We start from the raw sequence: 137791 nt of genomic DNA on the forward strand, positions 1-137791 counted from the left end.
ATCAATCTCTGTATCTTTTCTTCTCTCTATAAATCTACCTCTCCAAGAAAAAATAAATCTTTTTTAAAAAGGAAAGAATAGTATCTAGCATTATCCTTTCTATTTACAAAAGTTTCCACAAGGTTCAATGTGTCTACAACAAAATCATTAAATATGTGGCCTTGCCTTAACAATAAGCAAAGAAACAAAACTCACAAGCCCAGCCCCAGCCACTGCGACCATTTGGCATGTAACCATCAGATGGAACTCTCTCTGCCTCTGCCCACTCCCACACTATCACTCTGCATCTTAAATAAATTCTTTAATTCTTTAAGATGTACTTTTATTGGAAAGTCAGATGTACAGAGAGAGAAAGAGAGACAGAGGAAGATCTTCCATCCACTGATTCACTCCCCAAGCGACTGCAATGGCTGGTGCTGAGCCAATTCGAAGTCAGGAGCTTCCTCCAGGTTTCCCACGTGGGTGCAGGGTCCCAAGGCTTGGGCCATCCTCTACTGCTTTCCCAGGCCACAACCAGGGAGCTGGAAGGGAAGTGGAGCATCTGGTATACAAACTAGTGCCCATATGGGATCCCAGTGTATGCAAGGGGAGGACTTTAGACAGTAGTCTATTGTGCCAGATCCTTAAATAATTATCTGAGAGAAAATAGTGGATATGAAAGACAAAAACAAACTCAACACACAAATATGAATGCTTCTGGAGCAGTGTTAAGATAAAATAGGAAGCTCCCTAGAGCTGATCAAAGGCCTGAGACAGCACATTGGAAGGAATTTACCATTTACCTTTAGGAAATTTAAGTAATTTTCAATTGCAAGAATAAAGACATAACTCTCCAACTTAGAAATACGATAATAACCCTTGCTACGATCTGCATACTACTCCTGAAGTTATGTTTTCACATTTTAGTCCAGTAAGAGGTGAGACTTCTCTGAAGACAACAAAAAGTCTTAAAAACAAAAAGGAGTGATACAGGACTGGTGCTGGTTAAGCTGCCATCTACCATGCCAGTTCAAATCCCAGCTGCTCCACTCCAAACCAGCACCCTGCTAATGCACCTGGGAAAGTAGCAGCAGGCTCAGGTTCTTGACTCCTTGCACTCATATGGGAGACCCAGAGGAAGCTCCTAAAGCTCCTTCTGCCTAGCCTGGCCTGGCCATTGTGGTCATCTTCCAACAGCTGGCAGATCTCTCTCCTTTTTCTTTCTTTCTTCCCTACCCCCACCACCTATAACTCTGGCTTTCAAATAAATATGTTTTAAAAGCAAGCTGTTCCCCAGCAGTAGGCAACTGCCTAAATTACACTGTGCCTAGGAAAGTGTTACACTGCTGAGAGAAAAACAGCTAATAGCCAGCAGGCATTCTGGGTTTGGTTAATGCCAAATTTGTATTAACTATACCAGTGTGTCAACATAGTTGCCTATATTTTTTAAGGTATGTTGGGAAAAGATGCTGGCACACAACAGACGGGGTCTAGAGACCAACACAGCAGGGTACATAGTACCTGGCTCAGCAGGCAGTGCCCCAGTCTGGCATGGCACACCACCAGAGGACTGGGCTTGGGGATCTGTGCACTCGCGGGCATAGGGGGCTATGGATTGCCCAGAGAAGGAGGTCTAGAGCTGTGTGGGAGGAAGGACTGCTGAGGGAGAATGTGACAGGTGAGAAATGACTTCTGAGAAGCTTTCACCAACCAGGCTACTGCACTTGCAAATAAACAAACAAGAGGGGCTGAGAGCAGGTGGTTTAGAGGAGGGAAACCAGAGGATCTTTTGGGGCCAAACCAATGCACCTACCCACATGACAGACTGGAGTTGGGCTAGTTGATATCAACCATCGTCTACTGGGGAACACACAAAAGCCATGGCCCTGCCCGGGAAGACTCAACCGCAGTACCCACCAATGAGTGTCAGGGTAGGGTGTGGACCATGTTAGGCTGCACCATGACTCTAATAAGTTTATAACAGAACTGAGTCTAGGAGCAGATTCAATGGGGAATCATGGGCTCACCCCTGTGGGACTACCACACCACCTGGTTTCCATAAGGGCTAGGGGTGGTGACGGGCCAAACTAGGTATGACTATGGAATTCACCAACACTCATAGGTACTGGGGTTAGGAACAGACCAATCTGGTCCAGGCTGTAGTATCTGTAAGCGCACCTAAGAACTGGGTTTGGGGCAGACCAGGCCACAACATTCGCCAACACACACAAAGACCAACACTCAGAGGCAGATTGTGCTAGGTAAGGGTCTAGCACCCGCTGACACAAATGATATCTGGGTCTGGGAGTGGGCTTGGTTGGGGAACATGGGGAACTACCCTGGTGGGAATTGCTCCTATTGGTAAACATGAGAGTCAAAGCTGGGTGTTGGTCAAGCCAGGCAGGGCTGTTTCACTTGTCAGCAGGTGTGTGGGCTGGCTCTGGGGGGCAGACCAGGCAGGGCCAGGTCAAACCATAACATACTGGCATGCATGGGAGCTAGGATAGGGTGCAGACTATGCCAGGTTAGGCTAAGCTTTGACACCTACAGGTTTGCATGAATGACAGTGATGGAGGCAGGCTGGGCAGGGGTAAGCTATGGCACCCATCAGTGAGAGTTGGGACTGGGTGGCAGACCAGGCCAGACTAGGCTGAAGCATCCAATAGAAAAGGCCAAGCTGGGTGATGGATTATCTGGGGCTGGGGCAGAGCAACCACCGACATGTGTGAGATCTGAGGCTGGAAACAAGCCTGACTGGGGAGCTTAGGGGATGTCCCTGCTCGGTTGTAGTTCCCACTGGTGAGTGTGAGAGTCCGCAAGGGGGCAGCAATCTGGGCTGGACATGATTGCAGTATCCCTCAGAATGGGTATGGATTGGATCTGGGGTATGCCAGACTGGGCTAGGCTCCAGCATCCACTGGTACTTGCAAGAGCGAGAGTGGGTACAGGATGGTTTGGGCTAGGTCTCGTGAGCACCCGCTAAACCATGCCAGAACTGTTTCTGGGAGTGGACCAGGTATTGCTGGGCTGCAGCACACAACAGTAAGAGCTGGAATAGGTGTGGGTTGGTTGGGCTAGGCCACTGTTTCTGTCAAGACAGGAAGTCGGTCAAGTCAGGCTGGGCCAAGGATCCACCAGTGTGTGCAAGATCTATAACTGGGGAGTGACTTGATAGAGGAACTTGGGGAACTATGGAACTATGGCACAGTCCCCATAAGTGAGCTCAAGAACCAAGCCTGGGAACAGCCCAGATTGGGCCAGGTTACAGAACCCGCCAGCATAGATGAGGGTCAGACCTAGGGGTAGGCCATGCTAACACCCATTGGCAGATGTGAGAATCAGGATTGGGTACAGGCTGAGCCAGGCTGCAGCACCCGCTGATGAATGCCAACGTGAGGCAAGACATCGCCCACCAGCACATGTGAGACCAGGGATGGAGGGCAAGCCTGTCAAGGGGCAGTGAGGACTCACCTGCTGGGCCATTGCTCCCACTAGTGAGTATCAGAGTTGGGATTGGGAGCAGACCAGACTAGGGAAGGCTACAAGGCCTGTTGGCCTGCATATGAGTTGGGTTAGGGAGAAAGCCAGGCTGGGCTAAGTGACCATATCCACTGGTGCTTCCATGAGCCAAAGTAAGTGCTGGCTGGTTGGGCTTTACCACAGCATTGGCTAGCCAGGTCTAGAATTGGGGAAAGTTCTGTCTGGCTAGACCATAGAACCATCTAGAAACTGCAAGATCTGCAGTTGGGACTGGGCCTAGTAGGGAAACTGTGGTAACCCCATTGTTGGGCTGCAGCTACCACTGGTAAACATGAAAACTGGGGCTGGGGCAGACCTGGATGGACAGACAGTAGCACCTGCTAGTATGAGTGTGACTGGATAGTGGAGTTGGTTGGGCTGAGAGCTAGGCGCTTGTGCCCACTGATGTGTATGAGAGCTGAATTGGATGAGGGACATACCAGACCAGCCTGCTATACATAATGGCATGCACAGGAACCAATACTAGAGGCAGTCCTGGTGGGGGTTACTGGGAATCACTCCAACTAGGCTGTAGTCCCTGACAGTTTGTGTGAGGTCCGAGTGTGTGGTGGGCAGGGTTGGGGTGGGTGGCACCACAGCATCCATTGTTTTGCATATGAGATGGGGCTGGAGACAGAATTGATCAAATAACTGCAACTACCAGTGTATGTGTAAGCTGATATGGGTGATGGACTGAGCCAGACCCCACACTGACTGGCACACATGGAAGGCAGGTTGTAGTCACCTCTGGAGAGGTTTCTTTGGGGGCCCTCCCAACTGGATCACTGAACTCAGAACTCCAACCACAGGGGAAAAAAAAATCACAGGATCTGTGGCCTGATCATGGAGTACATGAGTCAGAACTGAGTCTCCTTGGTTACTGAGTTCTAGGCAGTAAACAGCATGCCCAAATGCTCGTGAGGGACATGACAACCAGTTCATTGAGGTCTGCAGAGGCCATCTAGTACCATGGAGGACAGAATAAGTTGGACAGCTCTCCCAGTCAAATTTTGGCAGAGAGTATCTGGGCAAACTGAGACTCTAAAGTGGACTATGTCAGCCAATGACCTTGGAGAATTTCCTCAACTTTGAAGCAACAAGATCAATAGCATCTTAGAACTATCAAAACCTCTTAAACAGTATCCTCAGAGCATGCTCCACATCATGGACCCTGAGATGACATTGGGTAGCCATCCCCCATTTCCAGCTACTGATACAGTTGAGCTGCTGGGAGTGGCCCTCTCTTCCCCTCTTCCCTACTTTCCCCAGACACAGGGAGAAAAAAGGCGGTTGTCTCATCCACTTTCCAATATTCTTCGACCCTTCCTACTCTAATCAGTGATCCACATGGCATGAATCACCTATATAGGCATCATCAAAGATAAAATGAATTGTTGTTTTTTTAAAAAGTAAACTGTGCTTAGCACACAGTAAGCACTCACTATCATGTGTCATTGCCATTACATATAATGTTTTATGTAACATGGTTACTTTAATGTAGTTCATCTTCTTACTAAGTAATACACCTTAGCATCAAACTAGGATACACAGACTTAAGGAAAGCATTTGTACACTTGATCTGGAGTGATACAGAGGACCAATTCTCTCTTTACCTCTGAGGCCACTGTTGGTCATGGCAAAGCGAAAAGAGAAGCTGGGGCAAAGTTCAAGAGAAAAACCTCCTGGCTGTCACTGTGGAAACAGTCCTTACAGTGCCAGCTCTGGAGGAGTAGCACGTCTATTTAGTTACCTACAGAGGAACAACACGTGAAACTGGAATCAGCCTTTTCCATAGCACATTAACCTCCATAAAGAAACAAGATTTCTATAGAATACTGAGGTTAAAATACTTAAGAACTCCACAACAAATAAAATTTCAGTCCAGAATAAAAAAAAAACTGTCAAAATGTAAAATACTTACAAATACTTCTCTAAAGAAAAATGTATTTCATGACCCACTAAAACCAAAAGAAAAAAAAAAGCATTTAGGAAAGGGATTAATGTTGTAGCATAGTGGATAAAGTCACCACCTGTGACATTAGCATCTGACATGGGTGCCAGTTCAAGGCCTGGATGCTTCACTTTTGATCCAGCTCCCTGCTGGTGTGCCTGGGAAAATATCAGAGGGTGACCTAAATCCTTGGACCCCTACACCCACAAGGGAGTCATGGATGGTGTTCTAGTTTCCTAGCTTCAGCCTGGCCTAACCCTGGCCATTGTGGCTATTTGAGGAGTGAACCAGTGGATGAAAGATCATATAAATGTCATAAACAATCCTAAACACCAAAAAAAAAGTACAGTTTAAAATCTCAGATTATACTATTATCAATTTATGAGCCTGTGCTGATGGAAAGAGTAAGAGAGGAGAACCATGAGAAAATAGAAATGCTCTTATACTCTTTCTAAATTTTAAATTTTTTCATTTATTTATTTTATGCATTTGAAAGAAAAAAAGAGATCACATCCATTAGCTCATTCCCCAAATGCTCACAGCAGCCAGAGTGAGGCCAAACTGAAATGGAGAGCCAGGAACTAAGTTGGAGTCTCCCACAGGAATAGCAAGGACCCAACTACCTGATCCATCACCTGATACCTCCCATAGAACGCATGGAATTCACAGCAGAGCCAGAGCTCAAACCAACGCCCTCCCACAGGGAACACAGACATTCCCAGCAGCGTCTTAACTGCTATGCCAAATGCCTAACCCTAATATTCTTAACTTCCACAAATATTTTTTATGTTAGTAATTTGAAAAATGTAAATTGCATGTATGCTTTTTAAACAAAATGTATGCCCTTTAAAGTAGTAGGGGAAAAAAAGCCAGAAACACGGTCCATATTTGAAACAGAAAAAAAAAATACAATAAAAAACAAAACAATAAAAATACAATAAAAAACAAACAGAAAGTAAGACAGAAAAATCATTAAAATAAGCCAAAATGTTTGTTTTTACTGATATAATGTGTAACAGGCAGCAAAGATATGATATGATATGATATGATATGATATGATATGATTTTACACTGAAAAGCAAGGCAATAGATCATATGAGGCGATTAGAAATACAAGGAAATACAGACAGAAACATAGTAGCACTGAGAAACCTTAGTATGACTCTTTCAGTCCTTGACAAATCAACAAAGCACAAAAATAGAGAGGACCTGAATATGATGCCCAAGCCTGACTTAACAGATGGGAAATAAAGTATTTCCTGTCAGAGGTTCAATCAAGGTCATAAAACCAAGGAAAATTTTATTGGCCAAATAAAGGGAAAAAATGTGGCCCCCAAATGATCTCACAGTTCTCATTCACCAACTACATTCAGATTACTTAAGATAAATATGAGGTCTAAAATACCTTTTAAGTTCAAAAAGAGATTGGCTCAACAATTATGGCAAAACATATGATGGAATAAATTTAAGTCAATTAAAATGTAAAGGCTTTGGCATGAGAAAATGTTTGTGAAATATTTCCAAATGAAAAGTATATGACAAACTACTGTGCTGTCGCTCAAGTTACTATAACAAGATATCACAGACTGGGTGTCATAAACAACAAACACTTATGTCTCACTATTCTGGAAGCTAGATGTGCACGATCAAGGTGCCAGTACTTCCTGTTGAGGGCCTTCCTCCTGGTTCACAGACAGCTGGTTTCTCACAGAGCCCTCACATAGCAGGGAGAGAGACAACGAGCACACTCTGCTACCGTCATCTTATAAAGACACTTCCCACACTCTCAGGACCTCATCTAAACCTAGTTACCTCCCAAAGGCCCCATCTCCACATACCATCACCTTGGTGCTTAGAGCTCCAACCTATGAATTTTTAGATGATACAATCATTCAGTTCCTTGTGCTCATTGTAGCTCATTTTTGAGGAAAAATAGAAAGGCCGAGGTATGGGACGCATAGGAATCAGCAACAAGGAGAACTTGTGTTTGGGCTACATCTGAGCAAGTGGAATGCCACGGCCTTGGGTCCTGAATGCTGAAAGCAGGTTTTCCCAGCTCTGTGAAAGTTTCTTGTAAGACACTAGAGTTTGGACAAAAAGTGATAACGTCAGCAAATGTTATCTGAAAACACCCTATATTCACCAAGCGAGGAAATTGCACCCTCTCTACTCTCTATGTTCCTGTTTCTTGGAACATAACCTCCTTAATAAAATACTTTGGCTTCTGGGTGATTTTCACACTTCTCTGCTTCAGTCCTACACTTTGTTTTGTGTCTCCATTCCTTCCACTGAAAGGTAGCTTTCGAGTAGTGCCCAATATGAGACATGGGAGGAGAAGGAATCCTGAGAGAACAAACTGACTTGGAAAGAGGCTGGGACAACTCCACAGCTATCAATAAGATCATGGAATTCCACATTTTGGGCAATTGTCGGTCATGGTAGCCATGAGGCAGTCTGTTTGCTGAATAATTTACATGTCTTAAAGCATTTGTTGAAGCTTTCAGGAGAGAAGCTGTCTGATGAGCAATTAATACAAACGTTTCACGTTGTGGTTGATCACAACTCAAACCCTTCTCTGGATCTTGCGCTGTGAGACTGAGTGGGAGAAGAACCTTCAGGGAACCCATGATAAGGGACAGAAAATGACCATCATGGGCTTAGTCACCTGGGGTTTAGTTCACAGTGCTTTATCATCTGTTACTCAAGATCAGAGTGACAGGCTGTCACCTGCTCCACCTCTACTCTCTGCTCTGCTGGTGGTTCTTCTGGTGTGGGCACCACTGGCCCCAGCAAAGGAAGAACCTGGGCAGCTTCCACCACCCCCTCCAGCTAAGGGGAACCTGTCTTGGCAATAGCCATAGGTTAGGCAGACTCAACTGGAAAACTTTTAGCTTGTCCAGTTAATGTTGGTAATAATAAAGAAATTCACCAACCAGATGCTTATGAAGTACATAAAGAACTTGGGGAATATATTAGAGAGAACCTTGCCAGTGCCCATATAGCCAAGAGCCCGTCAGTTCAAGTGCTGGGAGGTCAATATCATATGTGTTCTTGGAATTGGACCACCCTTGTCAGAATATGCCTTAATGTTCCTCAATACCTGCTGTGGAGGGCAGAGTATGATGAACTTTGGAAGAGCAAGCTTCTTACAACCACCTGGCAGGAAACCAAATTAAGGCAACTCTGGCCCAGCTGCAACTAGTTGAGCACACCTATCAACAAACAGATGACTTTATGCACTAGTAGGGCCTGGGGTCATATTCCAGGGTCTAACAGTCAACTGGGATCTTTTGTTGAAATTCATCAGTGTCCTGAGTGGTTTGTAGACTGTTTAACTTAAGCTATTTAAGAGACAAGTTTGTCAGGCAGTAGCTGCAGATACTTTATTGTTACAACTTGCCTTTGAAAATGCCGATGCTGATGGCCAAGTCTCCACACATCCAGTTCAATCTAAGCCACAAACTGTAAGTGAGCTCTTAGCATTACAAGGAATTTGACACAAAAGACAAAGGCAACCTCAGTTCTTGTCCCACATGAAAAAAGAATTTTCATGTGGACAATTTCAGTGAAAAAAGCAAGATTCATTAGAGTAGAAATATCCTACTGCAACATTAGGAGTGGGGACTCCATGAGAGGAAAAAGAAGAAAACGCTAGAAATGGTGAATGGTGTCCTCTTAACTCAATTTTGAGAGAGAAAAAAATACAACAGCAGCTAGCAACCAAGAGGGTGAGGACACAAAGTTCAAAGGCCCAGAATTCTAATCCTGTCTAGCTTGCTCAAAACAAAAAGCCACCAGAAGGCTGTGATAACATCTTCAGCCCATTCTCATGATAAACTGAAATCTCAGGCATTGTCTCCTTGCCTTCTCGTGATAAAACTGAAGACTCAAAGAAATAGAGGTTTACACTTTGATCTGATCAAAGACAGCTTTTGGGGAAACAAGCACTTTGCATTCTCTCAAAGAGACTTTCTTACTTCCTTGATATGTTATGATAAAACTGGAAATTCAGGGAAGCAAGAATCACATTCTAACAGGGGCTGCACGTACCTCCCCAAAAGCTCCTATTCTTACAATCAAGTCAGAAGCTAGAAGGGACATGGTATCTTGCCTTTCCAAAGAGCAAAACTGGGAAGGAGCAAGATCTCACACACTTTCAAAGGGAACCCCTTTTTCTCATTTCACCAGGGATATCCTAGTTATCTATTAGGCCACCCAACTCCTTACATTAGGAGCTACATTAGCTTGCCAGTGTTGGGAATGAAGCAACATAGAGCTCCTATCTTTACCACTGCTATATGCACATCTGCTCCAAAAAGGAACAAATATTGTCAGTGTGGCCAACCAGGACATTTTCAGAAAGAATATCCAAAAGGGTACAACTTTAATCACCTTGACAACTTTAACTCCTGGCCCTTCCCACATTGCAAAAAGGGTTAACAGTGGACTAATCAGTGTCATTCTAAATATGACCAGCAGGGCAATCTTCTCCTCTCAAGGAAATAGGAAGCAGGTCCTATTCCTCTCTATCTCACCTTCTCTCTGTATATCTGACTTTCCAATAAAAATAAATGGATCTTTTTAAAAATCTCTTTATAAGATAATGGGTGCTTTACAGCAAAGCTTATTGTCTCTATTATGCTTCTTAAAGATTTTCCCTAATAGTATCTATCAGAAAGGCTTTTTCCATCATTCCTTTACTGCTGAATGGCTGTAAAGTTTGCATTCACCCTGTCCATGATTAATAATTCTGTGTCCAGCACACTATCAATAAAACATGTTGTCTCAGGATATGTTAAATTGCTGTATTACATGTTGATGGCATGTTAGTCAAGCTTTAAGGCCCACAGCTCAAGAAAAAATTTCAAAGCCAAAATCTGTCACTACATAGATGACATCTTGCTTTCTGTCCCTAATTTCAGCAATCTGTTTCAACTTGTTAGCTTTTTTACTAGATTACCCTTCCTCAGTATGACCTTATCAACACACACACACACACACACACACACACACACACAAAAGGTAAATTCAGTCCCTTGGTCTCATCTTAGTTATTCAGTCTCTGCACATAGTTTTGGTCATGATGACCTCAAATGCATAAGGACACTCTATGTGCTGAATGGCCTTCAAAAATTAATGGGTGTGGGGGGGGGGAGCATCAGTTTGCTCTGCCTTTCATTGGGATTCCTACTCCTCAATTGCAGCATTATTTCAGATCTTGCATGGAGAGTCTGATCTCTCCTCTTATCCCTGCAGCAACGGCTCAGCTTCATCTTGTTGAACAAGTTATTAATATACCTCAGCTTTTTCACATTCATCTTTATCTTCCAATATATTTGTTACCCCTCCCCACTCCTTTTCTTCAGGCAGAAATTCTTGGCCAGTGGGACAAGTCTTTAGATATCACACAGTGGATTTTTCTTAGTCATAGTGGACACAGGCATCTCACCTGCCCCTCAATTATCAGCTGAATTGATAAGTCATAGTCACAATATCTGTCAACAGGTTACAGGATATGATTCTCATTACTTCTAAAATCTTTCACATTCCATTACTTGCATGTAAATTGCACGGGTAGAGTTTGTCTGACAGTTGTCAATGGCCATCTGATAAACTTCATTCTTTCCTACAGTGCGTCCTTTCATTCCCACACATGGAGCATGGATAGTCTCTACTGATGGTTCCAGGTGTGCAGGAAAAGCTTCCTTGATTTCTGGCACTGTTCCCCTTGTTACACAAGGATATTCCTCCATGGAAAAGGCAGAATTAGCAACAAATAGCCTTGTATTTACTACTTTCCCAAATGAACCTCTTACTATTATTAGTATTTCCCAGCATGTTGTTTTTACTGTTGGTATATTAGAGAAAGCTTACATTAAGCCTACTATTCCACCTGATCTTTTTGCTTTATTTATACAAATTGAACATCAGATATATACCCAAAGTTAATCAGTCTTTTACTCATCTATGGTCACACTCTTGACTTCCTGGTCTTTTGGCTGAAGACAATGATGCTGCCGATGGTCTAATCACTCTATCTCAATTTCATCATGCATTTGCTTCTCAGGAGCACTTACATCAAAATGCTTGTGCCTTACATCATACCTTTTTGTTATCTCACTCGGAGGTCCACTTGTCCTAGCTGTCAAAGTTTGAGATCCCGGTGGGTCTCAGGACGGGGCGTCTCATGCCTTTATTCCAGACGCCAGCCACCACGTGCATATGGTGAGCTGTCCCCGGGCCTGCCTGGGCTCTGGGGGCTGCTCCCTTCAGGCTGAGTACACCAAGGGGGGAGGTCTCCCTGACTGGGCAGGTCTGGGGCCCACCCGCCACCCACATTGGGCAGTGAATGGGATTAGGGAGGGACGCGACCTCCCGGCTGCTGGTGGGTCTCAGGACGGGGTGTCTCATGCCTGGATCCCAGATGCCAGCCACCACGTGCATGTGGTGAGCAGCCCCCTGGGTAGCCAGTGTGCCATTTGGTGCCAGGCTCCACCTGCTGGCCGCCCAGCCAAGCAGCTCTGGGGCTTTTATTCTTTGAATCGCTGCTTAGGTAGCTCCAGGTTGAACCCACTGAGCCTCTAGGACGAGAATCAGTCGTGAAAATTCCCAATGACAGTAACTCTTCCTTTGAAAAACTTGTAATCACAGAACAATGCTGACCACCAAATACCAGTCCATGCAAAAGCTAAGGCTCGGGGCTTGTCCAGCAGAATCATATCCTGTTATCTGACATGATGATGGATCAGGAGAAGGGTCACATTAAGCATGGCCATTACATTAACTAACACTCGAGAACCATATCCAGGGGTAGATTCTGTGGGGGATGTGTGGGCCATACCCTGTGGAAATTCTAGCCCCACTGGTTAGCTCGAGGGTGGTGATGGACTAAGCTAGGTGTGACCAAGGAGCCTGCCATCAATCACAGATAAAGGAACCCACAACCATCTGGACTGGTCAAGGCAGCAGCACCCAAATGTGCATCCTGAATAGGGTGTGGGGTGGGCCGGGCTGCAACATTCACCAGCTCATACAAGGCCAAATGGAAGGCCAGACTACGCCAGGCGCTGGCCTAAACCCAATGGCATGTATGAGAACTGGGTCTGGGAGTGGATTAAGTGAAGGATCTTGGGAAACTCCCTTGGTGAGTCATAGCTCCCACTGATGAAATGAACATGTGGTCCAGACCTGTGGGTTGGACAAGCTGGGCAAAGTAGCTCCAACAGCTGGGTAATGTGTCAATTGGTAATGGAACAGGGTGGATGGGGCAGGACTGAGCAAACCTTAGCCCACAAGCGAAACTAGAGACCAGGATGGAACACAGGTCATGCTGAGCTAGGCTCTTGCACCTAATGGTCTGCATGAGCCAGGAATGCTAAGCCACAGTGTCTAAGGTAGCGGTCAGGACAGGTAAGGGGCTGAGCCAAGCTGAGTCAGAGTAACCATTGGCAGGCACGTGATCTATGGCTGGGAACAGGCCCAGTTGGGGAGCTAAGGGGACAACCCTAGCTGGGTTGAGGTTCCCACCAAGGGGCACGTGGGCTGGAATGGGGTCTGCGTTCTGTTCAGGATACGGTTGTAGTCTCCCTTGGCACAAGTGTGGACTGGGATTGGATGCATCAAGCCGGGTCAGACTCGAACACACTCTGGTGTCCTGGAGGACCAGGGTAGATGGGGGATGGACTAGGCAAGGTCTCAGCCCCTACTGAGCCATATGTGAGCCATGTGGACGAGCCATGGCTGGGCTCAAACATCCAACAGCAGGGACCAGTTTGGGTTGAAGGCCAGTTAGGAAAAGCCACTGTTCCTGCTAGGACAGGAGGTGAACTGAGTAGGGCTGGCTCATGGACCCACTGGTATGTGCAAAATCTGGTACTGGGAGAGGTTCTGATGGAGGAGCCTGGGCAACTCCTCTAGCAGGACACAGACCCGGCAGGTAAGTACAAGAGACATGACAGGAAACAGCCCAGCATCCTGCTTTCAATGGGACCAAGTATGAATAGTACACAATCTCCTATGTGATTGACAATAAAAGGCTATTCACGTGACTAATACTCTCTGGAATAATTCCCTTTACACCTGGAAACAGATTACAGAACATCGACAAAGCTCCCTCCAACATAATGCCATCATGAGTATTCACTACCACCATACTACAAACCTTACAAGCCTCCTCTGAACAACATCCACATACTCAATGGAATCAAAATCTTCAACCTTGTGTCTCTCTCTCCCTCCCCTTTCGAGAGGCACCCCACCTCCCGGTTTTCTCTCCAGAGGTGCTTTCTCTTCCCTCTCCCTTCCCTGTTCACCTGGTCCCTTCACAAATAAACTTTTCTGTCTGCAAAAAACAAAAAAACAAACAAAAAAAACTTTAATCTCACTCTTCTTGGCTGTTGTCTATGACACGGTTTTCTTCTATTTGACATTCATTAATTGCAGTTCTATTTATTTTAACCCTTGTACTCTTTTTCCTTTGTACAGTCAGAAAAATTGGATTAAAGGCTTTATCTCCACAGTGTTCATCAAAAGCAAAAGAAAGGGAGAGATGTGGACTGCGGAGGCGCTGACGTGTCAATAACAGGCTAACTTGTGTTTGTGCTACTTCTGAGGAAGTGCAATACCATGGCCTCAGGTCCAGAACGCTGCAAGTAGATTTTCCCAGCCCTTGCAAAAGTTACTGCTGAGACAGCAGGGTTTGGACAATGATAACATCAGCAAATGTTCTCTGAAAACATTCCACACGTGCCAAGTGATAAAATTACACTCCCTGTTTTCTCCAAGTTCCTGCTTTTTCCCATATAACCTTCTTAAGACAACATTCCGGGTTCTGGGAGATTTAACTTCAAATTAGTGACATCTAATGACCCTCCGTGTCAGACCTACACCTTGTCTGGCATCTTCCTTCCCTTCAACAAGCAATGGCCAAACTTCCCTGATACCTAGGAGCTTGTGTATGGACAAACGTGTGGATCAAGATAACCAAAAATAGTGCTAAATAGTCCAGATTTTGGAAATCTGTCTCTACTGCCTTCTTTTGTAATTATCTTACCAGAGTCATGATGGTAAATGACAACCAAGGACTGAAGATGAAAACTTCGTTAAAATATGTGAGTGCCATTCCGTTAGTCAACCTGAGAAGTTAGTCCTGGAGCAGGAAGTGGTAAGGAGGTAGAAAAAGCTTTCTGCCCACACCCCACGTCCAAAGAGCAGATCAGAAGTTGAGAATGGTTATTATGGAAAGAATATGATTTACTTATGTGTTCTAAGTTATATATCTAATTTTAAATATCACCTCTGTATATTAGTCCCTATTTGTTCATAAGTTATATGGTTCAGATTAATTCCATATTATAATTATATTAACAGGGAACACTGAGATCAGTTACAATAAACGGAAAAACAGTTTTAATGTCATATATTTTAAATAGTGTTTCTGAGTCTTTCCAAATTTGGGAGATATACAATCAATAGTCTTTCTTTTTTAAAGATTCATTTATTTTTGGGGCTTGGCAGCGTGGCCTAGTGGCTAAGGTCCTCGCCTTGATCCCATATGGCTGCTGGTTCTAGTCCCGGCAGCTCCACTTCCTCTCTGTCTCTCCTCCTCTCAGTATATCTGACTTTGTAATGAAAATAAAATAAATCTTTAAAAAAAAAAAAAAAAGATTCATTTATTTTTATTGGAAAGTCGGATACACAGAGAGGAGGAGAGACAGACAGGAAGATCTTCCATCTGCTGATTCACTCCCCAAGTGGCCGTAATGGCTGGAGCTGAGCCAATCTGAAGCCAGGAGCCAGGGGCCAGGAGCTTATTCCGGGTCTCCCACATGGGTGCAGGGTCCCAAGGCTTTGGGTTGTCCTTGACTGCTTTCCCAGGCCACAAACAGGGAGCTGGATGGGAAGCAGGGTTGCCGGGATTAGGGCCAGCGACCATATGGGATCCTGGGCACATGCAAGGCAAGGACTTAAACTACTATGCTATCGCGCCGGGCCCAATCAAGAGTCTTTCAACTCAGATTGAATAATTGGTAACTATCATTGTTTGGGTAATAGTTTGGGTGTCACCAAAGGCCATTGTGCAGCCAGAGTTTTATGTTAATAGGTTCTAGAAAGAACTCAATCCAATTATAGTGTCTGAAAGTGGAACCTTAGAAAGGATTAGATTGGATTAGGTTCTCCTAGATGGGAACCAGTTCATGCCCCAACTGCTCCACTTCCCACCCAGCTCCCTGCTTGTGGCCTGGAAAAGCAGTAGAGGATGCCCCAAAGGCGTGGGACTGCACCCGCGTGGGAGATACGGAAGGGGCTCCTGGACCCTGGCTTCACATCGGCCATTACAGCCATTCGGGGAGTGAACCAGCAATTGTAAGATCTCTCTCTCTCTGTATCTGTCTCCCCTTTTCTCTATAAATCTGCCTTTCAAGTAAAAATAAATAAATCTTTAAAAAAATAAAAGAATGTCCGAAAGAGTGGAAAATCAACTAGTGAAGGGGTTCAAAGCTGACTCAAAGAAGAAGAGAAATTTGTGAGCCAAGGCACAGTGGGGTTCATTCTTTAAGGGTATGCTAAGGCTAAAAACCAAGAATGCTTAAGAAGGAAAAAAATCAGAACTGGCATTTCCTTAGGTCAAAGGCCTCACTCACTTCAAAAAGGTTTAGAGATTAAACAGATTCTCATCACCAATTCTCCAGCCCTACTAGAGTATGTGAGAAAATCCTGCAAAGCTGTTATTACAAATAATATAAGTTCCCAAGCAAGCATATAGCCAAGCAAATTAAGATCTGGGTTTGTGGCCTGGTGCAGTAGCCTAGCGGCTAAAGTCCTCACCTTGCATGTGCTGGGATCTCATTTGGGCACCAATTCATATTCCCACTACTCCACTTCCTATCCAGCTCCCTGCTTGTGGCCTGGGAAAATAATCAAGCACAGCCCAGAGCCTTGGGACCCTGTACCCACCTGGAAGACCCAGAAGAAGCTCCTGGCTCCTGGCTCTGGATCAGCTCAGCCCCTGCCATTGCGGCCACTTGGGGAGTGAACAAGCAGATCAAAGATCTTTCTCTCTCCTTCTCTCTATAAATCTGCCTTTCCAATAAAAATAAAAATTCTTTAAAAGATCTGGGTTTAGTGCCAGATTTTCCCAACTCCAGTTTCCTACTAACAAAGAGCCTGGGAAGCAGCAAGTAATTGGGTTCCTGCAACATTCATGTGAGACTTCCCAGCTTCAGCTTCACTCAACTCCTTCCCAACTTCAGCTTCAGTCCACTCCTTTTTCCCTGCTCAAAGAAAGTTTTTTTTGGTTTTGTTTTGTTTTTACTGAAATACATAATTTTGAAAAATACAAAAACAAGACTCAAATTCCTTCTAAAAATATTAGGCTCAACTATGGAAACCAGTATGGAGAGTCTTAGATGACTAAAAATTGATCTACTGTATAATTCAGGTATCCCATTGCTTGGAATATAGCCTAAAGAAATTAAATCTGCAAATGAGAAAATAATCTGTAATACTCTATTTACAAAGACAAGGAAATAACCCAGATGCTTATCTAAAGAGGAGTGAATAAAGGTACATCTACTCCATGGAATATTACTCAGCCATTAAACGGCATGAAATTCTACCATTTGCAACAAAATGGTACCAGTTAGAGAAATAAGCCAATCCCAAAAGAACTAATATCATATGTTCTCTCTGATATAAGACAACTTTCAAGTGAAACATAAAGTCAATAGATACATAAATAAACATGTATATTCATATATTTAACTAGAGGAAATGTATAATGGAGGCAAATATACCGAGAAGTGAAGATACATTGCAGTATGCATTTCTACTCCCAAATAAAAGATGGACTCCCAATGAAGCTGTCAAATACATCTTGACAATAGGATGCTTGTCTTTGTACCATTGTCTATACCTTAAGCAGGTATCATAAACAGAATGATGTCGCCGCCGCCCAGCAGCGGCGACACTAAAATGACAAGGCATGCTCTTGAGGGTCCTGGAAAAGCTGCAACCGGACCCTTCACTGCCAAAAGTGGCTGTGTTTAAATCTTTATCTCCGCTGCTCCTGTCCCCATTGGTCTAAGCTTTCCTCTGCCACTTCTCCTCTCCAGCACCCCTCCTCCCACCCATCCTCCTTCTTCCTCATCCCGTCTTTCTCCGTCCGCCATCCACTGTGCATCCATCTGTCGTCCGTCGTCCCAGTCCGTCCGTCTGTCATTCCAGTCCCTCTGTCCATCGTCCCAGTCCGTCCCGCCTAGCTTTTACCGGCTACTTTTATATCGTTCTCTACCAATCACTTCTCCCTGTGGGTCCACTTGGGGCTACGTGATAGGCCAGTAATCACAGCGAGGGCATTAGCCTATCCCTGTGACTTCCTGTTCGCCTGCTGGCGAGACCAACACCCCCTCCTGGCCCTGGGCCAGCCTCCATCTTGCAACAGCCCCTACCAATCCCAGGAGCGGCTTTAGCACCCTGCACCCCACAGAATGATGAACTTGTGACTGTTGCTAAAGGACTATATTATAGTAATAATACAGGGGGGAAGTGGCTGAAACAGGAGAAATAGGGAGTGTGGAAAGGTAAAGCCCTGAGCCCATAGAATTGTATCATGAAAAATTAAAACAAAAAAGTTGAGTTCAAAGAAGTAGGCTACACTGGCAGCCACCAGGGCCTAGAAGGGCTGTGGACTGGAACTGGGGAGATCCTGGTCAAAGACAATTTTGGTTAGATAGGAGAAATAAATTCAAGAAATTTATTATACTACATAGTGACATAGTTAATACCAATGTGTTATACTCTTGAAAATCGTTGAAAATAGATTTTAAATGTTTTTACCATAAAAACGTAGCTTAGTTGATATGTATGCTATTTAGGTCAGCTTAGCCACACACACATATATGTGTGTGTGTATAACACTTTTCCACTTTAATATAAGTATGTGAATGCAGATTGTTCACGGGATTCAGCTTCAGAAATCCCAAAAGCACTGATCTACCTAAGACTTGTGAATCTGCATTTTAAGTAAGCTTCCCAAGCCAGACTGCACCTCCACACTCTAAACTTGAAGTGTAGGCACTGCCTCACCACTAGGATGTGTGCCTTCACTCCAAATCTGTGGGGCTTCCTGCCCAGCTTACCGAATGACTTAGAGGGATTCAGAGTCTCACCGAGTCAGGCAGAGTGGGGTGAGCTACCAGAGAGGATGGCCGTGCTTAGAGCGAGACAGATAGAGTAGGATGTTGCATTTAGCCAGTGCTGCATGGGCCAAAATATACATGAAGACATACTGGGGTGTTTCTCAGGGACTGAGTGTCTGCATCAACACTTGGACTCAGTTCTCTTCCTGAGTTAACAGGAAGTGGAGAAGACAATTAGCTGCCAGAACTCAGGCGGTGATGGGAGGCATGAGAAGACAAGGAATACTGACACTCTAATTGCTATGAACAAGAATCAAAAACTATAAGCAAACATTTTAAAGGGATACTGATGGGCCATCATGTCAGCTATCTCTCCAACAACAGATCTAACTCTCTGGCTATTGACCTTGGGATGAATTCTGAAAAAATGGCCAGTGGTTATGAGCATGACATATTTTGAAGAGCACCCTTGGAAGTGGGACACTGGTGGCCTGAAAATCCATATAGAAGCAGATTTTACTGTTGAAAGAAGATAGCAGCTAGAGGCTGGGGCGGGTGGCACAGAATAGGGATAGAAGTAGACAACCTGGACAGTATGAGAGAACTGCTTTGGAAGAAGATTCAATTGCACCTGAAAGTGTGAAGGTTTCCAGAGATATTCTGTATAACCAAAGGCAGGATATAAAGTGTTCCATGGGTCACCTAGGCTTGTTGTGCACCTAGACACAAGCGTTACAACAGGGAAAATACCCCAAAGCTTTGCACAAGACTGAGGCCAGCAAGAATTGTGTAATTTGGGACAGGTATTTGGTGCAGTGTTTAAGTCACCACTTGGAATGCCCACATTCCCATATCAGAGTGCTTGCCAAGGCCCAGGCTTCTCCTGTTTTTTTTCCCTTTTTAAAAATTTGATTTTTTTGTTTTTTGAGGCTACTCTACCTCTATCCCAACTTCCTCCTAATCCATCCTTGGAGGCAGCGTGGGCTGGCTCAAGTACTTGTCGCCTTGCTACGCTTGTGGGAGACCTGGATGGAGTTCTTGGTTCCTGGCTTACCTGGCTCAGCCTTGATCAACGTATGCATTTATGGAGTGAATCATCCCATATCTTTCTCTGTTATGTCAAGTTCATTGAGACCTTGTTCCACACCATGTGACCCAGTAAGCCACCAAAGTAAACCACTTGCCTTGATAGACTGGCCCAGCATTCTGATAAATATCAGTTATGTGTTACTCTGCATGCATCTTCCTGCTTCTTTAACACAAAAGGCCTTCAAAACAATATGTAATATGATAAAACTATGCATAGTTTTGGCACCACAAGAAATTTATATTTCCCACAAAGTTTCTGACACTCCCTTGTAGATCCATTATTAAAATAACAATATACTGAGAGCTCAGACACAGGACATCAGTACCCCTCAGGCCTGCCCTTCCAGGCCTTGACTATAGCCATTCTCATTAAGGGTAACTGCCCTGGGTTAGAGGCAGGCACTCACACAGAGGTAGTTGAGACTCAGCTACTTGAAGCATCCCTGCCACCTTCCAGAGTGCATGTCAGCAAGAAGCTGGAATATGAGGAGCAGAGCCTAGACTCAAATACAGGCACTCCACAGGTAGCTTAGCTATTACAGGGACTATAAGGGCAAGCCGGGGCCCTGGTGGATAAGAATAAGACCCACAGCAGTGCATTCAGCCTTCGGGAAGTATGGGTGTGAAAGCGACTCACAGCAAGAGGAAAGGGCAATGGGTGGGGTGAGAACCACTTCCTAAAATACCACATCTGCCTGTTTTTAAAGAATCACCCCTTCAAGGTTGATGTGGTGGCTTCACAAGTTAATCCTCCATTTTGCAGTGCTGACATTGCTTATAGGTGCTGATTTTAACCCCAACAGCTCTACTTCCAATTCAACTCCCTCCATTTTGCGGTGCTGACATTGCTTATATAGGTGCTGATTCTAGCCCCAACAGGTCTACTTCCAATTCAGCTCCCTGCTTATGGCCTAAGAAAGCACAGCACAACTCAAGTCTTTGGGACGCTGCACCCACATGGGAGACCACAAAGAAGCTCCCAATCCCTGGCTCGATATGCTTAGCTCTGGTGGTTGCAGCCATGTGTGGAGCAGACCAGTGGATAAAAGATCTCCTTCTGTCTCTCCTTCTCTCTAAAAATCTGCTTATCGGAACAACAACCAGGATCCCTGTGCGGTCCGCAGAAACAGAACAGTAAGCTTCCTTCGGGACTAGGGAGAGGAGCTTTCTCTGGCCCTTGCCTGCTTCCAACTTTGGGTCCCCACCCCCTCTCGTAATAACCATCAGGAGCACTCCAGAAACCCCTCAAAACAAACAAACAAACAAACAAACAAACAAAACTAGAATAGATAGAGAACAACAAGGAAAGCTTAGAAATAGACAGGAAACGGTCAGAGGGATGCACTTATACCTCACTGGGTGGGACACAAAGATTAGTTACTCCTCACTGGGGTATGGAAGATTTCTCAGCACACCCCTCCTAAACATGCTCACCTAAACTGTTGACATATATCCTGTTAGAATTATAGAGTTAGACCATCCGAAAAACAGCCAGGTTCAGCGAAATCATGCTTCAATGCTATAAACTGCTAAAGACTAAAATTAAAATAGGCATGAGACAGCTGAATAGCAATCTAAGCCATTTTAAGGTGTATAGAATATGGCTGAATGTACACCAAAATTGAAATGTCTATGAAGAAGTCACAGGTTGTGGTTGAGAACCTGCATTTTCCTTATAACATATTGGTTAATCAATACCATGTCAATTAATGCCATAATGTTGTAAATGGTTGGAAATATTATGTTGGGGCTTTTAATTGATTGGGATGATACTCTGCCGGCTCTACCTTCAGACCAGAGATGGTCTCACCAAGAAACCATTGAACTTACCAGGACAATAAGATGCTGGACTTTATGCTTGGTAAATACCTCCAATGAAAGAATGTCAACTGAATTTGAACTATGGAAATGCAACAAGGTGGAGCAATCCACCGTGGGGGGAGGGTTTTGGGAGGGGCGGGGGGAATCTCAGTGCATAAAAAAATGTATCACATAATGCAATGTAATTAATTTAAAAAAAAGGAAATGCAATAAAAATATGTTAAAAAATAAATAAATAAAATTTATTTTTAAAATGTCCCTGGTTTTTAATTAAAGATCTGTCCTGGAAATAACTCAAAGTTTCTTTGGGGATCACCCCAATCGCAATGGCAGACTCAGAACCCTAGCCAAGAATAGAAAGAAGAAAGAACAAGTCAATCAACCACCTCAGCTATATGTTGGCAGCGAAATACTGGGCAAACTGAGACTCTATGATGGACTATGTTAATCAGTGGATTCTTCAAAGACCTCATCGTGCTTGGAGTGGCAAGATTGGCAGTGATTCATAACTGGTGAACTATCCAAACCACTTGAGCAAAACCGTCGGAGCATGCCCTACATTCGGGACCTGGGGTGGGTGGGAAATTAGGTGGGGCTTCTCCCTTAATACCCCCCTTTAAACACAAAGGAAACAATATGGAAATAATAGTCTTACCCACTTCCCTATAGCCCTTGAACCTTTTTACCGTAATTAACTATGTAAAGATTGTCAAAAATATAATAATAATAATAATAAAAGATCTGTCAATTAACTTCCAATCCTTTCTTTGTCCTACAAATACCTTTTGGGGCCACATAAGTTCTGCATATTCAGTTGCATAAAGACCACTGTTTTGTTCCTTTGTGTTCCTTCTTCAGGCCTTTCCACCAGTCCTTCTCTGTGCTTGCAATGGCCGGGGCTGAGACAGGTAGACATTGAAATAGATGATGACAAGTGGATGGCAAGGACTGAACTAGTCAAGCCATCTCCCGCTGCTTCCCAGAGCATACAAAAGCAGAGAGCTCGAACCAGGAGTCCAAATATTCATGCAGCAACCTCTAGGCCAAAAGCCTGTCCCAACGTACCTGTTAAACCCATGGCAAAAACGAATTAGATCCCTAACCATGAAAAGACAGAGGACAAACAAATCAATCAACTACCCCAGCCATATGTTGGTAGTGAAATACTGGGCAAATGGAGACTCTAAGGCGGACTATGTCAATCAGAGGATTCCTCAGTGACCTCATCGTGCTTGGAATGGTGAGATTGGCAGCAGTTCATAGCTGTAGAACTATCAAAACCACTTGAGCAAGACCCTCGGAGCATGCCCCACCTTGGAGACCAGGGATGGGTGGGAGACTGGGTGGGGCTTCTCCCTTTACCTCTCCCTTTACCCCAGATTTAGGAAAAAAAATGTGTGGAAATGATAGTCTTATCCACTTTCCTGGAGCTCTTGAACCTTTCTGCCCTAATTAACTATGTAAAGATTGTCAAAAATAGAATAAAATTTTGAAAAATGGCAAAAAGAGTGTATGCTTTAATTCGTACAGAATGCAAGATGGTGTATTCTTGCAATAAATGATGCGCTTTTTGCTGTCGCATTAGAAATTTACTTGTTTGGCCGCTTTGCTAAACTGTTTCCTTCCTTTCCACTCTTTTTTCACTTGCAGCTTAATAACTGTCTACATAGCCAGGTCAACATTGCAACATTTATAACAAAACTTGCCACTTAGGGCCTAACATTATGGTAATCACTATTAACTTCCACTTTTTAGTTACAACCATTACAAAAATGCAATTATCACTTCAAAAAAATTGTTTTAAAAAGACGTTAGCTCTCAGACCCCAGTTCCTTCAGCTACAGAAAAGGATATGCTACATCGCACTGTACCTGTCTTGCGGGGTTCACAGCATCACTTCCGCCCGCCCCTGTTGGCAAACTTCTAGGAAGCCCCGCCCCCGAGCCACGACGCCCTCAGTCGGCCCCGCCCACTCCCGGACTCAGGCGGGAAGCGCCGAAGTTGGCCGCTGATTGGCTGGCTAGGGCTCAGTTTGATTGCGTCAAGCGGACGCGCCGCTCTGTCTGGGTGCCGGCTGCCGGGCAAAGGCCGCCTGGGCGAGGGAGCCAGTGGCCCCAGCGTGTGGTGGCTTTGAGGCGCGGGACATGGAAGCACGAGCTCTCCCTAGGCTTCACCATGAGTTTCCTCATCGACTCCAGCGTCATGATTACTTCCCAGGTGCGTCACCACCCGCTTCCCCCGGCACCCTTCTGCCTGCCTTCCCGGAATCGCCTCTCCCGGCCTTGGCTCTAGGCGCTGCCCGGGGCTCAGGTGCCCGTCTCCCAGCCTGGCACCCAGAGAGCGGAGAGGGTGTGGGGTTGGCCGCGCCCCGTCCCTTCCTTCTGCCCTGTTGGTCTGAGGCTGCCTTGCCACTGCTGTTCAGATCCCGACCCGGCTGCCTTCCAGGACTTGGGAGGGGTCTTCTGGCCTCGGCACTACGCGGAGCCACCCTAAAGCAGCGACCCATAGCCGCCTTGGGCTGCTCGGCCGTGCCGCCCACCGTGGAGTGGCCAGCCGAGTGGCTCAGGGCGCCCGTCAGCGCGCAACACTGGGAGCACGTAGGGGTTTGCTGCCGGTGATCCAATCCTGGATGCGGATGCAGTGTGTTTGTCGCTGGTACTTAAATGTGTGGTTTGTGTGATAACAGTTGGTCCTCTTGATTTGCCACCCATTCTTTTCGGATCATTTTCTCACCCTCGTTTCTTCTCGATGAGCTGCTTTCATTCATTCGTACGTGTCCATGAACATTTATGGACCAATATATTAAGTTCTGAGTTTACCAACATAAGATATTCTTTTAAATCTTGATCTAGTGAGCCCCTCTTCCCATATCATCCATTGTTACTCTTTTTTCTTCCTAGTATTTATGATGTATCATTTACGTATTTCTGAATTTGTTTGTGAGACCCTGTCTTGGCCACAGCTATGTACCCCGTTTTTAAGTGCAAGCACCCAAGAAGTAATTGTTGCCAACTCTTAGTATATTAGCCTCTGAATACATAGCATAACTTACAGAGCCACTTGCTGTAGGAACCTGGCTCTTAAGCCCTGCACATATCCTCACTTCACTTTAGACTTCCAAACTTAGTTTAGCACCTGTATCTGACCCTGCTAACCTGTCTCCAGATTTCCAGTTTGTTCTCTCTGGAATGCCCCCACCACCTCCCATCCCCTTGGTTGCGGTTAACTCCTACTTAACCTTTTGATCTCAGCTTGTTCATACAAGAATGTCCTCCACACTGTGCTAGATGTCCTTGTATTGCTTCCATAACACCCTTCACCCACACCCCTTATACTACCACCACATAGAAGAGGAGCAGCCAGATCTCGAAGCAGCACCCATAAGAGATGCCAGTGTCGCAGCTGGAGGCTTAACTTGCTACTCCAACAGCACTAGCCCTATGAGTCTTTTCCAATTAGTTAATAACTGTCCTGTTAGTGGCCATCTTTTTGTTAGATTTCATTAGCTAATTTTCAATCCAGCGGTCATTTCAAAAAAGCAGCTGTTATCTGACTCATGTTTTGAGCCCACCATACAGTCATAAGACTTAGCAGTTCTAGAGTACATGTTAAATCTCAGGGTCGAAGCTCTTCTCCATATAATTCTAAAAGTATACTGTTTCAAATAGAAAGCTGTATAACATCCATTTTATTTGCAGAGTTTGAAATCATTATTTCTGGGGCCAACATGGTAGCATAGGGTAAAGTCCTACCCTTGCACGTGCCAAGATCCCATACAGGTGCCAGTTCTTGTCCCAGCAGCCCTGCTTCCCTTCCAGCTCCCTGCTTATGGCCTGGGAAAGCAGTTGAGGAGTACCCAAAGCCTTGGGACACTGCACCCACTTGGGAGACCAGGAAGAAGCTACTGGCTCCTTGCTTCAGATCTGCTCAGCAATGACCGTTGCTGCCTCTTGGGGAGTGAATCAGCAGATGGACGATCTTCCTCTCTGTCTCTCTTTCTCTCTGTATATCTGACTTTCCAATAAAGATAAATCAATCTTTAACCAAAAAAATAGCATTTCAAAGTATTTATGGAAAATGGAATTAAAAGATACATTTAATTTGGCATACAAAACTAAAAAATAGTGCATAATGTCTCTAATAGTGCACATTTTTAAATTAATGTTTCATCTTGGTTTTTTGGTTTGTTTTGCTTTTTCCAGATTTTGCCTGTCTATTTGAAACATAGAGTGAAAGAAACAGACAAACAAATCTTCCATTCTCTGGTTCACTTTTCAAATGGCTGCAATATCCAGGGGTGGGCAAGGGCAAAGTCAGGAAACAGGAACTCCCTGCTAGTTTGCCGTATGGGTGCCAGGGCCTGAGTACCTGGACAATTATCTGCTGCTTTCCAGGCCCAACAGCAGGAATCTGCATCGGAAGCCAGAAGTCAGACTGGCACTATAATGTGAAAAGTCACCTTTATAGGTGGTGGCTTAACTCACTGTACCACAATTCTGGTCCTAATTCCATCAACTTTTATTTTTTAAAGATTTATTTATTTTTATTGCACAGTCAGATATTCAGAGAGGAGGAGAGACAGAGAGGAAGATCTCCTGTCCACTGATTCATTCCACAAGTGACCACAGTGGCCAGTGCTGCGCCCATATGATATCCTGGCACGTTTAAGGCACGGACTTTAGCCACTAGGCCACTTTAGCACCAGGCCCCCTCCATGAGCTGTTTGAAGACCTCCTCAGTAAGTGTGGTCTTTGAACTCTTACTTTGTACCAGGATCCTATATGAATGCCGGATTGTATTCCTTGCTGCTCCACTTTCCTTCCAGCTCCCTGCTTGTGGCCTGGGAAGGAAGTAGAGAATGCCTCAAAGCCTTGGTACCCTGCACCCAGTTGGGAGACCTGAAAGAAGCTCCTGACTCCAGGCTTCAGCTCAGCTCTAACCATTGCGGTCACTTGGGGAGTGAATCATCGAACAGAAGATCTTCCTCTCTGTCTCTCCTCCTCTCTGTATATCTGACTTTCCAATAAAAATAAATAAATAAATAAATCTTTAAAAAAAAATAATTACCACTGGGAACAGATTTAAAGACAGATTTTTAAAAAAGATTTATATTATTTTTTATTGGAAAGTCAGATTCAATGAGAGAAGGAGATATAGAGAAGATTTTCCATCTGCGGATTCACTCCCCAAGTGACCCCAATGGCCGGTGCTGCGCCGATCCAAAGCTGGGACCAGGAACCTCTTCCAGGTCTCCCACATGGGTGCAGGAACCCAAAGCACTGGGCCGTCCTCAACTGCTTTCCCAGGCCACAAGCAGGGAGCTGGATGGGAAGTGGAGCTGCCAGGATTAGAACCAGTGCCCATATGGGATCCCAGGGCTTTCAAGCCGAGGAGTTTAGCCGCCAGGCCACGCCGCTGGGCCCAGTGGTAATTATTTTCTTTTTTTTAAAGATTTATTCATTTTATTACAGCCAGATATACACAGAGGAGGAGAGACAGAGAGGAAGATCCTCCGTCCGATGATTCACTCCCCAAGTGAGCCGCAACGGGCCGATGCGCGCCGATCTGAAGCCAGGAACCTGGAACCTCTTCCGGGTCTCCCACGCGGGTGCAGTGTCCCAATGCATTGGGCCATCCTCAACTGCCCTCCCAGGCCACAAGCAGGGAGCTGGATGGGAAGTGGAGGTGCCGGGATTAGAACCGGCACCCATATGGGATCCCGGGGCTTTCAAGGCGAGGACTTTAGCCGCTAGGCCACGCCGCTGGGCCCAGTGGTAATTATTAATAGTAGCCAAACCGTCCCTTGGATAGTCTAGCCTTATTTTTTCTAATCTACTTGCCCTTTTCTAGTTGATGTGTATTTATAAATCCAAAGTGTGTTCTCATACCATCTTGTTCTTTTTTTTTTTTTTTCTCATGTAAAAGCCCATACTCAATCACTGCTATAATTTGTCTACTGTCAGCACAGAGGCCTGACTACTAACACAGCTCTGCAGCTCACCAGTGCCATGGGTTTAACCCTTAGCCCACTGAATCACTTTTTTTTTAAGATTTTTTTTTTTATTTTAAAAGCAGATTTACAGAGAGAAAACAAAGAGACGAAATGATCATACATCTTTTATTTTACTCTCCAAATGGCCAAAAGGGCTATAGCTGAATCGATCTGAAGCCAGGAACCTGGAGCTTCTTCCAGGTCTCCTACACAGGTCAGGGTCCCAAGGATTTGGGCCGACCTCTGCTGCCCTCCCAGGCACATCATCAGTGAGTTGGATCAGAAGTGGAGCAGCCCTGATGTGAACCAACACCCATGTGGGATACCAGTACCTACTACGCTACAGCACCAGCCCTTTGAATCTGTTCCTTATACCGCTCCTTTCATGGTTTCTTTGAGTCTCCATCACTCTCCTCAGATTCCTTTTTTCAAGCTCACCTCTCTGATTGTTACCAAAAGCTCCCTCTAGACTGATTTGTGCTTCTCACATCCGCTGCCATACCTTCCAGTCATCGCCAACCTGTTTTCTGCCTCCAACTCGCGTCCTCATTTGAACATTTTTAAGTCTTTGTTTCTCTTATTGCTTCATTTAATACTCCTTTAAACTGTATTTCCATACTCTGAGGACACCATGTTGGTGCCTCTGACCATTCCTTCTTGGTATCCTTCCTGGTTTCTTCCCATTCCCACCCTCCATGGCTTGCTTCTTATTACTACATTGTTCTCTATTATATACTCTGTTCCTGGATGATCTCTCACACTTTGGTGATTTCAACTCACAGGTAACTCTCGGCCCTGCCAAGCACTTGAATAACTGCTCAACATGCCTAACTGGGTTCCCTTAGCATTTCTAAAAGCAAAGTCTTCTGGACAGCACTATGGTATAGCAAAGTAAGCCTGTGGTGCCAACATCTCATATGGGTGCCAATTTAAGTCCCAACTGTTCCACTTCTAGTCCAGCTCCCTGCTAATGTGCCTGGAAAAGCAACAGAAGATGGCCCAACCATTTTGTCTCCTGCACTTACATGGGAGACCTGGAAGAAGTTCCTGGCACCTGGCTTTGGATTGGCTCAGCTCTGACCATTATGTTCATTTGGAGAATGAACCAGATGGGAGCTCATTCGCGCTCTCTCTCTCTTTCTCTGACTATCAAACTCTACCTTTCCAATAAACCTTTAAATAAAATTCCCCATTCTTTGTCCACATACCAAACCTTCTCCTTCAGTATTCACTATGTAAAATTAATTGGCATCTTTCTTCATCCTGTATTCCAAACCTGTCATCCTTGGCACCTTGCTCATTTACTTTCTTTCTTTTTCTTTTTTTTTTATTACAGTGTATAGTTTTTATTGGCACTTAAAGTGCACACATCTTTAATATTCTCAGGGTTTAGACCTGCCACCAGGCCCCAAGGTAACTGAGGGTGAGGCAATGCTGTTCTTTGGCCATAAGAAGCACCGGAGACAGACTGGTGAGGAGTGTCCTGCCCATTTACTTTCTAATAAACACTTTCTAAATAATATATCTCAAATCTGTTGCATCCTCTCTGTCACATGTGTCTTAATTTAAGCCCATAGTTTCTCTTCCTGACTTTTATAACAGCTCCCTGTGTTTGTCGTCCTGCCGCGATGTATCCTTCCACTAGTCCAACAGAGGCTTCTGTAAGGTCTGACCATGTCGTCTTCCTGTTGCATGACCCAAATCACGTACAGACTATAATCAAAACTTACTCAGGTGGCAATCAGGGCTCTCAGTGAGCAGTATTTTTCTCTCCTTTCCAGCTACATTTGTAAATATTTGCTTCGTTAACAAACCAGATTGTGTATCGTTCCCAGCAGGCATTATGCCATTTCTTACATCTGTGCCTTTACTCATGCTCTTTGCTGTCGAAAACTGTCCTACTCCCATCATCTCTTTTATTTGCCTAATTTTTATTTATTTTTTAGTAGAGTTTTTAATATTTTAGGGACAGTGGAAATCTTTAAATATGTAATTAGTACCTTAGAACTTATCTTGAGAAATTTGCATAATCCTGGGGGCTGGCACCATGGCATAGTGGGCTTGGTTTCTGCCTGTGGCACCAGCATCCCATGTGGGCACTACTTCATGTTCTGGCTGCTCTGCTTCCCGTCTAGCTATCTGCTTGTGCCGTCTTGGAAAGCAGTGGACAGTGACTCAAGTCCCTGGGCCTCTGACCTACATGGGAGACTCAGAAGAGGCTCCTGGCTTCGGAGCAATCCAGCTCTGGCTGTTGCAGCTATTTGGAAAGTGAACCAGTGAATGGAAGATCCATCTCTCCTTCTGTGTGTAATTCTGCCTTTCAAATAAAAACAAAGTAAAATAAATCTTTTTTGAAAATGTACATAATCTCAACTTTTACCCACAATTCAGGTTTATAATCCCAAATTAAAACCTCTAGAAGCAGGCATCTGGCACAGTGGTGAAGTCACTGCCTGGAAGTCCTGCATCCCATGTGTGAGCACCGTGCTTTGAGTATGCTGTTCCACTGCTAGTCCAGTTTTCTGCTGACGTTCCAGTTCAGTTCTCAGCTCCTGGTCTGGCCTGACCCAGCCCTGGCTGTTGAGCATTTGCAGAGTGAACTGGCAGATCTCCCTCCATCTGTCTGCTCTCTCCCTTTCAAATAAAATATGAAAATAGATAACTTTTACAAAGTTCTTCTGCTCAGGTATTCTGTCCCAGAAAATCTATACAAACCCAGTGTGACTTGGCTTCTTTAGAGTCTACTTGCACATACAAGCTCCTTGAAGGTGGTGACTATATTCCTCATCTGCTTCCCCAGCATCTAACACAGCACACACAAGTTAATATGGATAATTTGAGGCTGAATGTTGCTGAAAGCCTATCCATTTTTTGCTTTCGGCCGTTTAAGCAATTTTACAAACAGTTATGGAGAGCGTGCTAGGTACCAGGCACTGTCCTGTGTACTGAGGATAGGATACAAAACTTTGCAGTTGAACTTATAATTCATTGCCTTAAAATTTTTAATTAGAAATTACAAAAGTGTGTTTTTGCATTAACAAGGGAAGTACACAATGCAGTAGGATTATATATTTAAAAAACAAGTTATATCATTTGGAAAGAGCGAGAGGCCTTCCAGAGGAAGTTATGCATAAGTTGGAACCTGTGGGATAAGTGGGAGAGAGCTGGAGCAAAGTTCTGGCAGAAGACGGCGTCCACAGAGGCCCCGTGTGGCTAACAGGGTGTTAGATAGGCCTGGGTGGCACAGGCCAGGGGCCAGAGTAGCTCTTGCTAAATAGTGCTCAGGAGTTAACTCTTGTTCCCAGAATCAGTAGAAAAGCATGAAAGGGTTGATTCATAGTTAAATTTCCCATCCAGTAGAGGAAGAATAGAGGAGTCCTGTCAGCATGTATGTGTGTGTAAATAGTTAGAAGGTTCTATTTACTAGTGGAAAAACAAACCAGCTTTGTCAGCTGTCATGTGGCTGCTGTCTGTGATGCCAGTTTGAAACAGAACTGACAAAAGTGGATCCTGCAGCCTCTTGGCTTTCCACTGAGATGGAAAGCACTTTACAGAAATGAAACAGGATGGTAAAGAAGCTGAAGAATCTTGCTGAAGGAAATACGTAATCAAAAATATTAATCTTTCTACCATTTCCTGATTTTTTTCTCATTTCTTTTCCATTAAAAAAATTTTTTTAACTTGCAAATAGAGATCACTTGTAAGAAACAAGTTTCATTAACTCATTTTTTACTTGCTGATTCCTCTGACTCACACAGTGATTATTACAGAGCTATGGAAAAATATGAATTTCCACTTTCGTATAACTTAGAAGCACATCCAATAGCAGGGAGAGTTTCAAAAATCTAAGAGCCTTTTAAACATCTATTTTCGATGTTATGAGCTTTAATAAGTAGTTATGAACAAACCTGCTTTTTTTTTAGAAGGAATTTTATTTTTTTTTCTGTTTCTGTTACTTTTTTTATTATTATTATTAAATTTACTCATTAATTACATTGCGTTGTAATTACATAGAATCTGGGATTCTCCCCCCACCCTCCCCCCATGGTGGGTTCCTCCACCTTGTTGCATAATCATAGTTCAAGTTCAGTTGAAATTCCCTCTTTGCAAGTATATGCCAAGCAAGTAATGCCAATAAAAAGATTTATTTTTATTACAAATTCAGATATACCGAGAGGAGGAGAGACAGAGAGGAAGATCTTCCGTCCAATGATTCACTCCCCAAGTGAGCCGCAATGGCCGACGCGCGCCGATCCAAAGCTGGGAACCAGGAACCAGGAACCTCTTCCAGGTCTCCCACGCGGGTGCAGGGTCCCAAAGCATTGGGCCGTCCTCGACTGCTTTCCCAGGCCACAAGCAGGGAGCTGGATGGGAAGTGGAGCTGCCGGGATTAGAACCAGTGCTCATATGCGATCCTGGGGCTTTCAAGGCGAGGACTTTAGCCGCTAGGCCATGCCGCCAGGCCCCAAACCTGCTTTTTAATCTCTGAAATTAACAGGAAATAAAAATCATAATTTTTTAATCAGGCTTTTAATCTTATCAAGCATTTCTCAAAAGAAGCTGTGTATTGACATTCTATCTTCTTTCTCCTCCAGATACTTTTTTTTGGATTTGGGTGGCTTTTCTTCATGCGCCAATTGTTTAAGGACTATGAGGTAAGAAAAAATTGTTGTTGCATTATGTTTATACTTTATGAATTTAAGTTGACTATAAAACAAAATGCCTACAGTGAAGGTCATATTCAATGCCGAACTAGGAAGTTTTTTCAGATGAGTACTAGGTAGCCATTGCATTGTAGGGTGTTTGATTTTGTTGATTTCGGAGAGGAAAAAAAGGCTAGTCACATGTAGCCAAAAAGTTGGTGTCCTGACTTACTCTGACCTGAAGATACACTGAATAGAAGTCAGTTATTCTTTGGTAAAGAATTTAACGTATGTCTCATCATGTTTCCTTTCACTTTCTGTCTAGTCCTGAATTACCAATCCTGTATTCTAAATTTATACCAAAATTCCAAGGCTGTCTGGATCTTCCATTGAGCTTTGACTTATCCACGTTAGGTGTAAGCGTTTGGCTTAGCTGTTAACATGCCAAGTCCCACATTGGAGTGCTTGGGTTCAAGTTCTGGCTCCTAGTTCCAGATGCCTGCCAGTGCAGACCCTGGGAGGTGATCTCCATCACTCAAGAGGTTAAATCCCTGCCACCCACATGGGAAAACTGGATTGAGTTCCCAGCTCGCAGCTGACCCAACTCTGGTCCTTGAGGGTTTGGGGAAGTGATTTTCTCTCTCTCAGTTGCCCTCTCCTCCCCTCCTGACTACTCTTCCCTCTGCCTCAGATAAGCAAATCACCACCCTAAACTGGACATTTCCTAACTGATCCTGCTAATTCAGTAATAGAATAACAGAATTAATAACTATGTACTTACTACCTTTGGATAATTTCTAAGATGTTCTCCATTAACCTTCTCAGGAAGTTTGGGTTATAGTCTGAAAGAGCCCAGGAGTCTGGAGGTACAGATCTACTCTGTTCTTTGAGGCTCCCAAGAAAGGTTTCTGAATTAATCCAGGAGCTATAGTGTTGAAGAACCCCTTTTAGCATTAACTATAATTGGCAAACTTACCTTTTTTTGTCAATGTACGTCAGAAATTTTCCCCCTTCCTTTTTTTTTTTTTTTTTGGAAAGACAGATTTACAGAAAGAAGGAAAGAGAGAAAAGGTCTCCATATCACTGGCTCACTCCCCAAATGGCCACAGTGGCTGGAGCTGAGCTGATCCAAAGCTGAGAGTCAGGAACCGTTTCCAGGTCCCCCATGTGAGTGCGAGGGCTTACGGACTCAGGCCAACCTCCCCTTTTCCTGCAGTCCACAAGCAAGGAGCTGACTTGGAAGTTGAGCATCTGAGATACTAACTGGCACCCATTTGGGATGCTGGCGCCACATTGTGGAATATTAACCTGTTCAGCCATGGCTCTTGCCCTCATGCGTATCAGGAATTCTTAGTGCTACTTCTAACCTTGTCATTTTATCTTCTTGTACTTTAAATTCTCCATCCATAGGATGATACTGATAAACGCCATGACTTAAAAGTGCTACCACTTTTATGTGTTTCTTTAATTCTAGGTAAGTTGTAGCGATGGTGCTGTTTGCAATGCTGTGAGAATTTCTTAAAAATAAATTTTTGAGGGACCAGAACTGTGGTGTGGCTGGATTAGCACTGGCATTCTATACAGGTGCCTGTTCAAGTCCAGGCCACTCCACTTCCAATCTAGCTCGCTGCGAATGTGCCTGGGAAAGCATTAGAAGATGGCTCAAGTCTGAAGGGCCTGCACAAATGCGGGAGACACAGAAAAAACTCCTGGCTCTTAGTTTCAGACTGGTTCCACCCTCACTGTTGTGGTCATCTGGAATGATGAACCCAGGAGACAGAAGACATGTCTCTGCATCTCCCTCTCTAACTTTGCCTTTCAAATAAATTAATAAAGTTAAAAAAGTTTCTGGCTTGGAAGCAGAAAGAGATTATTGCTTCAGTATTTCGTATAAGCAAGTAACTTCTGGACTGCATTTGTCTTTAACAGGTGCGCCAGTATGTTGTACAAGTGATCTTCTCTGTGACTTTTGCATTTTCCTGCACCATGTTTGAGCTCATCATCTTTGAAATCTTGGGAGTATTAAATAGCAGGTGAGTAAGACTACTGAGCTACTCAACTCTTGAAATTCTGTGCTGCTTTATGATAAAAAAAATTACTTGGATCTCATAGCTGAAAAAATTCCACTGTGTGACATTTTAGTATTAATAAATACCTGCAATGATCACAATAAATATGGCTTCCACCACCAAGTAATCATTTATTTTTAAATGCTTACAAATGGATTATCTAAAAGAAATGCTTCACTGACTCTTCTGTGTACTGATTTGCTTAGGGGCTGGCATTAGAATGCCCACACCCATGTCAGTATGCCTGGATTTGAGTTCCAACTTTTCTTTTTTTTTTTTTTTTTTTTTAAAGATTTATTTATTTTTATTACAAAGTCAGATATACAGAGAGGAGGACAGACAGAGAGGAAGATCTTCTGTCCGATGATTCACTCCCCAAGTGACCCCAATGGCCGGTGCTGTGCCAATCCGAAGCCAGGAACCAGGAACCTCTTCCAGGTCTCCCACATGGGTGCAGGGTCCCAAAGCTTTGGGCCGTCCTCAACTGCTTTCCCAGGCCACAAGCAGGGAGCTGGATGGGAAGTGGAGCTGCCAGGATTAGAACCGGCGCCCATATGGGATCCTGGCGCGTTCAAGGCGAGGACTTTTAGCCACTAGGCCATGCCGCCTGGCCCAAGTTCCAACTTTTCAATGCTTGGGTCTGCCACCTGTACTTGAGACCAGCTGCGCATCCTGGCTGTCACGGGTATGTGGAGAGTGAACCAGAAGATGAAAGAGCCATCTTTCTGTGTATCTCTCTCTCTCTCTTTCTGACTGTGCCTTTCAAATAAATAAAAATAAGTAACTAACTCTTTTAAAATAAGAGTATGATGTTTGAGGAGAAAAATGAGTATTACCTCAGAAGAACTCAGAGGGTTGCGAGAGACTGTCCCAGTTTTTGCTCTTAGAAGCCATCTTCCACGGAGTGTTCTCTTGACTAGAGCCCTGTGATGTGGCCCTTCACACAGTTCTGCTGATTGGCTGTTCTCTGCCTGAGAAGAGTAGAATTCCTCCATGCAGCCTGAGCTCCATTCCTTTCTTGGCTTTTGATTTACAAGCATAATTAAGTTTGATTAAACTGAGATTATTTTTTAAAACTTTTTTTTTAAGATTTATCTATTTGTATTGAAAAGTCAGATTTTTATAGAATGAAGGAGAACAGAAAGATTTGCCATCTGCTGGTTCACTCCCCAAGTAGCCACAACGGCTGAAGCTCAGCCAATCCGAAGCCAGGAGCCAGGAACTTCTTCCAGGTCTCTCACACAGGTGCAGGGTCCCACAAGCTTTGGGCCATCCTCTGTCTACTGCTTTCCCAGGACACTAGCAGGGAACGGGAAGGCAGTGGAGCAGCCAGGACACAAATTGGCACCCATATGGGATCCTGGTGCGTACAAGGCGAGGATTTTAACCACTAGGCTACAGCACCAGGCCCCAAAACATTTTCTTAAAAGTGACACATTACTCTTTCCCAAATAGTGGACTTGTTCATTAAACATTTACCCAAGATGTGTGTTGCCTATAAAACCGCAAGCTTGAGTGTTTTTCTTTTTCTTTTTTTTTTTTAAAGATTTATTTATCTTTATTTGAAAGGCAGATTTTGCGGAGGAAAGGAGAAATAAAAAGTTCTTCCATCCACTGATTTACTCCCCAAATGACTGCAATGGCTGAAACTAAGTCAGTACAAAGCTAGATGCCTGGAGCTTCTCCCAAGTGTCCCATGTGTGTACAGGGGCCCAAGGACTTGGGCTGTTTTCCGCTGCTTTGCCAGGCCCATCAGCACAGAGCTGGATCGAACATGAAGCAACCAGAAATCGAACTGATGCCCATATGAGATGCTAGCTCTGCAGTGGAGGCTTAACCTTATATGCCACGGTGCTGGCTCCAAGCCTAAGGATTCTTTAAGCCAGCACTTGTATTTGGAATTCATTAGCTATACTATGGCAACATTTGTTGTACTTTTATCACCAAATAGAAAAAATAATGTAACCATAAAGTGGCCTTTCATTGTGTGACCTACAGTCAGTATGAATTAAGCTGGTTAGACCTTTGACACTTGAGACTTGGGAGATGTACTCTTGGGGTCAGTGCAATGACATAGCAAATCAATCCTCCTCCTCCTACAAGTGCCAGTATCCCATCTGGGCACCAGTTCTTGTCCCAAAAGTTCTCTGCTAATGACTTGGGATAACAGCAGGACGGCCCAGGGCCTTGACCCCTGCAGCCACCTGGAAAATGAAAAAGAAGCTCCTGTCTGGAGACCATTGCGGCCATAGGGAGTGAACCATCTGATGGAAGATTTTTCCCTCTTTGTCTCCTCTCTGTAAATCTGCCTTTTCAAATAAAAATTTTAAAAATACTTTAAGGGCCCGGCGGCGTGGCCTAGCAGCTAAAGTCCTCGCCTTGAAAGCCCCGGGATCCCATATGGGTGCCGGTTCTAATCCCGGCAGCTCCACTTCCCATCCAGCTCCCTGCTTGTGGCCTGGGAAAGCAGTTGAGGACGGCCCAATGCATTGGGACCCTGCACCCACGTGGGAGACCCGGAAGAGGTTCCAGGTTCCCGGCACCGGATCGGCAAGCATCGGCCCGTTGCAGCTCACTTGGGGAGTGAGTCATCGGACGGAAGATCTTTCTCTCTGTCTCTCCTCCTCTGTGTATATCTGGCTGTAATAAAATGAATAAATCTTTAAAAAAAAAAAAACTTTAAAATATTATTAAGAAATTTACTTTTAAATCCTTTTTTGCCATAATCAAAGTTGAAAAATCATGGCTTTCTTAAAAGCCTTATAGTAGACAGTTAATCACAAAATATGGGAAGTTTGGGAAAGAGAATCATAATCTCTTTTTTAAGGTTTCTTTGGTTTTTTTCTTTCCCTTTCCTCTTTTCTGTCTGTCCTTCCTTTGGCCAAGATTTAAAATCATTGCTGTGCTATGGGATGCTGCCATCACAAGCGGCTGATCAACCCACTGTGCCACAGTGCTGGCCCTGGTTGGAATCTCTTGATAGATCACTTAATAACAAAATTGAGTCTATTCTGACTCCTATTTTTTAAACTTTGATATTTAATAATTCAAACCTTGGGGAGGGCATGATGTGCTGTGAATTAAACCCTGGTTGCCATGGCGGCATGTCCTAGCCGAATGTCTAGGATTGACTCACACTTTCCCTTCTGAGCCAACTCTCTGATAATGACCCAGGAAGCAGCTCAGTGCTTGGGTTTTTGCCAGCTCACATGGGAGACACAGATGGAGTTCCTTACTCCTGGCTTCTGCCTAGCACAGCTCTCCCTTTTGTGGGACAATGTCTCTCTTTCAATCTCCCCTCCACTCTGCCTTTCACATAAATAAATTATTTCTTTCTCTTTTTTTAAGATTTTTTTGAGTTGTTGAAAAGGCAGATTTATAGAGAGACATAAATTAAAAATCTTCCACCTACTGGTTCACTTCCCAAATGTCCACAATGGCCAAAGCTGAGTTGATCTGAAGCAAGGCGCTTCTTCCAGGTTTCTCATGTGGGTGCAGGGGCCCACGGGCATGAATCGTCCTCAGCTGTCCTCCCAGGCCATAAAGCAGGGAGCTACATGGAAAGTGCAACAGCTGGGACATGAACTAGCATCCACATGGGATATTAGCACTTGCAGCTAGAGGATTAGTCAATTGAGCCATCGTGCCATCCTGTGATAATCATTGAATTGTATACTTTTAAATGGGTGAGCTATAGTCTATAAAACTTACAAAAAGCACAAATGCTAAAAATTTTAACAAAATGGGCTTTATAAACTATAGTAAGATGATCATGTAAATAAAATGCTTAATTCTATAGCAAGCATATTTTACTGTTAACATTTAGTTTTGTTTATTTCTTGCTTTGAGTGAAGCCAGTCTGCCAGTAATGAAATATGATAAATGTAATAATATTTGTCATTTAGACATAGTGACTGTGAATATGGCTAGAGCATTAACATTCTTATTTTGATTAGTGAAATTGTCAGGCTAAAATGGTTTTATAGATGTATAAAACACTGTTTTGAAAAAATTTATTTTTTAACCTTTATAGGTGAGTAGCTAGCCTAGTTGGCTGCGGTTGCGTTCAAAGCGCAAGAAATCGTCTGGAAGACTGAAGTGAAGGGAAGTCGCTATTCTTTCCCTCCGCCACTCCCTGCTCTGCCAGTGATATTCTTTGGCTTCTGTTTCAGCTCCCGATATTTTCACTGGAAAATGAACCTGTGTGTAATCCTGCTGATCCTGGTTTTCATGGTGCCTTTTTACATTGGCTATTTTATCGTGAGCAACATCCGACTATGTGAGTTAATACTACATGAGTTTCCTCTTGGCACATAGATGGAGAGAATTTATTCTTAGAGATTGAGAGCATGAATACCTTTGTTTCTATGGAACTTTCCATAGCTAATGCTACTTGAAACTACCATGCAATATTTTAGAAAGGTCATAAAAAGGAAATTGATAATTTGATTATTTACCCTACCACAGCTTTAATTTTCACTATAGTATCTCTTAGCTAAATCCATGTCTTAATGTCAACCAAATTTCTCCTATGATATGTTAAAGATGCTTTCAATGAAGACTGTATTGTTCTGTCTCTTATTTGCCAGGTGGACTGGATGGCTAAATGTATATGATATGCATTCATATTTTTCAGTAGAGAAAGGTCTTTTAATATATGTCTGTTGTCTCCCCTGTCACAGTGTATAAACAGAGACTGCTGTTTTCATGTCTCCTATGGTTGACCTTTATGTATTTCTTCTGGAAACTAGGAGATCCATTTCCCATTCTCAGCCCGAAACATGGTGAGTGTTATGTTGGGAGTGGGAGGAAGTGGGCACAGAGGTTGATTGATTCTCAATTTTTTTTTAAGATTTTTTTAAATGATTGTATTATAAAACTTTCAGGCTTTTTCTTTTTAAGATTTTTTTTTTTAATTGGAAAGGAAGATGTACGGAGAGGAGGAGAGACAGAGAGGAAGATCTTCCGTCTGATGATTCACTCCCCAAGTGTCGGCAATGGCTGGAGCTGAGCCAATCTGAAGCCAGGAAGCAGGAGCTTCTTCCGGGTCTCCCATGCGGGTACAGGGTCCCAAGGCTTTAGGTTATTCCAAACTGCTTGCTCAGGGCACAAGCAGGGAGCTGGATGGGAAGCAGAGCTGCCAGGATTAGACCCAGCGCCCATATGGGATCCCAGTGCCTATAAGGCAAGGACTTTAGCTGCTAGGCCACCACACCGGGCCCTGATTTTCTATTTTGAAAAAGAATGTTTAAAATTTCTGTCAAAAGTATAGCAAGTTGTTTTTCCAGAAAAAAAAAATTTTATTTTGAACCAAATTCTTTGTTTCACTGTAAGAGGTATCAAATACTGGCTTGGGAACAGGCTTCTTTCATTCCAGAGTAGGAATATTGGACCTTAGTTTAGTGAATGAACCCTAAGGGTTTAAGTGCGGAGAAAGGGGTCCTCAAAATGAATCTCCTAATATTGTACACAGAATTATGAGACTATATTTCTGTGTTTATTTAGAGGTGAGCTTTCAGCAAGCTTTTTTTTTTTAAGATTTATTTATTTTTATTGGAAAGGCAGATATAAAGAGAGGAGGAGAGACAGAGAGAAAGATCTTCCGTCCGATGATTCACTCCCCAAGTGACCACAACAGCTGGAGCTGAGCCAATTCAAAGCCAGGAGCTAGAAGCCTCTTTCAGGTCTCCCATGCAGGTGCAGCGTCCCAAGGCTTTGGGCCATCCTCGACTGTTTTCCCAGGCCACAAGCAGCGGCTGCTGGGATTAGAACCTGCACCCATATGTGATCCTAGCGCGTGCAAGGCGAGGACTTTAACTACACTGTCACGCTGGGCCCCAGCAAGGTTTTATTAGCTTCCCAGGAGGCTCTGTGACCACTGCTTATGTGATGATAAAAATTCTCTTTCAGGAGTATTTGTATTTTAGGAACAAAAAATAACATTAAACGTTTAGAATTAGTGGATAAAAAAAAAGTTTTTCAGGAGTCGGTGTCTCCTCTCAAAAAAAAGTTCATTTTCAATGCAAGAAGTTAGGCAGAGCCTGAACCTCTGTGCAGCCAGCCCATAGCAGAGGGACTGGGAAAATATCCATCCTCCTTTCTAAATTGTATGCAAATATTCTTAAAAGAATTCTGACCTAGAAAATTAGGAAGATACTTTCAATTCTGAGCTTTCCTTTATACTTCAATAAATACGCATTTCAGTTTTATGCCTGAATGCTCAGGTGTCTTAACTTATTTGGTCCGCTAGGAGAAATGAGCAAGAAGAAAGCTTCTGCAATAGCTGAGACTTAAATAGCCAGACATAAACTGCTTTTTTGGCTAGGACGTTCCCTGCGACCAGTATGGTTTATTAATAACTGAAGACCTCAATAACTAAAACCTCATCCTTACTTATACTGAAAAAAAAAAACAAAGATAATTCCTGGTGCAATGCCTGAGTCTCGGGAGGCTAGACATTTTTTTTTTATTATTTTTATTATTAAATAGCTTTTTTGAGATTTATTTATTATTTTTATTAGAAAGTCAGAAATACAGAGAGGAGAGACAGAAAGCTGTTCTGTCAGCTGGTTCCCTTCCCAAGTGGCCGCAACGGTTGTTGCTGAGCTGATCTGGAGCCAGGAGCTTCTAGGTCTCCCATGCGGGTACAGGGTCTGAAGACTTTGAGCAATCCTAGACTGCTTTCTCAGGCCACAGGCAGGGAACTGGATGAGAAGTGGAGCAGCCGGGATATAAACCTGCACCCATTTGGGAGCCAGGAGCATGCAAGGCAAGGACTAGCAACTAGGCTACCACACCACGCCCAGGCTAGAAGACATTCTGGTTTTTTTTTTTTTTTAAAGATTAATTTTATTTTTCTTACAAAGTCAGATATACAGAGAGGAGGAGAGATAGAGAGGAAGTGGGGCTGCCAGGATTAGAACCGGTGACATTAACCACTACGCTATTGTGCCGAGCCCAGATATGACCAAATCTTAACCGAAATGCTTGGAAGGCCTGGCACAATAGTATAGCCAAGCAGCTAAAGTCTTTACCTTGAAAGCACCGGGATCCCATATGGACACTGGTTTATATTCTGGTGGCCCTGCTCCCCATCCAGCTCCCTGCTTGTGGCCTGGGAAAGCAGGAGAGGACGGCCCAAAGCCTTGGGACCCTGCACCCGCGTGGGAGATGCGGAAGAAGCTGCTGGTTCCTGGCGTCAGATTGGCTCAGCTCCAGCCATTGCGGCCACTTGAGGAGTGAACCTTGGATGGAAGATCTTCCTCTCTCTGTTTCTACCTTTCCAACAAAAATAAATATTAAAAAAAAAAGAGAGAGAGAAAAGAAATGCTTGGAGTAGGTAGACAGTATCTAGAAAAACACATTTAATGAAGGAGCACAAGGTTAAAAGAGTAAAAGTAGAAGGGATTGGATTTTTTTCTATTTTTTTTCCAGCAAGCTCTGCAATAGGGACTTTAAAATTTTGCAAAAGATTGGATTAAACACAAGATTATTTTGGTGCAGAAAAATTTTATGGTTCACAGTTTTTTCTTAATATGTATTTTCAAGAGCTTTTTTTTTAAAGATTTATTTATTTTTATTGGAAAGTCAGATATACAGAGAGGAGGAGAGACAGAGAGGAAGATCTTCCATCCGATGTTTCACTCCCCAAGTGAGCCGCAACAGCCGGTGCTGTGCTGATCCAGAGCCAGGAACCTGGAACCTCTTCCAGGTCTCCCACACAGGTGCAGTGTCCCAAAGCATTGGGCCGTCCTCAACTGCTTTCCCAGGCCACAAGCAGGGAGCTGGATGGGAAGTGGAGCTGCCGGGATTAGAACCAGCGCCCATATGGGATCCCAGGGCGTTCAAGGCGAGGACTTTAGCCACTAGGCCATGCCACCAGGCCCTATTTTCAAGAACTTTTTAAAGACCTCTATATTAAGCCATTTTCTCATTTTTTTATTGAATAATGGTATAGACACATAATCAACAAATATTTGTTGTAATCCTTTCGTATAAGGAAAGCAAAGATGAGTGAGAAATAATTCCTTTCTGTAAAGAGGATGCAAGTTCAAAAGAGAAGTGGAAAGTAGAATCAGCAGAAGCCAGATGAGGATTTCCTCATTCCACAAGTGCTTATGAGTACCTGGTTGCTAGAGACAAACTAAGAACAGGGCCCGGCGGCGTGGCCTAGCGGCTAAAGTCCTCGCCTTGCACGCGCCAGGATCCCATATGGGCGCCGGTTCTAATCCCGGCAGCTCCACTTCCCATCCAGCTTCCTGCTTGTGGCCTGGGAAAGCTGTCAAGGACAGCCCAAAGCTTTGGGACCCTGCACCCGTGTGGGAGACCTGGAAGAGGTTCCTGGTTCCCGGCACCGGATCGGCGCAGCACCGGCCGTTGCAGCTCACTTGGGGAGTGAATCATTGGATGGAAGATCTTCCTCTCTGTCTCTCCTCCTCTCTGTATATCCGATTTTGTAATAAAAATAAATAAATCTTTAAGAAAAAAAAAAGAACAAAACAAACTTGGTTTCTGCACTCCTAAAACTGTTTTTGTGAGTGGAACTAAACAATACAGAGATAAATATTATAAACAAGTAATTTCCATTTAGTAATTGTCATCAAGAAGTGAATGGATTAGTGTCATAGAGTCTACTGCAGAGAAGATATCAAATAGAGTGTAATCAGTTAAAATCTTTGTGGGGAAATTATAAATATCACTTTTTAAAAGATTTGGTTTTTTATTTGAAAAGCTGTCAAAATGAAGAGAACGAAAGGGAGAGAGCTACCACCCACCGGTTCACTCCCCACATGGCTGTCATGGCCAGAGCTGAGCTGGTCCAAAACTGGGAACTAGGAGTTTTTTCCTGGGTCTCTCACCTGAGTGTAGGGGCCCGAGGACTTGGGCCATCCTCCACTGCTTTCTCAGGCCATCCACCAGAAGATGGATCAAAGCTGGAGAAGCCAGAATTTAAACGGGTACTACAGGCAGAGGCTTAGCCATAGCAAGGCCTCAAATATCACTTTTTTTTTTTTTTTCCAGAATTTGTTTTTGTTGGAAAGAAAGAGTTACAGAGAGGAAAGGCAGAAAGAGATATTCCAGCGACTGGTTCACTCCCCTAATGGCCAAATGGCCAGAGCTGGGCCATACCAAAATAAAGAGCCAGGATCTTCTTCCAGATGTTCTACATGGGTACAGGAGTCCAAGGACTTGGGCCATCCTCCACTGCTTTCCAGGCCATTAGCATGGAACTGGATCAGAAGTGGAGCCACCTGGACTAGAACTGACACCCATATGGGATGCTGGCACCACAGGCAGAAGCTTAGTATGCCATGCCACGTCACCAGTCCTCCCTGACCCCCCAAAAATATTTTAAGTGTATGTCACTGTCTTTGAATACATGTGCTTTTTTTCTGTAGCATGTAGAGGGAATTGAATAGGACCGATAACACTGATACAGATGTCTTAGTTTTGCTTACCATGTTGTTCTAAGAGAGATGTTTTGCGAATATCACACACACCCATATATACGTATCTACTAGAGTGACGATATATTTTGTCTCTTATATTTTCTAATAAAGGCACTGACTAAAAAAGATGGACAAAGGTGGGTGGAATAGATTAAATAGCCAGTGCTGAGGGAGGTAGAGTGAGATGTCTGCCAGGAACTAGATAGGATTTTTTTCAATATTGCATGAGCTCTGTTGATGACAATAGGCCATAAATGTGTACTACCCCAATACCAGGATGTTTTCTGGCATTTTAGGCAGCTTAGGTCTGGGCAGAAGGTTGGGTTTTGTAGGATTAGAGCTTTGGCAGGAAGAGGGTAGGTGGGAGAAATATGATCAAGCAAGCAAGGTTGGCCCCCAGCTAGGTGATGGAGCGGGGAAGCAAAGTGCCGCAGGCCAGGAGGGCACTGAGCTCTACAAGCAGTGTGGTGGAAATAGAAGAACAAGGGAGCTGGAAGGACAGGAGCAGAGGGCAGGGACCACAAGCGGAATATTGGAATTTGTAGTTTCAAAGCTGATAGAATTCACGAATGGCAGCGCAGTGCCTTTGGGCCTTGGGAGTAAATGACTGATGTGAGTTCTTTCCTGGAATAAGGAGTGAAAAGAAACTAAATTAAATTTTTTTCCCTCTGGCACCAAACTTCCCAAGTTATTCTTCAGTATTGCTTTATCTTATTTATTCCAAATACTTCCCTCAGCAGCATGTATTATTCTGGTTCCTAAGTTGATTTTTAGCCTTCTTAAATGATAAGAAAGATCTGAAAATCCGAAGCCAACTGATTATCTGCTCTTCTCTGCCTTTGAATTGTTGCTTTTCTATAAATTTAGCCTGTTTATTAGATGCATGATGTGTTTATTGGGTGAACAAGGAATAAGATATAACCTAAAAAGTATGACAAAGGGAGAAATCCATGTATCAAAGGTCAACATCACAGTGTCCCTACTAGCCATGTGCTTTCCCAGCATGCCTCACTTTTTTTGCCAAAATTTTTACTAAAAATATTTTACTTTGTTATTTACAACTATTATTAATTTTTTTTAAGTTCTTACTATTATTGTGCAAAAAAGGATGACTTTAAGGCCTAAGGATAAGAAGATAATTAGTAGAAATTTATTTATTATAGATAGGCTTCCAAATTAATAACTTACTGTTGGTGTGGGAGGGTTAAGGCATCTGTGCTGGTGGATGTGTTCGGAGTTTTCCTTTGCCATACAGATGAGAGCCTTTTTACCTGTGTTACCTGCATGAATGTGCTTTCATGTTTTTAGGGATCTTATCCATAGAACAGCTCATCAGCCGGGTTGGTGTGATCGGGGTGACTTTCATGGCCCTACTTTCTGGATTTGGTGCTGTCAACTGCCCATATACTTACATGTCTTACTTCCTCAGGTAATGAACACTTTGTTGCTTTTTCTTTTTCCCGTTCTTTTTTCCTTTCTTTAAATTGGAAAGGCAGATTTTACAGAGGGAAGGAGAGACGGAAAGATCCTCCATCCACCGGTTCATTCCCCAAATGGCCACAGCGGCCAGAGCTGAGTCAGGAGCCAATAGCTTCTTCTGGGTCTCTCTCACGGTTACAGGGTCCCAAGGCTTTGTACCATTCTCTGCTGCTTTCCCAGGCCACAATCAGGAAGGCTGGATGGGACAGTGGAGCAGCCAAGACACAAACCAATGGTCATATCTTGCCTGGGGAGGAGTTAGCCGTTGAGCCATCATGCTGGGCCCTCCCATTCTTCATGAATATATGTCATAACATATTTAATACTTACTTACATATTATTCTTCCTCCTTCCCTACAAATATTCTCTTAGGACTCTAAGTGTCTTATCTGTCATATAATGTATATTGCTTCCCCTTATTTGTCTTTTTTTTTTTTTTAAAAGAGATCTTAGCAGTCCATCTGTTTACTCAGCCAAGCACCTGCAACTGCCAGGCAAAAACTGGAAGCCAGGAACCCAATCCAGGTTTCCCAATGAGCAGCAGGAACCCAATTACTGGAATCATTGCTGCTGCTCCCCAGCGTTTACATTAGCAGGAAGTTGGAGTCGTGAGCCGGAGACAGTTGTTAAGCCCACACACTTCAGTCTGAATTTTGGGCGTCATAACTGCTAGGCCAGATGCTCAATCCTCATTAAATGGCAATAGCCCAAGCACACTTTTCCAAGACATGTTTCTAGTGTACTCCCAGCTTCAGTAAAAATCAGTTCCTCTTAGAAGCAGAGTGGAAGAATTCCAAATTCACAGTGTGCTTTTCATATATCCTAAATATTACTGGATCAAAGCTAAGAAAGACAGAGAGATAAATAACCTTCCACTTCCCTGAGCTGCCATAAACATTGTAGCCACAGAATGTTGTAGCTTAATACAGTCATTTTAATATTTCCTAGAAGACAGGTCCCAGAATATCCAGGAGACAATTGAAGTGTATGTGTTTTTCCAATTGCTTTGTATTGTGCCCAAGGATGGGATCCCCAAACATTGTTAACACTTTATACTTCTAGGAATGTGACTGACACAGATATTCTAGCCCTGGAACGACGGCTGCTCCAAACCATGGATATGATCATAAGCAAAAAGAAAAGGTAAGGTCAGCTCATGAAAACTTTGTACTGTCAGAAATTCACAACAAGAAAATTTATCTGTGAATTGCTGCTAGCAGAAAATGTCTTCTTTTTTAGTTTTACTATGCCAGAGTTCTCTGTTCTGTTCTGTTGCTCTAACATCACATGATCTTGATTACTATAATTATGTAAGTTTTGAAATCAGATCAATTACTCTTATTTTGTTCTTTTTCAAAACCATGTATCTAGTTTGGCTTTTGGTGTTTTGTTTTGTTTTTTCCTTTCCATATTATTTCCAAATTTCCACATTACTTTCCAAATTTATTTGTGGAGGGGTAGAAAGAGAGAATGCTCCCTTGCCAGCCTATTTTCCAAATGCCTGCAATGGCTGTGGCTGGATTGGGGCCAGGAACTCAGTTCAGGTTTCCAGCATCGGTAGCTGCCGTCATTACTGCCTCCCATGGTCTGCATGGGTGGAAAGCTGGAATCAGGAGCCAGAGCAGGGAGGTGAAGGCAGGAGCTCTGCTGTGGGATGTGAGCACTGAAGCTGAACACCCATTGCCTTTTAAAAATTATTTTTTTTTAAGATTTTATTTATTTTATTACAAAGTCAGATATACAGAGAGGAGGAGAGACAGAGAGGAAGATCCTCCGTCCGATGATTCACTCCCCAAGTGAGCCGCAACGGCCGGTGCGCGCCGCCCGAAGCTGGGAACCAGGAACCTCCTCCAGGTCTCCCACGCGGGTGCAGGGTCCCAAAGCATTGGGCCGTCCTCGACTGCTTTCCCAGGCCACAAGCAGGGAGCTGGATGGGAAGTGGAGGTGCCGGGATTAGAACCGGCGCCCATATGGGATCCTGGCGTTCAAGGCGAGGACTTTAGCCGCTAGGCCATGCCACCGGGCCCTTAAAAATTATTTTTATTTGAGAGTCAGATAAATAGCTATTAAATATGTATAGGACCATGTACAGAAAGCTTTATTTAGATTTTGAAATTAATCAAACTTGAATATCAGCTTGAGGAGAATTAGCATCATTGCTATGTTGTTTTCCAAGCCATAAGCATGATGTATCTTCCCACTTGGATCTTTGGTTTCTTTCCATGTAGTTTTGTAATTTTCAGCATATGAGTCCTATATATTTTGTTAAGCTTATCCCTAAGTGTTTCGCTTTTTGAATGATTATAGTTTTTCATTTTAATAGCTGCGTTTTCATAGCTAAGAAATAGGAAAACTTTTGATTTTCACATGTTTATTTCATATTTTGAAATATTGGTGAATAACCGTTTTTTGGGTTTTTTTTAGTTGGTCTTCAGTATATATCATTTTTCTCTTGTTCTTTTCAAGATTTTCTCTTTATCTTTGCATTCATTACATGAACTTAGCAGTAGTTTTTTTTGTTGTTTATGCTACTTGGAGTTATTTTAGCTTCCTGGATCTATACTTTAGTGTTTTCCATCTACTATGGGAAGTTTTTAATCATTTCTTCAAATAGTTTCTCAACTCTTTTCTAGGACTCCAAGTATGCTGAACTGCTTGATAAAGTCACATTGAGATAGTTATTTGGGAACAATGGCATTTTGATTCCTGAAATTATTCTCCCTTTTACTTTATTTCTTTGTTTTTATTGGAAAGTCAGATATACAGAGAGGAGGAGAGACAGAGAGGCCGCTCCTCCATCTGCTGACCCACTCTCCAAGAGGCTGCCACAGCCTGAGCTGTGCCTATCCAAACACAGGATCCCAGAGCCTCCTTCGGGTCTTACATGCAGTTGCAGAGTCCCAAGGCCCTGGGCTGTCCCAAAGTGCCCTCCCAGGACACAAGCAGAGAGCTGGATGGGAAACGGGGCCGCCGAGATCAGTACCGGCACCCACATGAGATCCTGGGCATGCAAGGCGAAGACTAGCTGCTAAGCTACTGCGCCGGGCCCTTGCTCTATTTCTTCAAAAAATGAATGCATAAAATTGCAGTCATGGCCCACATTAAATATGGGTAAACGCTTTTAAGCTACTTCACACTAGTTGTGATCAGGAGTTAGCTCTGACGTATGAAGACTGTAGCCTAGTTCCTCTATAAGACCCTGCTTAGGCAGGTCAGAGATGGTTTGTGGTTCTGTGATAGGTCTTACTTATTTGAGTAGCCCTCAGAAGTAGATGCCCCCCAAACTAATGCCATTAGCACAGTCCTTTACCCAGTGGAACTAACAGAACAGATCGACAGCCAACGTTGTAACACTGGGGCCTTTGGAATTTTTGCTGTGCCCTTGCTACTTACCAGAACTTAGAATAGCTAGTTTTGTCAGCACTTACAGCTGGGGAGTAGTGACCAGAAACCCATCTTTTGGTTTAGCAGTAGAGGGCCATCGTGAAAAAAAATAGCATCCATTCTTTAACAAAATGTAAATGGGGAAAGGATGAAAGAACACATCTTGTCGTTGGGAAGACTAGAGGAAAAATCTTAACTTTATGTTAACTTTATGTTAGCTCTCTTTTTGAAATTGTGAAGGGATAAGGAAAATAGTACATCCAGTGATGAATTGTTAGCACTGGCCACAGCTGATTTCAAAGTAGGGAAAAAGCAGTGTCAAATATTGAAGCAATTTCTAATACTGAATATCATAAAAACGAGGGAAACGTTTTTTAAAAATTTATTTTTATTGGAAAGTCAGATATACAGAGAGGAGGAGAGACAAAGAGGAAGATCTTCCATCTGCTGATTCACTCCCCCCAAGTGACTGCAACAGCCAGAGCCATGCCGATCTGAAGCCAGGAGCCCAGAGCTTCTTTTGGATCTCCCACGTGGGTGCAGGATCCCAAAGGCATTGAGCCATCCTCGACTGCTTTCCCAGGCCACAGGCAGGGAGCTGGATGGGAAGCAGTGCTGCTGGGATTAGAATCAGCACCCATATGGGATCCTGGCGCGTGCAAGGCGAGGACATTAGGCACTTGGCTACCACGCCAGGCCTTGGGGAAACTTTTTTTTTTTTAATTGAAATCACTGGAAAATGAAGAGAGTCAAGTAGCAGCTTGAAAGGATCTTCAGTTGTTAGATGTTTAAGCTTTCCCTGTTGCTCCTCAATTACCACCCACCCACTCTACTCTCTGTAGAGTAACTGGAAATTTTAAAAAGAAGTTTCAAAAATACGAGAAATACCACAGAGCTGAGATTCAGAATCTAAATCTAAACTCTACCCAAATTGCTTCCTCATTGCTATACACACCATGAACACAAGGAATACCAGAGAACCCGAGGAAGAAGTTGGCAGGGACTGAAAGGGAATTTGCCCTTCAAAGACAGAATTGCTTTCTGGAGTGAACCACAAACGTGCTGCGCCTTTGATTGCGTGTGTTGCCTGAACTGCAGACTGTACATACAGCTTGGATGAGATAGTTAAAGCCTCACTTGGCTGGATGTATCAGAAGTTAGAACTCAGGCCTAGCAACACTGTTTGAAGTTTAGAATATCCCCAGAAGCAAAGGAAACACAAAATCCTATAATGAGTGTGAACTATCCAAATTCCTTGTTAACTCCTGGCTTACCAAGCTCAGACTGAGAAGCGCATCAGGGAGGCTAAAAGGGCCAGCCGGCAGCCGAACAATTGGAAGGAAACGTTAGTTGCTGAAGCTGGGACAGATTTCACAGTTTGAGTCCAGGTTAATTTAGCTGCCTACTACTACAAAAAACTTGATAGTCATGTTATCCACAATATCAAGCCTTCCACCAGATTTTACTACTAGAACTATATGATTCATATTGCAAGATAAAAAGTCATCATTAGGAACTAACTCCGAATGGCTCCACATGGGAAGACTTAGCAAAGACTTGAAAATAGCTTTTGCAAATACATTCAGAGAAATGAAGAAAAGGGCCAGACACTGCAGCATTTAGATACTGCCTGGGATGTCCCTGACAACTGGCACAGCAGCAGGATGCTAGCAAGGCTGCCAGTGACTGTCTCCAGGCCCTGCAGTGCTGCAGCCAAGAACTGAATCAACAAGTTGATAGTTTGCACTGTGAGAGACAATTGAAAGGAGCAATAGAATCCAGTAAAGAAAGAGATATTTACCAAAGGTGTATCCAGTCAGTACAGGTAATAAAAGAAAATAGAAACACTCTTCAAATGTTAAGCAAAGCTGATAAACTTGTACCTTATTTGAAGCTATAAACAGAGAATGCAAAAGCCATCGCTGAGCCAATTCGAAGCCAGTAGTCAAGAGCTTCTTTCCAGGTCTCCCACATGGGTGTAGGGGCCCAAGGACTTAGGTCATCCTCCGCTGCTTTTCAAGGTCATAGGCAGAGAGCTGGATGGGAAGTGGAGCGGCCGCAACATGAGCCAGCACCCATAGGGGGTGCTAGTGCTAGAGGTGGAGAATTGGCCTACTATGGCACTATGCCGGCACCTGTGTTTATTTTATTTGAAAGTGTCAGAGACAGACGTAAACAGATCATTCTTTCATCTGCTAGTTCATCCGACAAATGCCCACTCCTGGAGCCAGACTGGAGTCAGTGAAACCAGGAGCCTGGAACTCAGTCTAGCTCTCTGACAGGGGTGTCAGGGACCCAAATACTTGAGCCATGATCTGCTGCCCCCCCTACTGCTGCCCAGGATGCACATTAGCAGGACGCTGAATTAGTCCAGGCATTCTGATGTGGGATGAAGCTATCCCAAGCAGAACCTTAATCACTAAGCCAAACACCCACCTCAATCTTATTTTCTTAACTTCTTAAGAAACCTGTCCTTAAGATCTTTATTGTGGATTAGAACATGCCAGGAGCTACCACAGGCTAATGGGTCTTCTATACATGGAGAAGACAGCAGAAAGAAATGGTAGATTTCCTGTTGATTTATTCAACATGGGATAGATTATAGTGAAGTGAAGCACTTGAAGTGGAGGGAGACAAATGTTTCAGAACAGAGCAGGGTAGTGTGATTTTACTTTGTCTTTTGTTTGTTTTATTGCATTCCTACCATGTATCGGGTCCAATTTATTTTGACCTTAAATGATGACTGTAGTCATTATTAATAAGGCCATTGCACTTTGTAATTAACTGTATTAGTGTTTACAAATTATTTCAGTGATCTTCACAACCCTCCAGAGATGAGGAAATGGAAACTCGAGGCCTCAGCTTCTATGTGGCAGAGCCAGTCCCCAAGTTTATTGTCTGACTCCAGCTTCTGTGCTCCTTCCCTGAGTCCACGTTGCTCCTGAGAGTGTGCAGGTCCCCCTCAGCCATAGATAGCAGGAAGTGGGATTCCAGCATCCTTTCCTGAAGAACTTGGCAAGTGGGAGAAGCACTTGTGAGGCTGGAAAGTGGATGGGACTGGACTGTGAGAATCCATGCTTCCTTGCTGAGATGTTATATTTGCTTTCATTTCAGGATGGCAATGGCACGGAGAACTATGTTCCAAAAGGGGGAGGTGCATAACAAACCTTCAGGATTCTGGGGAATGATAAAGAGTGTCACTACTTCAGCACCTGGAAGTGAAAGTATCCTTTAAATCACTGTTGATTCCTTTTCTCAGCTCTGGTCCAATGGCAGAAGAAAAAAGTCATGTTGGGATAGCATTTCAAAGGTCCCTGACTGCATCGTAGTCCAACCTGACCCATACAAGACTTAGGAAATACAGGGTGTGTAGAGGCATGTTTCTAGCATCCATTTAAGATCGTAAAATCATTTTCTTAGAGTTAAAGGACTTCTAAAAATTCAGTCTTTCCATTTTACAGGGGAAAAATAGGTCCCAGAGAGCTTAAGTCACACAGTGGGTTTGTGGCAAAGCTAGGAACAGAATTGTGGTCTCCTCTTCATAGTTCACTATTAAGTCTCCCGACTCTCGAGAAACCACCACGAAAATGATGGCTTCCTTAATGGGTGGCTTGTATAAGAGGTGGTAAAGTCCCATTTCTAAAATGATTAGCATTCCTAAGCAAGTTTTAAGTAGCTGTGCTTGGCTAGTAACTTTATGGTTTAAAAAAAAAAAAATCAAGATACTCAGGAGTGATAGATTATTCCTGGTCCAACTGAATATGATGTAGAACTTCTCCCAGACTGAGTAACTACATCCCTGTGACTCTTAGGCTTTTAGGTTGGAAATACAGAGAACTAGGCTTCAGATAACATATTGCTGTGTCCTGCTGTAGCATTTTGCTTTTTGGTTTCAGTTGGAGAAGGATGTAGTCTGTTATTATAAATTATGACTTAGATCCTTCAGCTGTCAAATACAGATAAATGTAAGATCAAAGGAAAGCAAGATGTTTATGACAGAAAGGAAAGTGATTAGTTTAGATTCTTTTCAAAAAGAAGTATTTATTTCATATCTTCTATTTCCAAGCAAAGTACTAAAGGACAAAATGATGAACTGAGTATAGCATTTCTCTTTAGGGAGCCTAACACCTAATCATGTGAGACACAGACTTCAGTTAGGTTGTATTGTTTGTTTGCCTACACCATGCCAGCAGCAGCCGTGCTGAGGAAGGAACTGAATGACATTTGTTGATTTTAGATAATAGAAAAGTCACAGAAGAAAGGGAGGATTTGGATTAAAGTCAGTGTATTGTTTTAGAAATAGGGGTGGGTTTTTTGGTTTGGTTTGGTGTTGCTTTTTTTTTTTTTAAGGCTGAGTGATAGAGAAAGATCTTCCATAACTCTCCAAATGGCCACCATGACCAGAGTTGTGCTGATCCAAAGCCAGGAGCTTCTTCCAGGTCTCCCATCATAGGTGCAGAGGCCCAAAGACTTGTGTCATCCTCTACTGCTTTCCCAGGAACATTAGAAGGGAGCTAGATATGAAATGGAACACCTAGGACACAAACCAGCACCCTTATGGAATCCTGGCACACCAGGCAGCAGCTTTATCCATTAAACCACAGTGCTGGCTTGGCTCCATCTTTTTTATTGCTTAAAAATTCGTGAGGTCCAAAAGTGCAAGTATAAGCTATTTTAGTGATAGTAAATTAGTGAACGTATTGGGAGTATCTAACCTCTGAGCCTATGTTTCCAAAGTGAAGAGAATAGTAACACTACCCGCTGGGTCTTGGAAAGTAGCACAGCTTAGTGGAAAGAGCAAGGGTTGGCAGATGTAACGTTCCATCTACACGTATTAGATATGTGACTTTAAGCAAGTTATTTAGCTCTCTGAGCTTTGCTTTCCTCATCTGCAAAATGGAAAATATCTGCTCCATGGGACTGTTACGTCCCATGAAATGAAAGATGTCCATAGCTCAGTAAATGTCAGTTCCCTTTCCAAACATTGTCCTTACTCAGATAATGTATGAAAACTATGCTGTGTTTTAGGTGTTAGGGTTATTATGAAATCACTTGAGATCCTGAAAATCATGTTAGACTTAATTTAATCAGATGCCTAGAAAGTATCGAAAACACAAACCTGGAGAAACTGGGTGGTAGATCGGCAGTGATTCTCTTTGCAGCACAGCTGTTCACACCTGTGTTGGATTGTGAAAATTGCTGTGCGTAACATAGCTGTTTGTGAAACAAGAAACTGAAGATACAGGCCGTTCCCAGGGTGCACTAAGAGAAACCAACAGCAAATGCTTTCTTCACTGCTATTCTTTGTTTGTTTGTTTTAATTTCTATGTGGTTTAAACCTTAATGCCCATTTTGTACCAGATCTTACTCTTATTCAACAGGAAGTGGATGCTTTGGAAGAATTAAGCAGGCAACTTTTTCTGGAAACAGCTGATCTCTATGCTACCAAGGTACAAAGCAAGAAACTGAACTAAATATGATTTTTGTCAATATAGTTGGAGGGAGAACAAAATTAAATGTCTCCTTAGTGGCCACAGTGGCCATTCAGTACAGGTTCAGTGTCAGCCCTGAAGCCTGGGCCATGAGGGGTCTGCATCTTCACCAAGTGCCTTTGTCACCAGCAGAACACTCACAGAGTACTCCCAAGTATCCTAACTTCAAGAGGTAACTGTCCTGTGCTTGCCCAGAATACGGTAAACTTGAAAAATGCGAATATCTTTTACTGACATTTACAAGCTTTTAATAGTTTCTGAGGGAACTTCATAGGGACAGCCATGTAAGATAGAGATTAACACAGGCTCTGGACACAGCTCTGAGACTGCTTACCAGCTGTGTGACTACCATGACCCCCGACCCATCCCAGAGAAAGGGAAATGGTGCCAAGTAGTTACAAGACAGACACAAGGTAGAGATTTATAAAGGTGGGAGGTCAGAGGTTTCACCTATACAACAGGGACCGGAAACATGTGAAGCTATTCCTAGGCTTTTATTTTCTTAGGGTATCAAATTTCTATACTGACACAGCAGTAATCTAAGGTCACATCCCATTCCCATTGCTAAGACTGCCAAAGGTTCTTGCAATACAGATGCAGTTGGACCATCAGCAATGGCTTCACCAGGACTAAGTGGACCAGGAAGATCAGGGTGTACCCCAGTGTGGGTAATAGACAAAGGACAGACATGCTCCCAGATAACTGTTTACAACGTCTAAAGCAATAAACAATTCTTCATCAACAAAATATTTTAGCGGTTTCTAACCAGCATACAACAGAGTATTGGGTTTCTGTGATTTTATCAGGGGAAACCAGGAAACCTAGCACCCTTTTTTCAATTTATTTTATTATTTTGTGATACAGTTTCATAGGCTCTGGGATTTCCTTCCCCAACTCCCATCCCGCCACTAGTTTCCCCCATGTCATTACAATAGTATCATCATAAGTCCATCATTCTGCTATTTAAGTGTATCCTAACATTTTAGGCATGGACAGTGGCAGAAAGTCCAGCATCCTGTTGTCAAGATATAGTGAACAGGTTCACTGGGAGTCCATCTTTGATCTGGAATTAGAGATGCATACTGCATTGTATCTTCACAACTGTGTGTGATGTGCTTTAATACACATGCGCCATAACACGGAAAGCACCAAAAAAGAAAAAGAAAAAAAGCCAAGTAAATGAATTAACCATGCTAACCATACATTTATTTGAAGTGGCTAGAAAAACGTCAGCCAAGCAATCCCAAGATTAGCAGGAAAAAAGAAACTGAGCACTTTTACAATAATAAACAGTTCAGCCCTTGAGAGGAATAAGGTTTGGATTTTGGTGACATGTGGTCTTGGACATAATCCTGCCAAACCAGACTTGGAAGCATCTGTAAAAACTGTGAGAGCTTGCTTTGTAGACTGATGTTTAATAACCTCATCAAGAATAGTTGGAACTACTTTGGCAAATTGGAGAAGTTTATTAGATGTTCGTGCTAAAGAGAATGGGCTTGAAAAACCTGCACAAACAATCTGTCACAAAAGATCAGAGACGTAAAGCATGTAAATCTGTTTCTGTGTGAGAAAAACGTAGGTAATTTCTGGCTCAATTCTACATAATTGCAAACATCTCTTCCTTGTAAGGGTAATGATAAATGAGACAATCTATTTGTTCTGTGTAAGTAGTAGGACTTTTGCGTATGAAATCCACTCAATAATTTTTACTTGATTTGGGTCCTGACATATTAGCCTGGTAGCAGTCCATTGTGTAGTATTAATTTGTACAAGAAATAACAAATATTCATCAACTTGGAAGACTTGGGCCAATCACTGTTCTTTCTACCTGTTGTAAATATGCAAGCGCCTGAGGAGTGCGTTGTGGAAAGGAGGTTAAGTTAGTCATTCCTCAGTATCTCAGTCAGGTGTGATAAATCTTCTAACTTTAAGAATGGCCAAACCAACTAATATCACCTAAGGCTTTTTGCCAGTCATTTAAGGTTTTTAAACTGTCTTACCTAATTTAGATTGTTTGTGACCTAATTATATACTCATCTATTGATGTTCATAAATATTGGAAAGATGGGCAGTGTTGAATTTTTTTCATGGCAGTTTTTAACCCTCATAGTTCAAATGAGCTAAGGAGGAATTATAAACCTGTTGTAACCTCTCCCCCACTGAAGGACACATTATTAAAATGTCATTCGTATAATGGATAAGATAAGCCATAGGAAAATGATGTCTCACAGGAGCAAGCTGTGGTAACACTTTTCCATTGATAGCCTTGCGTAAGTGCAATGTTGTTAATAGAAGGGACAGAAAATGTAAAGCACTGTTTATCCTGAGAAGCTAAAGGGATAGCTGAAGGAATAGATAAGAACAATCTTTAAGATCAGTCACCATTGAAGACCAAACTAAAGGAATTTGATGAGAAAAGCGCCTATGGGTAGCATGGTTGCGATTACTGCCTAGAAATCATACAGGAGATGCCATTTTCTAGTGGTCTTGTTTGGAACAGGAAATATGGGAATATTGCGAAGACTATTAGATGGCTTTATGTGTTCTGCATCAAGCTGTTATTTTATTAATTGTTCAGTATAGAAAATGTTTTTGGAAAGAGACCATTGATCCAGCCAAACGGGATCATCAGATTTCCGCATGATAGGACCTATGAATGAGTGAGGAGATTGATCACTGGCCACTCCTAAAAAGGCTGATGTCCCAAACCTTTTCCTTCCACATTGGTCTCTGACTGAATAAGTTGTTTTTTACCTTGATTACATTTTCATAACCACTGTTTTTTTTTAATATCCCATTTTGTGCAACATTTCTATACCTTTCCACTTGCTATTTGAATTTGTAAGTTGAATAAAACAGATAAAATGTCTCTGTCCCATAAATTTAATGTTATGCCTGGAACTACATAAGACTTAAGATATCCTATTACTCTGTAAAGGTCCTGCCATTTGAAGACAGTGGCACTCTTGTAAGTATTTCTTGGAATCCCTATCCCACTTAATCTTTCATTTGCCTTAATAATTGACCTCTGACAGGCAAGGGTAGTTATGTCATGCAATCATTCTGATGTCTGTTCCTGTGTTAAGGAGACCTTCAAAATTTTGTTCCTGAGTTTTAAAAAGCACATAATAGATCTTTCATAGTTATTTGTTGTGTTTAATAGACATCGGAGCTACCAAAACCATTATCACCCTGATGTTTTCTTTTTGTTTTTCCCAATAGTCATATTGAACAAATAATAATTGTGTTATTCTGTGTCCTGGAAAAATAAGATTTATATGATATGCTTCAGACAAGATTTTATTTCTCCTGTATATTCTGCATCTATATCCTGTTAAAAGTGAGAGTCCTCATCAAGTGCCAATGACTGTGCCCTGCAGGAAGCCCTACAGTGCCTGGGAGCAATGGACTATAAACTCCAATAGGAGTTGCCTGCCTTTCATTCCTGTAGTCAAAATCACATTGACCACATTGCTTAAATCAAGGTTGGCACTTCCTGCAATGGCTTGGATGTTGACAGAATCAGCCTGGGACCTCTCACTGGAGGAGGTATCTGAGCCCGCAGTTGATTGGGCTAGGAGAAGCCTTCCCCCTGTTTCCCTGTACCTGAACACCTTGTGAAGGCTGACCATTTTGTGAAACTTTGACCTGCACTGACTAGCACAGTGATTACCTGTGTTACAACACAGATAGAGGCCAGAAGCATTGGAACCTTGTATGAAAGCATTAACAACTGTAAAAGTAGGTCTCTGAAAGCCACGAATATTTTTACTAATACTCTGCGCTCTGCCTGAATATGGCTAACTACCACAATTAATACCAATTTACTGGGCCTTCTGCATGGCTGCAGCTAAGGCTTAAGCCTGATGTGGACTGCTCCCAACATCTTGGTAAGCTCTGATCCTTCAGATGTGCCTCCCTGTCTTGAATGGACACATAACCATTTTGCAGTCTGCTTTAGCATTTTCATGTGCAAGCTGTCTCAATAGTATCTCCCCAGCTGGAGAGCTGTTTACTTGGCAGTGAATTTGTCTCATCAACCTGTTCATGCAATCTACAGAATGTTCATTAGGTCCTTGAAAACATTTAGCAAAATTTCCTGGTTACTCTCCTTTGCCAAGCAGGGGCATCCATGTGCCATGAGTACACTCTCATCTGATCGTAAGCATTGGCAGGATAAATGCTTTGCCAGTCAATAGTAGTATATTGTCCTGGTCTATAAGCATGTCATACATCATGTTAATCTGATTATTCCACTTTGTCCTGTCCTGCTTCTGAGCTTGCTCATAGTATTCACTTTTCTACAGTAGGTAGTCTTCCTCCATCTAAACAAGCACAAGCAAGCCACATCCAATCAGCTGGAGCTAAGCCAAGCCCGAGAAAGTGCCTCCAATTAAAGACACAGTAAAAGGAGCATTAGCCCCGTTTTGAGCTACTTTCTCTAAGAGATATTTTTTTTTCAAAATTTAAAGAGATTGTATTATCTATATTATTATTGAACATAGATGCAAAGATTCTCAACACAATGCCAGCAAACCGAAACCAAAACACATCAAAAAGATCATTCATTTTGAGTAAGTAGAACATATCCCAGAAATCCGAGGGTGGTTCAGCATTCACAGACTGATAAACACCACAACTTACATAAATACAGTAGAAAAGAAAAATCAAGTCATCTCATAGTTGCAGAGAAAGCACTTGACAAGACTCAACACCCTTTCATGATAAAAAAAAAACCCTCCATAAATCAGGCATTGAAGAAATGTACTTCAAAATTATAAAGGGCATAGGAGACAAATCATGAGCCAATATTGAAGAGATTTTAAAATCTTGCAGTCAAATCCAGCCTAGTCTCTAATGACTGATTGGAATTATTAGGATCTAGTCTCTGGATTACAGGAAATGCCAGATCCAGGTCTCCCACTGCCTGTCACTGCAGGACTCAATGCAGTGGGTTTAAACTGCACAACAGCCAGGAACCCTGAGTGATCTGCAGAAACAGAACAGTAAACTTCCTTCGGCACTAGGGAGAGGAGCTTTTCTGGTCCTTACTTAGTTCCAACTTTGGATCCCCACCCTCTCTCACAGTGACCATCAGGGTCGTTCCAGAGCATCCCCCCCAAACACACACACACACTAGAATAGATAGGCAGAGAACAACAAGGAAAGCTTAGAACCAGACAGGAAATGGTCAGCATGGACTCACACATACCTTATTAGGTAGGACACAAAGATTAATTACTCCTCACTAAGGTATTGAAGATGTCTCTGCACACCCCTCCTAAAACTGTTCTGCACCTCAATAGTTGACAGATGCCTTGTTAGAATTATAACCCAGTTTAGACTATCCTAAAATCTGCCAAGTTCAACAAAATTATGCTTCAACACTATAAACTGCTAAATACTAAAATGAAAATAGACATGAGACAGCTGAATAGTACCCTATAGCCATTTTAAGGTGTATAGCAGCCAGTTCTGTGTATAAACTAAAATTGAAGTGTCAATGAAGCAGTCACAGGATGTGGTTAAGAACTTGCTTTTTTTTTTTTTTTTTACATATTGGTTACTCAATACCATGTCAATTAATTCCATAATGTTGTAAAATGTCATTGATGTTATGTTGTGGCTTTAAATTGATCGGGATGATATTCTGCCAGCTCTGCTTTCAGACCAGAGGTGGTCTCCCCAAGAAACTGTTGAATTTATCTGGACAAGAAGATGCTGGACTCTATGCTTGGTATACTCTTGCAATGAAAGAATATTGACTGAATTTGAAATGTAATACAGCAACAAGGTGGAGGAATCCACCATGGGGAGAGGGTACGGGGAGGGGTTGGGGGATTCCCAGAGCCTATGAAACTGTGTCATATAATGCAATATAACTAATGAAAAATATATATATTTTAAAAATAACATAAAAACTTAAACTGCACAACAGGAACTGAAGGAAAATAAATGCATTAGGAACCAGTGTTGGGAGAGAAACAGCTGTTGTTCCTCACACTGGAAAGTCTCTCCCTCTAAATGCAAACGCTCCAGGACCTGCTTGATATGAACCCACAGAGAAAATGTACTTAGAGCAATTTCTCTCCCTGTTGATGAACCTACTTTTTCCCTCAGCTAAATCTCAGGTCTCATGCTGGAGAAACCAACTTCTGAGATATTAGCTCTTCTTGAAGTAACCGTTTAAGTATTCTCCAATATTGTCTACTTTCTGTACTATAACTCTGCCCCCTTGCTCTGGCTAACAATCATCCATGGAACTCACTCGCTACTGCAAGAATATTTGATGCTTGAACAGTAGTCTTTTATTTTCCCTTTTTGTTAATTTATCCCACTCAAAGTGAATCTTCCATTTCTGGTCCCTTTTCAGGTACACTTACCACCAACCCAGCACAGGAGCTAGGGTGAAGGGGGAGATAATGTGCAGCTAAATACAAGAAACAGACACAGACGCAAAGTACAGATTTATAAGAACAAGGGGCCAGAGCTCTCCTCCCTGTTGAGCTCTTCCCACCAGTGTTTCTTAGTCAAGGCATCTTAACGGATGTCACGATAGTCTAAGGTCACATCCCTGCTCCCACTGCTGGGGAGCCTCTGAGAGCCCAGGAGGAGAACAGGATTCCCCATTGAGCACACAAGCTCCCTGAGCTCAGAGTCTTAGAACACAACCTGCAGCTCAGGCCTTGACTGCTGCCTTGCAGGCAGAACACCCTAGCACAGTTTGTTCCCAGACTTCCCAGTTCAGAACTGTCTACCTCCTTCTCCAACTGCTAATGTCTACCCTGAATGGTCCATGGTATTTGACCTTAAGTTATTTAGCCCAAGGGCCCGGCGGTGTGGCCTAGCGGCTGAAGTCCTCGCCTTCAACGCCCCGGGATCCCATATGGGCGCCGGTTCTAATACTGGCAGCTCCACTTCCCATCCAGTTCCCTGCTTGTGGCCTGGGAAAGCAGTCGAGGATGGCCCAATGCATTGGGACCCTGCACCCATGTGGGAGACCCGGAGAAAATTCCTGGTTCCCAGCTTTGGATCGGCACACACCAACCATTGTGGCTCACTTGGGGAGTGAATCATCGGACGGAAGATCTTCCTCTCTGTCTCTCCTCCTCTCTGTATATCTGACTTTGTAATAAAAAATAAATAAATCTTAAAAAAAAAAGTTATTTAGCCCAAAACTCAGTTTATCATATGTGAAAATAATAGGACATATGAGAGCTTGTTATGAAGATTAAAGTAGATCATGCACATAAAATGCTTATCCCAGTCTCTGTCAAAGTAAACCTTCAGTAAATGCCACCACTGGTACTGATAGTTTCATATTATTCCTACCATGGGTAGTTTTGTTGACTTAGCCCAAGCCAGTGATGCATACAGGGAGGAATGCTGTTGCTGAAAATAAATTTATACTTTACACTGACTGACCATGTTTTGTGTTTGTTTTCCCCCTAGGAGAGAATTGAGTATTCCAAAACCTTCAAAGGGAAATATTTTAATTTTCTGGGTTACTTTTTCTCCATTTACTGCGTTTGGAAAATCTTCATGGTAGGTAAATGATTTTGAACTCTCGGGTGCAGACAGTTTTTTCTGGAACAGGTAAAGAGTTAAAAGTGGATTTGATTGATGCCTTGGACTAAATTCCAGATTCAGCCATGCCAGCAGTGAACACGATGTCTCCCGTCTCAGAACCTCACTGTTTTCCCCTTCTACTTTTCACATGACCTAGAAAAAGGAGGTTGCATTTTTCTTCTGTCAAAAATCATTAAGAAATCTTTAGATTATGAAATGTAAGAATTCAATCTGAAATCTTTTTATTTCATTCTTCTTTCCGTGTTACCCAGGAGTACCTGATTCAACTCCTTTCAGCCAGAACAGAAATCACTTGTTCTTTTTAATAACTGGTATACCTAAAAACTTAAGTGCAAAATAAATTCCACGGCATGTTTCTGTAGGGAGATTCATCTTCCATCCGTGCAGCGGGGGCTGTGTCTGGCTGACCCTTAGTGTTCTGTTCTGTGTCTGCATTTCATGTACCCCACTGATCTTATGACTCATCTGAATAGATTCAGTGTGATTGTAGAAAAGGCTGATTTAATTTTCTGGCTTGATGACTTTCCTACTGGGGTCATGTTTACACAAAGAGGAGATCTGACAGCTTGTTTATATTGACCAGTGTAGATGATTGGAAGATTTTGGTTTTAATGGATCTAATGTTATGATAAATTGATGTGAGTACCACTGAGATGACATTTTTAAATCTTGATACACTCAGTGGGAGAGAATGAATGAAAATAGTATGTTAACTCAGTTTTTTCCCAGAGATGCAACCTTTAAGGGAACATACCACTTACTAATAACATTATTGGAAATATACTTGCCATGTCAGGTGTACAATTCAATAAGTTTTTTACAAATCACAAATACTTTTGCAGCAACTAACACCTTATCAAGATAGAGAAAATACCTCAAAACTCTTCTCATACCCCTTACTACTGATTGCTACCATCTTTAAGATTGATTGATTTTTATTGAAAAGCCTGATTTATAGAGAAAAGGAGAGACAGAAAAAGATCTTTCATACACTATTTCTCTCCCCAAATGGCCACAAAGTCTGGAGCTGAGCTGATCCAGAGCCAGGAGCTTCTTCTGGGTCTACCATGTGGGTGCGGGAGCACAAGGAATTGAGCCATTCTCCACTGCCTTCCCAGGCCAGAAGCAGAGAGCTGGATGGGAAGTGGAACAGCCAGGACACTAAACAACTCCCATTTGGGATGCTGGTGCTTGCTGATGAAGGATTAACGTGTGGAGTCATCGTGCCAGCCTCTCTTCTTTTTCTGTCTGGTTTATATTACTCAGCATGATTTTTAAAAATTTTTATTGTATATATCATTAATGTATTCTTTTTTTTATTGCTGAGTAACATACTGTAATGTGGATGTATGTCAATGTTTACTCACCTGCTGGTGGATGTTTGGTTGTTTCCAGGTTGAAGATGTTATAAATAAATCTGCTGTGAATGTTTGTATACAAATCTGCATCTAAATCCCAGTACTGGGATACTGGCGCTACAGGCAGAGGATTAGCCTGAATGCCCCTGTGCCAGCTCCAAGTCTTTCACTATTAAGTGTAATATTGACTGTTTTGTTTTTTCTCAGTTTTCTTTATCAGATTGAGGAAGTTCCTTCTATGCACAGTTTGTTGAGTCTTGTTAATCATGAAAGGATGTTGGATTTTGTCATTCATTAATTTTTTTAAAGATGTATTTATTTGAAAGCAGAGTTTACAAAGAGAGAGAGAGAGCAATCTTCCATCTGTTGGTTCACTCCCCAAATGTCAACAGCAGTGGCTTAACCTGGGCCGATCTGAAGCCAGGAACCAGGAACTTGTGCCAAGTCTCCCACATGGTAGCATACTGCTGCCCTCCCACGTACATTAGCCAGAAGCTGGAACATAAGTGAAACAACTGGAACTCAACCTGTGTCCCTCATATGCTGCTGTCCCAGACACACCAGCTGAAACTTAAATTGGTGCTCTGATATGGATGCCAGCTTTTCAGGCACTGACTTAAGTGTGCCACACTTGTCCACTGCACCACAGTGTCCGCCCTGTAAATAGTTATATTGAAACACAGCCAAGCCCATTTGTTTATGCATTGTCTTTGATTACTTTCACACAACACTGGCAGAGTTTACTGATCCATGATTCATCCTATTTATATTTAATGTGATTTTTAATATGGTTAGCTTTAAAACTGTCAAGTAGTTTTTATTTGTCCTGTCCTTTTTTCTTTGTTTAAACTGTCACCTGTAGAATTAGTTGTAGTTTTTATGATTCCATTTGAGCTTTGTTGGCTTCCTAGCCTTTAACTTTTTTTTTTTTTCTTTTCTTTTCTTTTCACAAGGAACAACCCTGGACTTCCTTAACTTCATCCTGCTAGAATGTTATTTTCCTGGCTCCTGAGCACTTAAAGTGTATATTCCATAGCTTTATTCCCCTTACTCTTTATAGAGCATGAAGATAGTGTGGGCTTCTGTTGTTTGCTTATGTATAATCAGCTGAAATAAACTTTATTATTCTTTTGTAAAGATTTACTTGTTTGTTTGTTTGAAAGAGTTGCAAAGAGAACAGGAGAGACAGAGAAGTCTTCTGTCCACTGGTTCCCTCTCCAGAAGGCCACAGCCACAGCCTTAGGCCAGGCCAAAGCCAGGAGCCCGGAGCCAGGAGCTTCGTGTAGGTTTCCCATGTGGGTAGCAGGACCTCAAACACTGAAACCATTCTCCACCCCTTTTCCTAGGCTGTTAGCCAGGGTATCAGAAGCAGAGCAGCCCATACGGGATTCTGGCATTGCAAGGTGGCAGCTTTACGTAATATGCTACTACACCGCATTTTTAGAAACATTGTTTTCTCACCTGTGTTGTAATTAATTCATTATTTTTAACCACTTTTTGAAGTAGCAGTTATTTTGATCCACAAATGTAAAGTCTCTGTCTTTGTAGGCAACCATCAACATCGTTTTTGATCGAGTGGGAAAAACTGATCCTGTCACAAGAGGCATTGAGATCACTGTGAATTACTTGGGAATCCAGTTTGATGTAAGTTATATCAAGGTCCTGCTTTATTATATTTCTTTCATTTTTATCTGCTTACAATTACATAATCACATATAACATATAGTTCTAATTATATAATTAGTTTTTAACTTTTAGCTTTTAACAGATTTAGTGTAGTTCATAAATGTAAGTCTAAGAGTATAATAGTTTCTTCTTTTTCCTCCCAGTCTCTCCCTCCTACTGTCCCTCCTTCATTTCTTTCTTTAATTTTTGAGATAGCATATTTTTAACATAGTTTACATCATTAATGCTTAGTGCTCCACTGAGCAAAGAGTTGAACAAGTAAAAAGCCGAAAGACCCTAGTTTAGCATTAACATAGGCAAGGACTATAAGCAAAAATCATATAGAAAGATGATGATTTCATGCACATACACCAAATTTCAAAATAATTGTAAATCATCAGAAATATAGTAATGTGACATCCCTAACCACTGGTTTGACAAAATGTTTGCAGCAAACTGTTACACACAGGCATTTTTGGCTTTGTTTTTGGATTCTTTTTCCCATTTTTAATTTTAGCTCCCACATTTGAGGGAATGTATATTTCTATTCATCTGTTTCACTCAATTTGGTGTCTTCCACTGGGATTTTTACCACAAATGATAGAACTTCATTTTTATAGCTGTATAATATTCCATAGTGCATATATGCCACATTTTCTTTATCTACTCATTTGATGACAGACACCTTGGTTGGTTCCATATTTTGGCTGCTGTGAACAGTGCCGCAGTAAACATGATGATGCAGGTATCTCTTTGATAATGTGTTCGTGTCTTTTGAGTGTATACCCAGAAATGAGATGGTAGGGGTGGTTCAACATATGCAAGTCACTAATCACCATAAATCACATCAGCAGAATGAAGAACAAAAACCATTTGGTCATCTCAATAGATGCAGAGAAAGCATTTGATAAGATTCAATACCCATTCATGATAAGAACCCTGCATGTTAAATATCAAAGGAACCTGCCTCAAAGTTACAGAGGCTGTACATGACAGACTAGCAGCCAGTATCATACTGAGTGGGGAAAGCTGAAAGTATTTCCCTTCAGATCCAAAACAAGACAAAGATGTCCACTTTAACCACTGTTGATCTATATAGTACTGCAAGTTTTAGCAAAAGTAATTAGGGAGGAGGAAAAAATAAAGGACATCAAAATTTAAAAAAACAAAGTCAAAAGATGTATGTTTACAAATAATATGGTATTATTCATGGAAAAACCTGAGCACTCCATGATAACTTAATTGTTGAAGCTTTGACTTCTCATACTTTAGGCACTTCCTTCTGCTCTTGTCCTGTCTACTTTCATCTATATAGTCATATTCACATGGCAAATTTGTCAGTCTAGTTTCTCTTTTAACATAAAACCATATGTAAAGACTGGCACTTACCTGATACTTATTATTAGTGTAACTTGTCATTTCTTCAGTTTTTCCTCTGCTTCTCTGTGGCCAGTTACCACTTTAGCAGTTTGTTCCCATTAGGTATTCAGATAACCTCTCTGTCACATTTAGTGATCTTTTCAAATACACAATTCACCTTTGATTTCCCCTGGTAGAAATGTAACCACTAATTATTAGCCCTGAAATATTGGGCCCGAAATGATCTCTAGTGTAATAAATTTCTTTATCAATTCATTAATGTGGACTTCTGGCTAAAGATGGTGACTGTCACCTGTGTACAAGTTGGATTTGTTTTTTAATCTGCCTGTTTCATAATACACTGTCATAAACACACCTATGTCCCAATGTAAGTTATTTTTTTATTTATAAACGAGTTTGTTTTCCAGCCATGTGCCTGATTAGTGATTCAGCTGGTTAGCACTTTGGTAGTTCAGACCAGTGATTCCCATTCTCTGTTCCATGTCCCCCCCTTTTTTTATGATAATCAATAGTGTCTCCTTTTTTTGCATGGGAAGGAGCATGGTATATTTTCTTTAATAAACATATTATTACATTGTTAACCATGCTTTGCTCTTGTTGTATTGTGGTTTCCTTAAATTTTTTACTGGGCCGAATATTTAGAAATGTTCTGCTTTGTCAGTACTTCCTGAGGCTACTCACTGGTGGTGTGTGTATCCCATCTATAATTTTGTAATTCATCTACATGTTCTTCCGTTTCCATCGTTCTAAGTAACAAGACTTTGAGATGTTAGTAGCATCAACTCTCCCTCACTTTTCAGAAGTGAATCAAGCACATGGCCCCACAGTTATTTCTCACACCCAACAATGCAGGAGAAAAAGGTGTCCTCATGTGTTTTACATGACGTTCAACTATTTCCAAGACCGTAATTGGGAATATCTGTCTGTTGTGAAAAGAAGTTTTAAATGATCAATGAATAACATTCATAGATAATTAAAAATAATAAAGGTATGGTTTAGCTAGTTTCCTTTGGATTCTTTATACTTATCACAATAAAGCTATTTCATTAGCCCACTGTTGTTTTTTATTAATTAGTATTATTTCCAATTGATCTTAGCCAAAAGGCCAACAAGCGATTAATTAGTATTATTTTCATTACTTCACTATACTTGCTTTCTTTTGCCCATAAAATCTAATTCAATCTGCTAATTAGATTCAGGTCTTCCTATAGGTGTTTTATTTACCATTTATTTACTCCCTCTCTAAAAAATAAAAACTACATAGGAACATAGTTTTTCATGAAGTTCCATTTCACATTCGCAAATGTGATCAGAATACATCTTAGCTTTCATGTGTCACTCAGCAGAGATTTAACAGATTATTTTCCTGTTATGGAGGCAGGTGAAGTTCTGGTCCCAACACATTTCCTTCATTCTGGTTGGAATAATCATTGTCACATCCATTAGAGGATTGCTGATCACGCTTACCAAGGTATGTTTATTACAATGCTGAAATGTACTTCTGTGGGCTAGCCTAGTAGCAGGTAAAGCTGCCCCTTGTGATGCAAACATTCCATTTGGGTGCCAGTTTAAGTCCCGGTTGCTCTGCTTCCAACCCAGTTCCCTGCTAATGCACCTGCTAAAGCACTGGAAGAATTGCCCAAGCTCCCTGAACCTGTATGGGAGATTTGGAAGAAGCTCCAGGCTCCTGACTTCAGCTTGGTCCAGCCATTTGGGGAGAGAACCAGCAGATAGAAGATCGATTGATCTCTCTCTCCATTTCAAATAAACAAATAAATCTTTTTAAAGGGCTTCTCAATTACTTAGTTGTATGTAGCACTATGATGTTATTGTATCTAATGAAGATTTCTGCCTCATGAAATCTTTAAGTCAACAGTATTTAAAAGACATACTGAATTTTTTTTAAATATTTATTTATCTGAAAGGCAGAAGGAAAGAAGGCGAGAGAAGGAAATTTTCTATCCACTGACACATTCCACAGATGGCTTCAGTGATAGAGTTTGGGCCAGGCTAAAATCAGGAGCCTGGAACTCTAGCATTTGTAGCATGGGCCTAAGCACTTGGGCCACCTTCTGCTGCCTTCTCAGACACATTAGCAAGGAGCTGGATTGGAATCAGAGCAGCCAAGACTTGAACCAGTGCTCTTAAATGATTATGATTCCATGCATTGTGGTTAACAATCTCTGCACCATGACACCAACCCTCAAATTTTTCAAAAATTAAACTACTGCATAAAATGGTGATGGAATACATGCTTATTATAGTTAAATACACTTACCAAAGGTTATTGCATAAGTATATGTTTTGTTTAGATATGTCACCAGCGTAGAATAGAACTTGGTACATGATAGGTACTCAGCAAATAATTGAAATAAATCAATGAGAAATATATTTAAGGTTAGAAAAATAATTGTGGGGCCAGTGCATTGACTCAACTGGCTAATTCACCTCCAAGCACCAACATCTGATATGGGTGCAGGTTCATGTCCTGGCTGCTCCACTTCCTATCCAGCTCCTGCTTATGGCCTGGGAAAGCAGGAAAGGCCCAAAGCATTGAGGTCCTGCACCCACATGGGAGACCTGGAAGAAATCCTTACTCCTGGCTTTGGATCAGCTCAGCTGTTGCCCTGGCGGCCACTTTGAGAATGAACCAGCAGATGGAAGATCTTTCCTTCTCTTTATAAATCAGCCTTCCCAGTAAAAATAAATACATCTTTAAAAATAAATATATGATTGTGAGAGCCCAGTTGTAGAGAAGATAAGTAGAAAGGATATTCAGGTGTTTTCTGATTAATGTAGGCTGGCTTCATTGAGGCAGAAAATGAGTCCTCTGACAGAAGAGTAAGAATTTCAAGGTGACTAAAAGAGCAGAGTTTGGGATGAGAAGGGCTCTCCAGCCACCCAACATAATTTCAAAAAGAGCTCAGAAGTCTAATAACACCTAGATGTTTAGAGTGGCTTCAAACTATGTTTTAATGTTTTATAGTGAAGTTAAGGTCATAATCGCAGTTTATGAAATTTGATAGTGAAAGGAGTCCTGTGTTACAGTGCAATAGTTAAAACCACCAACTTCCTCTTGGGGAAACTAACTTTCACAGACATCTTTTACATCTCTATAGCTTTAGTCATCTGAATTCTGTGCAGGATGTGGCATCTAAGAGACACTTAGGTAAAAGTTAACCATGTTGCTTATTCTCATGATACAGGAATCTAGTAGTACTGCATGAATTCATCTGTCTTCCCTTTCTTGACAGTTCTTTTATGCCATCTCCAGCAGTAAATCATCCAATGTCATTGTCCTATTGTTAGCGCAGATAATGGTAAGTTTGATGAACTAGCTTTTTTGTGTATAACTATAAAATGCCACAGATGTGTTGTAAATAATTCAAGCCCCCAGTACATTCACAGTTAACTTCTGTGTGAACTTACAGGGCATGTACTTCGTCTCTTCCGTGCTGCTGATCCGGATGAGCATGCCTCTGGAGTACCGCACTATAATCACGGAAGTCCTGGGAGAACTGCAGTTCAACTTCTACCATCGATGGTTTGATGTCATCTTCCTGGTCAGCGCTCTTTCCAGCATACTGTTCCTCTATTTGGCTCACAAACAGGCACCAGAGAAACATATGACATTTTGAACTCATACTGCCACAGACTGGCAGTGACCAGTGGTATCACAATTTGGATGTAAGAGGGAAAGTGGAAAGGACTCAGCCTAAGTTTTCTAAATGAAATGCTGCAGCAGCACATTGTCCCTTCAACATTGGCCTTCCACCCCAGGTCACGCACAGCATCAGCGAGGACTTGAGCAGAAGCAATTCAAAGCAGCAGTCCTCAGAAAACATTTCCTGTGGATTTGAAACTCATGCCAGTTGGGAGTGAGGGTTGTGAGAAATGAGCCAAGAAACTAGAGGGAAAAAGGCGTTGGAACGCAACTGGGCTGGGGTTCACATGGAGACTGTGGCTTTCCCTTGGGATTGACTCATTAAAAGCCAGAGGTGGTGACACTTTAGTCCTACATTCATTTCCTCGAGCATGGGTATCTTTGTGTTATCTAATGTGCGTTAGCTTCTCCCACCACCCTCCCCTGCCCGGTTAAAATAACCAAGAACTTTTCCGTTATTTTCTGGGAGAGGGATGGAGTACAGCTGAAATAGATTCTACCAAAAGAGAATTATATCACTTTTCCTGAGTTTTTTTTCACTTAGTATTGCTTAATTCAGTAATGATTTTTTTTTCTTACCCTTTGCCCCTCTTGTGAAACAATGAGTAACTGCAGTAAGTCACTTTTCTACCCTGGAAATAAGTTTCTTCATCTATAAAATGAAGATAATGGGAATTTTTCAGAATGTTCGCAAAGATGGTTTAAGAAAATCCTGATTATATGGAAGTCTGTTACTATGAAGGTCTTATTCTGTATGTTGTGTTTTTTGAAGATTAAAACACAAATCTATCCCAACGAAACCTCTGTTAAGGTTATACCAGTGAACAGAAAAAGTTTCAAGCAAACTCAGAAGGCGTCTTTAATGGTATTTATTGTAGTAAACAACATTGTTACAAAAGCATAATTTAACAGGCTTATCTACTTAGATACTTTAAATCACATACACAGATTTGCAAATCATCTTTGGTGCTCAGGGAACTTGTCAGGGTAGGAGATACCATACAAAGGAAAGAGGTCAAGTTGAAGCTTGGAAGAGATCACATGAGAAGAATCCGGCTCCTGCCATAGTTCTTCCTAAGTCACCCATAAAGAAGCCATCTGCAGTAGTGGCCCTCAGAAGGATGACAGCAGAAGACATGATGAATGGTTTCCAAAGGAGTTCTTCTCGGACAGTAAACAAATGGCAGCTCATTCCTTCAAGAATTTGTATTAAATATCCAGAAACAGCTTTCAGCCAAAGCCATAATGCATTCTCATTACAGCTCGGTATCTTCAGAACTGGCAGAAGAATTCGAGGCTGTACTGTGTGCCTGTACAAAAGAAAAGAAAGGATTGACAAGAGCCCAAGTGTGACTGTCAAGAGAGGCATGATCTGAGTTACGTGTAGGGAATAATCACTCACTAAAAACCAGATGACCTGAATTCTACACTTGGCTTTGATTCCAACGTGCTTTTGACACATTAGCAAGTGTCTTGATGTGTCCACAGTACATAATCTAGCATAGTGCTATAATTGACATGCAGGAATTTATAATTTTTTAAAGACAGTGTTAAGCATTCCAGCATACAAAGCCAGTAACTATTATGTATGTTCATTAAAATGAATATTTGTTTTTTATATTGCTAATCAGTAGAACTGATGTAAAACAATATTGAATGAAACTTTCAGGATCCTGGCATTGTATTAAATTTCCTTTATGAATTTAGATAAGTCTGTTCCTCTATGATAAACTACCAAACAGAAGGGCCAGCATTATAACACAGCAGGTTAGGTCTGTGATACTGACATCCCCTATTGGAGTGTTTGTTCAAGTCCAAGCTTCTCCACTACCAGTCCAACTCCCTGGCAATGTGCCTGGGAAAGCAGCAGAAGATGGTAAGAGCATTTGGGCCCAGCCACCCACTTAGGAGACCCAGATGGACTTCCAGGATCCCAACTTCAGCCTGGACAAGGCCCGGCCAGTGGTGGCCATTTGGGGAGTGAACCCACAAATGGAAGATATCCTTGTCTTTCTTTGCCACTCTGCCTTTCAAATGAACAAAAATCCTTAAAATAGCAAACAAATTTACCAAAGAATGTGCTCCAAATGTATATAGAAGAATACTTCAAGAAGTTCATGAAAAATAGAAGACTAATATTAGTGCAAAAACTTGAAATTCATGCTTAATATTTTCTACACACTAAAATTTGTGCCAAAATAAATTCACAAAATTCCGTTCTCTACGAACTTTTTGAAGTACCTTCAGACAGAAGGCTGTAATACATGCCAATTATTAATAATACTGTTCCTGACTACCACCATTCAATTTTCATGTTCACGGTGAGCCAAGCCCAGTGTTCAAAGTACTTTGACAATGTGATCCTGATAAAAACTCTGCCTTATGCCTGTGGGAAAACAGCAAATAAAGGCTGACAACATGAAAAACCTAGAATTTGTAGCTAAATGATCCTACTTGGGTTCTTCTAGTGATGCACATGATAATTTGACAACTTTTATCAGCCCTAAGCAATTGCTGTCACTTGCATGCTTTGAAAATAAGTTCATTGTCTTTACACTGTCTCCTCTCCTGCAATAACTATTTGTTAGTCATCTTTACATAGTCATTTTGTATTATTTTAGAAGCCAATGGCAATCCAACTTATCAGGGGCTTTGGTAAATTAAGTCGCTGAAAAATGTTGCTACCACTCACTCGTTCTCTTGCCATGTGCGAATCGTTCTCTGATCCCACAGGTGTTTCTTTGGCACCTGGGGGGATAGCTGGTGGAAGAGCCATGGAGGACACAATGGGGATTTTCTTAGCTTGGAAATACTCATAGGCTTGCTTTCCGCAGACTAAGAGTGTGACGTTTTCCCCACTGCTCTGGATTCTGTCCACCACCTTCTCATAGGGTTCGTCAAGCACATTTACACCATCCACTTCAATGATGACATCCTCATCCTCCAGCCCAGCCAGGTCAGCAGGGCTCCCCTTCTGTACCTGTGAACAGATACACTGAGTTATCAACTCCAAAGGGCATGTGAGACACTAACTTCCCTTCAGGAAGTTTATTCCTAACGGTGTAGTTATTTCCCCTTGTGTTACAGAAGGTACAAAGGGTCTTCTAAAGCTTGTCTACTGTGAGTGGTTAGTGTTACAGTGATTGAATATCAGAGTGTGCGTCTTCTAGGCTGGCAGCACTAGGCTTCCTAGTTCCACCTTCTACACTCAACTCTACAGCTGCCGGGAGAATCTCACTTTTGGTGCCTCCAAGATCTGTGCACTAAATGCAGAGAAGCAGCAGTGAGGGCTGATAGCAAATGTCAGAATCAAGTCAACTCACTATTTGATTTAAATGTGTCTAAAGAGGAGCAACAGATTTGGGAAGTAAAAGATCTTATAATGCACTCATAGTTAAAGGGTGTAAGATAGCATTTATCTGAATCCAAGTGAAATATGGGCCTTCAGTGTAAACTTTTTCCTAAGTCCTCAGTGGTTAGGAGAAGCCGAGACTGCCCTAACTGGCTGTGTTCTTGGTGGTGCCGGAACCAGGTACCATACCTCTTTGACGAATGAGCCCGGCCGACCTTGAATCGCATTTAAGTGAAAGCCATAGCCGTTTGCACCTTTCTCCAGCCTGCAGAGTTTAGGCTTATGATCCTCTGCTTCCTCTGTAGGATCTGCACTTGGGACCTCCAGAGGAACAGGAGTGGGACCCGCAGCCTCCTTGACAGAACCATTAGGCAGTTCTTGACTTTGGTAGTAGAAAAATGGGGAAAAACGAGCCTTTCGAAAGCAAAAGAAAAAGCAGTTGATTTAATTGTGAGTAGACTATTAGACATGGTTTAGTTTGTCATATATTCTACTTGTCTCTCCTACAGATTCTGATTATAGGTGATAAAACTACCCTACCACTGCAACCACAGCAAGGATGAAAGAAGTCTGAGCTTGGTCCTGGAGTAATGTGAAAAAAAAAAAAAAAACCACCAATGTTCACATGTACATAAAAGCAAAACAGAACAGAATATGCTATCCACTGATGCAAACAAAAAAACAGAGGTCTGACAGTTTCTTTGGACTCCCTGATAGCAAACAAGACACTGAGCAGCCCTACTTGGAATCCCCCATTGGGAGAAGACAAATCTGAAACCTGATGGCTCACACAAAGGTTCTGACCATTTCCCTTCCTGAAGATGATCCTAACTCCTCACATCATTTTTTATCTGAAGACTCAAGGCTATAGACCAACCTACATAAGGCCAGTTCTAGAAGTTCATAGAAAAATTGAATTAAAAGATTTTGGAAATTTAAAAAAAATAATTTTGGAAAAAAGGTGAAATCCATGCATAGCTCTCATGCATTTTCTGTGAACTTTCTGAAAACCTTTTTGCCGTAGTAATTGTGGGAGGACAGCAGTTACCATATGGATACACATTTTGCTAAATGTTATTTCCAACACTTTGCTTCTAACCATCCCTTCACCAACTCCACCCCCAGGATCTGTTGAACTCTGTTTTGCCATGTGTTATAACCAATAACTATTCTTGCCAAACTCACCATTTTCAAGTGCTTATCTATGCTAACTCTCAGAATTTCCATTTGAAGAAAGCAGTAAGTATAAAAGCAGAACAGGACATGTAATTTTTTTAAATTGAACTCGGTTTGCCCAGCATTGTGGTACAGGAAACTAAGTTGAGGCCTATAACCCCAGCATTCTGTATGGGAGACCTGGTTCAAGTCCCAGTTACTCCACTTGTAATCCAGCCCCCTGATTATGGTGCCCAGGAAAGCAGCACATGCTGCCCACATGGATGGAGTTCCTGGCTTCAACCTGAGCATTGCGGGCATCTGGGGAGGGGGCAACAGCTGGAAGCACAGACACTCTCCCTTTCAAATGATTTTTTTTGAAGAAAAAAGGAAATCAAAAAACAATGAAATGACTTTTGTTTTTAATAGAGCAAAAAGTTTAGCTGGCTGTGAGCAGATTGAGGACTAGGAGGGTAGATGTGGGTTTGGTGCAATCCCAGGTCAGCAGTTGAATGTCTATACTTGATAGGCAATCAAGGGCATGAAGGTGAGACAATGTGGTGCTCTTGAAATCACAACTGTAGCAGCCTAAAATGAGCTCTGGTTGTCATCTTAGGAACCACAACACCACATCTCCTTCCTTCCTGGGTGAGAACAGCACAAGCACCTTACCTAGGTCACCTTACTTTAGACCTTTCAGTGATAAACTGTTCCTTTAAAATGGGGAAGAAAAGAAAAAGAAGCTGTTCCTTATTGGAGTCTTGCTCTTTAAAAGGTGGAAAATTGATGACTCACTGCACACCAGAATAGCAGCACTACTCAAGCAAAATCACTATATGTAGAGCAGCAGTTAATTGTGAGGCAAATTACAGGGACATTAAAGTTTGAACACTTCGAACTTATGCTGTTACCCTACAGGGTAAGTTAGCCACTGCTTGTAGTACCAGCATCTCATACTGGAATGCATCTCAGCTGCTCCACATCCAATCCAGCTTACTGCACCTGCAAAAGCAGCAAAAGATGACCCACATGCTCTTTGTTCTTGCTAACTGGGAGACCCAGATGGAGTTGCTGGCTCCCGGTTTTGGCCTGGCCCAGCCTGGGTCCATTGCATCCATTTGGTGAATAGACCAATGGGTGGAAGATCTTTGTCTCTGATATTCCTCCTTTCATATAAAATAAGCATTTGGAAAAAGGAATATAAAAAACTTTAATATTTCATGAGTTTATGTTCATTCATTATTTGAATATGTACGTGTCTCACATGTGCTAGGAACTGCAACAGGCGTTTCTCTTGCTCACCAATCCATCTCAAGGGCCCACCTCCCACCCACCCTATGAAGTTGCCTTTGAGAAAGGAGCCAAGAAGAGAATAAGGGCAGATAGGGATTAATTTTTGCTCCATGAAACAAAAAAAGTTAAACCCTCCCATGGTCATATTATTGTGATTTCAGGAAGGGTCAGGAAGGACCTGATGCCAACAGTCCCTTTATAAACCTGCAGCAGTGGCTTCTAGCCTGCTGCTTGACATCTCTGCCAACTGGCATGGCGTGTACCGCTCTGCATACCTTACTTAGCCCATTTTTAGCAGTTTCAGTTGTTCTTAGCCCAAAACAAGCCCTATAGGCTTCTCCCTTTGTTCCAGCTGTACTGTACAGAACATCCCAACAAAAACAAATCTACTCATGTGCACAACCTGTCAAGTTCTTAAAGTCACTTTCTTCTCTAAAGTCTATGGTTATTCAACCCAAATACTTGGTAGCTTCCAAAACCTCTTCTGGCTACCTTGCCACTAGCTCTTCAAGGTTCTTAGAAATAGAATATTGATTTAACAAATGTGCAGCATTATTATGCATGCTGTGAACATTAATTCATTTAACTTTCATGGCCACTCTACCACAGCTACCCCCATATTACAACTAAATCAGTAGCTAATTTGTCCCAAGGTAACATTACTGGTAATTCCAGCATAACATGGCCAAATCAAAGATATCATGATCCTCAAATGGCAAATATCAATTGACAAAAAACACTAAATTACCTTTTATGGGGGAAGTGCATCATGGAACAGCAGCTTAAGCTGTGTCCATGTCTCCATTCCCAGGAGAAGCCCATATACTTTATCAGAACGCCAGTTCAAATCTGGCTACTCCACGTTTCTGATCCACTTCCTGCTAAGGCATCTGGGAGGCAGTAGATAATGACCCAAGCACTTGGGTCCTTGCTACCCACATGGGAGATTTGGATGGAATTCCTGGTTTCTGAGGAGTGAACCAGCAGATGAAAGACACGTCGTGTCTGTCGGTCTCTAGCTGTCTCCTTCACTGTCACTCTACATTTCAAACACATACATACATCTTGAAAATAAATGTAGAGCAACTACATGGAGTGTCATCAAGTTTCTGGTCTTTTTCTGTAGTCATATCAGGTCTCATTTGGTATTCATACAACTTAAACTTTGACATAATTTGGTACTTGAAATCTATCTCCTGCTTCAACTTAATCTTGTTGATTTTATTCTTTCCAACCTACTGATTTTGCATACTAATTATACTCTGCAGCACATTAACTGTCAGCATTTTATCCATCAGGTTAAATATGCTGTCATGTATCCACTTAAATGTAGTAAGCTGGTTTAGGATAGAAACAAGCAGCATGCCACTGACCCATATCCAAGTCTGTAAGGCATCAAATGACTGTCCCCCATCCTGTTGCTGATACAGTTTGACAGCAACGAGCAACTCCCTCCCCAACTGCCCCCACAGACACAAGAGAAAAAAAAAAGGCGGGGTTGGGGGACTGGAACATTTGTCCCTACTTTCCTCTATATCTTGACCTTCCCACCTTTACATCCCTCAACGATGTAAATAATTTTAAGGCCTGATGCAGTAGCCTAGCAGCTAAACTCCTCGCCTTGCACGTGCCGGGATCCCATATGGCCACCAGTTTTAGTCATGGAGTCCCCGCTTCCCATCCAGCTCCCTGCTTGTGGCCTGGGAAAGCAGTCAAGGATGGCCGAAAGCCATGGGACCCTGCACCTGCGTGGGAGACCCGGAAGAAGCTCCTGGCTTCAGACTGGATCAGCTCTGATTGTTGCAGCCATGTAGGGAGTGAATCAGCAGACAGAATATCTTCCTCTCTGTATATCTGACTTTCCAATAAAAATAAGTAAACCTTTAAAAAATAATAAAAAAGCAAATGTGCTGAGAAGAAAGGTATAATAAATTAACAATCCAAGTACTTGAGTTTAAACATTGGTTTCAATTTTTACCAAGCTCAGTGACTAGCAAATCACTTAGTCTCTCTAAGCTTGCTCTCTAATCTATGAAAAAGGACTAGCACCACCACCCACCCAAACTGTATCTTCCAATGTCCTTTGAATGCTTCTGTTACTACGCATCTCATAGAACAAGAACTTTTTATCTGGTTCATCTGTATGACCAACACCCAACAGGCAGATGGTACTTAAAAATCCCTCAATGACGATTAAACTCATCTGAAGCTCAGTTCCTATGGTAAAATACATGCTGTAAAACCTTAAAATATACAAATAGTAGGTGTTATGATTAAGAGTTGCTAAAAGGCAGCTGGAGTTTTGGTGCAGCAGGATTAAGCCACCACTTGCAATGCTGACATCCCACAACAGTTCTAGTGCTGGCGATTTTGCTGCTTCTGATGAGCGTGGAAATGCAGAGAAGATGTACTTGGACTGCTGTCATCCATCTTGGATGACCCGGATGGAGTTCCTGGCTCCTGGCTTCAACCAGGCCTAGACCCAGCTGTTGTGGCCATGTGGGGATGAGCCGTAGATGGAAGATATTCTTTCTCTTTCACTCTTTCAAATAGAAAAGTTGCTGAGAGGAAGTTTAGTCCAAGTCAGCTTGATGAATCCATTTCTATTCCCTTTGATTTGCTAAGGATTTGTACCCTGTTTAATAATTCTCTAGTCTTTTCAGAGATTGGTGGACTCTACTGATCTACATTTTAAAATCCCATTATTCTCCATTTTGAAACTTAAGGCTATTTGTTACAAACCTATTTTTCAAATAATTTTTGCTTTTGTTTTTGTTTTTTTACAGAGCGAGGAGTAAAGAGAAATAGAAAAAGATGTCCTCTATCTACTGGTTGACTCCCCAGATGGCTGCGACAGCTGGGGCTAGGTCAGGCCAAAACCAGGAGCTAGGAGCTTCTTTCAGGTGTCCCACCTGGGTAGCAAGGAAGCAAACACTAGGGCCATCCTCCACTGCTTTCCCTCTCATTAGCAGGGAGCTGGACTAACGTGGAACAGCCAGGACTCGACCAATATCCATATGGGATGCTGGCAGTATGATATGCAGCACCACAATGAAGGTCCCAGGGTTTTTTTGGGGGGAGGGGGGTGTTTTGTTTAAATTTATTTAAGAGAGGGAGAGCTCCCACTCTTAGTTTACAACCAAGATATGTGAAAGGACTAGAGTTTAGAATGGGGCCTAGGTTTCCCACATAGTTGGCTACACCTCTACCTGCAGGTCTGCATTAGCAGGGATCCAGGAGCTGGTTATCAAACCCAGGCACTAGGATATTGGTTGCAGGCACTTAACCACTAGACAAAGCACCTGGTCTTTCAAAATATCCAGTCTAGACACCTGGAATCCATTTACCAATCATTTGACATTCTCTCACAGTACCAATGTGAGATTCAATTCAGTCTTAGGGGCGAATGATTGTTACGCCCATTCTAGTGTAAAGAACAAAGGAGGAACTCAAGCCAGAGTGTGAATGTGTGAGTGAACAGGCCCAACCTTAACGCAAGCACATGGGGCCTGTTCTACTTACCAGCTTATATAGACTGTCCGTCTCTTTGTCAACCACCAGCAGGGAAGTCTGGTCTCCACCCTTTTTAATCATTTCCACCACACTGTCATGATCGAGGGATTCCACAGATGTGCCATTGACCGCAATTACCAGATCGTTGCTCTTCAGGCCAGCTGCCTCTGCTGGACTTCCAGAGTCTATGTCCTTGATGATCTGACCTACCGGCCGAACAACAGGAAAATGAAATGATCAGAAAACACGTCCCTAAACACACTGTTGAAACATCTACTGGAGTCCAGGGACCTGATGAAGCTCATATAAAACACATGCTGAGTACAACCACTGCCCTTCTGGCATCTCAGAAAACCTAGGAGCATTTTGCTCAGGTTCATTTCCTGCTCAGAACTCTCTAGGAACATACCTTGCATTTTACAATAAAGTGTCATCCTCTAAAAGTGTCTGACATTCCATCTTGCCAAAATAGCAATAATCATTGAGCATCACCGGGTTCCCAGGAGGTCAATAGGCTAACCTGTAGCCATATCAAGAGTCTTCAAAAAATTCATGAAAAGAAGAGCATCATGAAGAAATAATTTCTTGTAATTTCCAAAAATTTCTGCATCAAAACAAGCTTTTAATTCTGATTTCCCATGAACTTTTTGAAGTACCCTTGTATGTCTTATATAGAAGCTAAGCTGGAAAAAAAAAAGTGGGGAAGGAGGCCAGGAAGACAGGTATAATGAACTAACACAAAGGAAAGTGAAAATGAAAAAAAGCTATTAATATAAAAACTGAGGCAGGGGAAAGGTAGGCGAGGGAGGGGCTCTGGACACCGATGCGGCATGTTAGTAGCAGCTGACTGTATTCAACTGTGAATGCATCCGAGTGAACACCTCGCCTGGTGTGCCTTTAGCTGTCTTCTCCTGACTTGGCACTTTATCGTTACCACACACCTCCCATCTCTTAAGCTTTAGCCTTCACACTGTGTGAACAAGCTCCAGTTCTAATTTTTCAGCTACCTGCTGGGCATTTCCAACAAGATATCCCATAGATGTCTCAAATGCCATTTATTCAAATGAAAAATCAGCTCTGTCCACTCCCCATTTCCAAGCCCCTCTTCCTGGTCACCTGTTAGTGGAACCATCCCTGAGTTAACACCCAACAACTGATCATTCCTACATTCACCCCTATAACCAGTCAGTTGCTACATCCTTCAGTGCTGCCTTAATATTTTACATACCCCTCTTCTTGGTCATTTCCAGTAACCTGAATGCAATTTGCAGTAGTTTCTGCCTGGGATTGTATCTATCCTGCTATAGCTTTTACTACCGGCTCTCCCCTCTCCCTTGTTCTCCAAGTCAGATCAGCCTTCTGACCCACCTTGTGGCCCTAAGCATGCACTCCCCAAGGCAACACACATACAGGCTTTGCAAATAACCAGTCCCGAGTTGGATCCCAGGTATACCACAACTATTTGACTTTTACATAATTACCAGGTCTTCTCCAAGCCCTCAATTTCAGCAATTCTTGTGGAATGATCAAGAGTCATGGAGATGTTTAAAGCTCCTAAGTCACTGTAGGCTTCACTTCTGCCTCATATGGCACAAAGAACTTTAAACTTCCTATGAACTAATGAGCCAGTTCCAGACTCCAACCTGACACTGAAACACCAAAATTCCCTTAACAGCTCTCTCCCTTCCTAACCGCGATTGTTGCGCAACACATCAGACCCCAATCACACTGTCCCCATGTGTCCCCACTTTGCTCACTCCATGCCTGGAATGACCTCACTTACCCTGGCTCTATCTAATTTCCCAAATTTTAACCAGACTACAAGGCCCAAGCTCAAGTGTGACCTGTGCTGTGCAGCCTTCCAGTACCCTATGTGAAAAACTTGTATTAACCCTAACTCCCTCAGTGCTTGGTCTGCACCCCTTGTGAAGGTACCTATCCCTCCCTACCTTCAGCTATGGGCAGATGTGTCTTACCTCCTGTGATAAGTAACACCCCCTTGATTCAGTCACTTCAAAACACTTGAACATATTTTTCTACAATATGAACCAAATTTATATTTGATGAATATGTATAAAGTAGAAAAAATGGCAATGTCCAGGTGGATACCAGCTCACACGACCTGACTTGCATTCTGTTATGTATTTTCCTTCCTGGAAGTGCCTTAGTTCTTCTGGTTTAAGTTACAAGGAAGCAGAAAGGCTCCTTCCTGCTCATGTTTGAGTCCCAGGCCATGACCCACACCTCTGCCTCAGCCCCTGCCACGTGCGGCTGCTGGCTAGCTCACAACAGCTCATAAGAGCCAGCTGCAAACAACACTTAGCAACTCTGCCTTCAGTGACTTCCTGTAGCTAGCTTGAATTCAGATCTGGTATTTACACCAAACCTCAAACATTTCAAATCAGGACTTTTTTTTTTTTTTTCGGAGAGCCAATTTACCAACATCACCACTCCTAGATCCTACGCTTTGCTTTATCACACTTGAGGGGGCCCAAGCCCCCAAGTGCTGGAAAAACTGACCCCATTTCTTTCCTACTGTTTTGCTTTTCCTGTGGATCAGGAATTGAGGGCCTCGATGAAGAGCTAGCTGGTTACGCCGCCAGGTTTGGGGCCCTTCTAGTGCCTTACCTTGCTGTTCTGAACTTGCCCTCAGATAGAAACCATAGCCATTGCTTCCCTTCTTCATCTCCACGAGGCGGGGCTGCTGGGGCAGCAGCTTCAAACTGGCCGACTCTCTCCTGAACTGTATCTTCTGCTCACTGTGGCGTTTATCCGTGTCTTTGTCCACTAGAAGGAACATGATCCGGTTGCCTGACTTCTTCACCTGCAGCACAACACACGGATGAGGGACATCAGCTGGGCAACGGCAGTCTCCATGAAGAAGCACCCGACCTCCCGACAGAAAACATGAAATCGGGTCTTGAATTAAGCCGTTTCTGACACCTTCCTATCATCTAACAGGTATTGCTCTATCGCTACTGCTACAGCTGCTTTCCCTTTGCTGCGTATGACTTCCACCCCCACAGATGTCACCTGAAACCAGGCAAGACCTGGAATTCAGAAAACCTGGAAGGATGGATGGATGGATGGATGGATATATATATATATGAAGAATAAGTTAATTAAATTTTTAAGATTTTATTTTTATTTGGAAAGGCAGGTATATAGAGAAGGAGATAGAGAAAGATCTGCCATCTGCTGGTTCACTCCCCAAGTGGCTGCAATGGCTGGAGCCGAGCCAATCCAGATTCAGAAGCCAGGAGCTTTCTCTGGGTCTACCATGTGGGTACAGGGTCTGAAGACTTTGGGCCATCCTCAGCTGCTTTCCCAGGCCACAAGCAGGGAGCTGGATGGGAAGTGGAGCATCTGGGATAGGACCCAGTGCCCATATGGGATCCCAGTGGATGCAAAGTGAGGATTTAGCCACTAGGCTATTGCACCAGGCCCAAGTTGATTAATTTTTAAGGTTTTGCATGATCCCCCCCCAAAAAAATTTCCAATTGTTTTTCACATGTCATGGAACCAGGCCAGGACCGATGATCTGTAGTTATCCAGTATCCTCCATGGGAGTTCTGGACACTGGTCCATCCTTATCTTTGGTTTCAGTGATCCGTAGACAACTATGATAAAAATGCTAAATGTTAAAATTCTAGAAATAGACTATTCATAAGAGTTTTTTAATCTTGGCATTGGTTTTCATTATTTTTAATTCTTAATTCAATTTGAAAGGCAGAGCAACAGAGAAAGTGAATTTCCATGCACTGTTCACATCCCCAGGGCCCACAACAGCCAGGGCTGGCCCAGGCCAAAGCCCAGGGGCCACATGGGGGACAGACACCCAAGTATTTGGCCTACCATTTGCCTCCTCCCAGGTACGCACTAACAAGAAGTTGCAATCAAGCCCAGGTCTTGAAATGCAGACTTCCCCGGGAGTGACTTCACCACTGTGCCTAACACCCACCCCGATGCATGAGTTTTTAGTGGCACGCATTCTGCAGAGCAGAATCAAATCTTGGGCCATCCCACTCCATCCTGCCTGGGACGTGAATCATCCCTTTGTCTTGCACACCCACACTGTGGGACCACCCACTCCTTGATCACTCAGTATCCATCTCAGTTGTGAGATCAGCTGTCATGGTATCATAGTGCTTGTGTTCAGGGAGCCCTTGTTTTACTTTATAATGGTCCCACAGCACAAGACTATTTTATTATAGCTTATCATTATAATTGATTTAATGACCTTCTATGACTGTAATAAATTCAATGTTGAGATGATGATACTAAAATATTTTCTTAGGAATTGGAAGATAACCAAGGCAGTGACAAATGCAGTAGTCCCCTGTTACAAGAGGAGAATGTGTTCCAAAATGTTCCACAGATGCCTAAAACCACACTAGTACTACAGCCTACATATAGTATTTTTTCCCATACATGCTGACAATGGTAACATTTTTAATTTAAACGTGGTAAGAGACAAACTGAAAATAAGCAATTATATAAAAGTTATTTTTAAATTATTTCTGGAATTTCCATTTAACATTTTCAGGCTGCAGCTGACCACAAGTAACTGAAATCAGGGAAAGCAAAACTACAGATGAAAGGTCACTAGTGCATAAAGATGATGCAAAAGATAAAGCTGATGGTTCTCAGAGGCCTCGTGTTAGGAAGCCACAAAGGGTTTATTACAAAATGTTCTATTAACACTGCTGAGCCACTAGTGAGTATCCTGACACAGCAGGGCAACCTAACTGGTCCACAAGCTTAGCTGACCTCTTCCCACTCTGTCTGTCACTTGTAATGAGAGCAGATAAAAGGATAAGAAAAGTCCCCCTGCGGGCACACCTTTTCAACCACCTCCTCGTGGCTGGCATCTTCTACATTCTCTCCATTCACTTCAATCAAGTGATCTCCAGCCAGGACACCAGCCTTCATAGCCACACCCTGAGGAATTATATCTGTCATGTACACTCCCTTTTTGCCTGGAAGAGAAGAGAAGGAATTCCATCACACAGAAAAACTAAAAGTCTCAAATGGGAAAAGCAGAACTTTTAATTTTATAGCTAACTCAAATAGCCCTTGGCTTATGATCTGGAATCACAGTTATACCTCCTAGCACAAAACTTGACTCCCGGCTCATCTGTGGGAGGGTACATGTTGATTTCAGTTGAACCCCTGAGATCCTTGGCCACTTGGCCCACCACATCCCACATCATGCCCGTGCTGGAGCCTGTGTTGTCCTTCCTGGATTCTCTGCCTTCCCAGAGGTAGGAGAAACCTGCTCCCTTCCCTCATCTTTGGTGTCACTGGGGATCTACACAGTGGAGTCAGTAATGAGGTGAGGACAGAGGCATGGTGGTAAGGGAAAAGCATGCAGTAAGGTGGTGGTGCTTTGGGTGCTACAAAAAGAAATGTTGTCAGTTATTTTAGGACAATGCTATTTTAGTCTAGGCAAGGGGTAGCCTCATAGCACAAACCAGCTGTGAATAATAGCAATAACTTAAAGTTTACCTCCTAAACACATTACATTTATTACTATTTTTCTTTTTCTGGTCAGGGCCATGTCTTATCCTGGCCCAGATGTCATGCTTCCACCTTTTTTTTCCAAAAAAAAATTTTTGTTTCGTTTTTTGCAAGAGTTAGAGAGAAAAGGAGAAATAGATCTTGTATCCACTGATTCACTTGCCAAATGACCACAACTGCCAAGAGCTGGGCTGGTCTGAAACCAGGAGCCCCTTCTGGATGTCCCATGTAGGTACAGGAGCCCAAACACTCCACTGCCTTGCCAGACCATTATCAGAGAGCTGGACTGGAAGCAGAGCAGCCAGGATTCAAACTAGTACCCACATGGGATGCCTCCATCTTGGGTCAAGGCTTGTCATGCTATGCCATGGCACCAGCCACTAAGAAATCATTTTCTTCATAAAGCCAAGCTACGCTATACACCATGACATTAGCACCAGAGCCAAATGAGTGGAGTGTAAATGCGTCTCAATGTTTGTTTCGCCACTTTGCTGATCATGGGCTTCTGAGCCATGTCAAGCTTCCCTCAACTGCCCGTGTGCTTACCGACCAGCAGATCCGAGAATGATCTCCTTCAACTAGCTTACATCTCCTACTGCAGATTAAATGGGTTTTCAGACCAATTTTAGACTTCCCATGGTTTGACTCCATCACTTACTAAACCACTAGTACCTCGCCAGTACAGGGAAGCAGCTGGCGGTGGGCAACGCTCAAGATGGAACCGACCAGTTGCTGTAGTTCCCCTGGGTACAGCCTACAATCCAGAGAGACCAGACCAGAGCTACAGCCAATCCACACTCGTGAAATGCCAGCAAGAGGATCTCAGTCACCACTGGACATCCAGGATCCCCCACATCATCACATACCCCTCACCTAGAGGTCAGCGGTGCACCTCAGCATAGTTGGGGCTGAGCCACAACTGAGGCCACCTCAAGGTACAGTAGAGCGAATGACCAACCATCGGATCTTCTGGGCAATGAGAAATCCTGTTCTTATGCTAAAGTTCTACTAGGAAAAACCTCTGGGTTTTTTTTGTTTTTGTTCTGTTCTGTTTTGTTTTGTTTTTGCCTGTCACATTTTCAACCTCCCCTGCACCTTTACCCTGAGGACTCTAGAAAAGAATGACAAAGACCCCTGTCGTCATAGGGTTAGCCTGAAAAACACTAGGCAAGAGGAAAGCCCAGTGCCCCTCTCCTCAGCCCCCTGCCCCCAGCCCCCACTGCTGTGCAATGCCCGATTCTTCATAGTGCAATGGTACCAGGCAGGAGAAGGGGTGGAGGGCAGGGAGGGGAAGCGAAGAGCCCATTTGGCACTCAGAGCAACTGAAAAGCGGTCAAAGGAGAAAAGTCATTCCACGATGGCAACGTCTTGATCCCCAAGGCTGTTGTCCCCGCCCGCCTCCAGCTCACCTTGGACAGTTGTCAGCGAGAAGCCATAGCTTTTTCCCTCCTTCACCAGGTAGCAGAGACGCGGCTGCGGCCAGGTATCCACGCTTCCGTTCATCACGGGACCAGGTTTCTCATCATTCACACGTGGCTGCTCCTGACTTTGACCCAGCTCCTTCAAATCTACCTTTTTCTTCATGGCGTCCTCATACGAATCGCCATCCAGGACTAGTAAAGTCACTGAATTCCCGCTCTTTCTGACAAGATCCACAACCTAGGACAGAGAAGGAGGCAGGATCACTGCACAAATATACTGGCACAATGCCTCGTCTGTGAGCAGCTAACATGCACCTACCTCGCAGCGTGGGGATGAGGATTTTACAGTCATCGTTTCTTGGCTTTTTGGCCCAGATCAAGTGTGATGAGAATTTAACAGCGATCGATGCCCAACATGTAGGCTCGCCTAGTACAGCCTTTCTGCCCATGGACGCCACCAAGGAAGCCCGACAGCTGCAGAGGCGCTTCCCCAGAGCACCGAGAGCGCCATGGACAGTGCAGGAAAGAGACGGAACACTAAGCCCGCTAAGCACCATGAGTTTGACACAGGCTGGGGGTGGGGGGATGGGCAGCAGATGCAACCACAAGTGCAAGGCCACAAGGCCACACGAGGTGGTGAAAGAGTTGTAGAACCAAAGAGTGCTGTGTGAAGAGAAGATTCCCAAAGATAAGGGGCCCACACAACTCTGAAAAAGGCCTTTGCTGGTGGCATGAAAGAGGACACTCAGACGTGATTTTGAGCATATGGGAAAACCAAACTGACTGAAGCAATGGCTAGCCAACACAGCAGTGGGGGGGGTGAGCTTTGATGACCTTGACCCTACAGATAAAGTTGTCATTCAGAAAGACAGTGCTGTGAATGGTCACAGCCTTCAAGGCACGCACGTTCTGGTGAAGCAGGATACAGCCAGTGCTGCATCTGCCCCAAGAGTGCAAAATGGTTCTGGAAACTTCAGTGGTGGTCCAGGAGACAGTTTTGGTGGCAATGATAACTTTGGTTGTAAAGGAAGTTGGTCACGGTGGCTTTGGTGGCAGCCAAGGTGGCAGTGATTATGGTGGCAAGTGGGGATACTTAAGATGGATTTAGTAATAAGGGATGTAATTTTGGATGTAGTGAAGCTATGACGACTTTGCAAGTTACAACAATCAATCTTCAGATTTTGGACCCATGAAGGGAGAAAACTTTGGAGGTAAACGCTCTGGTCCCTCTGGTGATGGCTGCCAATGTTTTGCCAAACCACAAAATTAAAGTGGCTGTGGTGGTCCCAGCAGCAGCTGTAGCTAGGCAGAAGTTCTTAATGACTGCCAGGAAACAAAGCTTAGCAGGGAAAGGAGAGCTATAGGGCCAAGGACGCCGCCGGCTCCAGCAGATCTGAGAGCTCCGCTGAGCACAGTGGTGGTGGGACCCAGCTGCTACCAAGCAATCATGTTTTAGTCACTACCCATGTGTACTCAGGACTGCACCTGTGACTCATTGGAGACTGGGCATTTTAGTTTATGTTACATAGAAAGTGGAAAGCATTCCAATCAAGGGTTTTTAATGTAGTTTCTTTTTATGCACCCACGCTGTTGATTGCCAAATGAACTAGCCTGATCATGATGCTAAATATATATATACACACACATATATATGTATGTATGTATGTATGTATATGGGGGGGAGGGGGTGAGGGATTCCCAGAGCCTATGAAACTGTCACATAATGCAAAATATTAATAAAAATATAAAAAAAAATTTTTTTTAATTGCCTAGCACAGTTTCTGGCATATGATGACCATGCAGTACATGTTAGAACTGATGTTACTGAAATATAAAAAGAGGGGCTGCTGTAGCATAACAGGTAAAGATACCATCTGTGACGCCAGCATCCCATCACATACCAGTTTGAGTCCTGCTGCTCCACTTCTGACTTTGCTCCATGCTGATGGCCTGGGAAAAGCAGCAGAGGATAACCCAAGTGCTTGGGCCCCTGCTACCTGCCGGGGAGACTCAGATGAAGCTCCTGGCTTCAGCCTGGCCCAGTCCAGGCTCTTATGGCCAGGAAGCATGTGTACTCTCCCCCTTTGTCTCTGCCTCTTTTTCTGCAACACTTTCAAATACATAAACCTTTTTTAAAAAATCTTAAAAAAAAAAAGTGTGATTCTTATTTACTTGTAAGGGACTTGATTTTCCAATATAAAGTAACAAATCCTGCTCTTGGCAACCAGTAAAGAACTGAGCTCCTCCGACCTCTAACATGACCATCAGTAGAGCAGATGTGGAAGCTAGCGAGACCCTGAAGGGACCCTCAAGGTGCCAGTCACCTGCATATGCTCTTCCTTGTCCACAAAGGCCCCGTTGATCCGCAGCACTCTGTCTCCATCCCGCAGGCCAGCCTTCTCGGCAGGGCTGCCCTTCTCAACCACCCGCACCAGGTGGCCTTCGGTGTCTTTCTCGATTCGCAGAAAGAAACCATAGTTTTGCCCTTCTTGTTTGGACAGTTTGCATTCTCGGGGGTTGAAGGTGGAGGCCATTTCTGGAGAAAAAAAAAAAAGAAATTCATGGGGGAAAAAATAGAGTAAGAGCCCTGTTCCCCAGCCCTGTCATCCTGTTCTTCATGCAGTGCCAAGTCTAGACTGCATGGCAGCATTGGCATATCAGCTGCCTTTTACCACTTGCTCAAGATTTCCAAACCTGTATCCAAGAATGACCTTTTAATGTGCATTTCAGATTCACAGTCTCAACTGGATACTGCACACAGAGGGCTCAACTCCAGGATCCCCAACAGCACTTCTTTTTATCCCCCAACTCAAAGAAACTAAGTCCAAATACATAACTCAACAAGTGCAAGAGAACACTTGGCAAATCTATCAAGTTCTAGGCACAGATGATGAACACACAGATAGGAGAGCCACACTTTGCCTCTCCTATCAGAGAGAACGTAAGTACATGTTTACAATAGTGTGCGGGATATTGTATTGTAGAACAGAGTGGTAAGGAAGAACATAAGGCTCTCAGGAAGAGGGCTGGAGGACCTGTATACCGCTTCCTGGAGGAATGACTTTTTCAAGGATGAGTAGGAGTCACATGAAGTAAGGCAGAACAAGGAATCCCATAAACAATGTAGTTGAGGGCAGGGAATGAATGCGTGAATCCAGGCCTCACGTCTGGTCTGATCAGCTGGTGATGCAATGGAAAAGTTGGTTGTAGAGGATCTTGAGGTTTCTGGTCACAGCAGAGATGCCACCAGAGAAGAGGACTCCTATGGCTGGGCCAGCGCTCTTGGCTCTAGAAGTGGCCCGTTTCCATCCCTCCTGCCCCTCCTGTTGCCCTGTCATAGGACCGGGACCTTAAGCTATAGGTCGAGCACAGAACCAATGTGAAAGTCAAGAGTTAGGGCTTTGATTGCCAGTTAAGAGGAAAGCAGCTGTCAATTCCCACAAGCCCTCTTGGCTTAAAGCTTTTCCTTTCACTAGAGAATAAGAATGGCAACTAGAACAGCAAGAGACTGAGGGCCCGAGAACAGAGAACAAGCGCAGAGTTTGTTCTTGAAACTGGGTGCAGAGCAAGTCCTCACATTTCCCAGCTATAAATCGGACATGAAACCATCTGTCCCTGCCCTCCTGAAGGGCAGGGACAGACAACCACAGAGGGATTGGGACATGTGGTGGAGAACAGACAACCAAGTGCTCCAGCAGCCTTGGTGACTAGAGATAGCCATCTCTGACCTTTGTGCCCACAAAGACAGCCAGTACCAATCAGCCAGAAAGCCTCCCACAGCTCCGTGACTTGGCCATCCCACGGGGTCTCCGCAGTCTGGCAGCCACAGTGGTATAAGGGATGAAGGAGCCAGAAAAAGACAAACCAAGACAGACTGCCTGTCCAGGAAGAGGAAAGCCACGCCCACAGCAGGGGAGCAGAGACACAGCAGCCACCAGAAAGATGCCCCTGCAGGAGACAGTGGAAAGCTCAGAGCATGCCCAGTGGGGTTTGCTGCCAGGCAGGAGTCTGTTTCGGGTCCATTCTGGCTCTTTGTGCCTTTGCTTCTCTGCTTATCACCCAGTCTGACATGGGAATAGGTTCAGCTTTCAGCTTGAATCTACAGCAGTATTCAAGCTTCTCTCAACATCCTTATCATCTCTACAAAATTCAAAATACATCCTTATAAACAGAAGGAAAGCCACAAGGCAAAGCTGCCAGCTTGCCTGGGGTTGTTTGTTATGCACTCGCTCACACACCCTCCAGTGTCAACCAGAGGTGCCTTTTCCCTACAGGCGAAAGACAGGAAACAAGACCTCCCTAGCAGGACTGGTTCTATGCTTAGGAAGAAAGGAAGAGGCAACGTTTTTCTGAGTCTTACTGGAGACCCAAAAGCCCAACATACAAAAAAAAACACAAATCGGTGCTGCTGGACAAAAAAGAATCTGTTTGGCTGTAGTTTCCAACAGCCAAATGCTAACCACCAAGATATGCACCCATGACTTTGAAGCCTCAGACACTCAAGGTCATTTCTCTCGACACCTGCAGTGGAATCTGGAAAATCCAGAGCCGGGTCAACCCAATAGAAATAGTGACCCACTTCCACCCTGGCAGGAACCATGCTACCTATCTGAGCTCCCAGCTGCCCCACCACATCTGTTCTTCCCACGGTTCAGCTGCTAAAGGATTAATGCAACTAAAACTGGTGGGTTCCAGGGCCAAATGATTCACACAGGTAAGACTCTTGACTATAACAACGGGAAAACCTAAGATGCCAAAAGCCTGCTCTCACTGGGACCCTACCGATGTCTTTTGCCATCTCACAAGATGATGAGTCACCTGGGAATTAAGAGAGTGGGGCTGTGGTCTAACTCCAGTCCTGGTTCTGTTTGGACCACATCGGGATGCCACTCTGACCCTCTACATCCAGGCTGGAATCAGTCACTTCAGCAAGGTTTTCATGGCTCCCTGAAGAAGGAAGCTAGCACTGCAGAACACAGGGCCTAATCAGGAAGGACCCTTCCATGAACCAATATCACTTCTGTTTCTCCAGCCCCAACCACATCTTCTGCATCCTGAGAAAATCCAGACATCAGACCCCTCTGGCAGAAGACTAGGGCAGACCCACGGACTGCATTACTATCATGTCAGCCACTGGCAATGCTGGAATCCATTAAGCCTGCAGGACCTTTTTGCTCCCCAGTTCAGAGAGCCAAATAAGATAAGAGACAGGAAAGAAACTATAACCATTTCTTGACTCTGGGAGGAAAAAGTCAATACTTGGCAGCAAAGTTGCTTATGTGTGGGAAAGAGAACAAAACATTGGCCGGCAGACAGAAAAGGCTCTGGAGGTGAGTGCCAGAGACTTTTTTTCAATCAATCTTAATTATTAATCACAGTATTCATACTCTTGGACCCCACTTTCTTCCAAAAGGATCAGATGATTGCTGCCAGAAAAGAGTATGATGTTCACAAGCAAGAAGAAAAATCAGGTGGGACAGGTTAGGCAGGCTAGGTAATAATCACGGAGATGTTAGTGGTTCCCAGCATGTGGTCAGGGTACAAAGAGCTGCAGCCATTCGTGTGGGCTTTTTTCTCCAGCAGAGAAATAGTTTGTGGTTCCAACAAACAACCCAAGGTGTTCCAGCTCCCAGCAGACACCAACATGGTTTGTCTCTTGGTCCTCAGTCAACCTTCACCCTCACCAGCTCTTCTGCCCAGGGAACTGCTAAATGGATTCCAGCTAGCAGCTGTTCCTGAAGACATCACGAAAGCTAAGAGGCCAAACAGCCCAAAGGGTTCAGTTCCGTCGCCGAGAGTAAGACGAAGTCCATTTTACCCTCAGCTCGTATACCAGGCAGTAGGCTATTTTCAGCAGGGCTAACTGGGCAGAGTCAGGGAGGATGACCCCCTCTCAGTAGATTCCAGCAATGAATCTGGTAGCAAAGTACATTGCCCTGTGGGCCTAGACACTGAAAAGGCCCCCAAGGCCACTGTTACATGTGGAAATACCCTCCTAAACACTATCACGGAGGGCGGGCATTTGGCATTGAAGTTAAGACTTCACTGGGGATTCCCACATCCCAAATAAGGGTGCCAGGGTTCAAACTCCAGCTCTGCTCCCAATTCCAGCTGCTTGCTAATGTGACCCTGAACGGAAACACACGTTGACCCAAGCAGTTGGGTCCCTGCCTCCTACATAGGAGACCCAATTGGAGTTCTTGGCTCCTAGCTGTGTCCTGGCTCAGCTCTAGTTGTTGCAAACATGGAGAGCTCACTCATTTGCTTTCTGTCTCTCTACCGCTTATGTTTCATAAAGATTTATTTATTTTTATTAGAAAGATCAGAATTACAGAGAAAAGACAGACAGATCTATCTGCTGATTCATTCCTCAAATAGTCACAATGGCCGGAGCTGAGCCAATCCGAAGCCCGGAATTTCTTCCAGGTCTCCCATGCCAGTGCAGGGTCTCAAGGCTTTGGGCTGTCCTCTACTGCTTTCCCATATGCAGGGAGCTGGATGGGAAGTAGAGCAGCTGGGATAGGACCGGCATCCATATGGGATCCTGGAACTTGCAAGGTGAGGATTTAGCCATGGAGCCATCATGCCAGATCCACCCACCCCCCACTTTTTAAAGAAAAAAACTTATTAAAAGAGGATCCAGTGCCATAGTACAGCAGTCTAACTTACTGCCTTTGGCACCAGCATCCCATATGGATATGAACTCAAGTGCCAGTTCTCCACTTTCCCATCCAGCTCCCAGCTTGTGGCCTGGGAAAGCAGTCGAGAGTGGTCCAAAACCTTGGGACCCTGAACCCATGTGGAAGACCTGGAGAGGAAGCTCCTGGTTCCTGGCGTTTGATCGGCTCAGCACCAGCCCCTGCAGGCACTTGGGGAGTGACTTAATGGATGGAAGATCTTCCTCTTTGTCTCTTCTCCTATCTCTAGATCTGATTTCTCAATAAAAATAAGTAAATCCTAAAAAAAGAAAAAATGTCACCTCTACCCTGGGCCTCCACTGACTCTTCTTTCCCTCCCATCTTGGAGTCATTTCCTCCTGGGTCACAGAGGAAGATCAAGGTTGAATGGAATATTAACAGAGGTCACCTTGCACTCACCCTGACAAGTCTGAGACTCAAGATGGCAGCCTGGATGGGAGAGGCCCCTGGCTCTGGGAGAGTGCCCCAGCCAGTGGTATAGGAGTGTGCAGCAACCCCAAGTCTGTGCCTGGGCCTCTCCCACTAAGGTCTAGTTCTGAGTCAGGCAGATGCAGAATCAAGCAGACAAAAACCACTTTGAACACTTCTCACAGGCTCTCTGTGCTCAGAGTTAATACAGAGGGACGCTCACCAACTCCCAGGTGTAACCACTTGATAAGCTGAAGCCATTGCCCTTCCTCTTCCTCCTCCTCCGCCACATCCCCCACTGCTAACAGGTAGAGTCCCCAGCTCTATTCAAGTCTGAGACTCCACAAGTCATCTTGCAAACCCCTGAGTAAGAGTGGTCATCTCCAGCGCTACTTCAAGTTTCTTGCCCTCCGCCTACTTCTTCCTTCCCCACGATCTTCAGCTTCTTCACTTAGCATGCTGGAATGGGGGGGGGGGGGGTGTGCAAGATCAAGAAAGCAGTTCCTTCACTCTACATCAAGAAGGCATATATCCTCCCCAGGCTCCATCTGTTCATGTCTCAGCTATTCACCTCACGCTCATATGCAACACAGGGTTACAAGGTCAGTGGGATACAGTAAAATACTTCCCCTATTCGCAAGGAATTTCATAGTTGAATAAGAAGGGAGAAAAAAGTCTAAATACAAGAATAACTAACAGTATGAATAGACTATGAATGCTATAACACCTAAAACCTTTGATAGATTAGGGAACACTTCACAGATTACATAGGGTTTGGTTTGGGGCTTAACAGATGGGCGGACTTCCACAGGTAGAGAAACATGAAACAACCATTTTAGACCCCAACAGTGGAAATGAGTGTGAAAATGAGACAGGCCTTGAGTATGGTCAAGGAAGAGATTAAAAACAAAAATGTGATTGAAGGATAGTTGGCAGGCAAGAGATGGAAGCAACAGACCTCAGAAGCCTTGAACTCCAGCCCAGAGAATCTGGGTTTAATTCAGCAGTTAGTGGGCACTACTCATGGATTTTTTTTAAGATTTATTTGAAAGGCAGAGAGACAAAAAGCTCTTCCATCTGCTAGTTTGCTTTCCAAAAAGCCACTATAGCTAGGGATGCTCCAGGCCAAAGCCAATCACCCATATGGGTAGCAGGGGTCCAAGTTGCTGGGCTACATGCCACTGCTTTCCTGAACACACCAGCAGGAAACTCATCTAAGCAGAACCTTATCCCACTGTGCCACACCACCAGTCCTCTCCTGGCCCCTCAAGGACCTTGAGCAGAGAAATGACAGGATCAGAGTTGAGCCCCCAAAACCACAGGAAAGGTTCACTGGAGCAGAAGCGGACCAGAGAGAGGCCTGGTAACAGGCTGTTGTAATAATCTTCACATTCGTTAAAGCAGCATGACCCAGTACAGTAACCATGAAAACAGCACACAGGTGACAGAGGAGAAAGAACCAGGGAGAGGACTAGGTGACAGATTATGCTAACTCTTCACCCTGCTCCACCAGGTGTGCTCTCCATGCAGAGATGGCATCACACTGAACACGTACAACAGATGTCCCAAGCACTTATTGACACTGCCCATGACTGATGGCCAAGAACAACAAGAGCTCTGCGGTGACTCGTCAGTTGCAGACTCCACAGCTCCTGATCTTCTCCCCCAGCAATTCACTGCCCTTGCAAGTCACTTTCTTGCCATGGTCTCACTGCCCATAAGGAAGGAGTTCCTGTAGCAGAGTGGAACATGCACAGTGACATCTTCCGAGGTCACAGCTCAGCTGGAACACTGTTTGGCTCCCCCTAGTCCAGGGGTTGCAAGAAGATTCTAATTCAATAACCCACTCCCTCTACGTGCTTCTCCATAAGGTGCTACTGTGAAACTTGCCCCAACCTCATGATCTTAGCTCAGTACTCTCTACCCACGAACACTGACACCTTCCCTAAGGTAAGCCCTGGCCTCTCTCTCATGGACTGAATTGGCCACCATCCCCTAAGCTCATATATTAATGCCCCAGTTTCCTATGTGACTGCATTCACATGAAAGAGGCAGTTCAGGTTACATACATTTGCAAGGATGGAGACCTAATCCAATAGCATTAGCATCTTGCTAAACAGGAAGAGACCCCAGGGATAGACTTTCCATAGAGGAACCAAATCTGTGGATCCCTTGATCTTGGGTTTCCAGCCTCTGGACTGTGGGAAAATACATTTCCATGGAGAAAGCAGCCCAGTGAGTGGCATTCTATTATACAGTCCTAGCACCTTCTGAGTCATGCGCCCTGTGCAGGCTGAGTACTGCCAAAGGAAACCAAGCTCATGCCTTGATGACTGGCAGAAAAAAAAAATCCTGAAAATACCAGAGCGTCACAAGGAATGAGAAAGCAATGCCAATTTATGGGGCATTTAAGTCAGAGGACATGGCTAACCATCACCTGCGGTTCAAAAGATGTTGGACCAGAGTCCAGGTTTAGGACCATCTATGGACCAAGACACTACCAAGATCTAGATGCAAAAAGACATGAGCAGAAATCAGAACACCAAGAATTACAGTGTCATCAAAACCAAAAGAAATCCAAGACAGGATCATTAGTAACAAATAACGCCAAGATGTAAAAAATACAAAGAAAATGTCACCACAATAATATAGCGGAAATCAAGGAGGGGAGAGAACTTGGGGAGGGGAAACCCCAGAGCCTATGGAACCTCATTGTAAAATAATAAAAAAAAGTACAATAAAAAAAAAAAAAAGAGAAGGTCACTAACTTTAGAAAGTGGAAGTCCGGGCCAGAGACCCAGGAAGCACGTGGCGAGTGAACAGCAGAAGCAATGAGCATGGATACATCTTGGAACAAGTATGTGAGAGGGCTGGGAGAGTCGCTAAAGGAGAAAGCTGTGCTGATGGATGCTTTTGTTCTTAACAAAACACTGTGTGAGCCGACATTTGGCCTAGGGATTAAGACACTCATTTTCTACATCTGAGTATGGGTACAGTTCCTGGCTCCAGCTCCCGGCTCTGGCTTCCTGTTGATGGGGACTCCAGGAGGCAACAACGACGAGTACAGTGGTTGAGTTCCTGCCACTTACATGGAAGACCTGCACTGAGTTCCCAGCTCTGGGCTTCAACACCAGTCCAGCCCCAAGTACTGGAGGCAGTGGAGGGGGCGGCAGTGAACCAGTAGATTATAAATTTATACTCAAGGGCCCAGCACAGTAGCCTAGTGGATAAAATCCTCACCTTGCATGCACCGAGATCCCACAGGGTGCTGGTTCTAATCCCAGCTGCCCCGCTTCCCGTCCAACTCCCTGCTTGCGGCACAGGAAAGCAGTTAAGGACAGCCCAAAGCCTTGGCACCCTACACCTGCATGGGAGACCTAGAAGCAGCTTCTGGTTTCAGATCGGCACAGCTCAGGCTGTTGCGGATGCTTGGGGAGTGAATCAGCAGACGGAAGATCTTCCTCCCCGTCTTCCTCTCTGTATATTTGACTTTCCAATAAAATAAATCTTTTTAAAAATTCATACTCTGGGTGCAGCGCGATGTCTTAGTGGCTAGATCCTTGCCTTGTATCCGTCAGGATTCCATGTGTACACAGTATATGTTCTGGTTGCTCCAATTCCCGTATAGCTCCCAGCTTGTGGCCTGGGAAGACAGCGGATGATGGCCCAAAGTCTTGGGACCCTGCACCCACATGGGAGATCCAGAAGCTTGTGGCTCCTAGCTTCAGATCAGCTCAACTCTGACCACTGGGAAATGAACCAGTGGATGGAAGATCTTTGTCTCTCCTTCTCTCTGTAAATTCGCCTTTCCAATAAAATATAAATCTTAAAAAAAAAATTAATTAATTCTCTCCCTTTCACTTCAAATGAATGAATTCTGTTAAGAAGAAAACTGCCAACATGTTTGTAGACCAGGAGATGGTATGAAGGACACGGGACAGCAGACACCTTGCTGGGAGGGGGTCTCTCGCCCGGAGGAGGGGGAGGGAAGTGGGCAAATATGGGCTCAAGAAAAGACAAGGTTACTCAACTAGGCTTCAACGGCTCCTGTGAAGCAGCTGACAGGACAGGAGCAAAAGCAGCGAGGTTGCACACGCCCCCTGAGCTCAGGCAGGTCAAAGGCAGTCAGGGAAGGCGGCCGGAGAGGAAGGCTGGACCAGGAGCGCAGAGGACAGCGACAGCCAAAGCCTGCAGCCTGCGTGCTGATCTTCCAACTTCAAGAGAAGCTCAGAATCTAGATTGATGAAGAAATACTTCCTTTAAAACAAACTGACAGTTATTTCAAGTATTTAAGAGACTCCGTGTAAACCAAAACAAACTCGAGCCCCCGGGGCTGGCAGTTTGTAACCACTGGCAAAAATGACTTCTGGTAACTCAAGAATTGTTTTACTACATAAAGTCAACAAATGGCATAATAATTCCCAAGAAACCGATTCACATACCTCCCCCTCCCCAACACAAACACACACACATACACACACCAAAGTTCCTGGAAATTAAATTTAAAAATAAATTTATTTAGGAATAAAACATTTTGAAATCCAGACAGAGAGGAGTCTTCAGAGAGTTCATGGAAAATGCATGTTCCGAAAAGGCTTCACACAGATTTCCAAATTTTGCCACACTAAAACAAATACATCCCCTCTTCTAAAAACATGTACAGGCTCTCATTGTGTATTGATGTATGTGTCTAATTAACTTACAGCAAACCACTCAGCATGATTTCCTGTGATTTTTTCTCCCCCTAATATATGACAGAATCTCTGCTTCTTTCAAGTTTTTTCATTAATTTATTTATGAGGGAATTGGGGAAGAGAGAAAGACACTCCTACCTGCCAGTTCACTCTGCAAATACCACAACGGCTAGGGTTAAACCAGGTCAAAGCCGGGAGCCGGGAACCCATCCCAATCTCCCTTGTACATGGCAAGCACCCAAGCACTCGACCGTCACCTGCTGCCTTCCAAGGTGCTTGCTAGCACAAAGCTGACACCAGGACCTGAACCCAGCACTCTAATGTAAAACACAGGAATCAAAAGTCTTATCTTGGGCCCACTTCAGTAACCTAGTAGCTAAAAGCTCACCTTGCATGTGCCAGAATCCCATATGGACATCGGTTCTAATCCCAATAGCCCCACTTCCCATCCAGCTCCCTGCTTGTGGCCTGGGAAGGCAGCTGAGGACGGCCCAAAGCTTTGGGACCCTGCACCCGCGTGGGAGACCCGGAAGAGGTTCCTGCTTCCCGGCTTCGGATCAGCGCGCACCAGCCCATTGCGGCTCACTTGGGAAGTGAAACATCGGATGGAAGATCTTCCTCTCTGTCTCTCCTCCTCTGTATATCCGGCTTTCCAATAATAAAATCTTTAAAAAAAAAAAATTTAGTTTGACCTCCCCCCAAAAATCCACTTATTTGCTTACTGGCTTATTTGAAGGGTAGAGTGAGAGATGATCTTCCATCCACTGGTTTGCTCCCCAAATGACCAGAATTAGCTCAAGCTGAAGCCAGGAGCTGAGAATTTTATGTGGGTCCCCCACATGGGAATAGGAGCCCTGGAACTTATACCATTACCTACTGCTCCTCAGCATGCATCAGCAGAGCTGGATCAGGAACTGAGCAACTGACTTTCTGATAAGAGTTGCAGAATCCCAAGCAGTAGCTTAACCAGCTGAACCAAAAACCTTCCTCATAAAAACTTTAGAATTTATTATTTTTATTTCAAAAGCAGACTTGCACAGAAAGGGTAGACAAATGACCACAATGGTGAAAGCTGAGCTGTTTCAAAGCCAGAAGCCAGGAAGTTATTCTGGGTCTCCCATGCAGGTGCAGGAGGCCAAGAACCTGGGCCATCCGCCACTGCTTTCCCAGGCCATAAGCAGAGAGTTGGATGTGGGGTAGAGCTGCCAGGACACAAGCCAGTGCCCATATGGAATACTGGCACCATTAGCCTATTAGGCCATGGCACTGGCCTCAAAAAGTTTATTAAAGCCATGGTCTTCATAATGCATGTTATGAAATTTTCAGATTCTCGTCACACTGCAAGAATAGAGGCAACTTTTTGCCTATATTGGGGATTGATGCGCTTAAGAAGCAGAGGGCCAGGAAGTAAGGGCTTCTAGATTTACAAGGAGCCCAGAGCTAGAGTGTTATTCCGTGGGGCCTTTGTACATGGGCAGCAAAAAAGAAACCCGAAGGATAGGTTGGGAAGCCTGCAGGAATCACTTCCTCATCAGGCTGAGTGACAGGAGGAAAGAAGGAACACCTGGGGAGGCCATTTCTAAAGCTAAGGGATCAGCATAGCAAAATCATCTTAAGAGGCCCTTGGCGCAGTCATTCCCAGCCACAAAAATCTCAGCAGCACCTGAGCATGCTGCCAGTGTGATGGGGTTTTGTTTCTATTTGTATCTCTTTCAGTATTCTACTCTGACATGCCTTAGAAAGTGTAAGGCTCAGGGCCCGGTGTGGTAGCCTAACAGCTAAAGTCCTCACCTTGACCACGCCCAGGATCCCATATGGGCGCTGATTCTAGTCCAGCTCCCTGCTTGTGGTCTGGGAAAGCCTTGGGACCCTGTACCCGCATGGGAAACTCAGAAGAGGCTCCTGGCTTCAGATTGGCTCAGCTCCAGTCATTGCAGCCACTTGGGGAGTGAATCATCAGATGGAAGATCTTCTCTTCAAAAAAAAAAAAAAAAAAAAAGCAGCAGCAACGTAAGGCTCTAGAGCTACACCTAGTTTGTGGCCCTCGTTTCATACTCTCAGTGAGAACACAGGTAAGTTCCTTGCTCTGAGGCAGAGGTGACAGCAGCTCCAGAGAAGTGCCATGTGGACAGTGAAGATGGCTTGCAACGACGTGAGCCAGGAGCACCCGCACCCAGTACCTGAACAGGGCGTCCCACTAGGCACAGCCCCTTCCTTGATCCCTGCCGGGACCCTGGGGCCACAGAAATCCCACTTTCTGGGAGAACATTCCAGCAGTGTTTCTGACTTTTCTTTCTGAAATTGAGGAGCGCTAATGGCCTCAGGGCAGCTGAGCGCCTCAATCAGCAAGCCAGGAGTTCTTTACTCATTCCAGACAACCTCTGCAAAACTGATTCTAGCTGCTGAAAAGTCGGAGCCAAAGATTTTGTTCCCCCTGCAACAAACCTCAAATAAGGTACCTATAAGGTACCTAGATTTCCCAGGCCCCAGCAGTGCCATGTAAGTCTAAAAACTCAAATGTTGGGCCCGGAGGTGTGGCCTAACGGCTGGGGTCCTCGCCTTGAACGTCCCGGGATCCCATGTGGGCGCCGGTTCTGGTCCCGGCAGCTCCACTTCCCATCCAGCTCCCTGCTTGTGGCCTGGGAAAGCAGTCGAAGACGGCCCGATGCGTTGGGACCCTGCACCCACGTGGGAGACCTGGAGGAGGTTCCAGGTTCCTGGCTTCAGATCGGCACAGCACCGGCCGTTGCAGCTCACTTGGGGAGTGAATCATTGGACGGAGGATCTTCCTCTCTGTCTCTCCTCTCTGTATATCTGACTTTGTAATAAAATAAATTTTAAAAATCTAAAAAAAAAAAAAAAAAAAAACCTCAAGTGTTACAAACTTGAACCAAAAGCTAACTATTCTGGAGGACATAAGAATCCAGAGCGTTTTAACAGAACCTCAAGACAAAGCTGTCCAGAAGGTCGCACCACATGGAGCAGATCAGCATCACTGCAGTGAGCGCAAAGACCCCAAGCACAGACCAAGATGGAGAAAACGTGAATATATCACGAACTCTAGGGATATGCGGCCCCAGAATAAACCAGCAACCAGAGTGGCTCATCAACAAACCGACTCACCAGATGCATCACTGAATTTACAAAAGATTAAAGAAGTAGGATATACAGCATCCTTCTTGGGGTAGAGAAATCGATGGCTTCTGTGGCAGGTGATGTCCAGCTGCAATGGCCACTATCAGGTAAGAGCAAGCCCAGGGACCATCACCTTTGCCTGGCTCCCAAGGTCCAGGCGTGTGTTATTTCATAAACACAGTAATCAACAACCCTTAGTCAAGGGTATCTAAGAACTAGCATCACTTTATCTCTTATGCAGTCAGTATCAGCCAACAAAGAAAGCAGAGCCTCTCCCTACCAGGCATTTATGTAACTAACAGCATGGGGGTGGGGGGAGAAAAAATTAGCAAGACAGAAGGTAAGAAACATGTAACACTAGCTGTGGAAGCCATGGAAGGCTATGCAATCATGTCTCATTGAGTCATAAGGGAGAAGAGCGGGCAGGATCTCTCCAGCAACATCAAGCTAGATGTCATGAGCTTTTCAGTAACCAAACTCCATGCTGGTCTATAGAACACTTCGAACTACAGCAAGAAGAGAACATCCCCAGGAGCTTGATCAGGTGCACCTGCACGGAATGCTGTTCCTCCAGTATTTGCATTGCATGCTCTGTGATGAGAAACAAAGAATGCTGCATTTTGCTTAGAAAAAAAAAAAAAAAGTTGTGTGACAGGCTGGGAGTTCCCTACAATCATCACCCTGGTACAAGAGCTTTGAATTCTGTGCCTGCGTAGCAGGACTCCAGGCTAGAGATCAAGGCTTTTCCCACTTTCATTGCTTCTCTAAGAATTCCAGAAGTTTGGAGAAAGACAGAGTCTCAACTTAATATGGAAACAGAGGTGCCAATGGGGGGGGGCATCAAATCGGAACCTGAAAACAGCCAAACCATCTTGACAGGTGGCTGAGGCAAGAACCTCCAGTTTAGCACCTTGCTCACCCCTTTTCAGCCCCTCATTTTTTTCTCACGTGTGGACTACATGAGTTCTCCTGCCTGCAATCCGTCACAGTCACTGCCTCCACACAAACTCCCCAACCTTGCTTCCATTCTAAAAAAACAAGAAACAGGAACCCAGACTACCAGTTCAGGCATTGGGGACTAGCCTCTCCCAGTCCCACCTACCTCTGCTCCCCAGCAGGCACCAAGTAGAGCTACATGCAGTCACCCACACCCAGGCTGCCCTTCGCTCACCCCCAGGCTTGGCCTGGCATACCTTCCCCACTTCTGACTACTCATTCACAGTAGATGTTGAGTAGACATTTTTTCCAAGTGAACAAATTCAAGGCCTACTCATTCGCAAGGTTTGGTTCAAAGCTTTCCATGGCCAACACAGTGTGAAGGTATGAAATCGCCCAAGTTTCAAGAGTCATTTACATAATCAATAAGTTATATTTAGGACCGATTGCAGGACAGATGTTGTGTGAACCCAATCCACATTAGAACAAAGAACCCGGAGTCCAGTGGGGAGAGTAACAAAACCTAACTATAAAACAGGTGCTTGCATACTTCAATGAAAATGGATTCTTATTGTCATATGCAATGATTAAGCTCCTGCTAGGCTCCAGCAACCAACCTAGGCACTTTTTTATGAGTTCCAATTTAATCCCAATGGGCCATTTTACAGAGAATAAAAGGAAAGACTGAAAAAGTTGACTTTTTTGGGCCCGGCAGCGTGGCCTAGCAGCTAAACTCCTCGCCTTGGGCGCGCCAGGATCCCATATGGGCGCTGCTGGTTCTAATCCCAGCAGCCCCACTTCCCATCCAGCTCCCTGCTTGTGGCCTGGGAAGGCAGTTGAGGATGGCCCAGAGCACTGGGACCCTGCACCCGCGTGGGAGACCAGGAAGAGGTTCCTGCTTCCCGGCTTCGGATCGGCGCAGCACCGGCCATTGTGGCTCACTTGGGGAGTGAATCATCAGATGGAAGATCTTCCTCTCTGTCTCTCCTCCTCTCTGTATATCTGACTTTAAAAAAAAAAGAAAAGTTGACTTTTCATGGTTCCTTAGTTAAGCAGAATCTACATTCAAACCCAGCTGGAACCAGGCTTCTTCCTCCAACTACCCTGCCTCCCAACTTTGAGCAGTGCAAGGTATTATGGAAAAGCATTCCAAGCAGAAGGAACAGCATAGGTCATGTTCATGGAATGGTGAATGGTTCAGCAAGACCACAGAGCAGGTGGCAAGCAAAGCCAGGCAAGACTGAGACACACCTTGAACTCAACTGCTACAGAGGAGCTACAGTGTTTATGTTTATGTTTATGTCTCCATCAAGTTCCCTTATGAGCAGGGACCACTGTCCCTGTCTGCATGCTCATCCCCTCAGGTCCATTCTTACTGCAATGAGTAGAAAGCCCATAGACTATGAGACATTTGGTTTTATATTCCTAACAGGATTCCGTGGTTCCACCCAGCTTCATGAATACAGACCTGTGCCCTTAACCAGACTTAGGGCCTCAGAAGTTGGTAGCCATCTCAAGGAGTTGCCATCGGCTAAAGATTGTCTTCTTACTTATCCAACTCCTGCCACTGCCTGGGGTCCTGCATCTGATACAGCTGTCCAAAGCTCAGCTAACAGTAGCTTTCACTTGTGCCAAGCACTATATGCCTTCTCCCATTTAACACTCCTAACATTAGGAACCACTGCATATCCCATCTAACTGATGAGGAAATAGGGCTTAGAGAGCAAGTCAGTCTGGAATACAGCTTTCCATTTTCAATGTCCATGTTCTTAACCATACAGCAAAGAGATAAAAGGAATCTGTAGTCACTCATGAAAGTCTAAGGGAAGGAGTTGCAGATGTCTGAGGAAAAGACAGGCAGCTCCAACTTGCTGCTCTCATCAATTTACTGTGCAAGAAAGATGAGACATTTGATTGAGGTGTGATCAGAGATGCCCTGACTCTGGACTCTAGATAACCTAAGAGAATAGATATCACAGGTCTTTATTTTCTTAAAGGAGCAGTTTCTCAGACAGCCTGTGTACTGTTCCACCAGATCCTTTCATGCCACATTAAGGTCCAGGTATCCAAACAGCTAAGCTTCTGTTCTGTGCCAGGTACCAGCTGGGACTGCAGCAGGTTACACTAGGGGCAAGCTCCTTGCTCTCCTGAAGCTTAAAGCCTGGCCAAGGTGACAAGCAATGAGCAGACAGGACAATCTCTGAGGACAAAAGCCATGAAGGACAGAGAGCAATGGAGTGGAAAGCCAGTACTCCTAAAGTCCTTCCTGGGGAGGTCACACTTCACTCCATACCCACATGATTTCAAGGCTACAGGACTTCCCTCCTATTGGGTGGGCTGGAAGCACATTAGTGGTCATGGGAGCTCACCCTTCTATTTGCAGTTCAGTCAGTAGAGGTACAAGGCGGGACCGAGCACAGGTCTCCCCATCACCCACAAGGCCACTGCTTGCCACTACTCTACAGGACATCAGATCCGTGCGTCCAAACTGAAGCAGCTTCAGCTGCGCGTACCATACCCGCAAACATTCTTCTTTATAACTTTATTTTCCTTTGATAGCTGACAAAGTGGAGGCTCCCATTCACTAAGTGACTTTCCTCATGGCCCATCACCAGAATCCAAACCCTGGGCATCTATATTCCAGGCCTATGTTCTTTGCCCTAGGTGCCAAGGAGCTGTCTAGCAGCGATCTATGAACCCAAGGCACTGATGCTAATAACTTCATACTTTATGGTGCAGTGAACATAACAAAATTAGAAATAAGGACAATTTGCTTAGCCATCAATCAAAAACCCCAAGTCCCCCAAGTTAGATGCCCATGGGAACTCTGACTCCGTGTGCCTGGACAGCTAGGGCCAGGATGGTCAACCCCCTGTGACTCCTGACTGCCACGCTGAGCACCTCATTGCCCTACTGTAGAGATCTCCGTAATAACGCAGAACACGTTCATCCCATGGAACTAGCCCAGCAGTCTCCACAGCTGCGTCCAACCCAGGGCAGGAGTCCCAAAGGCCAGGAAACCCTTAGGGGAAAGCTATTATGTCTCCAGCCTCTTCTGCTTGAGAAATGAACCACTAGTGATTCCCAAACCTGCCTGTGCATCAGAAAGACCAGGAAGCACTTCCAAGTAACAAAGATGTGTGCTTTCAGAGTGCCACAAGACCTGGAAACATCAAAACTCTCAAGGCTAGATGGAGCCTGGCAATACTGTGTTTTAACAATTCCGCTGCCCTAGGAATGCCGATTTCTGAATGCTAAAACGTGGCACAGGGATGAGAGATGCTGGCGTTTAGGATACAGCAGAGAAGGGAAGCCAGGCTGCATACTTTAAGATCTGCTTCCTGAAGCAAGTCTCCCCTACCACGCACAGCCTTGGCACAATGGAGAACACCCAGACCTGTTCATTCCCTTTGGCTGCACTGCATGTAAAGTGCCCTTGTAACGCTGGTTGAGTTCTTCCAAAGATCAGTTACCAATGTTTTCGCCAAACAGTCCTTAACGTGCAGGGGTCAGGGGCAACTCCAGCAAGAAAAAGACATTCTCAGAGTGTAGAAAATTGCTAACCACCCCCAGCACCCCCAGCCCCAAAGGAACCGGTTCCTTCCCCTAGGAGTCTGTCTTCCACCCTGAACAGTCAGTGTCCCACTAAGAGAAAGAGAGTGTTGCTTGGCCCAGGCGGCCAGTAGCGCCTCAGCCCTCCGTCCTTACCTGCTAGAAGAAAGAGGAGCTGCTGGTTCGCTCAGGAGCTCTGCTGCAGGGCACTGGTCTTGGAACTCACTGGACTTTGAACAAAGATTGATTTAAAAGCTGATGTATTTAACAGGGACGCGTGGTCTGAGTTCAAGTGACCTCTGTCCTGCTCTCTGCCACCTGGCTGCGGCCCACGAGCGGCAGCCAGTAAAACTCTCGGCAAGCCCAAGGCTCTCACCCACTTGTCTGATCACGCTGCACTCCGCTTTTGGCTAGCCAGCTGCTCCCAGAGGGAAAAGGGGGGGAGTGGGGCTGGCCTGGGAGGAGGGGCCTCTGCCTTCCTTGGTTTGCTTGCTCAGTCACACTCAACCAACACCCTGTCCTGTTAACGAACCCTCTACTGTCCCTTTCCCTCAGCCTGAGGCTGGGGCCAAGGCCCATCACCGGAGCATCTTCACGCACGAAGGTCTTCCTGAGGACCAAGCAGCTGGGCAACCCTCACCCCAAGTGCAAGGCCGAGGAGGCCAACAGTCCCGGGGCATGGGGCAGAGCCTCTTAGCTTACCTTCCCCGCCTCTTCTCACCGCACTCCCTAGGATTTCAGTCGGCAACACCCATCCTCTTATCCCCAAGGCTTGTTTCCTCTACACCCCCTTCCTTCCATTCTCACCTGCGGTGCTGTTCTAGTCTCCGATTTGCAGCAAGGTCCTTACCTTCATGCACGTGGGGCCTCGCCTGCAAGTCCATCAGAACAAGCAAAAGATGTTTGCATCAGCTGCTCTATCTACTCAGGTGCCCCAGCTGGGGGCCGGCGCCGAGTACTCTGCCCCCAGTCCCAGCCCGAGTCTGCAGCTGATCCGTATCAGCGGCACCACATAGGCAGCTCCAGCACCAGCCTCTCACTGACCTGGATCCTCAACCCACACAGCAAATCAGGGCAAGAGATGGCTCCAGGCAGAGGCACAGCGAACCAGGGGCTGAGGACAGGGTGGCCTCACCCCCCGCCCCCACGCACACGGGAAGGACCGCTTGTCTGCAGGACCAAAGCTTCCTAGCCAGACCAAGTCAGGACCCTAGCCAATGGGTAAATGACTTAAACTGACAAACAGCTGAAGCACTTCCTCATACCAGGTCATCTTTAGCTTCAGGCAAATGCCCTCTCGGCAACCTGTTGTCTTCCAAAAGCAGAGAGATTGGGGATATCTGACTTAGGATCCACAAACCTGATTGCAAATTGGAATGCTACCATTTCTCACGTGTTTGATGTGAGGTGATGGGTGTTTAACTCTCTGAGTCACACTCAGCATCTCTACAACATTGTTACTACCTTGGGTCAGAAGTTGACTTTTGATGTTAACATTTCCCTCACCTCACCCTCTGGAGCCTCACCTGTCAAGTCTGCAATCAGAGTTTTTCCTATATTTGAACCTGAGAGAGCTCCCTAGGCATCTTTTAAGACTGGGAAAATGTCTTTCCTCCCATAAGAAGGTCTGCCCAGCGCCCAGCGGGGTGAGGAATGTCTGGCCTGCAGGTAAGCAGTTGGTCTGCTCCTGCCTAGGCAACCACAGGTGGGACTTGAAATCCAATATAACTCTAGCAGGCTAATTTTTCGGTTGATAATCTTGTGTGTCTTGTGATGATGTTATAAATATTCAAATGGCCCTTGGCATTCCTCGCCCCACCCCCATCCACAACCCTAACAGACTTGAGACATCTGACTGATTTCCCAGCTGGTATGCAAATATTACAGTAACAAGGAAGGGTTTTAAGATTTTAAAGTAAGGAACGCAGTCTCTTCAGAATTAGGGTGGCTCTCCAGCAAACTACAATTACTGAGCTTTGTCCAACTACACACCTAAAAAAAAAGAATTGCATTGCATGTAAATAACAAATTCCTTAATTTCTCAACTTGCTATTTTATTTTGTAATTTTGAGATAACATTTTAATTTACATTATCATAGTCAAGGTTTCATGCTCTGCTAGATAAAGAATTCAACAAATAAAAGTTGAAAAAAAATAGTTCAGGAGCCAGTATTATGGCATAACAGTTAAGCCTTATCTTGTAGTGCCAGATTCTTTATGGACACCAGCTTGAGTCCTGACTGTTCTGCTTCCCATCCAGCTCCCTGCTTATGGCCTGGGAAAACAGCAGAGGATGATGTAAGTCCTTGGGCCCTGCACCAGCATGGGAGACCTGGAAGAAGCTCTGGCTTCAGCTCAGCTCTGACCATTGTGGCCACTTGGAAAATGAACCATCAGATGGAAGATCTCATAGTCTCTCCTTATTTTATAACTTAAAAGAAACATGATTGAAAATCGTATTTCTTAAAAGAAACACGATTGAAAATAAAAATAGAACCTAAGTATTTTGAAATTTTTTTTAATAAAAAAAACTGAGTCATTGGGGCCCCAACACGATAACCTAGCAGCCAAAGTCCCTGCCTTGCATGCTCTGGTATCCCATATGGGCACCAGTTTGTGTCCTGGCAGCCCTGCTTCCCATCCAGCTCCCTGCCTGTGGCCTGGGAAAGCAGTGGAGGACGGCCCAAAGCCGTAGGACCCTGCACCCACGTGGGAGACCTGGAAAAGGCTCCTGGTTCCTGGCTTTGGATTGGCTCAGCTCTGGCCCTTGAGGCCACTTGGGGAGTGAATCACCAGACAGAAGATCTTCCTCTCTGTCTGTTCTCCTCTCTGTATATCTGCTTTCCCAATAAAAATAAAATACATCCTTAAAAAAATTGAGTTACCAAAAGCAAAAAAGCTTGTCTGCCATACCCCACTGCAGCACAATGGCCCACTAGAAGCCATCGTCTTCCCTGAGGAGTAAAAGAGGCCACAGAAAGCAGAGACCGTGTTGATTCAACATTAAATACAGTTGGAAGTAGCCAAACCCTTCCCTATGGAACACTCAGCTGAATGAGAGGGGCCCTCTCTAAAGGCAGACTTAAACATCTTCAGGGGATGTTAATTGATGATTACAAAGTAGACTAAGTCTTTTTATTGACTGATATTGCTCAAGATCTAGATAGTAGTGAGAAGGGAAAATAACTATCACATGCCAGGTGAGCCTTTGTATCCATTATTCTGTTTGACCTTGACCACAGCCCTCTGAGATGACATCCCTTCTACAGATAAGAAACTTGAAATGCACCTGCTTAATGAGCCTGCCCAAGATCACCTGACTCAGAAGGAGTGCAGAGCCAGCACTGAACCCCGCCCTGTCTCCTTGGGCAGTGCTGTGTGCCTCTGCAGCAAGGCCTCCCACACCACCAAAGGGAGTGAGCATTCCCTTCCTAGAAATAATCAAACAGAGGCTGGGTGGTCTGAGAGGGAGACATGTCCCGCGTGGGACCTCCCTAGTTCCATAGGTCTAAATACTGTGTGAGGAAACTGTATGAGTGAGGGTGTGTGACTCAAGTCCCAGCGCACATATAGAGGGTACATGGTCATGAGTATCAAACAGATGTTGTATGGAATCCTAAGTGCTGCCAGTAGCTTTGTATTGTTTGCTTGTGAGTTCATGTTTGTTAGAGCCTTGTCTTTGAGAACCTTTAGCAGCCTACACAGTCATCCCATTTCTTTTTGTGTTTGTTTGTTGTTTTTTTAAATTTATTATTTTTATTGGAAAGTTAGATATACAAAGAGGAGGAGAGACGGAGAGGAAGATCTTCCATCCAGTGATTCACTCCTTAAGCAGCCACAATAGCCAGAACTGAGCCGATCCAAAGCCAGGAACCAGGAAATTCTTCCAAGTCTCCCATGCGGGTGCAGGGTCCCAAGGCTTTGGGCCATCCTCGACTGCTTTCCCAGGCCACAAGCTGCTGGGGTCCATGCAATAGGTGTGGATGACATGAAGGTGTGAAGAGAACAGCTCCCCTGTTAGGCAGGGCCCGAGGGAGCTTCCCGCTGCATGGCAGGGCCCGGGGGAGCTTCCCGCTGCATGGCAGGGCCTGGCGGATTTCTCTCTGACCACCTTGACGCAGTCTCACCCCTTTTTGCATGGCCACTCAAGCACCCCACTAAGAATCCTGTAATCTACTGAGGCATTGTTGTTTGCCCCTGTGAGATGGTTTTTGCAACTGATATGAGCCTGAGAGTTAATGTTTCTGATAATTTCTTGGTGAGTGGGCCTTTGACAATTTATACACAGGAGCACAATTAAGTCCGTACCATTTCTGGACACCTTATTGGGTACTTAACCTTTGCCTCAGAATCTGGCCCAGACATGTAGCACACCTTCTGGGAAAGGGCTTGATAAATTTCCTAAATATTAATGCAAGTGATGGGAGTGAGAGCCGAAGCTGCTATGGCAATAAATATAGTTATTGTTATCTCAAAGGCTAGTCTGTCTTCGCAGTTTCTTTAGAGCATAGAAAATGTAGCTACTTTCATAATTTTTTAACTAGAGGAAATATAGGGTGGTTTTATTAACATCATAGAGATATACTTTTGATTATTGTTTGATTGTTTATAAGGTTGTAGAGCCTGCAGTTGTAGGGGGATTTAATGTTTGAAACTTTTGTCTTAGATCTTTATGTTTTTTCTCTTTTGATGTATTTCTCTCATTAAGTGATAGATAAGTTGTGAAAATAAAATGTAGTAGGAATGTTTTACTGATTAGTAGGTAACCTGTGCCTTGGCCTTGGAGTTCTGGCTGTCACCTAATGGCTACTTCTGAAGAATGAATAACGGCTTGCTTTAAAGAAACTAATTATAGTAACTTACAAAATTATCTTTAAGAAGACCTGGTTGACCATGAAGTGAAAATTAATTGAACATCTGTATATGCTGGCTTAGTTCTGAAGTTAAAGATAGTAAAATCAAACATTTGTGCAGAGGCTTGTGTTGTGTCTAAGTAAATAAAAAGGACAGCTTCTTCTTGAGCTCAAGCAAGAAGGCACCAAGTGACAGTGTCTGTGTCTTTCTTTATCGCCGACTCCACACACCGTACTCGAGCTCTGAACTCAGCTGGAGCTGGACTCTGGCAACAAGCAGGGAGCTGGATGGGAAGCAGGACCGCCATGATTAGAACTGGTGCCCACATAGGATCCTGGTGTGTTTAAGGCGAGGACTTTAGTTGCTATGCTTCTGCACTGGGCTCCCTTTTGTTTTCATCAACCTTCTATACTCCTGGCATGGTGAGGAAAAGCACTACAAGCTCAGACCAAAGGATGTTCGTTACTTGCCTTGGTGTAATTAATGTCCATTACAACCCCAGCAGAGCCTAAAGGTGGATCTGTGCCCGGGAATTTGCAGGAAAGAATTCTTTTGTCCTTCACACAGTTCAGATCAAAGTAGACAGCAATCTCCTTGGTCCCCCTTACCCTGTTGTTTCTGTAAACATAGATAACTGCATTTTGTGTTTATTGAGTAATTTCTGTCTCTCCCCTACCACAATTTAAATTCCCCAAGAGCAAGTACTTGTATTTTTGCCACTGTGTCCCAAGTGCCTGGAAGATAAATTTGGCCAGTGGTTAAATTTCAAAAAGATGTTAGTGAATGAATGATTAAATGAAGGAAGGACTGCTTTTGCCCACAGGATGTGTCTTCAGCCCAACCCTTGCTGAGAACACAGCCCTTGCAGGTGGCCTCAGCTCCGTGAAGGCTGTCAGTTCCTAGATCTTATCTCATTCTTAAGTAACCCTGGGAAAATAAATTGCTTGGTTACTGGTTTTCATCTTTCGCTTCCTTTCTAGGCTAGGAAATTTTTTTTCCTCTTTTCTTCTAAGTTCAAATCACTATGTGAAAAAATATTTGATATATTTTACCCAGTATTCCTATGAACTTTAATGGTCTCAGATTACCTAATCTGCCAGAAATGGTTCTACCAGGTGGTAGTTGCTTTGCCTTCCAGAGACCCAGCTTTGGGGAGACAGCCATTTAGCCTGGCAGTTCAGGGGCTGATAAAGATCCTGTCCTACCCAACAGTGGAGTGCCTGGCTCCTGACTCCATTTGCCTGCTAATGCAGACCCCAAGAAACAGCACTGGTGGCTCAAGTGATTAGATCCCTGCCTACTGTGTCAATTTAGGACAAAGAATAGAAGTAAATGCTAAGGTTTATGGGAAAGCATAGAGAGACAGGCAGAGCAAGCTCTTTCATCTGCTGGTTCAATCCTCAAATGCCTGCAACATCAGGACTGCAGCAGCTGGAAGCTAGGAGCACCTAACACAGTCCAGGCCTCCCATGGGGGTGGTAGGCACACCACTGCTCCAGCCATCATCTGCTACTTCCCATAGCAGGAAACTGGAATTGGAAGTGGAACCAAGACTCTAACCCATGCACTTCAACATGGGATGTGAGTGTTCCAAAGGGAAAATAACCTCTCTGACAAACACCTATCCTTAGTTGTTTTTTAATAAAATGCTTTATAGGTATATGCTTGATTTGAGTCAGTATGATGGTGTTAAAATTCACCCCATTATCACATATATTTATAGCTCATTTGCCTTAATTCTAGGGTTCCATTTGTATGATGTCTAAATGTGTATTAGGATTGGTAGCATGGGCCCGGCAGCGTGGCCTAGCAGCTAAAGTCCTTGCCTGGAACACCCCGGAATCCCATATGGGCATCAGTTCTAATCCCGGCAGACCCACTTCCCATCCAGCTCCCTGCTTGTGGCCTGGGAAGGCAGTTAAGGATGACCCAAAGCTTTGGGACCCTGCACCCACATGGGAGATCCGGAAGAGGTTCCAGGTTCCTGGCTTCGGATCGGCACAGCACCTGCCATTGCGGCTCACTTGGGGAGTGAGTCGTCGGACGGAAGATCTTCCTCTCTGTCTCTCCTCCTCTCTGTATATCTGACTTTCCAATAAAAATAAACAAATCTTTAAAAAAAAAAAAAAAGGATTGGTAGCATACACACTTAGAGGGTGACACTTCTTGGTTATCAGTACAATTCTGATTCCTGAGCCAAGGGGGTCATTTCTCAGATGTCTAGCAACCTGTTAACATGCCTAAGAAAGCAGCAGGAGGCAGCGCGGGAGACCCCTGCACACATGTGGGAGACCTAGATAAAGCACCTGGCTTCAGCTTGACTGACCCAGATCATTGCAGTCATATGGGGGGTTACCTGCAGATAGAAGACCTCTCTCCCTGTTTCTGCCTCTCCTCTGTAACTCCACCTTTCAAATAAATACAAGGGCAGAATGACAGAGAGAAAAGAAGGAAGGAAGAGAGAGAGAGAAAGAGAGATCTGCTATCCTCTACTTCCTTTGCTTTTTGCCTGCAACAGCTGGGGCTGGGCCAAATCAAACCAAGACTCAGACTCCATCTGAGTCTACCATGTGAGCGACAGGGACCCAAGCACTTGGACTATGATCCTGACCTTCCCAGGCACGTTAGCAGGAGCTGGCTTAGAAGCAGGGTAGCTAGCCCTCTCATATGAGATATGGGTGTCCCAAGGGGCAGCTTAACCCACTGTGCCAAAAGCCTGATTCTTTATATGTTTGGTCATTTTTTCCTTAAGATTTATTTATTTTTATTGGAAAATCAGATATACAGAGACGAGGAGAGACAGAGAGGAAGATCTTCCATCCAGTGATTCACCTCCCAAGCAGCCACAACAGCCAGTAGTAAGCCGAACCAAAGCCAGGAACCTGGAGCCACTTCCAGGTCCCCCACGTGGGTGCAGGGTCCCAAGGCTTTGGGCTGGCCTCAACTGCTTTCCAGGGTCACAAGCAGGTAGCTGGATGGGAAGTGGGTCTGCTGGGATTAGAACCAGTGCCCATTTGGGATCCCAGCGTGTTCAAGGCGAGGACTTTAGGCACTATGCTATTGTACCAGGCCTAAAAACAAAAATTTTTTTCCCTCTCCTGAATCTGTAGAGAGGGAAGAGAAGGGGCCACTCCTTGCTGTCAAACCACATCACCACCAATGAATGGAAGAGTCATCTGATGATGCCTTAGAGACCCTGATGTGGGGACGAATGTTTCAAGAGTGTAACTTAAGTGATCTTGATAGTTCTGAGACATTGTTGGCTGGCACCAGGGTAGAGCAATCTTTCAAAGGTCCGTTGGTTGACAAAGGACCAGGAGCATGTTGCAAAGCTGGGCCAGGAGAGGGGTCCAACCTGTTCTGCTTTCCATACTCTGACAAGGCACTCAGTGTCCTCTGCTGGCCCAGATGATCTGGCTGTCATGTCCCCCATGTGCATCTGGGCATGCTGTTCAATACACAGGCATCAGCAACTGAGGAGGCTCCATTTGATATGTGCAATCCAAGGTCAGACCTCACATCCTGTGATCTTTCCTATGGCTGGAGTCTGAGTCCAGCAGTCTAGTGGGGGCATCCCCCAAGAAGCCTCACCTAGAATGACCTCAGACTTCATTCTTGTGTGTACTAGCCAGTGTAAGAACAGGTTTGGTCTGTCACCTGTACCAGCCAACACACAATGTGGTGGATGCAGATAACTGGTAAGTTCCATCTCTAGCCCCATCTCTCATATGAACTAATGGATGTTGCACCCTAGCCCAGTCCAGCCTGCCACAGAGCCGTCTTCATGCATACCAGCAGGTATGGCAGCCTAGTCAGGGCAACCCCCATTTAACCCAGGCCTGTCCCCTGACCTGGTTTGCATGTATGCTGGGATGTATTGCATCCTAGCTCAGTTTGTCTCATATCCCATCTGGTTCTTGTGCACACTCATGGGCACTGCCCCTAAGCTCAGCCTGCCCCCAGACCTGGCCACACACATATGTGGATGGGTGCTGCCTTGACCAGGCTAGCCTGCCACTAGCTCTGCCTCTCACGCTCACCAGTAGAAGCTGCAGCCCAGCAGGGGAGTGCCTACACTTACACCTACCAGGCCCACTCTGGCCCTGGTCCTTGTGCCTGCCAGGGGGTATTGTGGTTATAGCCTGCCATGACTCACACCACAAGTCCTGGCACTTACTGACAGGTGATGCAGCCTAGCCTGGTTTACCTGTACCCATTCTGGCTCTCATACACATCAGCAGGTATAGCAGCCTAGCCCAACGTGACTTACCCACAAATTGGCCCACCACTAGTTCCAGCTCTCAAGCAACAGCCCAGTAAGGGAGTCCCCGAAATGTCCCTATCAGGCTTGTTCCCAGCCTTGAGTGTTGTGTGTGCCAGCAGGTACTAAAACCCAGTCTGAGACAGCCCACCCCAGTCTGAGCATTCACCGGCAGGTGCTACAGCCTGGTTCAGCTCAGCCCACCCCCAGACCCAGCTTTCACTGGTAGGTACAGCAGCCTAGCCAGCCCAGCCTGTACCTGCTCTGACTTTCGCTCCTGCCAGTGTTTGCTATGGATTGGCCTGACCCAGCCCAGCCTACTCCCAAACCCAGCTCACCTATATGCCAACGGGTGCTACAGCCCTGCCTGGCCTACCCTGCCCCCAGCCTTGTCTCTCATGCTCATCAGTGGGATCTGCAGCTAGCAGGAGCGATTCCCAAAGTTCCCCTACCAGACCCATTCCCAGCCTGTTCCCAGACTTGGCCCACAGAAATGCTGACCAGTGCTGCTGCCTTGCCTGGCCTGGCCTGCCCCCAGTCCCGGCTCTTGTGATGCCCAGCAGGAGCTGCAGCCTAGTAGGGGAGTTCCCAAGTTTCCCTGACAGGCCTGCTTCCAGCCACAGATCCTGCATGTGTTGCCAGGTGCTTCAAACCAGCGGGCATGGCCCACTCACTGGTGGGTGTTACAGCCTCGTCCTGCTGGGTGCAGCTCACACCCTTTCCTGACCCTTATGCATGCCAGCAGGTTCTGTGGCCTGGCCTGGCCTAACCCCAGTCCTGGCCCACACAAATGCTGACAAGTGCTACATGCTTTTTTGGCCTGCCCACTCCCAGCTTTGGCTCTTGTGCTCCCCGAGGGGAGCTGCAGCTTAACAGGGGACTTCTCCAAGTCCCCCTATCCTGTCTGCTCCCAGTCCCAGCAGATGCTACCTCCCTGTGTGGCATGGTCTGTCCTCAGTCCTGGCTTCTTCCCAGTCCCAGCTCTTGCATGTCAAATGGGTTCCTGTCAGGTGAGTCCTGTGGTCCAGTCTAGTTCAGCCTATCTCCACCCCCAGCTCTCCGCACAAACTGGTGGGTGCTATAGTCCCACCAAGATGAGCCCAGAATCTCATAGAGTCTAATCCCAGATCTGGTTCTCTCACATTCTGGTGAATGCTACATGGCTTACTTCTGCCCCAACACTCACAGGCAGGTACTGCAACCTAGTCTAGCCAGGCATGGCCCCCAGACCATTGCTTCCACATTGCCAACAGGCAGGAAGTGATGCTGTTCAGTCCACCCCAGTACTGCCATGGGCAAGTGCCTTGGCCTCCAGTTTGCTCCCTGTAAACCACTCTGTCTCAGCTTTCTTGCCACCTGTGAGAACAGTGGCCTGGTCTGTGGAAACCCCCAGAAGTCATTTCTCCCCTGTCAAACATGCCCTCAGCCATTCCCACTCTAATCTGCCCCCAGACCCCAATTCCCTGGGCAATCTGCAGCCCCCTGCCCGGGGACTGGCATGGCATGTTTCAGCCTTACAACCCCCACTTTCCCCATATATCTTTAAATATATATGTGAATATATTTACTTAGAACATATTACATATTGTCATCATAAATTATAATGGTTATATGTAATATTAAACATATTCTAAATTATAAATATATGTTATATAAAATTGTATATAAATTATAACCTATATATATATAATATTTAAAATAGAATAGGTAACTATGCTGGCACACTGGTATGGTTAACACAAATTTGGCATTAACCAGGCTCAGAATGTCTGCCAGCTACTGGCTGCTTTTCTCACGGCCGTGTAACACTTACCTAGGTACAAGGTAACCTAGGCAGTTGCCTCCAGCTGGGAATCAGGTTGCTATTGTAACTGTTGAATTGTGCCCCTTCACTCTTTTAACTATGAAACAAAAGACCATAGAGGCAAAGGGGCTTAGCCAAGGTTACTCCAAGTTCATGGCAGAGCCTTTGCTCCTTTGGCCAATACTCTTTCTACTACACCAATCTACCTGGCCCGGTGGGAGCCATCCCTGATATCCCCAAATTCTTCCTCCCACTTCAGGCATAATCGTCGCAGTCTTACCTTGTCTTTTTAGTAGCTCATTAACTTACTCTGAGCCTCGCATGTTCAGCTCCAGTGGTTTTCTGCCCCTGTCCAGAGTCAATGTTTATGACAGTCTGCTTTTCCCCACCCTCTGTTCTGACCTCATCTGCCACCCAAAGAAGCAGCACGGTCATCTGCCTTCCTTTGAAGGAATTTATTAGGCCAGGGTCCAGATGGAGATCAATGTTTTACAGCAGGGCAAGGAGATGGGTGGAAGGAGGGTACATATCACAGCTGCACCTGATCGCTGAGGGGAACCCAGGTGTCCTGGACAGGGAGGACCCCTGGAGAGCTGGGAATGATCAACACCAGCAAGTTCTCTCACTCTCCCCCCACACCTCTCCTTCTCCCTCCTCTCTCTCTCTCTCTCTCTCACTCTCCCTCTCTCTCTCTCTCCCTCTCTCTCTCCTTCCACACCTTTCCCTTCTTCTCTCCCTCTCCCTACACCTCTCCCTTCCTCTCTCTCCTATTCTTCAGCCAAGGACTCAAAATGCATAACCCTTTCCTACCAGAAGAAAAATGGAGAGGAAGAACATGCCATGTTCTTGATCCTACATGCCCCCAGGTCTGGGGACGCTTGGGGTTCCACTCACCCCTTTCTGAGAGCTACAAAGACTTCGGGAACTTTGACTCTGGAGCTGGCTTCTCAAGGTCCCCCAGAGGGACAGGCTAGAGGACTGGGGAATGGCCACTGCCTGCCCCCTCACCTCAAGAGACAGTGGGGACTACTCCTGCATGAGAAAGAATCAGGAATCAGGAGCAGCCTACTGGGCTAAGATGGTCTCTTGATGGTTTGATGAACTGATTGATTTTGAGAGGCAGGGAGACAGACATAGAGAGAGAGATAAGAAAGAAAGAGTAATGGCTGGGGCGTGGGAGATCAGAGAGAGAAAGAGAGAGAGTACTAGTTCATTTCCCAAATGCCTGCAACGTTTGGGCTGGGTCAAAGCCAAGAGCAAGAAACACAGTCTCCTAGGTGGGTGGCAGCAACCTAATTAGTTCAGCCATCACCTGCCATATGCATTAGCAGGGAGCTGGAGCAGTCAGCATGGGACATGCATATCCTAACCTCTGGGCCCAATCCCCACCCTCTGGCATGATTTAAAACGTGCCCCTGCCTTAAAGCTTTGCTCCATCAGAGTATTCCCACTTGCTGTGGACTTTCATGCTAGGACTGCAAACTTAGCTGTGCCCACACTGTGTTCTCATTGTTTAGAATGTTTTTTTTCAAAGATGTATTTTATTTGAAAAGTAGAGTAACAGAGAGCGAGAGAGCCTCCATCTACTGTTTCACTCTAAAAATGCTGAAAAAAGCCAGAGTGGGCCAGGCCCACTCTCCCATGTAGCTGACAGGGGCCCAAGTACTGGATAAATCATCTCTGCTGTCCCCCAGGATGTGCACGAACAGGAAGCCTCCAGTGGGACTGGAGCCATTCACTCTGATGTGTGGTGTGGGCCTCTCAAGCAGCAACTTAACCTGATGTGCCACAACACATGCCTCCCTCATGCCCAGCACCCTGCACTCTCTCTGCTTATTCACAGGAAGTGGGCTTGTTGTGGCATGGGCACTGCCATGAAATGACGTGCCCTGGAAAATCTCAGGAATCTACAGAAACCAATTGCAGAGCAGGTGGCCTGATTGTCCTTCTGTGGGAGGCCTGGCTGCAACTCAAGCTGGCTTCCTCTGTGATCGTGGAGGGACACGATGGGCTCTCTAGGATGCCTCAGTCACTTGGCTTGACAGATTTTCTCCTCCTTGTACTATAAAAAAGACAGAACTTGAGGTCCCAATTCCAGATGAGCCATTCATCACAGGCTGGAAATCAGAACTGAGGCAAGGGAGATGTTCCTCCCAGCGCCTGCTCCAGTGTCCAGAACCTGGACGCCCACAACCTCCACCCCCATTGTCCTGCCTCCTTCCTCAGGGGACACCACAAGGACTCTGGGCTAAAGGCCAGCCGTGACAGCACAAGGGGTGGGGGATGAAATGCCTACGCAGCTTCGTGCTGAGTGCCCTCTGGCCCTGAGGCTTGGGTCCCTTCCAGAAAGCTGCTGGCTGTGCCAGCATGTCAGGTCGCCAAATCTCCAGGGGAAAAGCTGGACCTGGCGCCAGCAGGGGCTTCGACATGCCTCTCCATCAGCCTCGGTTATGCTTGCCCACTGCTCTTGCATGCTGCTGACCCAGCCTGATGGCATCACAACGCAGATGGGAGCCCTGGACTGCATCAAGGGTCAGAGGTGCCACCCACTGCCTAGGCTCCCACACACAAACAGCCTCAGGTGGATGCAACCACTGCAGCCACCAGGGCGTTGCGGCCAAACTGTGCTTGCAGTTACAAGGTCTCACAGCTCTGTGGCCTAGAAGCCCCAGAGGGTGCAGCTGAACTTGGAATCAGTCACAAGGGCTAAAGTGATCTAGAGTCTAGCCTTTGTGGTTCAAGTCCTGGCTGTTCCACTTGCAATTCAGCTCCCTGCTACTGCATTTGGAAAGGCAGGGGATGGTGACTCAAACACTTGGGCTCCTGCCACCCATCTGGAACTCAGATAGAATTCTTGAGTCCTGGCTTGGGCCTGGCCTAGCCCTAGCCACTGGTGGTGATTTTGGGGGTGAGCCAGCAGATAGAAGATACCTCTCTTTCTCTCTCTCTGTTATTCTACCTGTCAAGTAAATAAATAAATCTTAAAGACAAACAAGCAAACAACAACAACAAAAACACTAAAGTGTGGGCCCAGCACTATAACCTAGTGGCAAACTAGGCTATATGGCCTTGCATGTGCCAGGATCCCCATATGGGTGACAGTTCATGTCCTGGCTGCCCCACTTCCCATCCAACTCCCTGCTTGTGGCCTGGGAAAGCAGGGAGCTGGATGAGCCCAAAGCCGTGGGACCCTGCACCTGTATGGGAGACTCAGAAGAGGCTCCTGGCTTCTGGCTTCAGATTGGCTCAGCTCCTGCCATTGTGGTCACTTGGGGAGTAAACCAGCAAATGGAAGATATCTCTCTCTCTCTCTCCTCTCTGTAAATCTGCGTTTCCAATAAAAATAAATCAATCTTTTTAAAAATGCTACAGTGGGGCCCGGCGGCGTGGCCTAGCGGCTAGAGTCCTCGCCTTCAACGCCCCGGGATCCCATATGGGTGCCGGTTCTAATCCCATCCAGCTCCCTGCTTGTGGCCTGGGAAAGCAGTTGAGGACGGCCCAATGCATTGGGACACTGCACCCGCGTGGGAGACCCGGAAGAGGTTCCAGGTTCCCAGCTTCGGATCGGCGCACATCGGCCCGTTGCGGCTCACTTGGGGAGTGAATCATTGGACGGAAGATGTTCCTCTCTGTCTCTCCTCCTCTGTGTATATCTGGCTGTAATAAAATGAATAAATCTTTAAAAAAAAATGCTACAGTGATCTCTGGCTCTAAGCTGAAGCAGGTGGCAGGTCAGTCCCACAGCTGGTAGAGAAACTTGATAACATGGACTCTGCCCGGAGAAGAGTGACGCAGAGGAAGGAGACCTGGAAGGAGCTGGGCTGTGCAGCCTCAACAGGAGACACATTGAGGGAATGATTAACTTTCCCCAGAGACTTGATGGACAACCCCTACCCCCGAGCAAAGAAGGAAAATAGGCTGATGATACCTATCGACACCTGCCGAGTGCCCACCAGTGCCAAGCACCATGCTTGCTGTTTTACATCCAACCTAAATATTGACCTTATGATATAAGTGCTATTACTATTCCCATTCCACAGATGAGAAAAAGTCAGAGAAGCGGAATGCCTTGCTCACAAGCGCACAGTAAATTGGTAGAGTCAGGATTTGAGTCCAGGCAGCTGGCTCCTCTGCCATGCACAGACATGCTCTTTGTGGAGTCCTTTGCAGAATTAGGAGCAGTGGTTGGGAGTTAAAAGAGGTGGGTATGAGGACAGTGCTGTGGTGTAGCCGCCGCCTGCAGCACCAGCATCCCACACGGGGGATGAGTCCAGGCCTGGCGGCTCTGCTTCCAAGGCAGCTCTAATGCCTCTGTGAGGGCAGCAGACGTGGCTCAGTCCTTGCACTCCTTCCTGCACGGGGGGAGAGTGCAAGGAAGCTCCTGCCTTCAGACTAGTCTAACTCCAAGCATTGCAGTCATTTGGGGAGTGAACTAGCAAATGAAAAAATGTGCGTGTGTGTGTTCTCTCTCTGTAAATCTGATTCAAATAAAAATAAGTAAATCCTCTTTTTTTTTTTTTTTTAAGAAGCAGTTCTGAAGACAACATGAGATGACTTTATCAATACCCAGGAGAGCTCCACAATATAATATAATATAATGCTAAGTTATGTATCACCAGAGTCAAGCAAAGGATGCAAGAGGAGTTACCCAGGACAGGCTGCGAGGAGTAGCACAGGACAGTGGCAGGGAGGAGCACGTCAGGCAGAACCACACCAGCGGAGCCAGAACTGGAGCCACAACCGCTGGGCCTTGAATGAGCCCTCCTGGAGAGTGTGAGGTATGAGAGCCACACGTGGGGAAGATGCTGCACCCTGGCCCGGACAACAGGAGACCCACAATTCTATACCAGTCAGATCAAAATGGGGATGAGCAGCCACCCAGTTTTTCTTTTAATGTTGACCTGTCTTCAACATCTTGAAAACAGTGTATTATTGGTTAATCTGTGTCACTGCAACCTAGGTATTTTAGATACTCAAAAACTCACTCAATAAATATTTGGGGTCCTGTGGGTTGAGGGGCTGTTGCAGGGACAGCCTATATTGGAACCACTCCAGTTTGCAGACCACTTGTTTGGTTCTAGCCACTTGTTTCTAAACAAGACCTGGCTCATCTTACACCTGAGTCCCCTCACATACACACACCCAGCCCTTCTTTAGAAGCTTAACTGCACTGTCACTTTCTTCCTGCAGTGTCTAGCTATCTCTGCACCCAGGAAGTCTCCCTTCTACCCCTGCTTCCTCGGTGCCCTCTCAGCTAAGGGGCCCACAGTACATGGTGCATTCTGCCGGTCTCATGCAGGTACCTGAGCAGACATCATGCCCAGAGAGGAGCCAGCTTGCACAGCCACATGAAGAAAGCTACCCATACAGCTGCCTGTGGTTTGCACAGACACCACACGGAGGGGGCCGACCGGAAGCCCGCTGTGAATCATTTTCCAGCTCAAAGGTCTCTTCAGAAGAAAGTCGAGGTGTTGGCGCTTACTAGTTCACGAGTGCACACATCTGCACGCGGTGGAGGGGCCCCGCCCAGCCCGGCCACAGCCCTGTGGCCATCCTCAAGCATGCTCCTGAGTGATCATGGTTTTCCAGGCCCTGGCTGGTGGCGTGCAGAGTGACCTCCCAGCCACCCTTCCAGGTAGCCGCCAAGATGGGAAGAAGCAGGTCTCCTTTGTAGCAAACGGAGCTAGCACATGCTTTGAAGAACCTAGATGCTTTCTGCTTTTGTGATTCTGCCTTAATTGCTTGGCTGGGGGCTGTGTGAACTCCAGGCCTGATAGTCTATCTGTGTGACACACCCAGCAGGACACCTGGCAGGTCACGTAGGCAGACCACTCCTCAGGAAGGAGGTCCCTGGTGTTTGATAAGATCCACCACCCTATAGCCCGTCAATTTGTACCTTTTGAATGTTGCTTGCTTCAAACCCACCAACAGAAGCCTGCTAAATCATGACTGTATAACTAATAGCCTGAAATGTGTAAGAACCCTGTGCTGTTCAACGGTGAGTGGGGGGGGGGGGGGCTCTCTCTCACTCTTTTTTTCCTGCCCTGCTGATCCTGCAGCAGCCTCGGCTGCAGCGGCTCCTCCCCCTCCAGCCCTGCTGGGCTGGGGGAGGTGGCTGGGAGACCTAGGTTAACCTAAATAAACCACCTTTATACCTTAGTATCGACTTCAGACTTGATGATTTTCTGGGGATATCAAAATCCGGCACAACAGCTTAACCATTGTCACAGAGAGAGCCAATTAGGATCAAGGGACACCAGCCCCCAGGCTCCCGCTAGCAGCTATATCTGCGGGGACCAAGCTTCCTGGTTCTGTGACCAGGTTGGTAATGAGGGGACACACTAGTGGTGTGAGAGACCCCCTTCCCAACGAGAGTCGCCTGCTGTCCTTGCAGTCTGCCGGTGGCTAGGGAGGCACATCTGATGTCAGACCCCAGGGCACCTCGTTGAGCCACAGGGAGGCCACACTGCAGGACAGAACAGCAACTGCAGGGGTGAGTTTCCAGCACCACCACCCACCCAATCCCCCCCCCTCATCCCTGCTCCCATCCCAGGAGCTGCTGTGGCAGACTGTGGCTCCTCAGCCCTGGGCCTTGTGCTAGGGCTCCTGCCCTCCGAGTGCACGGCCCTGCAGTGTGCAAGCAGGCACTGCGGTCCCTCCAGCCGGCAGGGACTACCAGGCGGGAGAGCAGGAGATCAGAAACAGCTGGGGGGCCCGGCGGCGTGGCCTAGCGGCTAAAGTCCTCACCTTCAACGCCCCGGGATCCCATATGGGCGCCGGTTCTAATCCCGGCAGCTCCACTTCTCATCCAGCTCCCTGTTTGTGGCCTGGGAAAGCAGTTGAGGACGGCCCAATGCATTGGGACCCTGCACCCGCGTGGGAGACCTGGAAGAGGTTCCTGCTTCCCGGCTCCGGATCGGCGCAGCACTGGCCGTTGTGGCTCACTTGGGGAGTGAATCATCGGACGGAAGATCTTCCTCTCTGTCTCTCCTCCTCTGTATATCTGACTTTGTAATAAAAATAAATCTTTAAAAAAAAAAAAAGAAACAGCTGGGAACATGAGGTCAACCACCCCCTTCTCGGCTCTTTTAGGCCCTAATTACTCTGTTAGCAGTCCTCATCTATTTGGGATTATCAAGGGGAAAACCTCCATGCTTCAAGGTACAAAAGGTAACTTCAAGGGGTGTTTCTTCTCAGAACTACTTGGAGAACGGGGCAGAGGTGACAGGAGTGTCCTTTGTGGGGGTGGAGGAAAAAGAGGAAGAAAGGCCACTGAGTGATAAAACCCCTCTCTGTGGTTTTCAGAGGCTAAAGGTGACAAGAATGAAGGCCTGGGTGATGGCGGAAGTGGGCAGACAGGGGTTTAAAAGACCAAAGAATAATCGATGGGCCAGAGCTCATTCAGCGCGGGGCCGGGCTGAGAGGAGGAGGAAGACTCCCTTCTGAGGTAAAGAGGTCTGGGGTCAGGGACCTGAGGTCTGGGCTGAGGGGTGGCATCTGTGAGGTTGTGAGAAATGCTCTTGGCCCCCCTGGGAAGAGGAGTGCCACTTGTGCTGGGTAGCAACACGTGGTGAGCTCTTTACCCAGGTTAAGACCCATGCTAAGGCTCCCCAGGAGTAAAGAGGCAGGCTGTGTTCAGGGGAGAGAAGCAGGTGTCTCCCACCTCCTCCAGGAGTAGGGTGGGTGAAGGACCAAGGCTCGGCTCTGTAACAAAGGAGATCAACGGTAAAGGACAGCTGAGGGCAGGTGCCAAGATCTGACCCACCCTTGGGCAGGAGCACTCAAGATGCGAGCTAGGCCAGGCCTTGGTGGGATTCTCCCCTAGAGCTTGGGGCCGCCCGTGGAGCTCCTAAGCAAAGCTCACATCTCAGCTCCTGGGCTCTGTTGCTACAGCAAAGGCGGCCCCAGCCACTGCCAGGTACCTGGCAGTATAAATCTAGGAAACCCCAGGGCGGGAGAAAATGCATTTGCTCAACAATAATTCCCGCCCCCCCCCCCCCCCCGGTGCTGCAAAGTGGGGAGACCTTCCCTCCATGAAGCGGGAGACCTGCTTGCCTCCTCCCACCCCAGTCGCCACCTAAGGAGCCTGGTCCGCAGGGTTCATGATGGGGAATGATTCATTCATTGTTCCTCATGAATATATTCATTCATGGGCTTTGTGAAGAGGGGAACGGAAGGGAGGAATACATCTGCACTTTTACCTGTCTCTACCAGAGAGGCAGCAGTGGCCAGAAACCAGAGTGGGATGTGCCATGGAGAAAAATCAGGGAGATTGTGAAACCTCCTTCAAGCTGGTGCAGAGGTGGCCGGGCATCATCAGTCCTATGATACCACGGTAGTCACGGGCTAACAAGGGGCCTCAAGGTGCTCTCCTGAGTCTCCTACAATGGCTTCTTCTGCTACCCCACATGTTTCAGCTCATTGAGCTTCTGATGGTATTTGGACAAGGGACTCCACAGGTTTCAACAGATCACTCAAGGGGGCTTCTGGCAAGGAAGCCTGGCTCCAGTTTCTGAGAGGGGCCAGGGCCAATGCTGTTTGACTCACAAATCTGGTTCCACTTGAGTTGTGCAGGTTGGAAAATGTGGAGTTGGGGGGCACCCCTTCACAGCCCCAAATAAGATTTCTCCAGACCTGGAGCACGGGATCTGGTACAGAGATGTTAGAGCTGGGCACTGACCCCCAGCTTCTCCAAGAGGCTCTTTCCAAGTCATCACAGTCCACACACTGCACAAAACTTTGGCAAACTTCAGTGTATCATTTCACTGTAACCATCCCAGCATGTCCCCAAGGGAGCTTCCAACACAAGAGGAGCACCATGCTGGGCAATGGTTAAGTACCCTGGGCAAGATCACAGGAACCCCCGAGGGAGTCTATGGGACTCCAGGAACAACCAGAGCTGCCTCATCCCCTAATTAAGAGAGTGGGTGCTGCCTCCGGATTCTGAGTCCACAGCTCCTTCACCCTACCCCCACACAACTAAAGCAGTTTAGGAGCTCCAGGGAAGACTACAAGAAAGGGGCCGGCACCTTGAACTGCACCCGTATCCTGGACCGCCCATGGGAGGAGAAAGGGAAGGAGACAGGCCTCTGACATGCAGCAGGCCCAGAAAGTTCCCAGACTCCCTACCCTCTTCCCACTTTAGGAAGCCGGTTCCCTCTCTAGTACAGGCTGCATCCCCTGCGCTAATCCAATCTTGCACGGGCGCGCGCGCGCGCACACACACACACACACACACACACACACTCACTCACCCACCCACTCACTCACCCACTCACTCACTCACTCACTCACTCACTCACTCACTCCCGATGTGCCCCGCGGCTCTGAGGTGCAAAGACCAGGCCGACCTGACGCCGATGCACCTGCCGGGTCGTCCCGGCTGCAGCTGAAAGGCAGCGCCCTCTAGCGGTCAGAGTGCAGAAGCCGAGGCCCGCACCACTCTGAGGTGTGCTCACCATCCCGGGCACCAAGGTCACTTCTTCCGAGCGCATCCCGGCCCCGCCTAGTTCCACAACCCCGCACAGGGAGGGACCCACGGCTACTTACACTCTCTCCACTCCTATTCCGCCCCGCCGAGGGTCCTGCCGCCTTGGAGCCTGCGAACCGGCTCCCGCGAGTGCTGTCAGCTTGGAAGCAGTTCCCAGCCCGCGCCCCTCCCAGCCCTCTGCACCAGTCTCTCGGGAAGCTCGCCTGGAGGAGGGACTTGACCTTTTAATTGCCTCACAGCTAACCAGAGCCCAGCCAAGCTTGGAAGCCAGATGTCCCACAGCCAGCCTTACTTCACCTACCAACCCCCTGCAAGCAGCAGCTCCGGGCAGCCTTGCCACACCCCTCCACTAAGAATTCCCCACTGCCTGGTCTTGGGATTGTGCTCTGCGACCTTACTCCTGTTTTATTGAGTCCTTTTGTGGCAGCTGCAAGGAGAGGCACAAAACTCCGAGATCAAAACTAGCCTAACCTCTCTTAGCATTGAAGCTGCTGTACAGGACAGCTGTGGTTTCTGTAAATCGCAAGGTCTCTCTTAGCCTTAGTGAGGACGACAGGTTAAACAACAACATAGTGTCTCATCAAAACTAAACTCAAGCCCTGGTCCACCACGGCAGGGGATCCAGAGGTCACGCAGTGCCCCACATGCCCAGCCCCGCATAGATGCTCACAAAGTGCTGGCAGGATGTGCCCATTTTATCGAAGGTTGAGTATTTTGTCTGACCTGGGAGCCAAGTCACCTAACTGTTCTTAGGACTAGCATTGGACAGAAACAGACTGGGCCTACAATCTGGGCTTTTTAACCGTGACCTTGGGCTGAATGAATCATGGCAGTCCTTACCTTTCTCTTCAAATCAAAGAATGCCTTGTAGCTAGACATGAAACATGTCACTAAAGATTCAGTGTATGGGTGCAGGAGGTACCAGGACATTTTGTTGGAGAATAGTGCCGCTTGTGACAGCATAGGACCAGGAGCAAGAGAGTGGGGCTAGGGAAGGCCCTGGGACCTGCTATGGTTTGGATGTGGTTTGTCCCCCATGGGCACATGTGTCAGAAGCTTGGTCCCCAATGTGACAGTATGAAAAGGTGATGGCACATTTAAAAAATGGAGGTGAGCTCAAGGTAAATAAGGTGCCGTGGCATCATCAGAATGGATTCCTGTGGGACCTGGACATTGTTACATGGCAGCTTTCACTGGCCTACCACATCAGAACACTGGCTCGAGTGCTAGCTAGTCGGCTTCCAGTCTAGCTCCCTGCTAACATGCCTGGAAATATGCATGGGCCAGGGTGAAGTTCTTGGTTCCTGGCTTCTGCCTGGTGCAGCCCTGGCTGTTGTGGCCATTTGTGGGGTTCAACCAGAGCATGAAGGATCTCTCTCTCTCTCTTAATCTTTCTCTGTATTTCAAATAAATAGATCTGAAAAAGAAAGAAGATAAGAAGAAAAGAAAGGAAAGAAGAAGAAAAGAGGTTACTCTGTGGTTATTGCATTTTTCGGTTTCTTTCTTTGAGTCAGTTTTGGTCACTGGTATTCCCATAGAAAGCTGTTTATTTTGGCTAGCTTTTCTAAGTTTTTAACACTGACTAATATAAAAAACAGCTCATATATTTTTATTATGCTTAAATTTATAATTATTTTTTCTGGTTTTCATTTCCTTCCTATTTTATTGTGGTTTTGCCCTCCAGTGGGACAATCAGCTAGAACGTACGGGATGAAAGTTTCTCTGGCACAACAAAAATGAAGGCACTTAGGAGCAAAGACTGTGGGCAGATTGTGCAGTTACAGAGTAGCTCGTGTTTGGATGAGCTGTAGCTTCGTTTGGCTGCAGCATAGAGAAGAAACCGGGGCGTCAAACAGGTGCGAGAGTATAGAGGACTCCTGCAGGGGGCTGTTTTCACACTGTCACCTCATGTTTCAGTGTGCCCTCAGAACCGATGTTCCTCTGGGAACATCTAACTAGCCCAAGCCCAACTTGCAGACAGTGGGGAGAAGCTGTCTCCAGCCATTTGGGTTCCCCCCGAAAGAATCAGGACTCTGCCTTCTCTCATCTCCCTCTCCCTCTTTTATTTAAAAGGCAGAGTTACAATAGAGACAAAAAGAGAGGGGGCCGTCTTCAACCTGCTGGTTCACTCCCCCAAAAGGCTCAATGGCTGGAGCTGGACTGATCCGAAACTAGGAGCCAGGAGCTTCTCCCGGATCTCCCACGAGGGTGCAGGGGCCCAAACACTTGGGTCATCCCACTTGGGTTCTCCCAGCCCCTAAGCAGGGGCATCCTCAGAAGTAGAGCAGTTAGGGACGCAAAGTGGTGCCTATCCGAGATGCCTGAGCTGCAGCAGAGGCTTAGCTCACTATGTCATGACACCAGCCCCTACTCTTAACAGAAGAAAGGTGGCAATAACAGAAAGATGGGACTGGGAGCCAGTGTGATGGCATAACAGGCTAAGCATCTGCCTAGCATCTCATACAGGTGCCAGATCTAGTCCCAACTACTTCACTTCCTACCCAGCTTCCTGCTTATGGCCTGGAAGAACCGCAGAGGAGACCCAAGCCCTAGGGAACCTGCATGTGGAGACCTGGAAACTTCAAGCTCCTAGCCTAGGATTGGCTCTGCTCCAGCCATTGAGGTCACCAGGAGTGAACCAGCAGATGGAAGATCTCTCTCTCTCTCCTTCTCTGCAAATCTGCCTTTCCAATAAAAAGTAATTAAATCTTTTTTAAAAAGAAAGATGGGACTGATTCCACTAAGATACGATATTGAGGGCCTGGTGCGGATAGCATAGTGGTTAAAGTCCTCACCTTGAACATGCTGGGATCCCATATGGGCGCTGATTCTAATCCTGGTGACTCCACTTCCCATCCAGCTGCCTGCTTGTGGTCTGGGAAAGCAGTCGAGGACAAACCCAAAGCTTTGGGGCCCTGCACCTGTGTGGGAGACCTGGAAGAGGCTCCTGGCTTCAGATCGGCTCGGCTCTGGCTGTTGGGGCTCACTTGGGGAGTGAATCATCAGACGGAAGATCTTCCTTTCTGTCTCTCCTCCTCTCTGTATATCTGACTTTGTAATAAAATAAATAAATCTTTTTTTTTTAAAGAGATCTCTTTTTTTTTTTTTAAAGATTTATTTTATTTTTATTACAAAGTCAGATATACTGAGAGGAGGAGAGACAGAGAGGAAGTAGAGCTGCCGGGATTAGAACCAGCGGCCATATGGGATCAAGGCGAGGACCTTAGCCACTAGGCCACACCGCCAAGCCCAAAATAAATAAATCTTAAAAAAAAAAATAAGTGGTAAGCTATGGGAGGGTCCCTGCAGTGCGAGGAGGGATAAGGGAATACAGTGTCTATTTCTTCTGATATTATATACTTAATGCACACTGTATTCCAGTGTATGACTCTTCTGACTACTCAATATATCTTTTAAAAAAGATTTATTTATTATTTTTATTGGAAAGACAGATGTACAGAGAGGAGGAGAGACAGAGAAGAAGATCTTCCGTCCGATGATTCACTCCCCAAGTGAGCCGCAACGGCCAGTGCTGCACCGATCCGGAGCCGGGAACCAGGAACCTCTTCCAGGTCTCCCACATGGAGGCAGGATCCCAAAGCAATGGGCTGTCCTAGACTGCTTTCCCAGGCCACAAGCAGGGAGCTGAATGGGAAGTGGAGCTGCTGGGATTAGAACCGACATCCATATGGGATCCCGGGGTGTTCAAGGCGAAGACCTTAGCCACTAGGCCAGGCTGCCGGGCCCACCACTTTTTTTTTTTTTTCTAAGATTATTTTGATTGGAAAGGCAGATATACAGAGAGGAGGAGAGACAGAGAGAAGATCTTCCGTCCACTAATTCACTCCCTAAGCGGCCACAACGGCTGGAGCTGCGCCAATCCGGAGCCAGGAACCAGGAACCTCCTCCAGGTCTCCCACGTGGGTGCAGGGTCCCAATGCATTGGGCCGTCCTTGACTGCTTTCCCAGGCCACAAGCAGGGAGCTGGATGGGAAATGGAGCGACCGGGATTAGAACCGCTGCCCACATGGGATCTCAGCGCCCGTGCAATGTGAGAACTTTAACCACTAGGCTATCGCGCCGGGCCAAGCTTACCACTTTTAACAGGTTCCATTGAACTCCTCTAATGATCAAGGCCGCAGCTTTAAGTCATGTATCTTTTAGTCTTGACTCTTCAGAGAGTTGACCTCCTCTCCTGGTTTCTGATACTGAACAGAATGCCTAGCGTCCTAGTTCTTCCAGCACTCCTCCCCGGAAAGAGAACACATACACCTTTACTGCTTTCTATGATTTTTACAAGTAGGTTCTGCACGATTTTTACTGTCCTCTGAAAACTGGGGAAATTACAATTAGACTTGTTTCATCCTGTCCTCGGACTCTAATTCCCTGAAGCTTTTCAGGTATGTTTGTCATATATTTCTGCTACAACACTATTGAAGTGATCCACATTATGCCTTTAGCTTTAGTCTGCAAGTTGAAAACCAGAATAAAAAGGCACCAACAATCTTAAAGTTATGTTAATATAATCTACAATTAAATCAAACAGTGTAGTTGGCTCCAAAGAAAAAATGTCAATGGCATTAAATCTGTAACTTGCAAAGCATGTCCAAGTGTCAAACCAACTTCCCTTTCATTTTTTTTCCACTTTGCAGATCTTATTCAGCAGCTTGAGTGTCTTGTATTTCAATATCATCATCCTTTTGGCTCAGCAGCACTCCTACCCCTTCAATAATTTCCATCAAAGATGGTGGTAGGTGGTAGCTTTCGCAGATGTATTCTCAACTTGTAGGTGCCCACGTGCTGTCCCTGTGGGCACCAAGGAAGTACAGTCTAACTCATGCACTCCTCCGCTGCACCAGCCGCTGACGAGTGACAAGCAGAGAGGATGCAGCTTATGGAAAATGGGATTTTTGAAAATGTGTCTTGTCTGTTTTTGGCGTCTGAGCTAACTGCCTGGTGGCAGAGAATGGGCCCTCAGAACACGGATTCTTTCACACATGCTTTATTGGCTAGTCCTGATCTAGTTTATAATTTCCCACATTTGTTTGAAAGGAGTCTATGTTCTCTATACATCTCCGTGTGTTGGTGAGGTTAACTTGTTTATTATGTAAGCCTCTCTTCCCTTGTGTGTGCATCTGATGGATCTGCCAGTAATCGAGAAAGAAGTTATTATTATGGATTTTCCAATGGTTTCCATTCCTTACCACATTTTTTTTTCAATTTTTGACTTACATAGTTTTTTTCACTTAACATATACAAGATTATAACTATATTGTCTCGGTTAATTGAATCTTTTATCACGTCTTAGAAATCTTTTCTGCCAAAAAGATGTTTTTCTTTTTGTCTGATATTAATAAAGATATGCCAGCATTCTTTCTGCTTGATATTAAATTCATCTTTTCCCATTCCTCAATTTTTAACCCTTACATACTAATATTTCAAATATATATGGGTATCTGTATATGCTTGTGTGTATATAGTAGATTTCCTGAAATCCATTCTTACAATTGACTTTCATTTATTTTCTTTTTTATTTGAAAGGCAGAGGCAGAAGTAAAGATGGAGAGAGATCTTCTGTGTATCAGTCCCTAAATGCCTGCCACAGCCAGAACCGGGCCTGGCCAAAACCAGGAGATTAGAACTCATTCTAGATTTCTCCTATGGGTGCTGGGATTGGATTACCTGATGCATAACTTGCCACCTCCCGGGCTGCGCATTAGCAGGAAGCTGGATTAGAACTGGAGTGGCCCCAGCGCCGTGGCCTAGCAGCTAAAGTCTTCACCTTGAATGTGCCAGGATCCCACATGGGTGCCGGTTCTAATCCCAGCAGCTCCACTTCCCATCCAGCTCCCTGCTTGTGACCTGGGCAAACAGTCAAGGACAACGCAAGGCCTTGGGACCCTGCCCTCCCCCGTGGGAGACCCAGAAGAAGCTCCTGGCTCCTGGCTTCGTATAGGCTTAGCTCCAGCCGTTGCGGCTCACTTGGGGAGTAAATCAGCAGATGGAAGATCTTCCTTTCTGTCTCTCCTCCTCTCTGTATATCTGACTTTCCAATAAAAATAAATAAATCTTAAAAAAAAGAAGAAGAAAAAGAAGTGGAGTAGCCAGGACTTCAACCAGATACTGTGGTATAAGATGTAGGCTCCCCAAGCAGATTTAACCACTACCATTTAACAATGAAAGCTCAATCTGTGCTTCCATCGATTAGTTTGGCCTGTTTGGATTTATATATTTGGTTAATAATTTTGAATTGGAATTATTTTTTTCTTTTAAAATTTCATCTGTCATACAGGCTAATGTGATTTATCATGATTGGGAATATTTTTAATTATCCAGAAATATATCTATACAATGAAAGCAGTAAACTGAAATTAAAGGTTTTTAATTTTTTTAATTTGGCAACAAATTAAACTTTGGCAACAAAGTTGTAAGTATTTTAAAATGCACTCTTATTAGAACAATTGTCCAACAAACTATTTCAGCAGACAATTATTAAACGCTATATTTTAACCTTCTGTGCATTCTTAAAGTGATCAATTGGCTTTTAAAAATCTTAATTCTGTAACTGGATGAATGTACTTTTACTAAAGTTTACAAAGCTTCAATATCAATTATATTTCTATTTTTCCATAGATAATTGTGTTGACAGACAATGGTCACATAAAGAGATGAGAATGAAAGAAATCTTAGCATTTTTTAGAAAGACTTATCTATTTTATTTATTGCAAAATCAGATATACAGACAGGAGGAGAGACAGAGAGAAAGATGTTCCATCCGCTGATTCACTCCCCAAGGGGCCGTAACAGAAGGAGCTGAGCCAATCTGAAGCCAGGAGTCAGGAGCTTCTTCCGGGTCTCCCACGTGGGTGCAGGTGGGACTGGGACAGAGCAATGCCAGGAGCCAGGATTTTCACCTGAGTTTCAACCAGTGGATGGCAGGAGCCGAAGTTCCTGAGCCACATCTATGTGGGATGCGAGTGTTGCAGGCAGGGGCTTTACCTATGTGGTGTGCCATGTCAGAAGATGAGCACAGACTGGGTTGGCTGAGCTTTGGCAGCAAGTGTCTGGGTAGTGGAGCTGGATGGGAAGTGGAGCTGCCGGGATTAGAACCGGCGCCCATATGGGATCCTGGGGCGTTCAAGGTGAGGGCTTTAGCCACTACTCCACGCCGCCAGGCCCTAAAATAAAAATTCTTTTAAAAAGTGGCAGCTAGGTTACTATCTCTGATTTAGAAAGCTCCTAATAGTTGATATGTTTTTAAAATGCTGGGGTAGGGGTCTGGCATGGTAGTCTGGTGGCTAAAGTCCTCACCTTGCATTCGCTGGGAGCCCATATGGGCACCAGTTCATGACCTGAAGGCCCCGCTTCCCATCCAGCTCCCTGCTTGTGGCCTGGGAAAGCAGTCGATGACAGCTTAAAGTCTTGGGACCCTGCACCCACGTGGGAGACCCAGAAGAAGCTTCTGGCTTCGTGTCAACTCAGCACCAGCCATTGCGGACACTTGGGAAGTGAATCAGTGAACAGAAGACCTTCCTCTCTGTCTCTCCTCCTCTCTGTATATCTGACTTTCCAGTAAAAATAAATAAATCTTTAAGGAAATGCAGGGGCAGGTGCTTAGCCTAGTAACTAAGATGCCAGTTGGTATTTCACTGCCTACACTCAATCGCTACCTCCACTCCAGTTCCAGCTTCATGCTGACGTATGTTCTGGGCAGGGGGACAGCAGGTGATGGCTCTGTTAATCAAGTTCGTGCCACCCATGGGGGAGACCCGGCTTGTGCTCCTGGTTCCCTGGGCTTAGCAAAGGCTGTTGAAGGCATCTGGAGAGTGAGCCATCAGATAAGCCCTCTCTTTCTCTCTTTCAAAATGCAAACAATACGAACATACAATGTAGAAGATGAAATACTAATGGCCAATGAACACATGAAAAGATTCTGAACCTCACTAGTGGAAGAAATGTAAAACTATACAAGTGGGATCTAAATGTTCATCTATCAGGCTGGCAAAATATGTCAAATCACAGCTCAGATCCGGCACTCACCAGGGCACAAGTGAAGGTGCATAGCAAGCAGTCTTGGTAAGCACTTGAATGCCAGCAAAACCTTCTTGGAGAGGAGACTGACAATAGTACAGAAATATTTTAATGGTCACGTTCTGTGATCCAGCAATCCAATTTAACAAACCGATCACATAAAAACAGAACCTTTCATGGTTTATTATACCTGTTGCTGTCGCCTCTTTCCTCCCCAGCACACCTCACCTGATTTGCTGTCAGCTTCCAAGCTAGCTGGACTCTCACACCCAAGTTCTCCTCCAACTCTATCATCCTTTGGCCAACTGAACTAGTGCCTGGAACAGGCAGATGGTCCTGGAGCCTGGCACAGCTTTGTCCAGAGCGTCCCGCTGTGCCATCAGGACAGTGAAGTCAAGGACACCAGTGGAGTCAACATTTGCTTCAAGTTCCTTGGGCTACTGACAACGTGCAGGACCCTGATGGCACCTGGCAGAGCCTGCTACATCCTGGCCATCCTGCTGGCAACTGTGGACATACAGCCCGGAGGTGAGAGTGGCACCCAGTGGAGTACCATCAGGGAACATCCCGGGCTCACAGGGAAGGATCCCATGATTTTTTCTCAGTGGAAAAGAAAAGAATCCACTCTTAATGCCAATGTAAGGGTAAAGACTAGCATCCATTGTTTTTGTTAAAATGAATACCATTGCTCTGACATTCTGCCCCTGCTAGGGGATGCAAAGAGCCTGGTAACCCAGCCCTCCTCCTAAGATTCCTTCAAGCCTTTACTCACTGTTAATTTGAAATTCAGGTTCAAGATCCAGATACTTTGGTCTTTGTCAGCTTTATCAATCCATTTAACCAACTACTCTGTGCCTCAGTTTATTTATAAAATGTAAGCAGGGATGCCTGTCTCTATTGCTACAATAATAGAAGACCTTCTTTAGAAGTTACCTTTGGAGAGTAGAAACAAAATGTAAGCTATTTCTGAGTGAATGAATGGCTAGGCCCCCCTCACACAGAGTGTAGGCCACAAGCCACTTGTTCAAGAGGAGGTTGTTTAATGGCTCTGGGAGCCGTCCCTGTATCTGCAGCAAACATTTCCTATGAGTGACTCCAGTGCACTGTTTGTGGCAAACAGTCTTTCAAGGGAAAACAAGTCGTAGGTTTTCAGCCTGCCTCAACATCTGTCTCCTAAGCCTTAAGCAGACAGTCGGATTTAAACAAGGTTAATTCATGGAGTGGAGCTAAGGGAGCCAAGGATGGAGATGAAAGAGGGCATGGCCATGGACCATGAAATAGGAACTATACAATCAAGCGAGGTGGGGATCAATGCACCAGAGTATTACAAGGGCCAAGACACCCAGTGGTTAAGCGAACACCACTTCCGCATCTGGCTATAGAATGCTTTCAAACAATGCTAACTGGTACCATCAAAGAGTCCTGGGCTTGGGAGATGAATGGTCCCTCACCAGCCTTTTTCTCCAGTCAGTTTTCATACCAGTTCCACACATCAGCATTTTCAATCTTTTATGATGTTTGCAAAGCCTGTGTCTCACCCTTTTCATTTTTAAAAAAGAATTATTATTATTATAAAGTCAGATATACAGAGGAGGAGAGACAGAGAGGAAGATCTTCTGTCAGTTGGTTCACTCCTCAAGTGTCTGCAATAGCCAGAGCTGAGCCAATCCGAAGCCAGAACCCAGGAGCTTCTTCTGGGTCTCCCACACGGGTGCAGGGTCCCAAGACTTTGGGCTGTCCTCAGCTGCTTTCCCAGGTCACAAGCAGGGAGCTGGATGGGAAGCGGGGCTGCTGGGATTAGAACCAGCACCTACATGGGCTCCCAGCATGTGCAAGGTGAGGACTTTAGCCACTAGGCTACCGCACTGGGTCCGCACCCTTTTCTTTGACAAATTTTACTCATCTTTCAGGTCTTAACTCCCACAGTAACCTCTCTGTCAAGCTTTCCTGATTCTTCCAGACAGAGCCTTAGGATTCCTGCACTATAGTGACTGAAGTGGATTGTGGGTTCATGCCACTCTGTCTTTACACCAGGCTGTAAGCTTGTTGGAAGTGTGGCTCACGGCTTATTCATCATGGCCCCAGCAACATGCTTGATAGAGCGCATGCCTGGATGTGTTTGTTAAATAGATGCAGGAATAAAGAAATCTATGAATGAATGGAAGTTCTAAGCTAAGGGTCTTATCTCTCCTTAGCTCTCATTTTCCATGTCAGTTACTACCAAGGGAATTCACTAACTTGCCTAAGTCACTCAGTCAACAACAGCCATTATCTGTGTCTCCTGTGGGCCAAAGTCATTGTCAAGCTTCGTGGCAGATGTCTAAGGGACAAGGAGCAGTGACGGCGGGAGCCAGGAAACTCCTTCACGGGTAATTCCTTTCCTTCCCATTCCAGGATGTGTACATATCATCGCCTCAGCTGAAGAGGAAGGAAAGCAGCTGAAACTAATCTGTACTCTGTGGCACACAAACGAAGAGGCTGAGGGCTTCGTAGTATTTTTGTGCAAAGACAAGTCATTGCACTGTTCCCCCGAGACCAGCTTGAAGCAGCTAAGACTTCAGCGTGAGCCTGGAATAGGTGATCGCGGTGAAATGCCACCTCGGCTGGTGTTCACCATACCCCAGGTCATGCCATCAGACAGTGGGACCTATCAGTGCTGTGCCAGCAGCCAGAAGCCAGACAGGAAATTTCAGGGCCATTTCTTCTCTGTTCATGTTTCAGGTAAGTTCCTCAGAGCCCCCGGGCCAGCCCATGGGACAGAGAGCAGGGCGGTTGTCTGGAGACATGAGCAGATGCCTCGGTCCTGGAGAGAGAATCTCCTTCCCTCATGATTCAGTCCTTTTCCAACACTCCTGCTGGCTGATGCGGTCTTGACTCAAAGCATATACGCTGAGGTCACCTCATTTCGGCTTCCACAGGCCCACTCCATTGTTATGGACCGGGAGACAGAGCCAGCATGGTGCCACTCTCTGAGCAGCCAGCAAGAGCAGAGAAAGGTCTGGCATTCAGGCATCCTGGTCCCCTACGGTTACAGTTCATTTAACCTTCTCACTCTTTCCAGGCTGACTTGTATTCTCTCTCCCTTGCCTCCTGGAGTCCTCCTTTCTGACTTGCCTACTGCATGCTGCACTCTGATTACTCTATCATCAAACTTCTGCTTCACAGTCCTCTGGTTCTAGTTGGCTCTCCCTTTCCTATTCTTCTACTTCTTTCTGCTTCCTACTCTCAAACATGAGTACTCTCCAAGAGTATTCCTCATCCCTTCAACCTTTTCTACTCTTCCAAGTTCTCACCCATCCTCATGATTTAGACCTGTGCTTTCTTTGCAACTGCCCAGTCAACTTCTCTCAAAGCTAGCTCTAGCCTTAACCTCATTCCTAAGTGTAAACATTTCACTGACAATGGACTCCTAGCTCCTAGATGTCATCCCCCTCAAATTCAACCGGAACTATCCTTTCAACGCCCTATTTCTACCCATGATTCAGTTAAACCTTTGGTTTCTTCTTTCCTTACTCTCATCCAGTTAGTCACTTAGTGCTTCTAGTTCTTTCCCATACATATTCCTTTCAAAATTATCATCAAGTTATTTATCCAATCACATTGAAAATATCCCAGTGGTCATCTAACTGGTGAGTGAGATTACCAACTGGGTCTCAGGTTTTATCTGCCTCATTTACCACAAAGCCTGCTACTGTGCCTAATAAACGGTTCACAGCTGTAAATACTCTCTACTTCCGATCCATCTTGAACTGCCACCAGACTCATCTTTCTAAATGCTAATTTATCCATGTCACTACCACGCATCAGGCTTACATGGCCTGTGGCCTCAGTTTTTAGGATGCCTGACAATGAAGACTCAGTGGAATTTCATTCTAAATCTTCATTTTAAGCTAAGCCTTGAGTATAATGCAGCCTTTGCTCTTTATAATCTGGAATTTATACTCTGACATGTCCTGAAGTTGTCTTGTGATAGTTCCCCCTTAAAAAAAATCTTTCTTGTCCTCCAGCATA

At 45.0% G+C, this 137791-nt stretch overlaps 3 protein-coding genes across 4 annotated transcripts in view; 2 read left to right on the forward strand and 1 right to left on the reverse strand.

Moving 5' to 3' along the window:
* The first annotated feature begins 23539 nt into the window (after positions 1 to 23539).
* GPR89A (G protein-coupled receptor 89A) lies at positions 23540 to 70004 on the forward strand. The gene is made up of 14 exons (XM_004581843.3): positions 23540 to 23715; positions 32086 to 32145; positions 34063 to 34166; positions 38375 to 38481; positions 38885 to 38986; positions 44960 to 45080; positions 46193 to 46273; positions 51629 to 51738; positions 53876 to 53964; positions 61459 to 61551; positions 64503 to 64598; positions 67381 to 67470; positions 69254 to 69319; positions 69431 to 70004. The coding sequence occupies exons 1-14, from the start codon at positions 23674 to 23676 to the stop codon at positions 69635 to 69637; spliced, it is 1368 nt and encodes a 455-aa protein (XP_004581900.1). The 5' UTR covers positions 23540 to 23673; the 3' UTR covers positions 69638 to 70004.
* Positions 70005 to 70567: 563 nt separating this feature from the next.
* Positions 70568 to 88451, reverse strand: PDZK1 (PDZ domain containing 1). 2 transcript variants are annotated; one of them, XM_058660152.1, is made up of 8 exons: positions 88242 to 88451; positions 85906 to 86155; positions 83819 to 83955; positions 81605 to 81800; positions 78986 to 79182; positions 73205 to 73429; positions 72356 to 72643; positions 70568 to 70973 (listed from the first exon to the last, which is right to left on the reverse strand). In XM_058660152.1, exons 1-8 carry the CDS (start codon positions 88449 to 88451, stop codon positions 70920 to 70922), a joined length of 1557 nt encoding a protein of 518 aa, XP_058516135.1. In that variant the 3' UTR covers positions 70568 to 70919. The 2 variants fall into 2 exon arrangements, with proteins under 2 accessions (XP_058516135.1, XP_058516134.1); XM_058660151.1 differs by lacking the exon at positions 70568 to 70973 and having other exon boundaries at positions 72274 to 72643.
* A 35197-nt stretch (positions 88452 to 123648) lies between these two features.
* The window catches only part of CD160 (CD160 molecule), a 17759-nt gene continuing 3616 nt past the window's right edge, over positions 123649 to 137791 (forward strand). The window contains exons 1-3 of the mRNA XM_058660158.1: positions 123649 to 123706; positions 133999 to 134308; positions 136175 to 136501. Coding sequence (XP_058516141.1) covers positions 134242 to 134308; positions 136175 to 136501 — 394 coding nt within the window. The 5' untranslated portion in view covers positions 123649 to 123706; positions 133999 to 134241. The remainder of the gene's footprint in view (positions 123707 to 133998; positions 134309 to 136174; positions 136502 to 137791) is intronic.

Source organism: Ochotona princeps, chromosome 2 (genome assembly GCF_030435755.1).
Source record: "Ochotona princeps isolate mOchPri1 chromosome 2, mOchPri1.hap1, whole genome shotgun sequence".
NCBI lineage: Eukaryota > Metazoa > Chordata > Mammalia > Lagomorpha > Ochotonidae > Ochotona > Ochotona princeps.

Coding starts and splice junctions, on each gene's coding strand:
- GPR89A (XM_004581843.3), top strand. CDS start 23,674: ATGAGTTTCCTCATCGACTCCAGCGTCATGATTACTTCCCAG. Junction 32,146..34,062: donor AATTGTTTAAGGACTATGAG/GTAAGAAAAAAT, acceptor TGTCTTTAACAG/GTGCGCCAGTATGTTGTACA. Junction 67,471..69,253: donor TGCTGATCACGCTTACCAAG/GTATGTTTATTA, acceptor CTTTCTTGACAG/TTCTTTTATGCCATCTCCAG.
- PDZK1 (XM_058660151.1), bottom strand. CDS start 88,451: ATGGCCTCCACCTTCAACCCCCGAGAATGCAAACTGTCCAAACAAGAA. Junction 83,956..85,905: donor CTCGCTGACAACTGTCCAAG/GTGAGCTGGAGG, acceptor CTTCTCTTCCAG/GCAAAAAGGGAGTGTACATG. Junction 79,183..81,604: donor GGCAAGTTCAGAACAGCAAG/GTAAGGCACTAG, acceptor TTCGGCCGGTAG/GTCAGATCATCAAGGACATA.